Here is a 128,120-nt window from a genome sequence, read left to right on the forward strand (position 1 = left end):
TTGTATTTCTTCTTTTTTTTTTTTTTTTTTTTTTAAATTTATTTGGCTGCACCGGGTCTTAGTTGCGGCACACGGGATCTTTAGTTGCAGCATGTATGCAGGATCTAGTTCCCTGACCAGGGATCGAACCCGGGCCCCCCTGCATTGGGAGCGAAGAGTCTTAACCACTGGACCACCAGGGAAGTCCCTCTACTGTATTTCTATCTTTTTTTGTCTGTATACTCTTTGAATACCTCTTCCTGAGACAATTCTGTAACTGTTTTGTTCTCCACAGAGAAAATGGAAAGATAGCCTAGTCTTTCCTCTAACGTGGCTGACCCAAACTTGTGTTTTGATTATGGATAGTTTAGAAAATGTTCACATTCACAAATTATTATTGGTATTGGCATGTAAATGTTTGGGATTGTTGTTAAGTTTGGGGAAAACCTCTATCAGTTTCTTTTGTATGTAAACTATAGGAATTCAGGGCATTTCAAGTTTTCTTGTTCAAATCAGCCAAAAAATTAAACACCAAAAATCTGATAAATTCTATTTCATGTGATTCCCATTTTGAAAAAGAGTGTGTATTATGTTAAAAAAAATCATTATTCCTGAAACTTGTTAAAGATGGTCAGGAAGACTTTATTCAAGGGGGGCTGGCTACTACAATGGGGTTTGTAGAAGGGAGAGAGATCAGGCTCAACTCTGAATACAGCAAGGAAAGTGGGATTTATAGCCAAGGAACAGGGTGTTGGTCAGTGGATGGAAAATTACTAAGAGGAAGCATCAGGGGGAGGGGTTTCTTGCAGAAGGCAGGACAGGGTGATCAGACATCAGTGGGGGATGCTGGAGGACGAGGGTGATCAGATAAGGAGGGGCGGATTCTGGCTAAACTGACTGACGTAGTAGGATTCTTGTTAAAACTGGGCAATGCAGAGACAAACACAGAAGCCCAATAGTGAGGGCCCAGTTGATAAGGGAATTCAGAGGAGCCTGACTAGGGTTTGGTCAAGGAGAGAATCTTTATCAATTCTAGGATTGCACTTCCATTTTGAATAGGAATTGATAAGAACAAAAGTTTTTGATTTTATGCATTTGAAGATCAGAAGAATGTTCCCCAGACTAGCTTCCGGCTTCATCATTTCAAAGTTTATTCTCCTACAGTGCCCACGTGTTCACAGCCCAGCCTCAGGGGGACACACTTAGTGTGATACAATCTCTGGCCCTGCACCTTTCACAGTGAGCCACAGGAATGTTCCCAGTAGCCATTTCTACACCAGCATGACCAGCAATGAGCTAACGACAGTCAGTCCTCCATATTCTCAGGCTCCACATCCTCAAATTCAACCAACTGCTGATCAAAATATTTGAAAAAAGATTTCCAGAAAGTTCCAAAAAGCAAAACTTGAATTTGCCACACACCCAGCAACTATTTAAATATATTTTATTTACAACTATTTACATAGCATTTAAATTGTATTAGGTATTATAAGTGATCTGGAGCTGATTTTAAATATATGGGAGGATGTTTGTAGGTTATATGCAATTACTACACCATTTTATGTAAGAGATTTGAGCATCCCCATGGATACAGAGGGATGACTGTATACATGAAGTGACTGCAAGCCCTTCTTCCACCACATTCTGATTTACTTGCCACATGTTTGTTGAGTGCCTGCTGTGAACTCCGCCCTGGTCAAAGTGCTGAAAAAGACCCTTAGTGCAACTGCAAGGCAAGCAAAGACTACCTCTAAGTATCACTAGAATTTCGATTCTCACCACCCCAACTCCTGAGACTCAGAACATCTCACCTAGATTTGCAGGGACCATCTAATAGGACATTTTATCCCCACGTTATCTTCTAGTGTGTCCTGCACTCAGCTCTCAAAGGACCTAATTGCATCAGGCACATAGCACAGTGTCTGGCATACAGATAGGGCTTAATAAATGATACTCGACTGAATGAATGAATCAGCAAATGAGTATCACTCCCTTAAGGACTCCATAAGGCTTCCTACTGTGATAATGCTTTTCTGTGAGTTTTGCAGTTTCAGATACTGTATTCTGTCCTCTCATCCCCACAAATAGGCTGTTATCTGTCCAATTATCAGTCCTAGTTTGGCCCAGCAAATAGTCATTTGCTGACCTTGTCATTGCCATTGTAGTGACCATCAAACCTAAACAGTCTACCTGACTTTCAAGGCCTTCTACAATCAACCCCGCCCTAAATATTTATCTAGACTCTTCCCTCTTACCCCCTCCCTAGTTTACTGTTTCAGCAAAGAAAGTAACCTCGGACTTCCCTGGCAGTCCAACGGTTACGACTCCGTGCTACCAAAGTGAGGGGCACAGGTTTGATCGTTGGTTGGGGAACTAAGATCTCACATGCTGCACGGTGCGGCCAAAAAATTAAGAAAAAGTAGCCTCACACGTGTAAGAGACACATTTACTTTACTTTAACATGACGCTGACTGTATTTTAAACAGGTCAATTGTAGAAAAGTTGGGAAAACCAAAACGAACCAAAGCACAGTACAAACATTAATGTTCATTTTCTTGCCATCTCTTTTCAACGAACACATGCTTAACTTTCTGCTTTCAGCGAAGTTGAGAGCACAGCATTTTGCAACATGCTCTCTTCTCTCAGTGATAACACATTTCCTTCTGCCTCCATGTCTTCACTTATAGATACACAAATCTGAGAGGTGAAAGGGACCAGAGCAGGGCAAGGGGTCTTCGTTAACATTCAGAGAAGAGAGTGCCTAAGAACCAGCTTCTGCATTTAAATACCCCTGATGAGTGGGAACCTCTCCCTCCCAAGGCAGCCCGTCCACTGGGGGGCGCTTCTTCGACAGTGCTTTCATTCTTGGTGAGCAGAGACGGGCCTCTGGGAGGCTCTGTGTTCTAGTTCTGCTCTCTGGAACACTACAGGAGAGCCTACACGTTCCTCCCGTTAGCCTGTCCACTCTTCAAAGACTGATACAGCATGAACCCATTTCTAGGTTCAACAATCCTGAACTCTCCTCATCTTAGGTATCCCCTGAATTCCCATTCTCACCATCATTCTTCTTAGTCATACTATTAAACTATGCCATTCAGGGAAAATTACAGGTATCTTTTAGGTACATCTTCCTGATCTTCTATAATTTCCAGATTCTCTACCATGAGCTTATATTATCCCACTGGAAAAAAACATTTAACATAAAATGTGATTTCTCTGCTGTTCTGCTATTATTTTTTGCTCCTAATTAGCTGAATCCTGAAGTGTCACAATGACTCTACTGTGTCCTCCCTCCCACGTGCTCCGCTGGCTGTTCAGTGGCTGGACCAGAGTCCCGTGGCTGCCGCCAGGGACAGAGCTCCAGGTTGACAGCCATCCACTGGTCCAGCTCTTGGGGCAAAACTGTTCATACTGTTACAGACCTCACCTCACTCTGCCTCACCTTGTTCACATGTCTCTCTCATGTCCACACGGACAGCAAGGGAAGCTTCGCCCAGTGCTTGCCAAGATAACCTTTGCTTTTCCTAACATGCTAACAATAAATATGTTGAATGATTGAAAAAAAATCCTTTGGTAATGGGGATTTGGGTTTGACATGATTTAATGAATTAATTCTGGAATGAGTATGGTTCTCTGTAAAGTGCTCCCAGACCATCTGTTTAATAATTCTAGAATGCTGTTGAGTGACATTAAGCTTATGTCCCAGGAACCATATTATTCTCCTTTTGAAAATCAGGACATTTTGCTCCCTCTGGCTGGTTAGTCCTTCTTCTCTTCTCTAACCCATCCTACAAGTCCTGTCTCTTCAGGCCAATCAGGATCAGTGGATTCACCCTTTCCTGAACTCCTGTAATGACTCATAACCAGAAGGAAGCAGCAGCAATAGCAACAGCTACCACTTATTAGAGCTTGTTCTGTGCCATACACTTGGCTAAAAGACTTTACATTCTTTATCATGTGTATCAATTAATCACTGTATCATACTTCTGAATATATATAAACTTTTAATCACCTGAATAACAGGTGCTATTATCACCCCCATTTAGCAGATGAGGAAACTGAGATTTAGAGAAGTTTAGGTTCCTGTGTTGCTCAGTGTCCCTTAGCTGGTGAACAAGCTCAGGTTTGTCTGGGTCCAAAGTCTGAGCTCTCACTTCCTATCCCCCAGGTATTAGCACCTGTGTTACACAATTTAGCCCTTCACGTTGTACCATTCTCTTATTGTTTCTGGAACTTTGGTCTTAATATTTCTGGCACCTCCTGGGCAGCACCTAACATGGCCTTAGGCACAGTCAGTGGGCCCTTAGCAGCTAACTGGTCTTTCTTGAACACTGCCCCTGGTTCTGTCCCTTGCTGGGAGCTGGCAGCATCCGTCACCTCCATGGCCAGCCGCTGGGAGAAGCTGCCTTGGAGGGGGCTGGGCAGGGAGGCACCAAGGGCCCAGCTGTCTCCACCTCTCACTTCAGGATGAAGAAGGGACCACATCACAGAAACCAGAGGGATGTGCCCAGCCCCCTAAGACCCTAGGAGGATGACACTCTCAAGTTTCCACCTTCTGTTCTCTCCCACTGAGCCTCTAAGGGCCCGAGGCCTCAGCTGACAATTCTGATAATCTAATTCTCAACAGGCCTTCCTGGCCAGTAATTGAACCCTATGTTTTCCTCCCAACCCAATCAGGGGGCCTTACCCGCACATCTGCTCAGCAAAACCCTGGGCCAGTCTTGGTGGGACAGGCAGAGGTGTGCAGACCCTCCTCAGACTCCAGGTGCTTCTGTTCCAGGTGCCACAGGTGCAGGCCTGACAACAGGACTGAGTGGCACATCTGGGACGCTGTCCTTTGCAGGACAGTCACTGTGCTTAGGAGGGCTTCAAGGACACAAGCCCTGGAGTGTGTCTGTGGAGGAGGATGGACTGAAGGCAGGATTCTGATAGGGAGGAGAGGGAGGCATGGGCCAAGGCCTGGGGGTGGGAACATGCATGACACATTCAGAGACAAGAAGTCAACCCGCCTGGACGGGCCTTCACGGCCTTCAGCCAAGGAATGACTCTAAGATGCCCAAACTGTTATCAGGAAGTATGTGTGTGGGCGGGTGCAGAGGCGGGGCGCCACGGTGTCAAAAGGCCCGCTCTGACCATGCCTATCTCCAGCCCTCTGTCTACAGAACAAAGAGGAAACCTACTGGTAGGGCTAGGTGTAGGGGGTTCCCCAACTCTGGACACAGACCACCCAGTTCGTCGAGCCCAGAAATGGGCCATTTCCTCACCTCCAAGTCCTGCCTATTTCCCCATCTTGACAGGTCTTCTATCATCCCTCTGGCAGGCGGGCCACCGTCACATATGACCTGTGTGGTGGCGACGGGCCCCCTCCTTGACTACTCTCCTCCAGGCATGTTGTTCTCTAGCACATTCTCCACACACATCTCCACACGCCTCCCCTGCACTGACACTCTCCAGTGGCTTCCCAGGGCCTTCAGGTCAAGAGCACGGTGATAACGCCTTCTGCGGCTTTGTTCCCCCATCTCTCCAGTGTCACGTCTTGTCACACTAAGCTCCCAAGATATGGGGTCGCTGTGAGGATTAAGCACATACAAGAAACCTCACTTCTTACTGTTGGGATGACTTGCCTGAGGTCACACTAGCCAGTAAGTGTGCAGTGTGATTCACACCCAGATGGCTTGTCTCCAGAGCCCAGCTTCTTCAAACTAGATTACGGTCCCTTTGGAAACTTCTATGGGCACCAGGAACCCCCATCAGCCCTCCATCCCAAGTTTACACACAAGCCCCCACTGCATTTAAGGCTTCTACCTACATGGCACCTCCTCCAGGAAGCTTTCTCAGATGCCCCACCCCATAGGTTTGGCTGGGGGCAGTGGTTGCCCTACTTTGCTACACATTGGAATCACCTGGGAATCTTTTTTCAAACTACTGATGCCTGATCCCACTCCCAGATGTGATCAGGTTGGTTCTGGGTGCCCCCAAGATGACTCTAAGGTGCGGCAAAGTCAGGTAACTGCCGGCAGTCGCTCTCCAATTGGAATATGCATCAGCATTGGCAGGAGGGCTTATTAAACAGATAGCCAGGCCCACCCCCAGTTTCTGATTCCATATACCTGGGTTAAGACCTGAGAACGTGCATTTCTAACAAGTTCCTGAGCTCTGCTGCTGCCCTGGGATCATGCTTGGAGAGGCCCTAAGCTAAGGAGTCCTCCAGATACCCACGTGTTCCCAGAGTGCTCAGTGATCATCACCACCTCTGCACCCATCGCATCTGTTGTCATCGTCTGTGTGCTCCTTGGCCACCTTGGCCAGGCCGGGAGCTTTCTACTCCATTATCTTCAGTGACAGGTGTCAACACATGTTAAATCAATGAACCCACGACACACCGGGCAAGCTTTGACTGGCACTCTGCAGCCATCCTTGCTTCTGAGTGGGAAAGGAGCTGTTATTATAACCAGTGCTGTCTTTTACTGAGCACAGAGGGGTGGAGTAAGTCATTCAGGCCACAGACGGAGAAAAGGGCAGAGCTGGGATCACACGTGGCAGCCCCAGGCCCACACTTTCAACGGCTGTACCGAGGGGTCCTTTCCTAGGTGACACCTAATCTCCCCATCCCCTGCTGTCCCCACTCCCCCATCTTAGATTCCCAGTGAGTTTCGGAGTATAGGTCTCCATCTATTGGTAGGTGTGAGCGGTATTTTTCAAATGATCTAATCCAGGACAGAACTGAACAAACTAGATCAGAATGCACCCAGGTAGTAAGAGTAAGTATTGTTTAGCAAAATGCACGTGCGTGCAGACCTTTACTGGGTCGTGAGGTAAAATGCATGTCTTACTGTGGATCATGGTCCAAAAAGTCTGCAAATCCCTTTCTTAGAGGCAGAGTCTCCATCAAATCTCCATCTGCGGCTCTCAGCCCGAGAAGAGCTAGGCCGGCCCCTGCTGGGCACTGCCAGTATTGCACCAGGAGCCTCCACCGCCGTGAGCTTGGGGGTGGCCTGGCCCTGACTTGGTGAGTAGGTGTGGAAAGCAGCGCCAATTGCCTCATGGGAGTTCAAAATACAAAAAAAAATTTTCAATAAAAATTGTAATGAAATGTTATCAGTTCCACAGTGTCTTCCCTGTGCTCTGACCGCTCTCATCTCCCCAGGGAGAGCGGAAGCTCTTGGGGGCACGCTGGGATCTTGCGTCCCACCCGAGACACTGGTGAGGTGCGGTGCTCCACTCCCACGTGCTGACTGATCGGCCAGTACTGAAGAAGGAAGTTGTCTAGGGTCACCAAACACTTAGCTAATCATTCTGAGCACCCAGGCAAGAAATGGGTTGCAAAAGCAGAGGGAGACGTGCATCTAGAACATATTAAGTAGCTACTATGAGGCAGATATTCATAGATCCTATTTCATCAAGTCTTTGTTCCTCCCTTATTATCCTCACTTTACAGATGAGAACACCGGGGCTTAAGATCACGAGGCTGATGAGGAACAAGTTCCAGAAGCTGGGCCTGCTAAATTCTAGGCCAGCACACCTGGAGACAGAGGAGGAAGTCGAGGTAATTGGACCCTTTTCCCAGCCGGGCCTCTTCTTCGCCTCTAGCTTTGCTCCCAGCTTCTCCCTGCACTGTCGCTGGAGGAGCTGATACCTTACAAGGTGACACAATAGTCTTGAAGCATGGGGCTATCCTGGTTTAGAGTGAGTCACTGTCGTGGGTTTGGGCATAAATCTTAGAGGTCCCCAAACCCTCTAAGACTGAATTTGCAGTCTTACAGAAAGCACATTTTCACAATTTTAAGCCATAACCATTCTCTGCTGGAGGATGAATCTGTCTAAGAGAAGCATTCTTGTCTACTGTGCACCAGGATGATTTGGGCTACGCCTGTTTGGGAGCTCAGGAGGGCTGAGTATACGGGCGGAGAAGAATTTGGAGATGAGGGCAATTTGCAGGAGACAGATGAGGAGCAGGGAAGGCAAGAGGAGGAGTAAGGCGCTTACCAAACGGCGCAGGTGTGGGCACCGCAAGAACCCAGACGCAGCCACACGCCCAAATGCTTGGTGTGGGGTGATTTCTGCAGAATGAGAGAAGGAGTTCATGTTCAAGCTTAAATCCACGGCAGAACAGGGCGTGCACATACAGACACAGGAACCAAGAGACAGAGGTGACCCCCAAAACCTAAAACACAAGTCCGCAAACATCTTGAAGGGAACTTGGGATTTCCACAGGCATTCCACAGAGGACGGGCTCAGCTGACATCCTGGAGGGACCTGAGTATCCTCAATAGCCTTGTGCTCACCTCTGAAAACTACCAGGCAACTCCCCAAGGAGACTTTTTTTTTTTTGGCTGCACCATGCAGCGTACGGGATCTTAGTTCCCTAGCAGGGATCAAACCTGTGCCCCCTGCAGTGGAAGCGCGGAGTCCTAACCACTGGACTGCCAGGGAATTCCCCAAGGAGACTCCTTCGGGAGAGCAGAGCAATACAAATCTCAATGCACTAAACGACCGCATATCATCAACCAACAAGTAGTTATTCATAGCCTGTTACCCCACTACCTCTCCCCTGCAGATGGCCCTTTCCAAATCCCTACTTGTTCTTTATCATCAGCATCTACAGGGTGTTCGTCTTTCCAATATCTTCTTAAGCTCTTCCTCCACTCTATAGCTCCTTGTAGCTCATCCCAACACCCCTTCCTTTTGTTCATCTCAAATCTCCTGGAAAGAGTCTGTCCTTGTCTTCACTAACTGCCTTCCTGTCCTCCTTTCCTGACTCCAAACTGACCTCTGCCCCCATATTGCTGATGAAACTACATTAGTAAATGTCCTTGTTGCTAAACTAAATGGACGATTATCAGTTCCTATCTCTCCTGCCCCTCTGTAGCACTGACCTGCTGGCCCTTCTGGCTCTAGGAAACTCTGGCTTTCACAGCACTGCTCTCTCCTGGTTTTCTTCCTACCACAGCTCCTTTGCAATCTTCTCAGAACAGTTTCTTAACCTCAGCACTATTGACATTTGGGGTTGGACAATTCTTTGTTATGGAGATCTGACCTATGCATTGCAGGATGTTTAGTAGCATCCCTGACCTCTACTCACTAGATGCCAGTAGTAGCATCGATCTCCCATCCCCCACCCCGACGTTGCAGACAACTAAAAATGACCTCAGGCATTGTCAAATGGCCCCTGGATGAGAACCACTGCCCTAGAAGGGTGCCTTTCTTCCACTGGCCTCTTTTTTTTTTTTTTTTGGAGGAGGGGTGGGGTGGCTGTGGTTTTTATCTGCCACCTTATGCTAATATGTAAGTTTACACCTCCAAAAGTCATACGGCCGCTGCCTGATGCCTATTTCCACTGGATGTCTCTATAGCATGTCAAGTTCAGAGTGAACTCAGCCTCTTCCTCCCTGTCTTAGTTTAGATTCTCCCAGAAGCAGAGCCTGAGACAAGCACTCAGGTGCAGGCAGTTTAATTAGGAGGTGGTCTCATGAAACAGGAGGGAGGAATGGAGGAGGGAGAGCAAAGGAGGAAAAGCCAATACAAGGTCCAACATCAAAGTCACTGCTGTGAGCAGTGGGGGCTCAGTTCCACTGGGCTCTCCTAAGAAGCATGCGGAATGCCTCCCAGAATTGTCTAACCACCACCGCAAAAAAATGTGAGGCTGGGCATTTATCCCCCAGCTAGGGCAGGTGAGGCAGGAGCATCCACCCACTGGCTCCCATCCTCCATGGCAGAGGGTTGTTCCAGGGCCATTAGCTCCCCCAACTTCTGGGCTGTGTTTGTGCTATGCAAGCCAAACAGACCCCTGTGGCTTTGAAGAAGGCTCTAGAATAGATATCAGAATGATGCACACATGTGCTTAAATTCAGGGTGCTGTCAGCATGAGTCTAAGCTCACAAAGAACTATCACGGCTGCAGCTAAAATCAGAGACTGATGAAGGGGATGCGAGGTAGGGCACCCCAAATAGTCTATTCAATCTGCCCTCTGCACCACTCGGATCCACTTATGCCCCCACATTAAGTCTATTCAGTCACTGAGGCCTCAAGGTAGTGGCCAGCCGTAATTGTTCCAATGAAAATGCTTTGTACAGGAGAGTTAGTGGGACAAGTTACAACCCAACTCACAGCTGCAGCAGGTCTAGAAGCTGACACTGCTGATCATGGTCTTCCTTCTCCACTACCTCTTCCAGATTTTCCTCATTGTCAGCTGGTCTAGGTTGCTTGCCTGATGGGGTGACTCAGATCTACATCCCTGAGAGGGCTGAGACCTCAATGGACTTGGCCTTGTCAGGCCATAGTTGTTGCAAGGGCCTGTTCTTCTGATGTCACCAGGCATGGAAGCCCTGAGTTCTAGACATATTCCTGAGTGAATCTCCTGAGTTCCAGACATCCTCTCACCTGGTACAAGTGGACCACTGAGAGTGATGGGGAGAGGGACCAATTCTACATCCACCTTTGATTCCTGGACCTGTGTATTCTAGCAACTGGGGACACAGTGCCATAGATCAGCTCTATTCTGGATGAAAGCACCTAACCCTAGTGTCATCCTTGAGCTGGGACAATAGCTGAGGTTTTTTGTTGTTGTTGTTGTTGTTGTTTTTATGGAAAACATTAAAAAATTTATTGAAAATTAGCAATACAGATTTCTTAATGTTAAAAAACACAATTTTCCCCAATAAACTGCTACTTTAATGTGTAACTTTATACCAAAATTAAAATTTTATGCATAAACTAAATGAGGTTTTTAATTGATGTGAATGTGTTTCAGTGCAGGGTCAATAGATGTCTTCATCTTAGAGATGGTTCCTTTCTCCACTGTTGTAATTAGTGAGGGTTGGTCACCTTCCAAGCTGAATCTTATCTGACATGAAATCTGTACAAACTACTTTCCAAGTTTAACCACAAGGTAGCAAGTTAGCTCTTTCTAGATGTATTTATCTTACTGCACAATGACTTGCATTTTATGGCTTCTGAATGAGGCATTTGTGACCAGGAAATCCAGCTCAGCGACAAGGGAGACAAACTCTTATACCTATCCCTGCTGGTGTTAGGGAGAGTCAAGGTTTATTACACGGGGCTGACATGTGAGAGACTCAGGGCAAACGCAGAGAATCTTCTCAAGCCCTAAGTCTGGATCCACTAATGAATGGACTGCAGCCTGGTGAGTTGTCGTAACTCCTCACATCTCTTCTTCATGACCTTGTTGCCATCTGTAAAATACAGCCTTTCCCACTGATAGAGAAGTTCCAAAGACACCATAAGATCCTTGGCATCTGGGTGCTCAGGATGTACACAGCATCATGATTTCCTTCCTCAACTGGTTATGAAAAAAGACAGCCTCCAAAACATTAGCTGAGTTTTTTACAAACCATTCCATCATCCTATTAGGTCCACGGCTTCCAGCGATTTGGTATATACCAGACCTGTGGATTCTGTGATCACATACCCATTGTCACACTTCCTTTGCTGTCAGATGGGCCTCTTAGTCAGATGTGATGTTATGAGGCATCATATGTAAATAAATCAGGTACTTTGTGAACCCTCAGATGAACGCTAGAATAGGTATCAATCCCAGGAAGGTGGATTCGCTGCTCTTTCCAAGGTGGAAGGGGCCAAATGTAATGAACTGTCATCAGGTAGCTGACTGGTCAAGGACCCAGGGCCTGTCTCTGTGCTGACAGACCAGTCAGCAATGGCAGTGACCAGAGCCACCTTGAGAGGGAGCTCACACTGTTGGGCCCATGCCTAGCCTCCATGCCTCACCATGGCTACCCTCTTCGTGGGCTCATCATGCAAGCCCCGGATGGCTGAGGTCAAGACTGACCTCCACAGGGCACCATGCTGTTCAGCACCTCCTCTGTGCTGGGTGCTCTCTGACAAACATTAGCAGAAACATAATAAAGACCCACACGCTTTGTGCCCACTCCCATAGGATCACTCACATGCCACTTCCCCAGACCTCCTTGTCTCTCTTCTCTTTTTCCTTTCAGGTCTGACCGACCAGCCAAGCCCTTTGTCACTGCTCAAAATACATATCCTTATGGAATACAGACTTCTCCCTCTAGACCACACTGATGGACAGGTATACTTCTAGAAGTTCTGCCCACTGGGAGAGGTTCCATTAACCACTGTCCTTCAGGGCTACCCTGACTGGGGCTTTCGTGAAACCAGCAGCCTGTTTTTGGCTAACACCAACACATTGAACCAGGCCTGGGATCTTTCTTCCTCCAGCAGCTGGTCACAAGAAAATGCTTGGTGTGAACTGTGGGAGAGTCATCTATACAACAGGGGGGTTGCCTTGGAGGTCTGAGGAAGAAGCCTGTGCAGCTAGCCTATTTGTGCAGCTTACTTGTGCCCCTTGGCCTTTTGCCCAGTCCTAGATGTGCTACTTTCATCTTAGACTGGACTGTCATTGGGCCTGCCTGGATTCATAATGTGAATGGTACAAAACCCAGCTCATGATGAGCAGTTGATGTTTTGGTCACTTGGTGTTGCATGGTCAGGGCCCAAGAGCAAGCTGGGAGCTGTTTTACAAATGGTGAATAGCTCGCTGCTGCAGAAGGCACAGCCTTGCTCCAAAGCCTGTAGGATCCATAATACACCCCTTCTATTGGGGCTTGCCAGAGACTCCACACTGTACTCTAATCCACCAGGAATGCTTCTAGCACCACTGGATTTGCTGTATCATAATGGTCCAAGCAGCAACGCAGCTTGCATTGTAGCCTGGGTTTGCTGCAGAGCCCTTCCTTGCTCTAAGTCGCTCAATGAATGGGCGGGAACGGTACTTCCAAATATGGTATGTATTGTGTCCCAAAGCCAAAGAGGTCCACCAAGTGCTACGTCTCCTTCTTAAGGCAGAGAGTACAAAGTGCAATAACCTGTCCTTGTCTTAGAGGTCTATGACATGGGACACTCAAAAACCTCTGCTACATTCTCCACACCTGATCCCTTTTCCGCATTTCCTACTCAGTGGATGTAATAACCTGGGAGCCTCTCTTCCTGACTCCTCCTTCCTCACTCACATGCTGAGTACCCTCAACACTCCGTAACCAAGTCCTCCAGAGTCAACCTCTTAAATTGATTTTTTCATTCTGACCTCTCCTCCCTTCTCTCCTTCCCACCACCTGATACAGCCTTGTTCTCTTATCTGTTCAATTCCTGCAGAAGCTTCCTAATCATATTCCCCACTTCCAATTCCATTCTCCTCTAATTCACTCCCCATTTTACTGCCAGGAGGAGCTGCTCTTATTCCTCCCCTCCATACAATACTTTAGTGTTCCCGTCATTTCAGAGGTACACCTCCATTGCATGTATGTGTTCAGATGTTCATTTTCTGCCTCAAAGTGCAGGCTTTTAGAGAGTACCATACATGTTCTATTAGTGGAGACCAACAGCTAGAGCATCTGTGAGATGTTAGTGAGGCATTCAAGGCCCTTTGCCTCATGGCTCCCAACTATATCTCCAGCTTACTCCCCACCATTCACCCCCTTTCCTCCCAAAATGCAGTTCCTCTATGAGCCATGCTTTCTCACTTCCATGCTTTGCCTGAGCTTCGGAACAGCACCCACCCACACCCTCCACCTTCTACCTCCTCTGACCTCATAGTTCCTACCCATCCTGCAAACTTAGCTCACCATCACCTTCTGCAGGAGCTCTTCCTCCATTTGTTCACTCCACCCCAAAGGTGGCTCAGGGAGCCTTCTTTTTGTTCCCACTGCATTGAGCTCTGTCTCAGCACTTGTCAGGCTTTGTGACAATGGTTTGTTACACCAAAGTTACTTGAGGGGGAAGACTGACTTCCAGTCACCTTTATGTCCCTGGAGTCTGGCCCACTGCCTAGCACATAGCAAGTATTTAGTATTTGCTGAACCAGTGAAATCTGCATCGTACACAGGCAGCAAACTGGCAGCCTGCAGGCTAAATCAGGCCTGCAGACAAGTTTTATTTGGCCCACACAGTCCCTGGCTGAGCTAGATCAAATAGGATTGATATAGGTTACAGGGCTGGTGAGACTGATGACACAAAATTGGCCTCTATTCTCTTCAGTTGACTGTCTAGCCAACCAGAGAGATGTACTCAGGCAGTACACGAGACCAAGGATGGGAACTGATCACAGCTCCGTGAGGCATCCTCTGTCCCTTACAACAGAGATGCACCTGGAGCTTGGTAGTCTCAGCAGCCTCTACAAAATAAGGGTCAGTTCACTGGGCCACCCTGGGCTCGTCCCTTTTTATCCCATTCCTGAAGGACTGAAGGGAGTACTCCTGTACCAACAGTTCTATTCAAGCTGTATACTCAGGAGGTCCGACCATGGCCACACAAGAGTGTCTACAAATCAGAAATTTCACATATACGTTTTTAAAATCCAGATGTCTTTTCTTGAAAACTCCACAGATCTGGCAACATCAAGCCTGTATTCTCTCATGACAAGTCACAGCTCTCCCCTTTGGACAAAGCATATGCTCTCTCCAGTGTGCCACAGTCCCCCACTTGTCTGGCCCAATGTGTTAACTTCCATTACAGCCTTGCTTCCACAGTCATTTGGGTCTCAAACTTCTAAAGTGCTTTGAATCATCCTATACTATTCTATTACCTTATTTCATTGCCCCACGCCACCACAGTGGTAGGCCTGCAGGTGGCAGGCCCTTCAGAAATGAAGAAGTTGAGATCCAGAGAGGAGGATGAACTTGGTAGGTCACACAGCTTGTTAGCAGTTAAGGCAGACCTTGGGACATTTTATTTTTCACCACCCCATGCCAGTTATCACATAAACAAACTGTTGATTGCTTTCTCTGAAGTATTTCACTTCTGAAAAAAATGCTGTGAGGGTTTAACTTTGCTGCTGTAAGATTGTTAGTAGCCTACAGACAAGTTTAATTTGGTCTACACGCTTCCCGGCTGAGCTAGCCAAACAATGTTGACTGGTGCAAAGCCGGCGAGACTGATGGCATCGACTGATGGCCCCCATTCATTTACTCCTTATGACAATCCCATAAAGCGGGTACTCTCATCCCCATTTTATGAGTTAGGAACTAGAGGCACAGACAGGTTAGGTGAATGCAAGACTGACTCTCTGACAGTATACACTACTTTGGTTCTATCAGTTGTTAAAATAATGCCACATTTCAATCGCAGTTGGCAAAGAGCCCCTTCCTGGAGCTGCCTGGAGTGCCCTTCCCACCGCCCTGGTCGCTCCCCAGGATCTGCAGTCTAGCGATGAGAGGGTAAATCCCATACCTGCCACAGGAGGTTGTGCCAGCCCTACTTCCAGTGTTAATTCTGATTGGTTGGTGCCTGTGCTGAAGATTCTGCATATTTCACCGCTGAGTGAAAGGTTCACATTTTTAATGGTATACAGTTTTAATGTCACAACAAACGAATGTACTCTGCCAAGAGCCCAAAGAGCTAAGCAGTAGAATTCAGCCGTCTGCTTTGGGAAGTGGAAAATTACCAACTGGATGAAAGAGGAGAGGTACTACCCAGCACTGCATAAAACTAAGGTCCTAACGTGTTTTCTGCCTCAGCACCCCTGAAGGACACCACAAACTCTCAGCAGTGACACCGACTCTCAGGGGCTGGCAACCGAGAGAGCGTGTGAGTAGTTAAAGCAGAATCTCCCAGGCGGCAGGGGCGTAGCTAGTGAGACGCTGACCCCACTCTAACCCCATGTGACTCACTGCCCAAACGGTGCAGTCAGGGCCACTCTAGCAGGATGTCAGCTATCAGGAATGGTCTCTCAGGGTGGCTGTAAACTTTCTGGGCAAAAACCAGGGGCAGGTCCCAGGAGTTCACAGGAAATGGTCCTGACCTTGCCTTGAGGGCAATCACTTACATTTCAGTGGGGAAGGGTTGGTTTCTTTCTGAAAAATCTTCACCCTCAGCACGCCACACCTCTCTCCACAGAGGGCAGATCCCCTCCTAAAATTGCATCTCAGGGTCAGGGCAGGCCACACCCAGTGAGAAAGTTGGTAATGCCTGGCTTCAATTACTGTCATGTTGGTCTCCTGAGTCCCTTTTCAAAGCTGGGTTGAAACTTCATTATGCCCCAACTATCTAAATCCATTTTCGGCAGTGTGCCCGCACCCATTCATGCCAAGGTCTTAGCAGCTTAAAGCATGGTACCCTCAGGTAATTGGGAATTTTTTTTAGTAACAGCTTTAGTTAGATGTAATTCACATACCATAAAATTCACCCTTTTAAAATGTGTAATTCAGAGTGCTGCGCCATCACCACTATGGAATTTCAGAATATTTTCTTCACCCCCCAAGAAGAAACCTCTCACCCATTAGCAATCACTCCCTCCTTTCATCTCCCCCCAGCCCCTGGCAATCATTATTCTTTGTTCCTATAGATTTGTTTATTCTGGACATTTTCTATAAACGAAAGAATATGTGGTGGGGTCTTTTGTAACTGGCTTTTTTCATATGTTTTCAAGGTTCATCCACGCTGTAGCATAAAGCATCATCAGCTGATAGACATCTGGGCTGTTGCCTCCTTTTGGTATTATGAATGCTGCTGCTATAAACATTTGTGTACAAGTTTTTGTGTGGACATATGTTTTCATTTCTTTTGGGTGTATACCTAGGGATAGAATGGCTGAGTCACATGGAAACTCTACGTTTAACCATTTGAGAAACAAATTGTTTTCTGAAGCGGCTGGACCATTCCCATCAGCAATGTATGAAGCTTCTGATTTCTCTACTTCCTTACCAACAGTTGCTGTTATTTGACTTTTTGATTCTAGTTATCCCGGTAGGTGTGAAGTGATATCTCACTGTGGTTTGGATTTGCATTTCCCTGATGACTAATGATGTTGAGCATCTTCTCATGTGTTATTGACCAGCTGTATATCTTCCTTGGAGACATGTCTATTCAGATTTTTTTAATTGGGCTTTTTGTCTTTTATTATTGAATTGAAAGAGCTTTTATATATTCTAGATGCAAGTCTCTTATCAGATATAGGATTTACAAATATTTTGTCCCAATTCCACAGGCTGTCATTTTACTTTCTTGATGGTATCCTTTGAAGCACAAAATTAATTTTGTTAAAGCCCAATTTATCAAATTTATTTTTTGTTGTTGCTTATGGTGACATATCCAAAAAGTACTGAGGGCATCTAAAAGGAATCAGCTTCAGATCTTACTCATTTCCACTAATATCATCTGGAACGTCATAAAGAGCTTTTATTCCTTCTGCTTGAGACAGAGAACAATTTTTATTATGAAATATTTAAGATATACATAAAGGTACAAATAATAACATACATCTGTGTCCCCACTACCCAGCTTAAGAAATTTTGCCAGTGAAGTTGAAGTCCCTGTGACCCCTCCTTACCTCCCTCTCCAGAGGCAACCATTAGTCTGAATTTGGTGTTTATTGTTCTCATGCATTTCTTTATACTCTTATTATGTGTGTATCAATTTTTTACCAATATGTAGTATTGTTTTGTCTTTTTGAACTTCATGTAAATGGCATCATGTAGTAAGGTTCTGCAACTTGCTTTTTTTCCACTCCAGTGTTGAGTTTTATCCATGTTGATATAACTAATATAAGTGTATAAATATTGCTCTAGTTCATTAATTTTCACAGTGGCTACACCTTCTATAAACACAATGTTTATCCATCCTATAGATGAACATCCATGTTGAAATAGCCAAAGACTGGGGAAAAATGACACTAAACATTTCTGAGCATGTAAACCAGTTTCTCTAGAACCAGGGCTTTCCATATCTTTTTACTGCAACCCACAGTAAAAATAAATAAAATACATTTTATATCTTGACCCTACGTACACATACATGTTTGTGTGTAGATGTTTATCAGTATATAACAAAAGTATCATGTAACAATATTGTCTCCTGTTATTTCTATGTTGTTAATATTTCCTTACATAAACAAAAGATGGTTTACAGACACTGAACTGATTTCATGACTTCCCTACCTAGGCTACCACAACAGTTTAAAAGTTGCTCACGGGTATCATCCCAGATAGTGTAACTACTGGGTCATGGGTCTCTTAGTCAGCTCCGGCTGCCACAACAAAATACTACAGAGTAGGTGGCTTAAACAACAAGCTTTTTTTTTTTTTTTTTTTTTCTCACAGTTCTGGAGGCTGCAAGTCCAAGATCAGGGCACCAGCATGGTCTGATTTGGATGAGAGCCCTCTTTCTGGCTAGCAGACAGCTGCCTTCTTACTGTGTCTTACATGTCTCCTCTTCTTCTAATAAGAGTGCTAATCCCATCATGGGGGCTCTGCCCTTAGGATCTCATATAAACTTAATTACCTCCCAAGGGCCTTACCTCCAAATAACATCACACTGGGCAGTAGAGTTTCAACATATGAATGGGAGGGAGGGGAAACCCAAACCTTCAGTCCATAGCTTGAGATATGCACATATTCAGCTTTTTACTAGACAATTCCACTGTTTTCCAAAATAATTGTAGCAAATTATGCTCATACAAGAAGACAAGTGAATTGCCAATGTCCTGCCTCCTTACTGGATTTAAATGTATTCTTATCTGATTCTGCCTATGTGAAATGGTGTCCTGTAAGTTTGTATTTCCATAATTAGTAGTGAGCCTGAGCATCTTTTTTATGTTTACTGACCATCCACATTTTCCTGTTCCATAAAGTATGAGACAGGGAATCTATCTACGGGAAAAGTTTCCAAGGCCATTCCTGAGCTTGAGTTGAGAGGCATATGCAGGTGTGCGGTTCTGATGTTTAAATCTGTGACCACTTGCCCAAGAAAAAAGGGAACCAATCAAACATTACCTTCTCAGGAAGACTTCTTCCAATTCTTCTCAGGCCAGAACAAAGTAGAATCAGCAGCAATAACAATGAAGGAAAAACCAGGTGGAAAAAAGAGGCTTTGTTTTTCTTAAAGCTAAAAAGTCCTAATTTGGACCACAGAAAAAAATCTACTCTTGCTAAGTCGAGCTATGTAAATCTGGATATGTTATTCTTCTGTTCTCAGTCTTCCAATCTGCAAAATCAGGATAACAATCTGTACCACTTCTTACCCCCATGTGAAAATTTTGAAATACATATTCTTTTAAAACTTTGAAAATAAAGAATTTGTAGAAATTCAAGGTTTTGTGGGCGTTAGTCATCCAACGCCTTCCAAAACTTAAGTGAGATGATAGAACTGTAGTCCTTTAAACAGCTTTCTGGAGTAAGCCACTCTCCTCAATTCCTGCCTGAAAAGCGACGGCTCTGCAGAACAATGAATTATTCCCTAAAATAACACAGTCCTGTCTTTCAGTCTCAGAAAATAAATCTTAGAAATTCTCCATTTTAAGGCGTAGAAATCAAATCCCTTAGCGGTCAGACAGTCTTTCTCTGGAGTCTCCTGCTCTCTGGTTCAGGCTTTTTAAACACCAGTCCCTCTACCCTCTGGTCCGATTTCCCTCCTGTTGCAGGTGCCAAAATCCATCCTAAAGTCACACTTGCTTGCTTTAGACTCAAGCACAAGAGTGAGGGCTCAATGGTGCACAACACTTCACCCTCCCACTCTTAGGACAGAGCAGCCACGGGAAGGAAACAGAAATGACTCCTTCGAGTTGTCGATTATCAAAGCACAAAGGAAAAAACTGGTACCAGATAGTTTCCTTTACCAAAGAATAAGAAGTTAGATCAACAGAATTTACAACCAAGAGGTGTTCCCACCCTGAAGGCCAGGATCTACGAGCAGATCACACAAGCTGCTGTCACCACCTTCTTTCTGAGGGTTGACTTCACTGCCAGCACTCGCTCTCATCTTTTACTAACATCCACCTACCAAATGGGATCTCAAGGCTTGGCAGAAAGGAAAGAAAGAAATGGTGAATCCTCATCACACAAAGGGATCCTTGCCTAAAGCCATCTCCATCTAGAAGGCATGCTACCCGCAAAGTAGCGCAATGGCAGTTGAATTGAGCCAGCAGTGTTACAACCTCTGTTGGGCTAATGGATGCTCTTTCCACATCACTATCATGTTCATGACCATCACCTGCACCTTTTTCTGAGCGCATTGCTCCTTCCAATATTTGACACTGCCTTCTTTTGCTCCAGGCATATTCTCCCAGCCAAAGCTCCACTGTATAGCCCAGGAACTTCTCTAATTCTGTAAATCACTGCTCTCAAACACGGAGTCAAGAAAGTAAAGAAAATCATACCTACCAGTGACCTAGCAGGATCACTCCATAGATCAGCAAAATGGTTAAAACAAAACCTAAACCTAGAAGAAATTCACCTTACTTCAATTGCAAAATTGGAGCTGAAGAGATGTTTATGTATTTTGTAAAGATTTATGTAATTTTTCCGTTTGGACTAAAGTTATAAATAGCTGTCATCTACTGTGAAAAACATACAAACAAGGGAAGGCAAGGCCAAAAGCCAGCAAAGAATAGAAAGAGGAAGCCAGAATGAGATTAAGTACTAGCCACAGATTATTTTACTTACTCATGCTTTGTCTATTCTTCAAAAGCAGCGTCCAAGGGCAAAAGCGTTCAAAAACAAGGCCCTAAGCAAAAAATTTTCTTCTAGAGCCCAAGAAAAGAAGTTTCTCATAGGCACTAACATGTCTAGGTCTCAGATACAAAGTAGTATAAAAGAACCATTTCCCAAAACTAAAAACACTTCCTAACTGTTAACAGTGTACTTCCTAATTGTTAACAGATCTCTTTCCAGTGCAGGTAGGACTAAAAATTTGATGAACATAAAGAGATCCAGGAGTGAATATTTTAATAAACACAGGCTTTACTCTGTCTGGTTCCTCATTCTCCTTTACATGAAGTAAGTTACAAAAGTCATGAGATGTTAACGCAGTAAGTAGTTCCTGTCATTTTGATAACCAAATAAAAACCCTGAAAATAGAACCAAATTAGGAGGAAAGTTCTTTGGGCTATTTTTGAAACACCCTGTATTTGCTTCAACCACGAGCAAAGTGCACACAGTCACAGCATCTTACCCTGGCACGTTGGTCTCTGGGAAGTAACTATCAGCTGAGTTTTGTTCCCAGGAGCAAAGGGGCCTAGCACTAGGGAGCCTTTCGCCAGCTTTGAAATCTCACTGGTTCTAACTGGAAAGGGAAGTGGGGGCTACAGGAAAGCTAATGCAAAACTATTTTTATCTAAATCTAACACACCAAAGGCCACCTGCAAAACATTCTAGGAGTAGGATACAGCTGTTGCTTGGAAAAAATCAGGGAACTTTAACAATAAGATCTGATAACAAAATATAATTCACTTTCACATCCAAAAGCTAACTTGGGAGCTGCTCCAGGCACCATCTAATTAACTGAAGCAGATGGAAAAAAAAAATCCTCAGAAATTATCTTTGTTTAAATACACTCTATTTTATTTTGTCTTAAAATAGTTTAACCTTTATGCTACAGACTTATTTCAAAAAACAGAAAATCTTATCTTGCACCAAAAAATATATATATAACACTCTGTTTTATTATTTTTTTTTCTCCAAAGACCATTAAATACTAAATGGAAACAAAAACTAAATAATGAAAAGAAGAACCAAATTTTGTTTTAAAAACTAGAGTCACACATTTTAAAACATTAATTCTAAGCAATGATTTGTCGTCACTGCATCAAGTCCACGCTCACACTCCAGCAACAGCAGATCTGTTAACCACCAAGTGCATTGGTTCCTAGCCATACAATGGCTAACATTTCATTTTCACGGTAAGAGGAGCAAAAGGCTTCAATGACCTTTGTACTCTTTAAACAACAAAAATATTTCCTAGTTATCCAGTGATTTTTTTTTAAGATCACTACCCTTTAAAACTTGTTAAAAGAATAAGAAGTACGTAGTGTTTTAAATAAAATGAAAAAATACAACAGCATTGGACTAAAATACGTGATTATTTTAAACAAACAGTGCACAATCTGAGGAAGTTTGGTTAGGGCGCAATCATTTTTATATATACATGGAAGTCGCATCATACACATACTGAAAAACAGGGATGGAGGGGAGTTCTTTGCCTTTAAAAAAAAAACCTTTAAACTGAAAGACAATACTGTGTCCCCAGCTTTTTCAAAAACCTTGTGACACAGTATAAAAAGCAGGCAACAAATTCATTTTTAAATTGCCTATGGTGCTAATCTGCTAAAAGTAACAATGAACAATTGACTAAATTAGCAAATCAGATGGTTCATATTCACAATTGATAATAATAAAAGCAGAATTTATGGGATGCTCAATTGTTACGAATAATGGAGTCCATTCAGTCCGGCCCCTTCCATCAAAATGAAGAGACAACTACTGGCGAGCAATAGCTACGTATCAATATTGCTGTACTGATGCAATAGCTAAGTTACCGCTCTGTGGTTTCCAATTGGGGGAAGGGGGACACTTAACCAAGTTAGTGCCAAAAACCAATCTGCGACCCAAGTGTACCATTTTAGTGGAGATATTACTTTGAAGAGACGGTGAAGCATAAAGTGTCTATGCTACCAAATGCAAAACTTTGGTTAAAAAAGACCCCCTTAAAAGAAATTTTAAATGTCAGAATTTTAAATTTACCACAGAATTTTTTTTTTCTTTTTTTTTTTTTTGTGGTACGTGGGCCTCTCACTGTTACCACAGAATTTTATCATTAATACCTTGCCAGAAACCACATCCCTACTCTCCTGGATCTGGCAATGAAAGAAGAGTTGAAACATAGTCTCTCTATAGTTAGTTAGTAGGTGGAAAAGTCCCAACCTAGTAGGGAGAAAAGCTATCTCTACCATCCCTTCCCCTCCCCGCTTTTTGCATATTAATTTTTGTTCTGGTGCATCAAGCCAGATAGGGTGCTGGAAAAGGGACAGGTGAGGGCAAAGTGTAACCCAATATAAAAGCAAAAGGCCAGAAAAGAGCTTGGTTACAACTCCGCTCTCCACTCCCAACCCACAGTGCACACAGCACACCCAAAGAATTCTCGTTAGAGGATGACTGTTAGGGACTAAAGAAAATATGCCCTGGGAAATCCCCTGCTATACGGAATTGGACAAAACATACTGCTAACGTAAGAACAGGTAATGCAAAAATGTTCTTTAAAATGGGGCTCTGCCCTGATAGTGGGGGGAAAATAAACTGCAAAAACTTCAAGTCATAGAATCCACTCTATTCTTTCCCCAATGATTTTCCTGGAAAATATAGACCAGAAATTGTACATTTCTGCTCTGTCTAGCATTTTAATTCAAGTCAAAAACAACGTGTAACAGTAAAAGTCAATAAATTAATCCTAAAGTAAAATGTGAAGGTCCAAGGATACACCAGTAGTGAATGTGCAGAAGGTCCTATTTCGCTCTGGCCTCTGGGTCTTTGGTTTTTGTCTAGAATTGTGGCCACGTGAGAGACTTGAGACATGAGGTGCTAAAACTGGAGATTCAAGATCTCTTTAAAAGCCTGATCTATTAAAAGTAGAATGATAGGAAAATAAAAAGTTGATGAAGAACAGAGGCCAGATCAAGTGCGATGTTATCAGAGAAGGTGAAAGAACACATGCTTAAATACATTCCCATGGAGAGGTGTATGGACGAACTAAAGCAGCAGGAAGGGTAAAGAAATAAGCGAGTCTTTACACACACAGGAGACAAGGCCAGGCAGCTGGAGCCAGGCAGCCGGACGCACGCACATGCGGTGGGTGTCCTGTTCTCCGCAGCAGCCCCACAGCACCACCACAGCGCCTTAGGCAGAACAGGCACTTGGTATAAATGTGTGTCCGCTGAGTGGAAACTGAAAATGGTCGTTCTCATGCTCGTATGATAAGGAAGAGCCGCCAAGGCATTTGGGAAGGGAGGCAAAGGGCTAGAGCCCCATTATATGGTAAAAATGGAAACAAAAGCAAACAAAAAAGCAGACAAAAACTGTGGAAAAACAAAAAGTGAGGTCTTCTAAGCCAGCATTACTTCACTCCTCCCTGTGCACAGTACATAGTGTTCTAATTCTAGGTATTGCTTGTAAAATAATTCACTAGTAACTACAATGTTATAGTAAAAAAGGTAGTAACTAATGCCACAAAACTCCAACACCGGCATTTCCTGAATTCCCTGATGCTCCTACTACCCTTTGTTATTCCTGTTAGATACTATAAAACCTACAGGGCCATTAATGTGTTTTGCATCTGGTTTCTTATGATGTATTTTGAATTTTCCACTTTTAGAAGGTAGAGGAGAAAAATACCCAAATATAGCAACAGGTCAACTTCAGCTCAAGTATCAAACAGTTGTCATTACATCCTTTACAGAGAGACCAGCTACAGAAGAAGGCACTGCCCTCTCAGATTTTTCAAGTGCCCAAAGCCTTAGAAGCCACACAACTTTTCATATTCTACCTAAGTAACAGGTTCTATGTTTCTCCCATTATTTGAACAAACCAGGGGGAGAAAAGGGATCTCTCAATACTCTCCTCAGATGCCCAAACCTCATGGTGGGGTATCTATCTGAAATGCCTCTACCTCACAAGGAGGTATTTTCCAGAGTTATGAATTATTGCAACAAGGAGATCAACTAAGTCACCTTAGCAGTATTTATAAACACAAAGGGTCATGTCAATTATTTGTGTTGTGGGAATTCAGCCAGGAGCAAAGTCAGGAAAAAAGGCAGAAGACTTAAGCTAAAAGAGAAGTAACACTTCTGTCTTCTATTTTTAAGGACAGGTTTTCAATGCACATGCCCTACTAGGTGCCAAAAAGGAACTGACTAATATGTGTGCAAATGCCCTAAGGTAGGAGTGCCAATGGGTGGGCTGACAGTGGTCAAGTCTACATATTAATTTTATTACACAGAAAAATAAATACAAGATTCAAAAACTGAAATCCATTTCACCTGGTAATTAAAATATCATTCTAAAAGGAAGGCAGTTTCCTAAGATTGAAAGTCACCAAGTAAAATGAAGTTGTCTAATAAAATTCATCATTCTCAGATTCCTACTGAGGGAAAGAAGAAATTCTTTTCTCTGTGATAAGTTACTTTCCTAAGTGACTTCTTTTAATTTAAAAAAAAAAAAGGGAAGGGGGCAATTTTCCATGAGTTTCAATTATACAAATGCCACAAACAGCTTCTGAAGCTGAAGCTATGACAATGAACTTCCATGTCACAAAGAGGAGGAGGAGTAAGTGGAAGGGAACAGTGCAGAGGAAACACAGTGACATTGCATTACAGTAGGTATTTACGTCTGCTATCCTCATCCAATGTAAGGTCAACAACTTCTGCAGGTGACGCCCAAGTCTGCTGGGGAGTCACAGCAGTCCATGACTGTGTTTGCCGGGTGCTAACATACTGCGTGCCAGAGCCGTGCTTCCATGAAGAAACACTCTGAATCACACCTCCTCGAGGATGAACACACCTGAAATTGAAATGAAGAGCAAAAGCATGGTTAATCCTACAGAAGGCAAAATGGCTTCAGTTGTACTGAGATAAACCTACTATGCAAGTTCATCAAACCCATAACCAATATCCCTCCCCCTCTTCCTCCTTCCCTCCATGTCTGGTCTGTCTCCCCACCTCTCTCAGTTTAGCCTTAAAAATGCCAAGATTTTTGTCTCAGCCACAAAGTCCTGAGTTACGTCTAGATCTGTACTGAAAATGGATAAGATGATGCTTCTCTGAATTCATTTAAGCCCCTGGGGTCTTCAGGATAGGGCAGCATATAAATCCTGAGCAAAATTAAGATGCCCAGACAATCTTAGTCTGAGCTAATGAAACAGTAAGAAATACAAGTGAAACTTGTTCTTAAAATAAGTTCTGTGCCATATTTGTTAATAGTACTTACAAAAACAGAAGTAGTAATACCCCTTTTACAGATTAGATGTCTAAACATCTTTAAGTACTAGGTCATGAGTTAAAGATCAATTTCCCTCAACCTGAAGGTGACAAGAGAAACACCTGGCTAGTTCATCACAACCACTTATGCTTCAGTGAAAATAACAAGGCTGAAGTACTCAGTTTAGATTCTCTAAAAGTATCCTATAAGAGGGACAGAACTGCCTTGCTGACAAATCTCATGAGTTCACTGATCGGGAGAGAACTGTTTCAGAAATACCTACATATTGAATTCCACATTGCAGTCAAATGATAGAACTGTGAACCTCCAGGATGAACCACTGAGTAAGTTTTGATTCATATGAGAGGAAGGCAGGCAGCTCAAGTTATCACTGCTCCTGAGGTCCACACATGTAAATTATAGACCTGTCTCCCTGCAGCATATGTGTGAAGTGACAAGTGGCATGATTCTAATCACACAAACTACTACAATGGATCGTGAGCAGCTGTTCTGACAACATGTATACGATGAGTGATGCTGAATCACTTAAGAACTCCAGCTTCGACCCCAGGCTACCTGAACCTATAGGTTCAAAAGAAAACATTAGAGTAACAACAGACAAGGTTTAGCTGCAGAACTGCCCTTAAGGACCCTCAGGCTTATGGAAAGAGGCCCTGCTCCTACAAAGGCTAGCCTGAAAATGACTCCCTTACCAAGAGAGGTGCCGAAAAACAGATCCCTTGAGGCCAGAGTAGGGGTAGACTGCAGATTTGTTACAGTACCAGAGAGCCATCATCTTTTCAGAAATGGGCTAAGAGTAGCTACTAACCCAGAGGCGACCATATTTTCAAAGATTAGCTAGTAAAAAGCATTAAAATAAGACACACAGGGACTTCCCTGGTGGTGCAGTGGATAAGAATCCGCCTGCCAATGCAAGGGACACAGGTTCGATCCCTGGTCCAGGAAGATCCCACATGCCACGGAGCAACTAAGCCAGTGCGCCACAACTACTAAGCCTGCACTCTAGAGCCTGTGTGCCACGATTACTGAGCCCGTGTGCTGCAACTACTGAAGCCCATGCGCCTAGAGCCCGTGCTCCGCAACAAGAAAAGCCACTGCAATGAGAAGCCTGTGCACCACAACAAAGAGTAGCCCCCGCTCGCCTCAACTAGAGAAAGCCCGAGCGCAGCAACGAAGACCCAACGCAGCCAAAAATACATAAAATTAAACCTTTAAAAAAAAAAAGAAAAACAAGTCCAAAGTCTAATCCAAATCTGTCCACCCCTTAAATACACTCAGATTAAATGACCGAGTAGTCACGGAAAAACGTCAGCCAAAGGAGTCCATCCAACATTTTATTTTTTTTGTGGTACGCGGGCCTCTCACTGTTGTGGCCTCTCCCGTTGCGGAGCACAGGCTCTGGACGCGCAGGCTCAGCGGCCATGGCTCACGGGCCCAGCCGCTCTGCGGCAAGTGGGATCTTCCCAGACCGGGGCACGAACCCGTGTCCCCTGCATCGGCAGGCGGGCTCTCAACCACTGCGTCACCAGGGAAGCCCCATCCAACATTTTAAAGGAATGGTTTTGATGACTGATGACAACAGAATACTAAGATTATTAAGCAGTTTCTCCTCATCTGACATGCCCGACAGACCTATGAGGTAGATGTGGAAGTTCTTATCCATACTCTGACAGGGAAACTGAGGGTTAAAGAGGTTACATGACTTGCCCAGGGTCATACTGTTTGAAAGTAGAGGCAAAGGAACTTCAGGCCAAGTCTGATTTCTAGTCCAATGCTTTCCACATCATGTTGTTGCTTTACAAATGTGTGTATTAAATTCAGTAAGGCAAAACACGGCAAGAGTCAGCAGAGTGCAAAGACAGGCCCAGACCACCAATTTAAAAATATAAAGCTGTTCAAAAGCTCATCTGTCAAGTAGTAATTGAAGTAAAGTTGGTTAGAAACTTAGAAAAATCAGGGAATGAATGACTACCAAAAAAAGTCAATGTAATCATTGACAGAATTCCTAGAAATAACTCTGAAATAAAAGCAGTATTTAGTCCCAACTGTTACTCTGCACTGCTCCTTAAGTAATCATACAATGTAACATCAGGACATCAGGTAGTAGCTTTAAAAGGGATCTAATCCAATCTTCCCATTTTACAGAAGAGAAAACCAAAACCAAAAGACAACTGCCCAGGGTCTTAAGGAAGTAAAACATGGAACCAGAACAAAATCAGGTCTCCACTGGGGAGTTTATTTCCAACTATGTCTTTCTCAGACTGCTCCCGAAGTACTTACTATACACTATGTTTGACTGTAAGGGGAACTGCCTAGCCCCTGCGGGTAATACAATAAAGAGCAAAGCAGATTCTAGAAAGTGTCCAGAGTAGGAGAGTAAGAGGTTTAGAGATGGTATTTACTAATGAGGAATGGTTGAAAGAGGTTATAAATAGTTCCAGTTACTGGAAACCAAATTGGGCTACTTTAAGCAAAAAAGAGAATTTACTGGAAAAGCACCTTTACTTGAGTACCTCAAAGAACCTAATGATGCTGGAACAACTTGGCCTCACTCATTTGACTCAAGCCCAATCCTTAGTCTGTTTCTCTTCAAAATTTTAGATTCTCTGGAGAATGTGATGATCCTATCTTTGGTCAAAAGCTTTCCTGTCTCCTATTAACTGCAACTGGAAGGGCAATTGCCAGAGAAGTGAGAATCATCATGGAAGGCAGCTCCTTCACCAGTACAGAGATCTTGAGAGCAGAATAACAACCATGAATCAGTTTCTAGAAGGCAACTTTTGGATGATCATTACTACACAACAATTACAGCCACTACAAAATAGAAAATCTGCCTTTTAAACATTCAAGCAGTTGCTGGGGCATCTGTCAGGAATGTTAGTAAGATTCTGAATACAGGCAAAGCTATCCTGTTAGAAGTCAGGATAGTGGTTACAGAGGGCAAGGTGGAGCCAAGAGGGACTTCTGTTTCTTAATCTGAGAGCTGGTTACTTGGGTATGGGTACAAAAGCTAAAGCGTACACTTATTACTTTTCTGTGTGTGTTATAAGCCAATAAAACATTCAAATTTTTTTTTATGATTTAATGACTTCAGCCACCTTGAATAAAATGGTAGCTAGGAGATGGATGAGGACAGAACAAGACTTTCAACACATTTTTTTTTAAGTACAGGGGAAAAAAGGTTGAGCCCTATTTTATAAGATGGTACATTACAGAATAACTTATACCAGATGCAGAGGGGGAAAAAATTTCAGGAGGAAATGCGACTACAACAATTGTTATAAGCCCTACAGAGATGCCCTCTAAAGAAGGATGTGAGAGGCTCAAAATTTTGTTAAGGCAACTAACAAAGCACAGTTTCATGTACTATCACATATCCTTTTTCTATTATGAAAGATATGGGGTGGGAACATACTCAGCTGTTTTATAATTGGTCCAATCAGATTCTAGTGCAGACACCAGCTTTTTTCTCACAAAGCATTTAATCTGCATATGACTGGCAATAGGTTTGCACAACTAGAGTCACATTTTGAGTATTATAACCAAGAAAAACTGCTTAGGCCTCACTTCCATAGACCGCCCCCCCCATCCACTATTTATAAACAGTAAGTTTTGATAGAATAATTTCCTGCTCTTCATATATTAAAACCAAAAAAAGGAGACTTCAGAGTAGAAAGGAAGAAAAACACAAAAAGAGGGCAGGCTCTGATGATCAGCTGTTGATACAGTTAACCTACTATTCTAAGAAAACAACATTAAAAATTAATCATTTTTGCTCTCATTTACAGATTCTGAAGGTGACCTCTTAGATAACATTCCTACTTATTTTTCCTAACTGAAGGTAGAGTGAATTCTTGTAGCTTCAGGGAAATGCTAATCTGCCTCCCTTGCTTTTTTTAGGGTTAATGTTAGCAATTGGTTCTAAGCAGCAATCAGTCTTAAATGCTAAAGACTCCCCACAGCAATTCTTCTGAAGAAGGGTGAACCAACATTAACCAATGGACCATAGGACCATGTGAAAGGAGGTAAGGGTCTGATTATTCATAAAAGCTTCAGAGAACAGGTACTGAAAGAACTGTTTCAGCACAGTTCCATGACATAAAGATACATGCATTCATCTTCCTAGGGCAATTACCAATGAAGCTTGCAGAAGAAAAGAAGGAAAATGGAACAAGGATAAAGAAAAATATTAGCAACAGGGTCATAAGTTAAAACTTATGGCAAAATTAAGCGGGCACAGAAGAACTAGAGATGATGGAAAAGTCTCCACCTCACTGGCAAAGAGCATCTTGTGAAACTGGACTGTCCAAAAATTAACACCTAGAAATGACATCTAGGTAATGACAGGAGTTCATCACAGCAATCCAAGGCAGCCATAAAAGATGCATTCAACCATTAGTTAGGCAGGCATGCCCTTCTAGTCTATGACTAGAAGAAACACAGAAGCTAAGTGAACATACCAAAATCTAAAAGAAAAGAGCAGGGGAAGATGTTAGCATGCAAGAAAAGAAAAACAACTGTTTAACAAAAAAAGAAAAAGAAAAAAGAGGCACATCACAACTAGAATTACTGATATAAAGGTCAACAAACCGGAATGCTTCCAATATGGAAAAATGGCACCCAAACCCAAGTCAGAGCAACCACAGTCCCAAAGAGAACAACTCAAGAACCAAGTCTGAGCTTTTTAAAGCTCTCAGAAAGCCCACAAGGTAGAATACCAAAAGGAAAAATAAGAACAGGACAACTAAATCCAAACAAAACATCTATGCATGCAAATCGAATTAGAACAAAAAGATGTGGATCAAAACCTAAAACCTTCTTCCAAGCGATAACCCTGCCAGAAGCCCATCAATACTTCATAACTGCAACCCTAGACCTGTAAAAGAAATAAATTCCAGATGAGATACAGGCAGCTAAAGGGGCAATTCTGAAGCAACCAACAAGAAAGGCTCTCCTCCCACCTGCTTCTCAGCTTTTTTTTAATTTTTTTTTTTTAATTTATTTATTCTTTGGGTCTTTGTTGCTGCGCGCGGGCCCTCTAGCTGCAGTGAGCAGGGGCTACTCTTTGTTGCGGTGCACTTCTCATTGCAGTGGCCTCTCTTGTTGTGGAGCACGGGCTCTAGGCATGCAGGCCTCAGTAGCTGTGGCACACAGGCTCAGTAGTTGTGGCACACGGGCTTAGTTGCTCCGCAGCACGCGGGATCTTCCCAGACCAGGGCTCGAACCCGTGTCCCCTGCATTGGCAGGCGGATTCCCAACCACTGCGCCACCAGGGAAGTCCCACTTCTCAGCTTTTTAATCTCAATGTTTGAAAGATTATCATGCTTCTTCTAAAGAAACTGCTGAAAAATTTTTCAGAAAGACACAGCAGAGTCAGTGAGATGCTGCTCAGTCCTAGACCCAAGGGCCAAAATAAAAGATCCCCTCAAAATGATACAAGAGTCCATTCAAAGTACTCCAACAGAATTTGTCAACTCTACATTCCATTTTATGGACAGTTATTAACCACCACTGAGATTTCAAGATAGATCTGTCACCTCCAAGATATGATTTCTCCAGGATTCAAATTAAAGGATCAGAATTTAAAAAACCAAAAAAACACATCTTTATGCTTCAGAACCTGTATGAAAAAGTCCTTGAAAGTAATGTTATAGCATGTTATTTAAAATGTACCCAAAGTCACTTGACTTAGTTAAGAGTGAAACAAAGATGTTTATAGGGTAAAATGACAATCTGGATAAAAGACTTTAACAAGTTCAGAGAAGGTGTACTAGAGATAATCGGTGTGCATGTGTGTGTGCTGGAGGTGAGAGAAAATTGGAATTTAAATTTCCAAGTTTTAATAGAAATATAGTAATTTCAACTCCAGATAACAAAAATATTTGTAGAAAAAGAAGCTCAAGATATCATTATGGAAGGAAAGTTTAACAAAGAATCTGAAAAGAAGGGTAGCTCACTCTGTAACATTTCTAGGCACAAGGAGACAATAAAGAAGGGAGAGTCGGTAGGAGTTAATAGAGAACTGGACCATATCACTGATATGTCTCAGAACAGAGTAAGAGATTAGACAAGACAGCACAGGTTATAACCTATTCTTTCCTACTTGAATAGGAACACATGAGTAACACTGAGTTAAAATTTGAAAAGTAAGTCAAGAGGAAGTTGGTAACTGGATAATGTGCTCCTGGCACAACTGACGATAATTTACCTACATCAATCTATCAGTCAATATGCAGAATAAGTTTTATAGTACACAGTCTGAAATGAAAAATACTGTAATATTCTACAAAGATCTTGGCATGGGGCTTAAAAATATAATAATGTCTTCTATACTTATATAATGCTGAAATAAAATAATGACAAACATATAATGAAGTAAAGGAAGAAAACAAGAGTTCTATCTTCTTCATCTCATGGATAAGTCAGCTTGAAGGAAATAGATGGGGAAATGAAAGAGAACTTCATAGGAAAAAGTTTTTGACTAAGGCAGAAAAAAGGAGAAAAAAGAATGAGGTAAAGGAAAGATTAAAGAATGAAAATTCTTTCCCACCAGAATAGGGGAAATAACCATTTAGAAAGAAAAAAGGAAGCAGCTATACAGGCATACTTACAGCATAAATATAGGATAGAGGATGAAGTGCTGGGACAATACTAGTTCTGACAGAGAATTAGCCACTTCTGGGGAGATGGCATGTTAAATTATGACTTAAATCTACATACTTAAAGTTCCAATTGTTTAACTAAAAAATGCTTTCAGAAAGTATAATCAGTTCTCATTAGAAGAAGGATCCTCAATTTATGTGCATGTCTATTTTGCCCCCACTCTCCACTCCTAAATTCACCTTTTAAATAAGTAACAGAAGAATGCTGGTGAATGTTTTATTACCTTCCTAACCAAAGATTAAAATCAGATCTAAAAATAAGGTAAGATACTATGTTATATACCTACTTGAGGAAATCACAACTTAACTCTTGTGGCATAGGAGAAAAATTCTACATAGAATACAGATTTTTCCAAACACTAGATTTTGTTGTGTATATATGTGTGTGTGTTAAATGTTCCTCAGGTATACCTCTGAGAGGGCTGCAACTAATTCTTAGGACTGTATCTTAAAGCAAGAGTCAGTAAAGTTTTTCTGCAAAGAGCTAGACAGTAAATATCTTTGGCTCGGCAGGCCCTAGAGTGTCTGATGAAACGTCTCAATTCTGCCACTGGAGTGCAAAACAGCCATAGACAATATGTAAGTGAACAAACGTGGCTCTATTCCAACAAAACTTTATTTATGGATAAATAAATTCTATTTGAATTTCATACTATTTTCATGTCACAAAAGATGTCTTCTTTCGATTTTTTTTCCCCCAACCATTTAAAAATGTAAAAACCATTCTTAGCTTGAGGTCCATATAAAAACAGGCAGCAGGCCAGATCTGGCCCATGGGCTGTAATCTGCTCACCACTACCTTAAAGAATGACAAACCTTATAAAATTATTTCCATAATACTGTACACTAATTTGATGTCTTGTGGCTTTTTTTTTTTAATTCCTAAGAAACAAGATTCCCTAAATCACACAAACATCACTAGAAATACACTATCAGGAACTGACCAAAGTAACTTGCAACCTTTCATGAAAGATAAGGAGAGGTGCTCTACCAGGACATGGAAGCAACCTAAGTGTCCATCGACAGATGAATGGATAAAGAGGATGTGACACATATATACAATGGAATATTACTCAGCCATAAAAAGAAACGAAATTGAGTTATTTGTAGTGAGGTGGATGGACCCAGAGTCTGTCACACAGAGTGAAGTAAGTCAGAAAGAGAAAAACAAATACCGTATGCTAACACATATATATGGAATCTAAAACAAAATAGTTCTGTAGAACCTAGGGGCAGAACAGGAATAAAGACGCAGACGTAGAGAATGGACCTGAGGACACAGGGAGGGGGAAAGGTAAGCTGGGAAGAAGTGAGAGTGTCATGGACATATATACACTACCAAATGTAAAATAGATAGCTAGTGGGAAGCAGCCGCATAGCACAGGGAGATCAGCTCGTGCTTTGTGACCACCTAGATGGGTGGGATAGGGAGGGTGGGAGGGAGACGCAAGAGGGAGGGGATATGGGGATATATGTATACATATAGCTGATTCACTTTGTTATACAGCAGAAACTAACACAATAACATAAAGCAATTATACTCCAATAAAGATGTTAAAAAAAAAAAAAGAGGTGCTCTAGGAAGAGGTATGATGTCAAATGCAGATTTCTCAATTATTTGCTTCCAAAATATTTCAAGATAAAGTGAAAGGCAAGAACATATGGATTGGGGGTGGGGGGGAGTACGGTGATACTTATGCCATACCAGAAAACTCAGTCAAGCCACCTAGACATTTGTTAAAAATAAGAGACAAACATTAGTTCTGTTTCACATACATGTGTGACCGAGATGTTCTTCATATAAGACAATATGCAACACATTCTGAAGCTCATACGTGTCTAGAATCAAAATGTATTTCTTTAACCACAGGAATTTGAGAAATAGCCCCACCATTCATGCCAGCCATGCCATGGCATGCCATACCATTTTCTTCTCTCCAATTAATATCCTACCTTGCATGTTCCTGAACTCCCACAATCTCCACTTCACTATCTGAAGAAGCAATATTAATTTCTTCGTTGAGTGGTGCATTGCCAGCAGATGTTTTGTCACTTGCTAGGAATCCTGGATCCAAATGACCTGAGACAGAAGGGGAAAAAAAATAAGCACTACATTTTGACTCCTTATAAGCAGCAGAAACAACTCACTGACAGATTTCTCCTCCCAGTTTAATCACTGAAACAGAATCCCCTCATGAAAGCTTGCCTCAGCGAAATTGTTACCCATGTGAAGGAAACTGGGCAGTGTTCTGTTAAAAAAAAAAATTATTAAACAGAATACATGCACATTGTTAAATGAATGCTGAAACAACATGGACGTATATAAAAGTAAGAACTTCAAGTCTCTCACTTTCTACTCGCATCCCTTAGGAGAAAAAACTTTGGAGTACTCTGACAAATATATATATCTAACTATAGGTATATATAAACTGTAATTATACTCTACTTCATTCTATAATGCTTTATGCATTCAAATCTAGTCTGCTTTTAAATGACCTGCATATGACAGGTTTGTCACCACTTAGAGGTCAATGGGGTTCTCTACTGCTTATCATTTTAATAGAACAAAATTCTAAACCAGAAAAGCTCAAAAGGGGACTTCCCTGGTGGCGCAGTGGTTAGGAATCCGCCTGCCAATGCAGGGGATATGGGTTCGAGCCCTGGTCCAGAAGATCCCACATGCTGCGGAGCAACTAAGCCCATGCGCCACAACTGCTGAGCCTGCACTCTAGAGCCCGCAAGCCACAACTACTGAGCCCGTGTGCCACAACTACTGAAGCCCGTGTACCTAGAGCCCGTGCTCCGCAACAAGAGAAGCTACTGCAATGAGAAGCCCGTGCACTGCAACGAAGAGTAGCCCCCACTCGCCACAACTAGAGAAAAGCCCACGTGCAGCAATGAAGACCCAACGCAGCAAGCAAGCAAGCAAGTTCAACGGCACAAATGGAGTAAATAATAGGATCACTAATATCATATTTATACTGGGATGCCTTATGAAAGATTTAACAATCTTATCTCAATTTTAAACAATTTTAACAATTTTCTCCTAAGGAATGTAGATTTGACAAAATCGGACCCAAGGGAGTTCCCTGGCAGTCCAATGGTTAGGACTCCAAGCTTTCACTGCTGAGGGTGTGGGTTCAATCCCCGGTTGGGGCCAAAAAAAAAAGGGTTAAAATTCAACCTATGTACTCAGCTCTTGAATGTTCTGACTTAAAAGGATGAATTTTAGAATATCTAGGAGTTAACATGGAATAAATAGAGTCGTAACAGGTACAAATTTTCATTTACTCTTTAAAGGGTATTTTTAATTGAATATATTGTCATCTGATACAAAATTATTTCTCCCTACTTAAAAAAAATCCTTTGTGACACATCATAAAAGTTAAACCAATATAAATAAGATTTTATGTACACAGCTTTCTCTTCCCCTCTCACCTCATCACTTCAATGCTTCAAGGTCATTAAGACACCTTGTACTTTCATACTCCTGCCAACTTCTAGTATAACCCTTTTGGAAAATCATGGACAATTCCAAAGCAAAAGCCTTACAATTTTTACACTCTCTGACCCTATAATCCCATCTCTGAGAATTTAGCCTAACAGCAAAAACTTTAAATAAGCAAAGTGTCATGATGTCAAACGATAGTCACTGGAGTGCTATGCAGAAATTTGGGAAAAGTGTAAGTATAGCATACAAAGAGTTACATATAACAAGATAAAAATATGTATGGGCTAGTTAAAAACTATGAAAAGTAATCAAATTTGAATATGATTGTGGGTCTCTTTTTACAATTCTCTAATATTATTTCTACTCTTTTTCTTCCATTGAAAATGATGCACATATGAGAAAACAGAAGATTAAAAAGGCTTCTAGATACAACTGGTGATTGAGATTGTATTACAGTCTGCATAGGCTTGTTCACCTTCTGTATTAAAAAATAATCTAGATAGCATTCTACGTGGTGTGGGCAGTGGTACTGAACCCTACAAGCATACAAAAGGTGGCATCCACCGGACAAAACCCAGTTTTGTTAAAGCTAGGGTGGTTACTTAAGTGCAATTGGTTAAGTCTGGATTTGGTATACCTAGATTCTTGCTCTGACCCCAATACTTTGCTTGCAGCCAAGTCTTTTATCCAATTTCTACTTAAATGTTGTAGTTAAGACTGTCGTCATGAACACGGTTCCTACGGCACTGCTACGGAGGAATACAAATTGAGTCTCCCTTTTTCCCAAACCTTCAACTTGCCCATATTCAGTATTTTGAGCAGTCTTGCTTTGCGCAGCTATAACAGTCTACTTTATCTATTTGTTTCTAAAATAAATATTTGTTTATGATATGCTGTGCACTGTGCTCAGTGCCAGGAATACTACAGGGAATAAACAAGGGAGGCAGTTTCCACCCTCAACGAGCTTACAATATAGTCAGGGATAAAAAAAGCAGTCCACTGCATTATGGCTTGAAAACTAGTCTGACAGGGAGGTAAATAATAATGCCCTGGATGCACAGAGAAAAGGAATGTTTCCTGGACTTGAGGATAATCAAGGACACTGAGCTCTCGGGGAAGAGCAGGCACAGGTGAAGGGAAGTACCATAAGGAACACTGTGTGCCCTTGAGGGTATAAAAGTTTGGTGAGATTTGGGATAATGGTAGTAAAAAAAAAAAAGTAATGAGAAATGAGCTGGCAAAGTCAGCAGAGGTCAGATCATGCGTAAGGAGTCTGGACTTGACCTTAAGAAGTAGGAAGCCAATGAAGGATTTCAGTAGAGGAATGACATGATCTGATTTTGTATTTTGAAATTTTTCCTTTTGGAGTATGGAAATGGAACCAGTAGCAGGGCAAGAAATACTAGAGGCAAGGAAACCAGTTAGACTGCTATAGTTTCCTGGGTAAGAAATGACTATGGCTGAACTAGGAATGAAACAAAAGGAGAAATATTGTGTTTCTCTAAGTACAAAGGGTGAGTAATGTTGGGAATCAGGCAAAGTAAAAACGATGCCTAGGTTTCTGATTTAGGTAACTGGATACAGTGCCATTCAGTGCACCAATGAACATGTGAGGGTGGTTGCTTAGGATGATAATGTGCTGTTGAGATGTCCAATAGGCAGTTGAAGGTACTACTGTTCTAAAGCTCAGGTCAGAGGTCTAGAGAGGAAATAACAGATTTGATAAGTCCTCCCAACAGGTGGGGAGATAAAGGTCATCCAGAGGAGTGAAGGGGGCTTAGAAGAGAACCTTGATAAACACCAATAATTAAGGGACGGGCACAGGAAGAGGAGCTCACCAAGGTTCAGCAAGAGACAGAGAAAGAAAACCTGAAGATATGAAGCCAGGGCACCATAAAAAGAGCATTTCTAGGAAGAAGTGCTTAACAATGCCCAGTACAGAGGCCCAGTAAGAGGAGGAACTAAATAGAGGCCACTAGAATTGGTGATAAGGATGACCATACATGACCTTGGCCAGGGGAACCTCAGAGGAATGATGGGGCTGAAGCTAATGTAGCAAAGCAAGCCGAAGAAGAATGGAAGGGAAGGAAGAGCAGACACATTTTAAGAAGTCTGGCTATGGAGGAAAAGGCAATAGACGGTACTGAGAGGAATATGGGTTTGAGGGAGGGGGATGCGTATGTGCATGTAGTATTTTTACTGGCCATATTTAGAAAAAAAGGCAGAGAATAGCTTTGATGGCAGAAAGCTGAGGTAATCTTGATCTGTAAAGAATGCAGAAAGGGGCTTCCCTAGTGGTGCAGTGGTTGGGAGTCCGCCTGTCGATGCAAGGGACACGGGTTCGTGCCCCAGTCTGGGAAGATCCCACATGCCACGGAGCAGCTGGGCCCGTGAGCCATGGCCGCTGAGCCTGTGCGTCTGGAGACTGTGCTCCGCAACGGAAGAGGCCACAACAGTGAGAGGCCCACATACCGCAAAAAAAAAGAAAAAAGAAGAATGCAGAAAGACCATCTGCAGAGCACAGGTGTGGGTAGGGCAGCAGAGTCGGCTTAGAAAAGTGAAGTAGCCACTGTGAAGAAAGAATGCTGCCTACGGAAAGGGGGAAGGTGCTGGGCAGCACTGAGAGCCAGGATGAGATTGCAGATAAGGAAGTTAATATGACCCACAACTTTCCAACTACATGAAAAATCAACTCCAGTGTGGATAAAGGCTGTGAGTGTGCATCCAGAGATCAGACTTGGCCAGCTGGGTACAACAGGAAAGCCAACTATACGAGGAGCTGAGGATATCGGTAAAGGAGAGTTGGGCTTAACATATGCTAGATAGGTAAAGAAATGCAGCTAGGGGGAGGTGAAAAAGGACTGGGTGATAGGTTCAATGAGGTAGAGGAATAGTGCAGTGGAAGTAACAGTATGAGTCCAAAAACGCCGCCAGTTCGAAATGAGAAAGCATCAGGAAGAGGTAGGAGGAAAACCAATGGTTATGAGAAGTAAAACGTACTTCCACCCTCCTCGCCACTCACAAAATATACAACCCTCTGGGACCATCCACTTGTCTGTCTTGTCCCCTACTCAGTTGTTATTCTCCTTTGCCCCAGCCACCTATTACTCCCCTTCCTACAACTCTTCCACTCCACTGCCCTCTGGAGTGCTAGCTCTATGGAAAACGGCACTGAACCTTCTCTTCACCTCCTTGTGGAAACCTGACTTTCCTGAAAATGCTGCCTCCCCTGCAGGCCTCTGACTCCTACACCTCAGGTTGGGGATCAGGATCACTTACAAACTACTGTCCTCCATCCTCAAGTACCAACACCAGCAGTCCTTATCTTCCAAGTTTTCCTTTCACTCTAGAAGTTTCACTCAATGTGAAACATTATTGGCACTTAGTTTCTTTCTTTCTTCCCCCTCTCTCCTTCCCCTCTCCACTTTAAGTCCTGCTATCACTATTACTCATTATTATATGAATGCTCATTATTTGTATGGACAGCCACCTCCAAGCTCTCCATGCCTACTCACTAAGAAGCAAAGAGTAGAGAGCCCCAAGAGATACTTAAAACCCCCTGTGGCAGACTCACAGCAACGGGCTCAGCCCTAACCATACTAAAAATAAAGAAGCTAATTGAATTAAACCAAACTGAAAAGGCAAATTGTAAGAAGTCATGGTTGCTATAACCTAACTCTTCTTCCTTGATTACTCAATGCTTTTAAACAACAGAAATTAAGAAAACACAACAAGAACATGACAGAATTAGTTAATTCTTAGTAGCTCTGTGTCCAGCTCTATTTCCATAGTTCTAATTTATAATTCCAATTTGTGGAATGTTCTGTGAAATGTCACAGTCATCAATATTTCCAAATAACGAGTCTTCATTGATTAGGTCCCTCATCCTGACCCTATCACCTACATAGCCTCAATTCAGATCAGGAAATATCATCACTCTGCCTTTTTCTTTTTTAAAGAGGAACGAAATGAAAAATTACTATGCTAACTTTTGCTCATAATTTTATATCTTAAGAAAAGCAGGGGCTTCCACGGTGGTGCACTGGTTAAGAATTCGCCTGCCAATGCAGGGGACACGGGTTCGAGCCCTGGTCCAGGAAGATCCCACATGCCTCGGAGCAACTAAGCCTGTGCACCACAACTACTGAGCCTGTGCTCTAGAGCCCGCGAGCCACAACTACTGAGCCCGCGTGCCACAACTAGTGAAGCCCACGTGCCTAGAGCCTGTGTTTTGCAATAAGAGAAGCCACTGCAATGAGAAGCCTGTGCACCACAATGAAGAGTAGCCCCTGCCCGCGCGCAGCAACGAAGACCCAACACAGCCAAAAAATAAATAATAATAAATAAATATATTTTTTAAAATCTTTAAAAAAAAGCAAGTTAAGTATCACCCAAATTTAAGATTCTTCTAACTTTATTCATCCATTATGTATTCAGAAACTAATAATTTACATATTGCTTTTACATTATCAGATCAATCCAAACCATTTTGGCGGTGCACTTTTGGCCATAAAATTTATAATCCAAATTTGCTGGCATTTAGTATTGTTAAAGAACCTGTATGATGCTCTAAAACTGATCACTTAAAATCAGGGTCTGCTCTTGTAGCCATTATCTTTATTGCTTGGTCTAAAAGTCAGTACAAGATAAAACAGGGGAGGCGGGCAGGGCAGGGGATGAGGTGGAGTGGGAAGGTACAAACGAATTTCCTGGTGAGTGTTAACAACTCTAGACTAATGGTGTGAGTGTTCTACCACATTTCCTCTCAGAGCCATTAAATAAAATGTGCCACTCAGGTAACAAGTCAGCTGGGATCTACACCAAAATCTGTGGGATCCCATGCTCTGTAAGAGACACCATGGCATTCTCCAACAGCCAGGAATGCATCCCCTCCTCTATTTCAGAGCCAGGACAATTAGTCCTTTTCTCTCAATGTAACCCTCTTCAGCAAGTCACACATTCTTTTGGAAGTTCTAGTGCAGAGCCCAACACTCTTCTGGCCTTTGGGCCATATGCACACTGCACCAGCCCCCCTTGACCTCAAAGGAATCCAATGGCAAAGCAGTGCCTAAAGCATACACAAAAGTGAGTCAAAGATGTTATAAGGTTCTTCAAATACTGTCAGTGGTAGTAATCTACTCCTATTCTAGAACAAGAATAAGCTCTGTAGAAAAAGTGTAAATACCACAATTACCATATATTAAACTGAAAATAAAGCAGAGGATTTATATTTAGTTATTGTGGCATCTGGCCGTCTCTGTGTAGGTCTTTCCCTGTGTAGCTCTTTGGAAAGATAACTGCTTTCACTCTATAAGAAAATTTTAAATTTTTGTCCTCCCACTACAGATCTTTTCAACACATAAATAAATCAGAAAGTAGAAAAGGTAGTAATTAAATTATCATGGCAAACATTTTCTTTTTAAATCATATATCTACTAAGAACTAGTCCTAAGACTATTTGAAGTATATAAAATTATTACATACTGGATGACAGTGGCATGCTAGGTATAAAAAAGATTACTATCTTAAATCACTACTCATTTAGCTTTAAAGCAAACAAATTATTACCGTGTGTTAAATTTTTTCAACAAAAATATTAAAAACTTTAAAAAGTGGGAGAAAAGGAGATCAGAAATCTAAAATCTTACAGTCCACATGTACCAGCTGAACAAGAGGAAACTTGATCTCCTTCACAAGACTTGATACAATGATTTTAAAGTGCTAACAATAGAGGGCTTCCCTGGTGGCACAGTGGTTAAGAATCCGCCTGCCAATGCAGGGGACACAGGTTTGAGCCCTGATCCAGGAAGATCTCACATGCCACAGAGCAACTAAGCCCATGCACCACAACTACGAAGCCTGCGCTCTAGAGCCTCCAAGCCACCACTACTGAGCCCCCACGCCACAACTACTGAAACCTGCGCACCTAGAGCCCGTGCTCCGCAGCAAGAGAAGCCACCACAATGGGAAGCCCACGCACAGCAATGAAGAGTAGCCCCCACTCACTGCAACTAGAGAAAGCCCGCGCGCAGCAATGCAGACCTAACACAGCCATGAATAAATAAACAAACATATTAAAAAATAATAGTGCTAACAATAGAAACATGGTCATTTTGGTCTGATCATAAAAAGCCCTACTCTAAGAACAGGAAACCCAAGATTTTTTTCTCTTCACTACAACTAAGCTTGTATTATGGACAAATCAAGATTACCAGACCTATTTTAAGGATGGGGAAAATGCTCATAGTCTACCTTCTTAATAAGAAGGCTGATGGAAAAAATGAGATCATTTGTTTAGAATTTTTAATTTCCGGGGGCATAAATACATAAATAAATTTAGTGTAATAATTATAAGCCTTCCACACTAAGAGTACTTCAGACTTCTGCTTCTTTTAGCCTCATCTACATTTATGTTTACAGTGAGCTGTTATTAGCAATAAGCAAAAATCAAGCTATTTTCAGATATACTGGTACAGTTTCCTAAACATGTCCGATGCAAAAGTTATTAAAAACAGATTCCCAGACACCATTTCAGATCTATTTACAAGATTTTCAGGGAGAAATCTAGGAGTCTGAATATTTATAAGCACTCCAGGTAATTTCTATGCTCAGGTAAAGTTTAGGAAATACTGCAGCAAGAGCAACTCATTCCAGGGCAGGAGAATAAATTAGAAATCCACTGACTGGGTCCATAAATCACTTCCTTAGTCTACTTCAGCATAAATGTATTAACATAATGCCAGTTAGCATTCCTGAGGGCCTGCTGTGTACTTCATCCTATATGAATCACATTATATGTTATTCCACATAACAGTATAATAACCTCTTGGGGTGGATACTAGTTTTATCCAAGTTTTGTAGATAGGGAAAACTGAGGCTTTACATAATTTACCTGAAGTCACACAGTATGCAAGTGGCTCTGCTGGTTCAAAATCAGGCTGTTTGCTGGCAGCAGGCTGCCACCCACTATACTGTCCACTTCTAGCATCAAGTGAGAAGGAGTAAACATATGGCAAGAGCTGAAATGGAAAGTTCAGAAAGTTTTCTGGGTCAGAAAGTTTTCTTGACCAATGGCTTTCCTAATTTCAACTCTTTTTCCTTGGTTGAAACTAAAACTAAACAGTAAGAACTATTTTGCATACAAGAACATCATCTAATTGCTTAGAAAAAGAGATAAGCTACTCTATCCCTAATGATTGCTTATGTGATTCTAAATGGAGTGGGACTGTAGACCTGGTCTGAGATGCTGCTATCAGTTAGCCACTGCTGCTATTAATTAATTAGTTCAGTGACTGGGTTTTTATTTTATTGGGAGGGAGAGAAGGAAAACTCAGATTAACCATTACAACATTTATCTTAAACTCCAAACTCAAGAATGACCATCTTATTGATACTAATACTCCCAAGTATCAAAACTATAAACTGGCAATTGAGAATAAATTCTATGAACATTTTGTTATGATATAGTAAGTATATTCAAATTCACAAGATGGGTTCCCACTATGATAATTACATCAAGACTACAGTGTATTATTAAGTTTTATTTATTACTCACAGACCTGCATGTTAGATATTAAAAAAAACCCAAAACTTTGAATGAGACAATAAATGGCTTCATAAGAAAATATCATGGGGATCTCTTGAACAGTGATGTCCATGTCCTACAATATACAAAGATCTACACATGATTTGTAATATATAGAGAAAGCACACACATGTGCTTTCTCTACACATGTACCAAGAGACATGTACAGGAAATGTCAATGGCAGCATCATTTGGAATAGTACCCTAACTGTCCAAGAAGACAATGGGTAAGTCTATTATGATATAGTCATATACTGGAATACTAAATAGCAGTGAAAAGTAAATGAACTATAGCAACACATCAACAAGAACAAACTTCACAACATGTTGAACTAAAAAAGCAAGTTGCAAATGATTGCCTTCTATGTAATACTACTTAGTATTAAAACATGCTTGTTTACAGATACAAAACAAGTGCAGCAGAAGTATGGAGGAATACACAGGAATGCCAGACATTAAATACCAAATTCAGGGGAGCTTTGGAGTAGAGAGGGGCTGTTCCCCTCCTCAAATATTTTTGCCATGTTTTATTTCTTAGAGCTAAGCACCAAAGGCTAGTGGTATTTTTAAATAATCAAGCTAACAATTACTTGAACCTGAAAATGTGATGCTCCCCCCCCCCACCCACCCAATGCTAGTGACTTTAATGATACTGTAAGACCCCAAGCCTTGCACTTTTAGGTTAACTCATATTAAACTGCTAAATTTGTTGTAGATGAGAAAGTCAAATATTAACAATTCCATATAGTTCAAACTAATATTAAAATTCTCTGTATGAAAAGCAAAATAACAAAAAGTAATTGTTCATATTTTTCCTAAGAATTTACTATAAAGTGGTCTACATTTCATGGCAAGACTAAGGAAACAGGGTAGTAAAATTGAAGTAGAACGGATCACTTAACTGTCAATGGATGAAAATTAAGATAAACTACTCCCCTTTGATATAAAGTATTACTACTTGATTCTTTTCAAAGTACTTATACACATTAATAAATACTTAAAAGATCCTTGTTGGGCAAATCAAGCATTTATACATATAAAAACTGAAGTCCAGAGGAGAATCACCTTGTCCAAGGTTAAATAGGCAGTTAGCAGTCACAACACAGTTAAAACTAAATCCAGGTCCTGTTCCAAAATTAGTCACAATAAATTAATCAGAAGCTCAACAAATAAGAGAAACTTTTTTATTCAGTTTCAATCAAAGATTATGAAATGAACAATTAATGACAATGATCTGTGGAGTTCTGTCTCCCCTTTTAAACAATTTAAATATAAAAAGTTCTAAATTATAACCCACTGTTACTTTTGTAATAAAAACTCATTTCCCATAAAAATAATGTTTTAGGTAGTTATTAAGCCAACGCAATTTATAATTTAACTAGAAAACTATAATCCTTCTATGGCACTAAAGAAAATACACACTACATAAGCAGTCTGTCTCTCAATCCCTTCTACCTCTTTTCTTAAACTTTTCTAAAAGCACTAGTACTTTTAGAAAAAGGTTTAAATTAGAAAGAATGTTGGAAGAAAGAGTTTTGAGGAACATAATGAAGGAGACTTGGAGGCACTGTGCAAGGTTTTCAAAGGTAACAGCAATAGGTTTCTCAGAGAATAAAATATCACTCTTAAGAATCATCCCAGAACCAAGATAAACAATGTAAGACAGGTAGAGAGATTTTCCTGAGATAACAGAGACAGCAACGGAAAGGAGTTGGAAAAGACAAAATGAGAACAACTGTAAAGGAATTAACAGGGACACTGCACACTGAGGCAGAAGAAACAGTGCAGCACTGCACTGCAACAGCCCCACAGGGCAAATTGTAACAGCTCCCTCCCCAAACTATAAGGTCCATAAGTGAGTGAAACCACTAAGAAGGGGGGATGGGATTGCGGGTGGGGGTGGGAGGTAGTATCAGGTCATCTGGGTAATTTTTACATGTTAGGCATTTTTAACTCAAGAAGTACATATACTGAAATCTACCGATGCCTACAATTACTGTCTTAGATATTCTCATTTTTGCTTTCTTGTGATTAGGAAAGACGAATGACATGCTACCCAAATCTTTTCTGTTATAAAGGGCACCCTGGAAGCCACAATCATCTAATGCCAGATGTCTCTTAGTTGGCCTGCTCTCCTCAGCAAGGAAAATAGCTGCCAGGACACATGCATACTATACCATCAGAGAAAGGGGGGAGCGGGGGAGGGAGACCAACCTGCCTCTGCATTCAGCTCCTCTAGAAGCCCGCTGGTCCTCCAGGTAGCTCCTGTGTCCTGGCCTCCTACAGAATTACTGTGCTCTTGAACTACTGCAGCCGCCAATAAATTGTCCACATTTACCACTTCTGGCTCAGAGCTGGTGTCAGACATATCATAATGAGCTACAACTGGAGGTCCATCTAGGGAGGAAAGAAAATGTATACTTGTATCTAACTTGTGGGGTGAAAAATACTTCTGCAACTAAGAGCCCCCTAAATGCCAGTTGTCTTTATCTTATGATTCTACATGGTCAGAAAAGCTGCACTTTATACAATCTAATATTTTGTACATGATATGAAAGTGAAAGAGATAACCCGAGCTTACAAAGATGAGGGACACATTTGGCAAGGAGGAAAAAGGGTGTTATTATGAAGAACAAAGACAAGAATATACTGAACAAAAGTTACACTGAATTCCTGTCATTCTCCTAAAGAGCAAAAGATTAAGAAAAAGGGGAAGACTCTACAGTGAAAGTGAAACTGATTTTTTAAAGAAAAACACTGAGGCAAACTATTAAGCTCAATTTATATTTTAAGAGAATGAATCTAGTTTCTTCCTCTTAGTAGCTAATACTAGAAGTCCCTAATAGATTCAGAGAAGAAAATCAAATATATATTTTTCTACTTTAAGAGCTCTACTTGACTGACATCTATTTCCAGTAAAGCTCTTTTATAATAGTAGGGATGTTATGCATCTTACAATATGCTACAAAAAGACAATGCTCATGAAATCCATCTTCAGGATTTTGCTTTGGATGTCTTATGAGGGATATTTCTATTTTATTTTCCCTGAGAAAAACAACCAGCTCATACTCCAAGGAAATGATACACAACCTTATGGGTTATTTGAGAGGAAGATGTTAAAATTCTTAGAAAAAAGAGATCCCTTCTACCTCCAAATCACCCTAACTAGCTGAAAATGGCAGCTGAGCTCTGAAGTAATTATACTGCAGTGATTCATGCTAAAATAATTCAATATTCATGCTTGTAAAATAGATACATGCTTTAAAATGCTACCCTTTTCTAATATAAAAGCAGAAAGCAAAAATAAAGTTTTCAGTCAACTATGAAACACATCCCTTACTACTACTGCCATTTTAAAATAAAATGCTTTTCCTCCCCCAAGAGCTATTTATGAAGTGCAAGCAAATCACTTATTTCCATAAAGATTTCTTAATATAATCCAACAAATTAACATTAAACAGACCTATTTTATGAAACTCTTGACTATGAAGGAATACATATGCCAACGAATCATTAAAATAGAACACAATGAAGGATTACTGTTTTAATACAAACATCCATTGTGTAAACTGTCACTAAACAAAACATGGAACACACTTGGGGTACTTATCCCTTAAGACTAAGTTCCCAAGCCATAGGTTTATGTAGCAACATTTTTAAAATAAAAAATGACCAAACATAAAAGCAAATGAGTTGTTAAGTGCCACCGTATAAGGAACAGACATGTCACAATATGAAATTCTGACGATCATGACCATTTCAGTTGACTACTTAAGAATAATTTCCAATTCCCAAAAGGGTAAATCATGTTCATAAAATTCAAGAGTGTGGCCTCGGTATCAGTTAGCAATGGATTTTAGATCAAATAGCAAAAAACTGGTTCATGTCTGAGGTTTTTCTTTTCTAAAAAAGAAAAGAAAGCTGTAACATTTATGGAGTTCTCGTCAGAGTTCAAAATGATTATTATGGAATAATAAGATACTGTGTGATGTCCAAATAGTTGGTTGCAGAAAATATGAGGGTCAAGTACAATATTGACTATTTGACCAAATGTTCTATTTTTAAAAGGGCTTTATTAAGTGTTTTGTGTTTGAAAAAAAAAATAGTGATTTATTTTAAAATTTATATCACAAATACCATTCACAACCTCTTGCCCTCACATTCCCCCCACCACAACCAAATTGAGGCAACAGGTCAACAGTCAAGTCAAAATTGTACCACTCCTACATGTGAAATCATGCAAAAAGTATAAGTGTATATGTACATGCAGAGTAACATCACCTACCCATGGAAATAACTTGTCTGAAAGTCTTCATCAGTAGGATATACAAGCATAAACTTGTTATCTGGCTTCATTCTTGTATCTTCCATATTTCCAAACAGCACACCTTATAGCTTAGCTTAAATTTAGTATTCATCATAAACAAAGACAGTAATATTTTCACATTTTAATTATACTTAAAAATTAAAATAAATTATCACTGTCAATTTTTATATCTAGTATATTCAAACAATGACAAGTCAGTACTATATCAACTTTAATAAAGTAAAGGAAAGGTTGCCTTTCCAACTTTGCCTTCCAACAAGAAACCACAATTAAGGATCTTGTGTTCCAAAGTCATCTTATACTTATTAGCAAACCAAAATTAAATAAGATGTGTTCAAAGCACTTAGCCTCAGGGCTTGGACTTTGAACCGCTAAGTGTGAATATTAGCTAACTGATGGGGACAATCTCTGATATTCTTTAAAAACACGATTCTTGCTACACAGCAGAATTAAGAGACAGGTAAGATCCTTTTAAAATAAGTATCTCTTGAAGGAAAAAATAAAATCAAACCACTGAGGAGGAGCTAGAAAAACTCAGCATATTAATAACAGAAGCAGCTAGCTACGCTTCCAGTTTGACTCCACCAATTCATTACAGGATGGAATAAACATGAAGCTACTGTCCTTCCTCTCGCTGATTGTTAAAACAACTGCACCGCTACTAAGATTATTTTGACTTTCAAAAACATCAAAAGAGTCACTTCAAGTAAAATTACACATGGAAACATTTCCAATTTAAAATGTAGTCACTAAGCAGTCCATGTTTACAACATAAAAGGTTATCCAAACCGTACATTCTCCCATTTGGTATCTGTCAATCTTACAACATCAATTTATAATGATGAACTTAACTAGTTTTTCTATAGTCATTAAGAGCATCTCTCTATAAAGGTAAATTTAACACAATTATTTAATAACTACTTGGTCTGTAGTTAATCCAAGTGCTGTTTCTTCTCCTGATTGAAATATCTTGAAATTTTTGCTGCTCATTACAAGGGAAGAAAAATAAAAGGTCAAGCAATCCACCGACTATGATTTATTTCAGAACATCAACTTGTCTATATTATGCTAGATAGGTTTGTGTCCTCTCTCTGACTTCCTAGTCTATAAACAGGTTCTAACTTTTCAAATACCAAAATACAGATGTATCTGTTCATCACACATTCCTGATACAGTGAAGTTTACCCCTGTGTGACTTTAAACCTTCTGTATTATTATCGACAAATGTTTAATTTTATGAATTAGTTTCCTTTTATTCAAATATGTTCTCTTCTAAATCTCATGGAAAAAATTTGAATCACAGAAACAAAAAACCAAAGCAAACCAAAGCCTAACATCCTCTACTACGTTTATCTCTGACAAATCCCTCTTTTCAAAGTTAACAACAAAAAGCACAGAATTTTAGAACTACAGAATACATAATTTACCAGGCTCATTTTACAGATGAGAAATTTGAGTCCTCGGTAGGTGAAACCAGAATAGTTTACAGTTGTTATCAGTGATGAGGGAATGGGAAATATACAGAATGAGACTGGGAGCAGCATAGGAAGTACACAGATTTTTGGCAGCAAATACGTAGGTTAAAGTCCTGCCTACTTAACTGTATGACTGTTTGTTCACAGGGTTATGGTTAAGGTTAAAAACATAACACAGAACACAATAGTTCAAACACTGGTCCAATGCCCCACCTTTCCATTATAATTAGCACCTACCCTACTTCATTATTTGCTTGCTTATCTTTGTATGTAAACTCTGCTGTACACAGCCTGCAAGCAAGAAGCTTTGAGAAATCATCACTGACTGGGCTGGTGCCTTCTACTGGTCATAGATTAACCCACTTGTTAAGTAAATGCTTTGCTGGGATTAATGAGGTCATCACACATGTGGCTTTCGTATTTTTATTTTTGTTTGAAGTGAAATGCCAGCTTGGATGTATTCATATGAAAGTGTTTCAAAGCCAAATAGAGATCATTTGGGATTATTTCATATTTGGCATCATTCTTGCCTACAGAGAGAGCCCTTGCACTAACACAAGTTTTGTCAGTCTCCCAGTATGAAATCTAATCAAATCTAGGAAACAGAATTCCTCTTGTATCCCAGAGACATCTGGAAACACCACTCCTCCTTCTCTCTCTATTGCTAAGTCTTAGGCCCAAGAAAAGGTGGGGCAAATGGACAAATACAGTGTTTGCTCATTCAATTCCCATTTCAATGGCTATAGTAATATACAATAAAACCCAGAATAAATCCCTTCTCTCCTCTTTACTACAGCCAATCTCCCCAAACCCCTCACTAGGAGAGAAAAAAAATCCACCTTGCTGCAAAGGACCCCACAGAGGTTCTGTTGCCCCAGTCATTAAAGGGCCTAATAAACCCAGTGCCATTATCTACAACATCTAGAGAGAGTGGGAGGGGGTGGAAATCACACTCAGCCTCAATCCAGATAGTGAGATTCAAAAAGTTACATCTAAAAGAAGAGTTCTTAGAAATTACCTAGGCGAGGAGTCTAAGAAGGAGGAGCATGTGTGCGGTGACTAAGTAAGGAAAAGAAGTGTAGGGGGAATAAGGTGTGGGCCTGAGGGACTGAGAAAAAGGGAAAACCTCAAGAGTTGCAGAAGGGAATTTGCATTTTGGTAGAACCTATCCAATAAGAAAACAGCTTTTTCATTACACATCCAAATATTTACCAAGATGAAAACTGATTATTTTGCAAATGAGAAAAAATACTTGAGAATACATATGCTGTATTTTATTACTATCAGTATATATACACACATGGAGCGAGAACAATTCGAATAAAAAGAAAACAGTCATTTTCAAAGCATCTCTTGGAAAAGATAACTACATCAACCAGAAAAGACAAAAAATCTATATAGAAAAGGGCCATCTCTAGAAAAACAACTTTAAATACCAAAACTGTGTATCTTTTCTTTATAACAGTAGCATAAAGCTCTTTTAGAAAAAAGAAAAATAAGAAGATAGTGCTAAATGAAAATGAAATGCAGCAATATGCACTGAAATTTTATGTTTAAGAGTTAAAAAAACATTTTAAAAATAAAATTGAGTCAATAACTATTTTGTACTTTTCGCATTATACTCATCTCAATTATGAAAAATTTAGATGTTATAGTTTCCAAGGGAGGAATAAAGTTTTAAGGATTACATCTGTTCTTACATCATACTGACAAAAAAACAGGTCATTTTGCCCACCCAGAAAAGTTACCTACGATACTGATGAAGAGTTAACTTTGAAAGTATCAAAGAGGAAGTAAAAGGAAATATTCAAGATTAAATACAGAAAACAGGGCACTTGAAGAGGTCACCATCTTTCAATTTATCTTTGTATCTCAGGGACAAATCCACAACCTACTGCTTTGAGGATTCAGATCTATAGAGAACAAAACTAAAATATCTGTACTACATACACGAAGGAAGAAGATGAAAATCAGATATGACTTTAGCTACATCCTCATGTCTATGTACCCTGCAAAAGACACATCCATTCCGGCTTTTTGATTATTCCTCAATGTAGTCTAAATTTTGATATTTTCTAAATATTCCTAAATTTTTAATAGGATAACTTAGAAGGACATATAAAAGAGAAGAATCTCCACCTTTTATGTTAACACTGGTATTTTGTTATTTTCTTTTTTGATATACCAACTACAAAAAAACCTGAAAATTATCCGAAAAACATCATGTAAAATCTATTATTAGTGATACCTAATTCCATTATGGAAAAGCAGGTTTCCTGACTCAGGAACACCTAATGTGAATTAACTGGCAGGGAATCACTATAACTAATGCAATATGATCCTAAAGAGAGTAACAAGAAACATTTCTTTTTTAAAATTTTTATTTATCTAGGTTAGTTGATACACTTCAAATGCAGAGTTAGGTAAAAGATATAAAGAAAATGCAATAAAAATTAAAATCACAGTAATTTGATAACATTCTTCCCAAATCTTAAAGTTATAATATGAATACCTTCATTACCAAAGAATACATTTCCTCGTGGATTATTATTCCTTCATTTCTTAGGATGTCTTCTATTTTAAGATGTAGTAATTTAAGATACTATGAAAAGATCTACTCATTACTAGTAAACTAACAGTTTGGTTTCAATCCCCACTAACTTTCCTAAACGTCAGAGAAATTAAAAACAGAAATCAAGAAAAAAATGAAAAGTATAGAACTCGGAAGTTATTCACGTTGATTACAATTAATGTACTCATACAACTGTTCTAGACAAATTAAAAAGACAAGTTTCTTATCTGTACAGTGATTAAGGGCACATACACCATTTTTAGAGAAGATTTTGAGAATTATTCTTTGAGAACAATTTTTATTAGAACAAATTTAATAATAAATTAATAAATTTTCAGTTTAATAAATTTGCTGAAATTGTTTTGATACTGTATTTTCTGACATGTGGAACTCCACAAAATCTTTTTCATTGTGCCCTCACTGTACCATTTAAATAATACCAACAGAAGAGAGGAAATCAATACAAGTTAAACAAAATATAACAGGTAATTATTTTTAAAAGTCACCTTCTGTAAAATAACTTGCCTATAATATGTTACTCTAAACAAATGATGATACATAGCATGAAGTCTATTCACCATCTTTCCTATAATTTTCATATAACTGTACCATCAGGCAAATTTAGCTGTATATTAAAAATGAAAATTATCAGTAATATCAAGCTGGGTGTTTTGTTTTGCTCAACAAAAGAAATCACTATAGCATTTCTTTCATTAACAGCAGATTTAATACATTTAAAATGACTTCATTTCTAATATTCTGACTTGCATACAAATTTTAAGTAATAAATCTAATTAAACTGAGCTATACCTTGACCCAGAGACTAGAGTCTCTGCTGTTAAATATACCTAACACTAAGGAATGACAAAAGCAATGATGCAAAATAAACTAGTTCATGTATATTCTTTTACTCAGTCGGCTAATGAAACAAACAAGTGGTCCAAACCTTTACTTGATAATCTAAGAAATAAATTTTTCCCTTTAACTAATCACCCTAACTAGTATGTGGGCAACTTTTTTTCAACACACATTTAGGAAGCAATAAATGGATACATTAATGACCGGAATCCATTAAAATCCCTGTAGACTATTGCATAGTTATGTCTCCAGCAACCTGCCAACTATAACATTAATAAAAATACAGAATTAATTATTTCAAAATTCTGAAGGTGGGTACACATACACGAGCACGTGCACAAACATACCCCCTTGAGACTAGGCTTATTCCTTTGACTTGGTAACAAAAAACAGGCTTTCTCTTGGAGCCCCAAAATGACAGAACCTTTATTCTAAATTTAAAAAAAAAAACACACTTCATGCAAAATATTAAGTTTTAAGATTTTAATTTTACTGAACTGTGTTCTAAATTAAAATTTTATTTGAGCTCTTATTACACTCAAGTTTTAATAAGCACACAAAGTACACATCAATATAATTAAAAGTTATCATCTAATGAGTGGCTCGCATAACCTGATAATTCTAACCTGCTGATTAAATTCTCTTAAAATGATTAGAAATCTAATGTCCTAGAACACTGAACTAGTATAAACTAGGCAGAAAACAGTCTATAGACAGATTATTAGAAAACATTTATCTTCACCGCCCCCCCTTTCAAATACCAGCAACTAAATTCCATATGTACCCATTAGAGATGACATAATCCAGATACGGGATTATATTCTTAAATAAAAAGCATTTGGACCATGTCTAGATTAATGCTATAACTTGAAAGAAGTTTCTGTCCAGCATTAGCCCTTTATACACTACAAAAAGTCCAAACAGGATATATTTCTTAACCTTCTTAAAATTCTAGGAAAATTAAGGGAATTAAAGGGAAGTTAAGGGAAGACCACTAGGCACTTCTAAAACAATACCTACATAAAAATGCCACCACATAATCTAAAAATAATTCCCACTTCTTTGTATTAGTACATATAAGTACTATAATCTTAGGAATACAGACTTTGCCTCAGTGAAAGAGAATTCAACAATCCACAACAGCAGTCAAGTTTTTTTAAAACTACTTCAAATACTTAATACTTCTTTGTCCATAATACAAAAACAAATTTTTCTGAAAGAAGAATTTTTAAATTGTGCAACCTGGAAAAGGTATAATCACTTTAAAGCACAACTCATATTAAAAAAAACTACTGTTTTTCAAAACAATACTCTTTAAGACAGCAACACATTTTCAAGGCACTGTGAGAAACTGAAAATCAGGGGGAAACCTGTATATATGTTTCTGCTATAAAATTATTCTTAAGGTTAAACTCTCAAAACCACAGAATGTCAATTTTTACTTCAGAATAAATTTTAATATTTTGGCATATATTCTATGAATTAAATCAATATATTCTGGTGTTCCTTTTCTTTCTATCAAAACCTGTCCACATCTTTATCCAAAATTATGTAGAAAAGGCTTCCCAAAATTATTAACACCTTCTCAAATATTCAAAATATTATTTTTACCTTGAATATCAATTATTAAAACCTATGTCTGATAATTCCATTAAATTGACATTTTTCTCTAAAAGGCAAAAAAAAATCTGTAAATCTCCTACTCTGTTATCTAGTAACAACAAGAATTAGAATACATCCCAGTCAATACTAGGAATATGTCTATATGTTATTCTTAAAGGATTCATTAATTATTTTCTATTTTAAAATTAAAAGGCATTCCACTATATGCTTAATATATGAAATATTAAATCATGAAACAAAAAAGAAATCTGTTAAGTGCCTGAAGCAGTTTATACATGCATAGAAAAGCAGTCATGTTAACATGCTGAAATTAAATTAACATTTTCTTATATCTAAGAATCCATGTCTAGTAAAATCTGTGATGCCAGGGAGAATTTGAAGACAGAACAAACTTCCCTGAAAACATCGCAACTACAAGTAAAGATTACAGATTAGTTAAAAACCTGTCAGTCACCCAAAACCAAACTGCTCTTCCTGTTGACATAAAACTTAATTTAAAAAAAAATTGGCTGAAGTAGTTTACAAGTGTTGCACTATCATTTCAGAGAAACTCCCAATTCTCATATATCAAGTTCTAAAAAGAAAAAAACCACAATAGTCATTTTTCACTTCAAAACTAGAAGAGCAAAATAAATTGACTCAGTCTATTACAGTTAATTTACAAGGTATAAATGTCTGAATATAGAACTAAATAGAAAAAGTGGTGACAATTTTTCTGAGTGGTTACTGGTAAATTACTAAAATAAAACAGAGGTCTTTATTGTTTATACAGTCGACCCTTGAACAACACAAGGGTTGGGGCTCCCACCCGCGCTGCACAGTTGAAGAAAATCCACATAAAATGTTACAGTCTCTGGTTCTGCATCCACGAATTCAATCAAGCTCAGATCGTATAGAACTACAGCACATATTTAGTGAAAAAAATCTGCATATAAGTGGACCTATGCAGTTCAAAATCCTGTTGTTCTTGTGTTAACTATACATGAAACTCCAAATATGCCACCTATCTTTCCTCTTGCAAAACACAGAATTAGATCTTTTCCAAAGTTGCAACTACATTAAATATTAAAATAATTAACCTTATTCATATTGAGAAGTTATTAGGTTATAAATTTGAAGGGAAAGACTACTAAATTTTTATTTTAAGTAAACCCAGTAGAAAGTACAATTTTAAAAAAACAGGTAATGTTAGCAAAGTTATATAGTCCTACTGAAAATTTTCTTCCTAATTTAGCTTTTTCTCACAATATTCCTACCAACCCAGAAAAGATAAAATACCAGTATCTCCCAGTCCTAGGCCACACATTAAAAATCTATCATGTTGCAAAACCTTTCAATGCTGTGCTATTTTCTCCCCTTTGACACACTCCATGGGCTCTTTAACATGCCATTTATTTTCAGTCCAGGGATTGAAAACAAAATTAAATTGGTAGTACATTAGCCAATACACTTAGTCACTAGTAATTTAAAAACCCATTCAATACACACCCTTAATAGAGTGACCATTTCATCTGTATCCTCTAGAGGTACCCTTTACATCAGAGCACCAAACAATTCCTCTGGATGATGTCTGCCAGGTTATTGGCTCAGGCACTGAGCTTTAAGTTAAAGCTCAAAATAAAAATTTATCTATGTAACAATGAAAACTACTATTTTTCTCATGCATGAAATCAAACTCCTTTCTAATCCGCTTTCCCTACAGTATCTTGCATAGTAGGTACAGAGCATTAATTTGCTTGAAAATAATTCATTCTTCCTGCATACAAATGCGATTTAATATAATTCATTAAAGACTAGCAACAAATTAGTTCATTAAATGACATACGAAAGAATGATAGAAAAGTGTTCATGCAATATATTCACTCATGACCTCCAGAGCGGAATTAATTACATCATTCCTCCTATTGGAATCAGAAGGGAGTCAACAGTGTTTGTAGAGAATAATGCTAAGAGGCTCTCAGGGAATTAACTACTTACCCACCTTGGATTCACTAAGATTCCCTATTTTATATTTTAGTTATATTTTTGCATGAAAAAAGCATAAAGATGAGGATCACCCCTACCATCGTATAAATATGGTTCTACGTTCCAACCACATGTAACAAAACTCAAGCTAGAATTTATCAAACTCTGTTCTGAATTTTTTAAAAAGAAACTGTTTACTATTATCATTTTTTAAACATCATCAAAAGAAACTTACAATAGGCAAAAGCATATTCTTTCTTACACAATTCAAAAAGCAGATAAAGGTTGTTCTGTAATATTCCCATTTTCAGCAAAGTTAATTGGAAAACTGTAATGTCTTTGAGAACTCTAATGTACTGTCAACATTGTGACAAGTCACAAAGGGCTGCTGTGGCAGTTCTTGGGAATCAGGCATCTGCATGTAAGCACCTGATTGGGTGACAGGGGAAATTCTTTGGCCAACTAGTTGCATTTTAAGTTCCCTGGGTTCCAGTAGCTGCTTGTTCTCTTCACCAGTGTCAAGTAGAGTTAGCTTTTCCATCCACACCAGGAACTTCTTCTCCTCTTTCTGCCTCTGCATCTTGGAAAAACAGCTCATGGCCTCTTCTAGGACACTGCCTATGCAGCACCTATCACACACAGCACCCCTGTCAAGTAATCCTGGAATTTCCCTGGGCGCTCCTTCAGATCCCCCAGCACAACTGAAGTCAGCTTTAAAGACATTGAGGCCATTTGATAAAACATGGTTAAATCAGAAAACTGTATTTTTATTAAGACAAGCTTATTCAGGAAAATGGCATAAGCATTACTAAGAACAGCCATATAGGTATAGCACTCATAAGGGGCATTTTAATTAATTAACCAAACAAAAGTTGGTAATTCTGAGAAGCACAACATGATACTACCATTTTTCATAGCTTCACTGAATCTGTGGAGGATTGTGTATTCTGTTACTATACAACTAACTATTAATCTGTAACAGTGTTTTTCAACCTTTGCTGAACATAAAGACCTGGAATGGTTTAACAAATACCAAAACCTAGGTGGCTCCCAGACATTACAGGTTCTTTTTGTTTTAAGCTCTCCAGGTGATTCTAATGTACAGCCTTGATTGAAAACCACTGCATCCCTGAATATTCTCACACTATGACTTTAAAATTCTAAAAGTTGTTTTGACAGCTGACCCATAATAAATCAGTATACAATAATTGTCAGCTAATTGATTTTTATCAAATGCTCTTGTTTTAAGTTAAAATTTTTTTTTTCCTTATGGAAAAACCACATAGAGGGGACTTCCCTGGTGGTCCAGTGGTTAAGAATCTGCCTTCCAATGCAGGGACATGGATTCGATCCCTGGTTGGGGAACTGAGATCCCACATGCCTCAGGGCAACTAAGCCTACGCGCTCTAGAGCCCACGTGCCACAAGTAGAGAGCCCACATGCTGCAACTACTGAGGTTGCGCACTCTAGAGCCTGAGTGCCATAAGGAAAACTCCCACATGCCACAACGAAGATCCCACGTGCCGCAACTAAGACGTGACTTAGCCAAATTAAAAAAAAAAACAAAAAACCCCACAGAGGATATGCATAATCCATGTATACCTCTGGGTCAGTTTTTTATAAACCTTGGTCTGTGCAAGATGCTAAAAGGTATGCCTCAAAAAAAAAAAGTTTTGTGGTTAAGTTTGGGATATGCTACAAATCATAACCTCCCCACTTTGGAGAGCACATTAACGGCTCCGAGTTGTCCTGCAGTAAAGAAATCTGCTTCCACATGATCCAGCACTTTCCAAACGTGTGAATAGTGTACAGCTATTAATAGCAAGTAGAACAGTGGTTTCATAGGATTCTAGTTTTAGGATATGCTCCTCTACATACAGTGTTTTATCCTTGAACTAGGCCAGATCAGCTTTGGTTTGGGTCCCATATACTTTGGGTTTCTAATAAAACTAATTATACTGAACTCTTCATTTCTTCAGGGAGCTATTAAAAATGTTACCTCCTCAGACCACTCTTGACTACAATATCTAAAATAGCTTTTCTGGGCTTCTCTGGTGGCGCAGTAGTTGAGAGTCCTCCTGCCAATGCAGGGGACATGGGTTCGTGCCCCGGTCCGGGCTGATCCCACATGCCGCAGAGCGGCTGGGCCCCGTGAGCCACGGCCGCTGAGCCTGCGCGTCCGGAGCCTGTGCTCCGCAACGGGAGAGGCCACAGCAGTGAGAGGCCTATGTACAGAAAAAAAAAAAAAAAAAAATAGCTTTTCTACCCCATCCTTAGTCCATCTTTATCTCATCTCTTATATCCTGCTTTATTATCATAGTGTATATCCCTACCTGATAGCATCTGATGAATTCATTTATTATCTGTCTCCTCAGAAAAGATTTAAGTTTCATGAGGGCAAGGACTTTTCATTCACTATTGCATTCCCAATGCCGCATAGTAGGTGCCCAAATATTTGCTGAATGAATGACTGATGGAATCAATCAATCTTGGCCTTATACCACCTACCTATACCAAGAAGTCTTAGAAAGAACTACCCTATGAAATGCTCTGTTGCATTTATCTCAGGGTATTTCTGAAAATATGGTTTACTTTATCTCATAGTGATTTTTTATGAATAGACAAAAGAAAAATTTCCCAGGTCTCAGTATCAAGAAAAGAAGTGTTTCTCCTAGAAAATGAGAACTGCTTATGTCATGCCACCTCTTTTCAATGCCTAAAAGGCTATGGGACAAATTTTTAGCCCAATTCTACCTAGCAAACAAAAACCTCATAACGTTTATTGTTATCAACTTTCCCTCTAACTTCATTTCATTCCTCCTCCCCTGATTACTGCATTCCATCCCCTTTCTTCACATTAAAAAAAAAAAAGGGCTTCCTTGGTGGCACAGTGGTTACGAATCCGCCTGCCAATGCAGGGGACATGGGTTCAAGCCCTGGTCCGGGAAGATCTCACATGTCACGGAGCAACTAAGCCCATGCGCCACAAGTACTGAGCCCGCACTCTAGAGCCCATGAGCCACAACTACTGAAGCCCACGTGCCTAGAGCCCATGCTCCGCAACAAGAGAAGCCACCGCAGTGAGAAGCTCGCGCACCGCAACAAAGAGTAGCCTCCCCGCTAGCCGCAACTAGAGAGCCTGCCCGCGGCAACGAAGACCCAACGCAGTCAAAAATAAATAATTTTTTTTAAAAAAACACCTTATTTATAAGTAAACTTCCTCAAGAAGGGCATATCTTTCCCCGAAGTGTAACATATTTAGCTTACGGAAAGTCTAAATGGAATTTAAAGAATACTAAACTTTCTTTAAACAGTTTATCCCCATTATAAGTGCTGGGTAAACTGAAGTGTACAGGACAGGAAATGATATGGCTACTTTGATGTTTCAGATTCTGGCGCTGCTTATTTTTCAACAAACACTGGAAAATGAGTATTTAAAAGCTGAATTCAAAAAACTGGTGTGAGAATACTTATGCTAAGGACAGTGAGATAAGTTGCAGCCTCATAAAGATGACTACCAGCAATAAATACTGAAAACAAGACATTTTGAAGTCTTAAAAAGAGGACCCAACGATACGTGTCAAACAAAACCCACAGAATGCACAACACCAAGTGTGAACCCTAATGTAAACTGTGGACTCTGAGTGATAATATGTCAATCTACATCCATCAATTATAAGAAATGTACCATTCTGTGGGGGTGTTGATAGTGAAAGAGGCTGTACGCATGTGAGGACAGGAATAAGTGGGAAATCTCTGTACCTTCTGCTTAATTTTGCTGTGAACCTACAACTGCTCTAAAAAATACATTAAAAAAAACAAACAACAACCAGGGACCATATTCTCACCTTAAACACACATATGTCCTTTTATTAACACTAAAATATATCCTACTTTGAGAAAGACATCAAAAGCAAAGCTTATGCTTTTGCATACACAAAGCTTTTAAAGGCACTCACTTTAGGAAATAAGCTAGGAAAAGCAGGCTGAAAATAATACCTTGGTGCTTTAACATTAGAGATTGCCAAAGGATACCCACCAGTAAGATTTCAAAGCTTCTAAATTTAAGGTAACATTATCTAGACACTGTAGCATAGAGAAAACCACATTTAAACAATGCATGCTTTTAAAATAATCACTTAAATGGAGTAAAATTTAAAGGTGCTTATGTTTATTAATCACTAATAACATATTTAAAAACTAGATGACACTGTTCAGAACTTAACAGAAGCAGACTACCAGTCTTACAATGATTTTTAGCTATGGGAGACTTAACATATCACTTTGCTTAATTGAGTAGTTCTCAGCCTGGCTGCCCACTGTCATCACCTGGGAGCTTAAAAATGCTGGTGCCTTTATGCTAAGTGAAATAAGTCCGAGAAAGACAAATACTGTATGATCTCACTTGCATGTGGAATCTTAAAAAAAACAAATTCAAAAAAACAGAGTAGTTTGGTGGAGAGTACGGGGTGCAGCAAGGATGAGTGAAGGTGATCAAATAGGACAAACTTCCAGTTATAAGATGAGTAAGTTCTGAGGATGTAATACAGCATGGTGGCTATAGTTAACAATACTGTATTGTATATTTGAGAGCTGCTAAGAGAGCAGATCTTAAAACTTCCCAACACACAAATTATAACTATGTGAAGTGAGAGGCGTGTTAACTAACCCTACTGTGCTAATCATTTCGCAGTATATACATTTATCAAATCAACACGTTGTATACCTTACTTAAACTTACACAATGTTATATATCAACTGTATCTCAAAAAAGCTGGGAGAAAAATGCTGATGCCTGGGTCAGATCCAGAGATTCTGATTTAATTGGTCTGCAGTGGGGTCTGGGCATCATAAGTTTTAAATGCTCCCAACCCCCAACAAGTGATTCTAACATATAGCCAGACTGAAAACTGCACAGATATTACCTGCTTTGTTTGCATTTACTAATCACTTTTCAGGCAGTCTTCAACTGATTACTCAGTCTCGGTGTCTTGTTATCAATGTATTTAGTGAGTCTCCTAAATAGCTACCAAAATACAATCAGATTACAGAGGCTTAAATTGGGGACATGGGGCTTTTAGTCACTTCATATTCAATATAGGAAAAAGGTCATGGAATTCCTAACATGGGTTTGGGGGTCTTATCTTCTACCATGAGTTGCTACTGCTTAAATTAATAATAATATTTTTCAAGTAATTCAATCCCCAGTAGGTTAAGAATCCTCACAAATCAATTTAAAAATAAAGTGTAGCAAGAGGAAAATGTGCAAAGAACGTGAATAGACTGTTTACCAAAAGAATACAAATGGCCAATATGATTTTTCAACTTCATTAGTAATCAAAGAAATGCAAATTAAAGATACAGTTCATCCATCAAACCAGCAACATTTTTATAAACACTCAATAGAAAGAATATAATGCAACAAATACTCAAGCTCCTGGATGGAATAAACTTAATAAAGTATTAAAAAGTAGTTTGGCAGTATGTGTCAAGAGCCTTCAAGTGTTCATACCCTTCCTCATAATAGCAAAAACTAAAAACAGCCCAAAGGGCCAGGAGTAGGGAAGTTATTTTATAGTTAGCTAAATTATTCAAAATCCATACATGGTTTTAGGGAGACTACTGTGTTTTGGTTAAAGGCTCAAAATGCAATGTTAGAGGGAAAGAAAGAAGTATACATAGTATGATAAATTTTGTTACATATTATGGAAGGCAATATACTTAAATGTTAACAAAAGCAGGATTTTAATCTTATACATCACATTTTTCTATTTTCAAAATTTCCTACAAAGGATTTACTAAAGAAATTTTTTTCATTTCCAAGTAAGAGTTAATTGATCAAGCGTAATAAGCCTCTACCTCAGAAAAACTGTAAGGTAAAATGATAGCTTATCATGAGGAATTTCACTGTATAATTGTGTGGGGTGAGTAGTGAGTGCTGAGATCCTAGCTTCAGTAGGACTGAGCTGCGCCTGGCCACATGGATTGAGGATTCAGATGATCTTAAACAGGTGTCCTCAACAGCCTCCCTGACATTCTCCAACAAAGACCGATTAGGTTTTCTAAAATGCAAAACAGCCAAGACAACTGACCCTTACCTACCAAGGTGGATACTATTTTTGGAACCTCAGTCTGAGTGGGCACTTGCATGGTGGACTATTAAACCACACAAAAGCAGGTCATTATAGCCAAGACAAGATGAAGCTACCCTGAGGTTTATTCTATACTAAATATTTATGAAAAACAACGGTCACTGGAAAAACTCTTCCCTGCTGCCCACCTACAATGATGCATGTAAGCTGGTCTGTTCAGAGAATTTTTGAATTGAAGTCTGATGTCACAGACTTATTCACATTCACTAAAATCAAAACTCCCTGCAGGGAATTCCCTGGCAGTCCAATTGTTAAGGCTCTGAGTTTTCACTGCTGAGGGCCCAGGTTCAATCCCTGGTCGGGGAACCAAGATCCCACAAGCCGTGTGTCATGGCCAAAAAAAAAAAAAAAATCCCTGCAAGAGCAGACTTTACAGCTCTAGTCTCAAAGTGATTTTACAGAAAAACTGACCCCCCCAACCCCCGAAGAAATAATGCTCTAATAATAAAGTATAAAGATTAATAATACAAAAATATCACCTATAAATGAGACACTCAACAAAAGCCTTGAATACTCAAGACTACCACATAGTATTTTCACATTAATATGCACTACTAAATACTCTATTTTTGCTCATCTCTAAGTCCCCCAAATGAAAGAAGTACCAGAATTATCTTGATATGATACCTCCAGATTCTTAAAAGAGCAATATAGTTTCAAAAACTTCAAAGAAAGAATGATCTAGTGTGGATACTAAGCTGCCTGTCAGTTAACTGTTAACTAAAGCAACAACAACAAAACCACTTCATAAACATCTACTGTCCAAATATCAAACTCAATTATTAATCATCACCATGCACTATATAAGTCTGCAGCATTAATTATTTCCACTCTTTAAAAGAAAATGCATTAATTGTTCAACTGTTTGGCATAAGTGAATATTTAGCATAATTCCTTCAATGTTTAAGCTGCTCCCAAAAAAAGTTTATAAATACAGCAATTCTGAATTACTAAATTAGTTGTACCTTGATGAAAGCATATAGCAAGAATCTCAGTTTTTAACTTTTCCTCTTGGTTTCCATTCTGTATAATCAGCTGGATTCAAATTTCAAATTCCAAGAGATTTGCTGTTAGGTACATCCAGTTTAAGTTCACCTGAATGTCCATGGTGTTGCACTCATCTTATAAGTCAGTTCACAATTTATCCTATCTTCACAATCTATACAACTTTTCAACAACTGCCTTGCTATAAGGTAGAGTGTATCCCCCCTGCCCCAAAGTTATAATCTGATTCAAGAAACTGAGGTATACATAATTATGACATCAGCAATGAAAAATGTCAAAATTTTTCGGGGGTAACAATGTGGATAATTGAAATGAACTTCCTAATATTTAAACTTAGGATGTTCTACCTTTGCTTTGCATAATTCCAGGAAAGACCATTCACAGCTGCTTATGTGTACAGCGCCTTCTGTAACTCTGTGGTGCAGAGCCTAGGCAGTCATATACAGTGGCCCTACAGCTTACCTCCCATTTGATTCTCCATGATTACCTTAGAAAACTCTTCATATTTTCAAAATCCACCAACTTATTAAGTGGTGTGCACAACAGAAACTAAATTACAGATTCAGATAATTTGGTGTTTTGGTTAGTATACAATTCAGAATAGACAAGAAACAGAAGACTGATGTTTTAGAAGTTTTAGACACTGGTCAAGATAGTCAATTAGCAAAGAGGTTTGGAAAATATGAACAAAGCACACCTAACCTATTTAAGCCAAATAGGGAGAATGCCCACGAAGATATTTTTCATGCCACCTCTTCAATGGGGTCTATCTTCAAAGAGCACTTTGTTCACCCACCTTCTCCCTTTCCATAAAAAGACAAAGTATTGGGCAGTTACATAAAAATCTATTTAGTGAGTGGAATTAAGTAAGCACTATATCAAGAGATTCATCATGATCCTGATTAATAGCTTAGAACAGGACATAAGAATGCATAAACAATTGTATAGGTGTTAATATAGCTTTCTTTAAAATATTAAATGTAAATTTGAAATACACCTAGAACCTGCCTTAGAACAACCCCAAAGTTTGCTTCTCTCATGCAGTCATCTGATGAGCTTCAATTAAATCCCCTCCCCCAGTAATTTTAACATAAGGAACTACCAAAGGAATTCAATAGATATTAAAACAGTAAGCATTTCCAACGATGGTTAAAAACTCATATTTAATATACTATATGGATGATGGTTTTATTTTAAGTTGAACACCTATAAAATCATTCTTATTACTGAGTTTCTGTAAGTTTGGTTAGCTATAGGTTTAATTAACCAATATGATTTATCTTGAAATATTCTTTGTATAGCAGCAATATGCTGACGTATAGAAACAGAAACATTTCAGAAAACTAGGAGGAAAAAAGTCACCCATAAAACTTTGAAAACCAAAACTTCCCCCTTTAACGTAGCAATAAATAATGCTGTCATGATCTATTAAATGCCATGTACTTTACAGAATGTTCCTAATCGAAAGAGTCTCTTCAATGAGAATTCACCCAAGAACCATTCAGACCTCACCTTTCTTCCACTATGAAATCTCAAGACTGCCTTCGTAGTACATACACAGTACCAGACGTAGTAATATGGAGAAAGCAGATGTGTCAAACATGTAATAAATTACAGACTCTTATACCAATAAGAGCTGGAACAGCAGATTTTTCTGTACTTTTTAAACTTGGGGGCGTTAAGGGGGAAATTTTGCAAAAAACATTCCTTTCAATGCAAGTGACAACTAGCTAAACATGCACTGAATGGGGGGGGACACATAAAACTACTGTTTTAGGAGGAATAGTTATTAGAAACCTTTAACGAAAGGTAGAACATGTTATTTCAGACACCATAAGCTCGAGTGCAGTGGCTATATAATAAAGCAAGGTGCCTATTCCTGAGGAAAACGTACTTAGTAATAATGCTGAACAGTGAGTATTAAATCTAAGTAGTGCTAGAAAGGCAATGATGGGAATTCAGGTAATGTGTTACAGAGAAAGAGACTTGTGAGAAATTCCATTACTTAAAAATAATCCTGTCCCTATCATTAAGTATTTTTTTTGGCTGTTGTGCTAAAGTGCACTGGAAACCTCAGAACAGGTTTTTAAATTGGCCATGTCTTGTTAATACACTGCAGTCTTCAAATTTACACAGAGCTGCAGGTCTCCTGGATTTTTTCAAGTGTCACTCATCTAACTGAGCCTGAGAGCTGAGAAATGCCATCAGGTGCTCTACAGTCAGTTTAAAAAACATCCTCTACCTGGTATCTCTGCAGTGATTGTCTTGCTGCTCCCTGAAACTTCTTCATCATCATCTGATGAGCTCGTGCTTGAGTCACAAGTCAGGTCACTATCACTGGTACTACTGTCCTGCAACAAGTTATATTTCTTTCGTGCAGCAGCCTCCCGTTTCTGCCTCAGTAGCCTGATTCTCTCCTTGTGCTTTTGGCTCCGATGACCTTTAACCTTGGCGACTCGGCCATTCTGTTTATCACTGGATTGCCGGTTTTTCTTGGCAGCCATGGTGGATGTTTCACTTTCAGATCGGGACCGGCGAGACTTGCGCCCAACTGTGGCACCAGACACTCCGGAAGGGTCTCCTTCTACCGCTGTTTCTGCCTGGGAGGGTTCATTCTCCTCTGCAGAAGACAGTGTATCTGAATCGGCCAGGTGACCACTAGAGGAAGGGGAAAGCATGCAGTGGTTAGAGGAGTCACTCTCATAAACTCGACCAGTTGTCGGCTTGTCACTCTCCGTGGATGCCAACTGAGACTCAGAAGAGTCCCTTCTCAGTTCCATCAACAAGCAGGGCATTGAAGAAAGAACTGTAGAATCCACCACACCATCTTTCGGAACTTGAGATTCCAGTTCTACAGATCCATCTTCCTCCTTAGCTGTCTCTTGTTCAGATGTTTTTGGTGGGACTTCAGACTCAATGAGTTCTTCAACTTTTCCCACTGCCTCCTCCATCTTCATTTCAGACTTTCAAGTTAAATCATGGAGCAGAGTCTAGGAAACTATGTCAAAGATGCAACGGGAAAGCAACCTGTACGAAAACACACAAAAATCAATAAACGGAAATGGCAGATTATTTAATCAACACAACATTCCTACCTTTCTAAGTGGGCAGCAAAAGTTACCATCATATAGGCCTTTAAAATACATGTATCTATTATTTGCTTGAACAACAGTCAAATTCAGAGGACTTAATACGACCAAAATACTGGCATACACAGCTACTAAAAATGGCACAATATTAATCTTCTATTACTGAACTTGCAAGACCAGCAAGCAACCAAACAAGGATTTTCAACTTTAAAACTTTATTTAAACTGTTCAAGAAAAGGATCCTCAAAGCTTTGATATAGTTAGCAAGTATGTAAACTTTAAATGAAAAGGAATGCTCCAAAAAAACTGGTCTACAACAAGTGAACTGGAATGATTACTTTTACATTCAAATCCTCAAAGAAAGGAAGCAAGGGAGTGAGTTACAGTGGAGTGACATCAAATGTACACTTATGTTAAAGGGGAAAAAAAACCACCAATTACGTGCATTTGGCAAGTGGGCAACAAAAGTAATTACATGCATCAAAGCTGTCATTCCTCTCAACAGGAGTTGCTCTAGAGGGGCATTAAGATGAAAAACCTGAATCTGCTATTTCCTCAGTTCTTCCTAGTTCCCACAAACCTCTCATCATGCTGAATATGATGAGTCTAATGTTTAAACATATGTTTTGTTTCATAAACAATAGCCACTAAATACAGATTAACTACTTTGTGAACCCAAAAAACCTAAAACTCTCTATTCTATGAATGACTTAAGGGGGTTAAAAGAAAACCCCCTACACACATTCTCCACCTCCTACGCTAACTTTAGAACCTAATATCCTTCCACCACTGTGTGTGCTACAACTCCACTTAATCACAGACAAACAAGACATAATCTTTAACCACAAGAGTTGTGACCTATACAGTGCAAACTTCATTAACTAGTGGTTTTTTAAGAGGAGGCTAACAATGTGCAAAGCAAGTAAATACCTCACCCTGAACAACTGATGTTAAGGAAGGCAATGATCATGTGCCATAAGTCACAGACAGACACAAACATTAAGCTAGATGGTATGTCAGTGAGGCACAATAAGACATCTCTGTCACTTCATTCCATCAAGTTACTTGATAGTTCACTATATGGTAGACAGCAACTAGAAGATATCTGAAAAATGGAGTTATTTATTGATCTAACATGACAAGCCTACTTTTTTGCTTACTATAAACATAAATGTTCAATATATCTGGGGTTTTTTTCAGGTCCTGTTCTCAGCTGCTGATAAAACAGGCATTCTGATGAATTTTCCTTAACACATTCATGAAAACCAGAACATTCATGGCCACTGGAAACATTTATAAGTTAAAAACAATCTCATGGAGCTTCCCTGGTGGCTCAGTGGTTAAGAATCCGCCTGCCAATGCAGGGGACACGGGTTCGATCCCTGGTCCGGGAAGATCCCACAGGCCGCGGAGCAACTAAGCCCATGAGCCACAACTACTGAGCCTGCTCTCTAGAGCCCGTGAGCCACAACTACTGAGCCTGAGCTCTAGAGCCCACGAGGCACAACTACTGAAGCCTGGGCCCCCCCAAAGTCCATGCACCACAACTACTGAGCCCACGCACCACAACTGCTGAAGCCCACACACTCCAGGGCCCGCTTGCCACAACTACTGAAGCCTGCATGACTAGAACCCATGCTCCGTAATGAAGAGTAGCCCCCACTAGCCGCAACTAGAGAAAGCCCGCCACAGCAACGAAGACCCAACACAGGGAAAAAGAGAAAAAAAGAATCATATGCAATAATTTTCAAAACCTGGCTGTCAATTCTGGACAATGAAAATGCACTGTTTTATTAGTCCTGTAATAATTAAGAAACTAACACAAAAGAATTTGAGGACAGGAAGAAAAGTTAAACCATGGTAAGGAAGCAGTACACTGCCTGCTCTGAGGAGATAAGGAAGTGGTAAGTATAAAGTAAGTATAAGAGTAAATTAGGCTACTGGGAAAATCTGGAGGGAGTTTGTATCATATCAGACCTCCTTCTTGGTCAGCAAAGCATAACACAAGGTGAAAAATAAGGCAGGTTTGGGAGTTTGTGAAAAATGGAAAAGGGTTTAACATACGTTACAGAAAATCTGACAAAGAATAAAACTGCTAAATACAATGACTTAAACAGGGTGAAAAAGAATTCACAATACTCAATTTCTAAACTATGTAGAAACCATTAACAGAAACTTGAGGTAAAATGTGATTGTTCTTCCCTGCTCAAAATCTCTGTCCACATCTCTAGTTTCATCTTGGGCCACTCACACCCCAGCTCTCTTTAGCTACAAAAACTGTCACAAAAACAATTTTTTCAGATCTCTGGCCTTTCACACTCATTTTGTGCCGGACCTCTTGCTGGCTACTCTTTGCAGGTTATCAGAATAAACACTGCTTCCTTGGGGGTAGCATGGGTACCTTACAGACTAATAAGATCCTTGTTATCTACATATTACACACCTATTTTCCTTCAGGACACTTTGCATAACTGTAGTTAAGTAATTGTGTCATTGTTTAATGTCCATCCCCCATACGTAAGGACATACAAAGGTTTAAAGGAAAATAACTGAAAATTATATAACCACTCCCCCCAGCTGATTTATCTGTATGATTAACAGGCAAAAGAGACCTTAACGCAAAAATTATCATCAAAACAAAAGGTGTCATTCTAATCTTGCATGGCCCAAAGATAAACATGATGGGAATCTGTGGAAGTTTTCTTCTGACTACAAGTTTCTCAAGAAAGTAGAAAGCAAGGTCATCAGTTAAGATTGAGGATGAGTAAGATGGTGGTGAGGCTGATCAGAGGACCAGGTGTGAAACAATAGTGAGAAAGTGAAGAAACTAGGCAAGTACAGTAAATGATTTCCAGACAATAATAAGGGCCCACTCTAAGGGCTATAGCCATGAATGTAAAGTGAAACTGGTATACATGGATGTGACTCCTCCTTTCAAGTTCAGCTGTATAAGTCCAAGTGCAGAGGAGGTAGACACTGGATTTAACCTGAACTGTAGTTTCACCAAGCAACTAGAACAAAGCAAGAAAAAGCAAATGTGTACAAGAATATGATTTAAATGATCACATTAAGAAGGTATGGGGTAGTGAAAATGTGCTAGGACCAACAGAATGGACATCCCAGTGTAGTAAGGGTATACACTGAACTGGAAAGATAGAAGGTGGTAGTCCAAGAGCACTGTGAATGAAATTGAGATTACAGAAGGGTTGCAGTTACTGGTAACTAACAAGATCTAAAATAGCACTCAAAGTGCTGTCCTTGAATGACTGTCTGCAATGAGGGAAGTGTAGAAATTAAGAGTAACTGATTAGAAATTTACAGCAATTTGATATTGTCATGACAACCAAAGAGCATTTCGATTTCCTAGTATCTGATTTTGACTGTATTTTACCCAAAAAATCCACCAACGATGGATTGTAAATAAAAATATAATGGCCCTTTACAACAGACAGTTCAAGAAACATAGGTTAGAGTATGACTATGGAAATACGTGGCTGAGGTAGAGAAGAGAACAAAACCATTACGGGAACTGAGTGGGCAGTGTCAGAGGAAGCATCTATGCGTATATTGAAATGACCAAGAATTAAGACAAAAGTAATAATGGACAAAATGACACTAAGCAAGGAACAAAAATCATCACAATATAAAGGGGTCAGTGGCAGGACTTCCCTGGTGGCACAGTGGTTAAGACTCCACGCTCCAAGTGCAGGGGCCCCAGGTTCAATCCCTGGTCAGGGAACTAGACCCCACATGCATGCCGCAACTAAGAAGTCCACGTGCCCAGCTCACATGCCGCCAACTAATGATCCCGCATGCCACAACAAAGACCTGGCACAGCCAAAATAAATAAATAAAATATATTTTTTAAAAAACAAAAACAAAGCACAGCCACCCCTTGCAAGGTGAAGCAGTGCCCTCAGGGGAAAGCCAAACTGTTATTAGTATCAGAAGATAAAGGGAAAGTTCAGAGAGGAGGTTGAGAATATTGGTGTCTTTGCTGATGATAAAACAAAGTGGAAGGAAGCTGAAGACGGAGGGGAAGAAACAGAACAGGGAATGTGCAGTGCTTTCTGGAGATTAGAGTGCAGGAAACAGGGTGACTAAGGAGTCTGGAGCTTCTTGTGATATTCATGAAACAAAAAACTTATGTAAAGCACTCAGATATTTTCTTTTCCATTCTATATAGTTAAAAAATTTGGTGCTGGTCATGACTCAGTAAAATGATTTCACAACTAATAGTTGGCAACCTGAAGCTTGAAAAACACTGTCTAGAGAAACATATGTGTCATAAAAGCACTGTTTTGTGATAGACAAAACAAAAACCAAACATCTATTAACAACAGAACGGTAAAATAAATTGTGGTAAATTCCTACAATGAAGGAGCATATATAGCAGTGAAACAAATAAAAGACCACTACAGGGCTTCCCTGGTGGCGCAGTGGTTGAGAGTCCGCCTGCCGATGCAGGGGACACGGGTTCATGCCCCGGTCCGGGAAGATCCCACATGCCGCGGAGCGGCTAGGCCCGTGAGCCATGGCCGCTGAGCCTGCGCGTCCAGAGCCTGTGCTCTGCAACGGGAGAGGCCACAACAGTGAGAGGCCACAACAGTGAGAGGCCCGCGTACCGCAAAAAAAAAAAAAAATGCAGAGATTGTCAAACTGGATAAAAAATATCTAATTTTATGCAGTTTGCAAAAGATGTATCTTAGATTCAAAGATATAATAGGTTGAAAGAAAAGAATGGAAAAAGCTATACTATGCAAAGAGTAAACATAGGAAAGCTAAAACACATCATCAGACAAAACTGACTTTAAGAAATGTTGCTAGAGACAAAGAGGGACATTTCATAACGATACAAAGGAAATGACACCAGGAAAATATGTATACATATGTATATATGTATATGTATACATTACTTATAAATATATATGCACTTAACAAAGGTCCAAAATATATGAAGCAAAAACTGACAGAATAGAAAGAAGATAATTCAACACTAACAGCTGCAGATTTCAATTCCTCATTCTAAATGTATAAAACTAGACAGAAAATCAGCAAAAATATAGAAGTTTTGAACATTATTCACAAACTCAACCCATAAGACACATACTCCACTCCTTGGGTGGTTACTAGCATATACAGCTGGGTACAGGGTAACCCCCCAACTAAGATGTGGTCTATAGGAAGAGTAAAAAGAGAAGTAATCAACTTTGATTTGAATTAGATAATGCTCATAGGAATACCGGTCTCAAAGAAAAAAAAAAAAACAGAAATACAAACTTGGACATTATCAATATAAGCAGAGGTGATAGCTGAATATATCAGCTCATCCAAGGAGAAAACAGAGTGAACAGAGAAGAGACTTTAACAGTCTTTTTTAAAAATTGTGAATCCTCCTGCCAAGGCAGGGTACACGGGTTCAACCCCTGGTCCGGAAAGATCCCACACGCTGCGGAGCAACTAAGCCCATGCGCCACAGCTACTGAGCCTGCGCTCTAGAGCCTGTGAGCCACAGCTACTGAGCCCACGTGCCACAACTACCGAAGCCATTGCGCCTAGAGCCAGTGCTCCGCAACAAGAGAAGCCACTGCAATGAAGAGTAGCTCCCGCTCGCCACAATTAAAGAAAGCCCGTGTGCAGCAAAGACCCAACGCAGCCAAAATTAAAATAAATAAATAAATTTATAATTAAAAAAAAACAACTGTGAACCAGCTGCTTTAGTCTATAAACTGGTAAGTAAGAAATTATCTTTGGAAGAAGAAAAACCACAAAGACATCCATAAAACACACCCAGAGAAGAAAGTCTTCCTTCTTGTAGTATATTCTTGGATGTTTAACAACTTCCAGTACGCTTAGAGGTGTGAGAAAGGGCCATGATAAGTGAGGTCTTATCTAAGATGAGACCACTATAGGGAACCCTCCTGAGGATTTTGACATAGCTATGTATAAAATCATTAAGCACCTAACATAAGAAAGTCTTGCCGTTCACACTTCTCATTTTAAGCCCTTGAACAACCATCGTTAACCATTCTTTAACACCACTGCATGAAATGACACAAAAATGAATGAATGAATAAACTGACACTGTATTGTCCTTCCTGATGCGGCAAATGCAAACAAGTCATTTGCTGTTACAAGTTTACTTACAGGCACTTTTTCCGTTGAAACCACAAATTGACACAAGCACAGCCCACTAAGTGAAACTGCTTCTAGACAAGATTTTGCTCGACAGTCTACAAAATGGGGAACTCCTGCATCTTTATTTCATATCACCACCCTAGAACTGCAAGAAACACAAGCAGGTAATGCCTCAAACATGAGCTAGATGAACCAGTTAACTTACACTGCTTCCTGACATGTACAAGCCATAGCATTAGATAATTCATGAATTCCCACTTTGCTCTCTTGCACAAAACAAACAGCTTTCTATTTAGACAAAAAGCAACTTTAAAAAGGGTTGTTTAAAGTTTGTCAATGTTTTACTGACAAAATAAGAATTCTTTTCTGCCCGTTTGAGTAGAGGCTATAACATTTTCCCTGTCACAGAAATTTAAGTTTAAAACAAAAAGTCTTACAACTGATCCTGTCTATTCCCTTGCAATGCAGGATTGGTCCAAACAGGTGACCTTCTACTGTTTTATCTAATCTAGCTTCAAGTACCAAGTGATAGGGCTTATACCAACCTCCCTTGAGAGATCACTATGTTCCAAATAGAATTTATAACATGTTTTTTTCCAAGATTTAGTCTACTGCAGCCATTCATTTTATTTAAAATTGATACTAAAAAGCTATCTATATCTGTGACCCAAAACCACCCAACATAAAAAGTCTACAAGAAACACAATAAAGATCAATCTTCACGTGAGTCTGCTCTTAATTTCAATGTTTAAATTTTTTAGTCACTTCTCTTCCCCCTAAAAAATCTATACCCACAAATTTTCAAAACTAGTACATAGGCATCAGACCACTAAAAAACAAATTTGGGTACTGGGTTCTCCGCTCTTTAATTCAAAGCAGTCACACTCTCCTCTAAGTTTTGGGGGTTTTTGTTTTGTTTTGTTTTGTTTTGTTTTGTTTTGTTTTTGCAGTACGCGGGCCTCTCACTGTTGTGGCCTCTCCCGTTGCGGAGCACAGGCTCCGGACGCGCAGGCTCAGCGGCCATGGCTCACAGGCCCAGCCGCTCTGCGGCATGTGGGATCTTCCCGGACCGCGGCACGAGCCCGTGTCCCCTGCACCGGCAGGCAGACTCCCAACCACTGCGCCACCAGGGAAGCCCTAAAACCATTTTTAAAAGACTAGGACAGACGTTATTTAATTCAGCTAATATGTATTAAGTACTTACTGTGTCAGGCAACATGCTAGCTTTGGGACTACAAAATGAAAAAGTCACAGTACTCACACTCAAGTGTAATCAAAAATAAAGATCTGTTGAAAACTTACTATTCAAATGTTTCAGGGCAATTAAAGACAGTAAGTAGTTCACACAAATGAACTGGCTGAGTACAAGTAGGACAGAATTAGGTAAGTACTACAGGAAAGTATAAAGAACTCTGGACATTCATAAGATCAGAACTAGAAAAAGTGTCTACAAAGAGGATAATAATTTAACTGGGTTGGAAAGATAAGAATGATTTCAATAAATATAAACAAGAGGGTTTCCCTGGTGGTGCAGTGGTTAAGAATCCGCCTGCCAATGCAGGGGACACGGGTTCGAGCCCTGGTCTGGGAAGATCCCGCATGCCATGGAGCAACTAAACCCGTACGCGACAACTACTGAGCCTGTGCTCTAGGGCCCACGAGCCACAACTACTGAAGCCCGCGCGCCTAGAGCCCATGCTCTGCAATGAGAGAAGCCACCGCAATGAGAAGCCTGCGCACTGCAACAGAGTAGCCCCCACTTACCGCAACTAGATAAAGCCCACGCACAGCAATGAAGACGAAACACAGCCAAAAATAAATAAATAAATTTATTAAAAATATAAAAAATAAAAACAAGAGTAACAGGGCTACTACAAAATCTTAACCTATATTCCATAATGAGAGACATGAGGGAAAAAAATCAAAGGAAACAAGAAAGGTCAAAGGTACTTGACTTAAAACCCAAGAAGGAACTTCAAAGTTTCATTTGAGTTACTTTAAAAGTTGATTACATTTAGATGACAGGTCTATTCTGGCAAAGACAATAATCCTACAGAAACAAAACTGCTGCCAGTTTTCATCAATGTCACTCTAAGCACTAACACAATATGGTAACAGCCATGAGATATGGTAATCCAATGTCTTTCAAATATGAAAATAAAAGTTCATAAAAACACCAGTCTTAAGGTGAGAAAAGGGAAATGCTGTGTCCACTGGCAAACTGATGTTCTCTAACATTGGTTTTCCTTGTTTGTAAAACTTCAGTTCTTGGTGGGATGAAATAAATGACACTTAAAGCACCTAGTACATAACAAGCACAAAGTCAAATTTCAAGAAATAGTGTTTTTTAATATTTTTATTCTCTCTTCTTCCTCTTCACTTCAAGTCCATCACAGAACAAACAAGTCACTTCTCTACAACCAAAGTCATGAGGATTCATTCAGGCTTTCAACACATATTTATTGAGTACCTAGTGTTAGCTACTACGCCAGGCACTGGGAAATATATGGTACATTCCTAATGGAACTTAGAGTCTAAGAGAGAGACAATCAAATAATCACACAAGTGAATAATCACGCAAATATTAAATTTATTTCTGCGGTAAGTCCAGCAGAGAAAAGGTATGTTGGCACCATGAAAGGAGAAAAAGAAGAGGAATGTAACATAGTCTGGGAGATCTAGGACGGCTTCCTGAGGAATAAATAGGAACCCACTGTTTCAAATAGGGAAGGCAGACATAGATTTAAGCTGATTTGTACTTTAAAAAGACCATTCTGGGTTAAGAATCCGCCTGCCAATGCAGGGGACACGGGTTCAAATCCCTGGTCCAGGAAGATCCCACATGCCACGGAGCAACTAAGCCTGTGCACCACAACTACGGAAGCCCACGTGCTGCAACTACTGAAGCCCACGCACCTAGAGTCGGTGCTCCGCAACAAGACAAGTCACCACAATGAGAAGCCCGCACACCACAAAGAAGAGTAGCCCCCGCTCGCCACAATTAGAGAAAGCCCACAAGCAGCAACAAAGACCCAATGCAGCCAAATAAATAAACAAATAAATATAAAAAGACCACTCTGGCTGCACAGTGGAGAATGGATGGAAAAGGAAGGTAAGAGTAAATGTCAGCTGAACAATTCAAAGGCAAGGCTAAAAATTTCAGTAACTCTAGACTGACTGTAGTGGCAACAGAGAGATATGGGTGAATATGAGAGATCATAGAGCAAATACGGGAGGTGAAAAAGGCAGGTATCGGGACTTGCCTGGTGGCACAGTGGTTAAGAATCCGCCTGCTAATGCAGGGGACACGGGTTTGAGCCCTGGTCTGGGAAGATCCCACATGCTGTGGAGCAACTAAGCCCGTGCACCACAACTACTGAACCTGTGCTCTAGAGCCTGCGAGCCACAGCTACTGAAGCCCACACACCTAGAGCATGCCGCAGAGCAACTAAGAACATGTGCCACAACTACCGAGCCTGCGCTCTAGAGCCTGCGAGCCACAGCTACTGAAGCCCACACGCCTAGAGCCTGTGCTCCGCAACAAGAGAAGCCACTGCAATGAGAAGCCCGCGCACCACAACAAAGAGTAGCCCTCACTTGCCACAACTAGAGAAAGCCTGCTCACAGCAATGAAGACCCAATACAATCAATCAATCAATAAATCAAGACAGGTATCAACGACAAGTTCTTGGTTTCTAGATTCTGCAACTAGACTGATGGAAGAACCAATCACTAAGGGAACATGAAAGACCTGTGTAGTGAATGGAGAGGGGAAAGGGACATCAAAGACTTTAGTATCAGGCATAGGGAGTTTAAAGTTCCTTTGATATGGAGGTTCTTTAAAAAACTAAAAAGAGAGTTACCATATGATCCAGTAATCCCACTCCTGGGCACATATCTGGAGAAAACTAATTCGAAAAGATACATGCACCCCAACGTTCACTGCAGCACTATTTACAATAGCCAAGACATGAAAGAAACCTAAATGTCCATCGACAGATGAATGGATAAAGAAAACATGGTACACACGCACGCGCGCGCACACACACACACACACACACACACACACACACACAATGGAATATTACTCAGCCATAAAAAGAATGAAATAATGCCATTTGCAGCAACATGGATGGACCTAGAGATTATCATACTAAGTGAAGTAAACCAGACAAAGATAAATATCATACGGTATCACTTATATGTGAAATGTGAAAAAAAAAACATACAAATAAACTTATTTACTAAACAGAAATAGAGCCACAGACACAGAAAACAAACTTATGGTTACCAACAGGGAAGGTGAGGGAAGGGATAAATTAGGAGGATGGGATTAACATATACACACTACTATATATAAAGTAGATAACCAACAAGAACCTGCTGTAGAGCACAGGGAACTATACTCAATATTTTGTAATAACATATAAGGGAAAAGAATCTGAAAAAGAATAGATGTGTGTGTGTGTGTGTGTGTGTGTGTGTGTATACATATATATATATATACACACACACACATATATATAACTGAATATATATAACTGAATATATATAACTGAATCACTGTACACCTGAAACTAACAAGACATTGTAAATCAACTATACTTCAATTTTTTTTTAAAGTACCTTTGAGACATGTAAAGAAATGTTGAGGAAGCACTAAGATATTTAATATTTAGATCTAATGCTTGGGAGAGGTGCGGATGGATTCTCCTGCCAATAATACTAAAATATCCTTGGCATTCCTAAGAAAACATGAAATAAAATCATGAACTGGAAAATTTCAAATCTTTGAGAATCAGTACCATTTTCTTCTATTTCTCTGCAGCTGACTCTCATCATACTTAAAAGTAATGACAGATGAAAAATAAAGGCAGCAAAGTAGAGAAAAAAAATAATTTAAGAAACTTGAATTCTAATCTTAGGTCTACCATTAACTATATAAATAAGGATGAGTATCTTTTTTCTTTAGTTCCTAATATACAAGCTTTAAAAGAAAAAAAAGATAAGAAGAAGTAGGGAGTAAGGATACAGACTCTAATGGTTATTAAGGGCAACAAACATGTACACATGACAATGTTTACAGAATGCTTTAAAAACTCTAAAGCACTACACAGCTCAGACACCTCTCAATATATATACCCTGTATGGGTGTAGGAAAGCAGAACAGTTGTTTAAGTAGTATTTTAGTACTAATCTTACATTCTTGTAAAAATAACTGCAAATAATTCAGCCTTTGGCATGACTGGATCGATTGTTTGATGGCCAAGGATACAATCTATCTGTGGGGGGTGGGGGGGGTGGATGTGTGCATATATGCTCAGTAACTATTAAAATCAAGCACTCTCTACTCTCTAGAAAATCAGCTAAGCATTTAAATGCATAACCCACCCCCAACCCCAACCCTACTCACAGTCAAAAATCCAGAATAATATAGTCAGCCTTCCCTATACTCCTTTCTTCCATATCCTCCGGATCTCCGTATCCTTGGCTCATGTAGTACTGTAATATTTACTACTGGAAAAAAAAATACCCATAAGTGGACCCACACAGTCCAAACTCATGTTGTTCAAGGATCAACTGTACTATTAACCCATTTTTAAGACAGGTACAAAGTTAGGCAATTTGCACAAACTCACAGAGCCAATACTGGAGTCAGAATTTTAACTAAAGCAACTCCAGAGTCCAAGTTCTTCCCTACTCATCACTCCAAAGTATAACCCACTTAGCACCATACCTTAAAATAATGTGTTCAATAAATATTTACTATTGGTGATAGTAATAATCAAAAAAAAAGTATGCTTCTGCTATAATTCTACTTTTAACACTGATTTTCAGCCAAAAATGCTTAAGAATATACCGCCAAAAACTGGAAGCAACCAAGAAGACATCCTTTAGTACGGGGGTCCCCAACCCCCAGTACTGGTCCGTGGCCTGTTAGGAACTGGGCCACACAGCAGGCGGTGAGCGGCAGGTGGGCGAGCAAAGCTTCATCTGCCGCTCCCCATCGCTCACATTACTGAACCATCTCCCCCCAACCCCATCAGTGGAAAAACTGTCTTCCACCAACCAGTCCCTGGTGCCAAAAAGGCTGGAGACGGCTCCTTTAGTAGGTGAATGAATAAATTGTTACATCGGGACAATGGAATATTATTCAGCACTAAAAATAAATGACCTCTCAAGCCATGAAAAGACACTGGAGAAACTTAAATGCTAAGTGAAAGAAGCCCATCTGTATGGGCCCAACTGTATGACATTCTGGAAAGGGCAAAACTATGGAGAGATAGTAAAACCACCAGTGGTTGCCAGGGATTTGCGGTAGGGAGAGATGGATAGGCAGAGCACAGAAGATTTTCAGGGCAGTGAAACTGTAATTGTGGAAACATGTCATTATAAATTTATCCAAATCCATAAACCACCAAGAGTGACCCCTAAAGTCAACTATGGACTCTGGGTGATAACGTGTTAATGTAGGTTCCTCAGTTGTAACAAATGTACCACTGGGGGGGCGGGGGGGGGGGGAACCGTTGGTAATAGAGGAGACTATGCATGTATGGGGCAAGGAGTACATGGGAAATCTCTGAATTTACATTCAATTTTGCTGTGAACCTAAAACTGCTCTTAAAAAATTAAGTCAATTAAAATAAATAACTAAATAGTCTGTTAAAAAAAAAAATCAGAAGTTGCCAGAGGGTGGTAGAGAAGAGGGAGGAATTAACAAGATGAGATCTTCAGGGAAGTGAAACTATTGTTAGATACTATAATGATGGATAGGCATTGGTCAAAACCCACAGAACTGTTATTTCACGCTATTCAACAGAGTATCTCTTTTTCAACACAAAGAGTGACCCCTAATATAAACTTGAACTTTAACAATGTATCAATATTAGCTCATCAATTGTAACAAATGTACCAAACTAATGCAAGATGTTAATAACAGGAGAAACTGGGGAGGGGGGTTAAAGTAACTCTCTGTACTTTGTTAAATTTTTCTGCAAACCTAAAACTGATCTAAAAAATAAAGTCTATTAGGTTTTTTTTAATGCTGAGGAAACTTGTTGGCTTGGAGCTGCTGGGGGGGCCAACTCTGTCCTCATGAGAGGAAAACCTGGCTGGAAATTAAGCCCACAAGTAAAAGCAATAAAGAGCCAGTATACAAGAAAGAAAAATAGTGCTCAGATTATATCAAATGAACTCCTAGATTCAGCTAGGCCAGATGCACACTGGAGTTACCACAGTTAAATTAACCTATTAAATCTCATTTTTGCTTTTTAAAAAATGCGTATGATCACACACACATGTTTTAGTCATCTCCTGAATAAACAGCTTCACAGGAACTAGGGTCACAACATATAGAAAACCCTGTAGTTGGCGGCTCTCCTTGTAGACTTCATGGAAAAGGTAACATGAGCGCAATCTGCATTACCCTGGCCTTTACTTCTCAGCATCAGAAAACCAGTGCCTCCAAGTGGCACTACGGGTGCTGCTGGTCAATTTTAGCCACAGCATAAAATATTCAACCATGAATTAGCCAAGACCTCAATGTTTTCAAAAAGTTTCAAGGATTATTTTAAAAAGATAGAGTCAATTCCATTTTAAAAACCCACTAAAAGAATGTTTCTTTCAGTCACTAACAATTTTTAAAAAGAAATTGATAAATGTTTTATTGCTTATTTGTAGGCCTTTATAAAAGCCGTAATTTAAAAAGATACACAGAATAAAGTGGTCTACCCACACTGACAACATATCTAAACAATTCTATTTAGGTTTTCAGAGCATTTTAATTATTTTTATTAATTATTGCTCATAGTTAACCTGGAATGTATAATCCTCATTTCTAAGAAAAGAATATGTAGGTCAATGGCCAAGTTATATTTAGATATATTTAGACAGATATATTTAGAACTGTTTCCAAATTTCCAACCTGCTTCTTAACCTAAGACTAGATCATGCTACACAAGTAGCCTCCTGTAACCAAAATAAAAGTTCTGAACACATAGATCTTTACAAAAGACAAAGTAGGTTATATATTTAAAAGATAAGGTTTTAATACAGATTCCTTTAAAACAGTTTCTGTAATATATTTGAAGTTTCTGTAATATATTTGAAGTCTGATATTTAAAATTCATTTTTTGTTGCTAAACCATTTACAGATAACCTGTTCCTGGGCAGCCAGAAAGGCCACCCATCACACACACACATTCGTGGGGAACCTGGTGCTAAAATTTGGTTTTGCCCACAAATATACAAGAATATATCTCCTGTGTAAATCAAGGCACATCTACATTTTACCCCGGAGAGGGTAAACAAGACTGCTCCTTGCTTAGACCCACAGTTTCTTTATATATATTTCCTTACGGTTAGAATAAAATTTGAATTTTTTTTTTTGAGGCTTACAAGGTATGTCTTGCTCAATCCTCATTTCAGCATCATTTTGTCTCTTTAGGCCCCAAAATCTTCAATTTTTCTGATTCAGGGTATTTTGCACTTGCTGTTCACACTGCCAGGAAAGCACTCCCCTAGCTCTTTTTCAGGCTGGCTCTCATATTTCAGGCATCAATTCAAATTTACATTACAAAGGCCTTCCCTGAATGTATTAAATGCATCCTCTCACCCATACCCCATTATTCTCTTTTTTTAAAGTGTCTAAAATTATCTTGCTTATTTATGTGTCTAGGTTATTGCCTATCTGCTTCATAGAATATAAGACACAAGAGGGCAAGGATTTTGTCTCCTTGATTACTATACCAGCACCACTAGAAAAATACCCAACACATAGGAGACACTTAATATTTCTTGAACATATACTTTTTTTTTTTTTGGGCTGCGCCACACAGCATGCAGGATCTTAGTTCCCTAACCAGGGATCAAACCTATGCCCCATGGAGTGGACGCACAGAGTCTTAAGCACTGGACCACCAGTGCAGTCCCGTTCTTGAACATATACTTACAGTCAGAATTTATTAAGCAAAAGACATTTTGCTAGGCCCTGTGGATAAGGCCCATATCACTTAAAAATTAAATGTTTTACTAAAATAGAATCTTAAGGACATCTTGATTTTTTTTTTAAGTGGACATTTTAAAATCTGACATATTTGTTAATAACGTCCAAACCATTAAAAAATTTTAAGTACAAACTCTGCTACAGTGCAGTTACTTCAGCACTGACTTTAACTACAAACGCATCATTAGCATAGCATGAGTCCTTTCAGATATGCATAATAATGATACAAGGCTTTAGAAATGATTTACTTATTTTTCAAAACAGCAGCTACCAGATATGCAAATGCATGCCATATCTTTGCTTAGATCTATGGCTCAATTAGTACAAGCTAGTAATATTTAAATAACCAATACCAGGAATTCCCCGGCAGTCCAATGGTTAGGACTCTGAGGAACTTCCACTGCAGGGAGCACGAGTTCCATCCCTGGTCAGGGAACTGGGATCCCACATGCCCTGCGGCATAGCCAAAAAATAAAAAACCCAAGTCACTTCATAATTTGGCTTCGCCCACAAATACACATCTTTTGTGTAAATCAAGGTATATCTACATTTTACACTCAAGAAGGTACACAAGACTGCTCCTTTGATAGTTCTCCCTAAAAACAAAACATCCTTTGTTTTAATTCATCTTATAGAAACCACACAACCACCATTTCTTCAGTATCTTTATATTTGAAAAAAATGGTATAGTTTTCCATACGCATTGACTTAACGTTATGCCCAATGATGTGAAATGGTTAATCAATGAAAGTAAAAACTATGCCATGTAAGGAGGGAAAAGAGGAATTATTAAGAATAATTAATAAGAACTGCAGCAAAGGAGCTGCAGTTTAAATAGCCTCACAGCAATCTAGTCTAAACGAATTTTTTATTTTTAAAATTTACTTATTGTCTATCTATTTACTTTTGGCTGCGTTGCGTCTTCATTGCTGAGCGCTGGCTTTCTCTCGTTGCGGAGACGGGGGGGGGGGGGGGGGGGGGGCTACTCTTCGTTGCGGTGCACAGGCTACTCATTGCGGTGGCTTCCCTTGTTGCGGAGCACCGGCTTTAGGCACGCGGGCTTCAGTAGTTGTGGGGCACGGGCTTAGCTGCTCCACAGTATGTGGGATCTTCCCGGACCAGGGATCGAACCCGTGTCCCCTGCATTGGCAGGCGGATTCTTAACCACTGTGTCACCAGGGAAGTCCCTACTTTTATTTTTTAATTTTTATTTGGCCACACCACACAGCTTGCGGGACCTTAGGTCCCCTACCAGGGACTGAACGCAGGGTCACAGCAGTGAAATCACCAAGTCCTAACCACTGAATCGCCAGGGAAGTCCCTAAACAAGTTTTCTATTTTTTTTTTTTTTAATAGGCTTAGCTTCAAAATCTAAAAATTGTTAGCTGCCTTACAGTTCAAATATTCAACTATGCATGTTTATTACTGAACTTATGATTCAAAAATAATGCACTCTCCCAGCAGTAAAAATCAAATCAATTGGACTGTTTCTATACTTTTGTTAAAATATTTACTTCTTACATGGATGAGACTTAAAAAAAAAAGTCATGAGACCACCAATAAGAATGTAGCTAACTCTAAGATAACAGAAGTTTCTGCTTTCGTGACAGTTATGATATGAAATAGATTATAGCTTGCGTCTACTGCTAACTCATTTTTTTAAGCAGTAGTAACTTCCCTAATATGTAATTGGGACCAAGGTTTAAAAAAAAAAATCCATGACAATCAGTCATGGGTTTTTAAAACCACTCTCTTAGGTTTTTGTCAAAATTTGCCTACTCTACACCCAGAAACTTAAAAAAAAGGCCTAAAGAGTTCTGAAGTTTTGCTTGGTTTTGTTTTTCAAATATAAACAAGAACAGGAGACCAGGACCAGAGACAAATTGCAACCCGTGAAGATAAAACTACAATGAAGCAGGGCTTTCAAAAAGTATTGTGTGCCTACTTCCTGCTGGTGTGGGCAACTGTCACAGAAAGATTATAATAAGATTCTACAGTGTTAGACAAGTTCAATATCAAAATAGATATTGTGACAATCCAATTCTAATGGTGGGAGAGAATCACAAAGCAGTAATCATCAAAAAAATTAGCACCTAACAATTATTACCTGAATTTTCTACTTGTGGCACACAAACACACTGCTGTAAGAGGGTGATTTTTAAAGCAAACCACACACACACACAAAGGACTGAGAACATTTAACCCCAAGAAATTAAGAGCTAACCTTATACAGGAGGGAGAAGGGAAATAACACACCATGACGAAAGCAATTTGAAAGATACAACTGGGGCTTCTCTGGTGGCGCAGTGGTTGAGAGTTCGCCTGCCGATGCAGGGGACACGGGTTCGTGCCCCGGTCTGGGAGGATCCCACATGCCGCGGAATGGCTGGGCCCGTGAGCCATGGCCGCTGAGCCTGCGCATCCCGGAGCCTGTGCACCGCAACGGGAGAAGCCACAACAGTGAGAGGCCCGCGTACCGAGAAAGAAAAAAAAAAAAAAGGGGGCTTCCCTGGTGGCGCAATGGTTGAGAGTCCGCCTGCCGATGCAGGGGACACCGGTTCGTGCCCCAGTCCGGGAAGATCCCACATGCCACGGAGCAGCTGGGCCCGTGAGCCATGGCCGCTGAGCCTGCGAGTTCGGAGCCTGTGCTCCGCAACGGGAGAGGCCACAACAGTGAGAGACCCACGTAACGCAAAAAAAAAAAAACCAAAAAACTACAACAAAAAAAGATACAACTTACTGGTATAAATGTTTTACTCACCCTCCTCAGCCCCATTATATCACAATCTTCTTTGAAAACAGAGATTATGTTAATCATCTTCGGTTCGCTCACAGTTCCTAACACATAATATTTAACAAATATTGGTTGATGAATCAAATCATTTCTAAATATCACCAAGACCACTAATGAAATACATACCTTGTTTGCTTAATAGTACTAGTGACTTGTATATAAAAATATATTCTATAACAGAGACTTCTCTGGTGGTCCAATGGTTAAGACTCCGTGCTTCCACTGCAGGGGGCATGGGTTCGATCCCTGGTCAGGGAACTAAAGATCCTGCATGCTACATGGCAGCCAATAAATAAATTAATTAATTAATTAAAATAGGGAAGTTTAAAAAATATATATATTCCATTACATAGAATCAGCATGATTTCTGATAGAGTAACTCCCCTTTTATCTTTCCAGATAAAAACATAAGACAAGGGCTTTCCTGGTGGCACAGTGGGTGAGAATTCGCCTGTCAATGCAGGGGACATGGGTTCGAGCCCTGGTCCGGGAAGATCCCGCATGCCACGAAGTAACTAAGCCCATGCGTCACAACTACTGAGCCTGTACTCTAGAGCCCGCGAGCCACAACTACTGAGCCCATGTGCTGCAACTACTGAAGCCCGCGTGCCTAGAGCCCGTGCTCCACAGCAAGAGAAGCCACCACAATGAGAACCTGCACACTGCAACAAAGAGTAGCCCCCGCTTGCCACAATTAGAGAAAGCCCGTACACAGCAACGAAGACTCAACACAGCCAAAAATAAATAAATAAATAAATAAATTTATTTTTAAAAAAAAACATAAGACAAAAGACACAACTGCTAACAGCCTAGTAAAGCTGCCTCCTTACATTGAGAACACTATATAAAGTGATTGTATATTCATAAAGATGCAAAACCAGAAACTATCTTAAGCCACATAACACAAATAATGTAAAAAGCAGTATTGTATCAAAAATCAAAATGAAGCCCCCTCTCCCCAGATATTCAGTTTTAGGAAGAGATTCTATGCATCTTTAACAGTGATGGTCTCAAACTGTTTGAAATAGAAAAATTAACCTCTTTTCTAATTTGTATACATAAATACTAAGATACTTTAATGACAACAGTATTCTTATCTTAAATAAGCACCATCTCAAAACAAATTCTGCTTTCGAAGGTCTTCTTTCAATTATTTGTCAGGATTCAGGGTAAGTTTTTCCACTGAGAAGTTGTAGCATGGATAATGTGGACAGTACAGGAATCAAAAATTGAAACAAATAAAAACATCTACAGGGCTTCTCTGGTGGCGCAGTGGTTAAGAATCCGCCTGCCAATGCAGGGGACACGGGTTCAAGCCCTGGTCCGGGAAGATCCCACATGCCACAGGGTAACTAAGCCCGTGCAGAGCAACTAAGCCTGTGGGCCACAATTACCGAGCCCGCGGGCCTAGAGCCTGTGTCCCCAGCAAGAGAAGCCACAGCAATGAGAAGCCCACGCACCCCAATGAAGAGTAGCTCCCGCTCGCCGCAATTAGAGAAAGCCTGCGCGCATCAACGAAGACCCAACGCAGCCATAAATAAATAAATAAATAAATAAATTTTTTAAAAAAAGAAAGAAATTGGAGTGCAAAAGGTTTGGAGTACAGAAAGGGAACACTAAAACTTAATGCAGATGAATAGATGTGGCCTACCTGGAACTGAAATATAAATTGCAAGACTGCAACCACGGGAAGAGAGCAGTTTGCTTGCTTGCCAGCCAACCTTTTCTCCACTGATATAAGCGCTATAAATAGGCCACGAGTGATAATGGCTGCTCAAATCACTTCATGTTGCGGATACTACTACTGACGAGTATCTGGCCTAGCACCAGGGCTGTGAATAAACTAGCATCAAGTAAGAAGCCAAGGAAGTTACCAAATGCAAAGAATGCACCGTTGCTAATGAGAGACTCAAAAGCACCATCAGCGTAAATCAAGAATAATTTAAAATACAGGTTTCTAGATTTCCCTCTGGCCATTTTCTATCTCCCTCAGAAGACAGTACAAATAAAGAGGGGTCAACATGCTGGGATCTGAGGTCCTCAAAATAAATACTGCCAAAATCCTATCTACTATACATGCCCTCAGGCTCAGAGCAAATTGTTTAGTGGATCGCAGTGGACATAAATAATGGGAAACCCTTTTTGATATAATGCTGATTTAAGACTAAACTATGCTTCTATGCTAGGTCAAAACTAAGGCAGACAAGATACTGCTTAAAATTCTAACCACACGAGGTTTTTGTTCTTAGTACAGAAAGGAAAACAGTCCTGTTTTCCTAGAGTTTTAGTCCATACCCAACTTCCCTATCCCCAACAATACCTTTCTCTAATTATAAGGCACCTAACAAAATGCTGACTCTGAACATCACAGAAGTTAATTTTTTTAAGCCAGACAACTCAGTAAAAAATAACTTCTACTGATCCCTTTCGTCAGTATCTGGTTTCCCTAATGTTAACCATGTCGATGAAAACTTGAATTTCTAGATTACCTAAACACAATCCTAGTTTATCCACATTCTTGGGAATGGCTGCTATAATAAGTTCTAACATTTAATTTTGTTGCTCTTTGGACAACAATCAGAACTAATTTACTAATACATGGACTTGTATTCCAGGCATAGGAAAAAGTTATTTTGTACATGAACTGGCAGTACAAAAATGAACATTCAAGTCTCCAATCATTTTCTTTTAATCTTAGAGACCCATTTAAGAAAAAAATGCTATTTTCCAATACCTAATTTTAAATTATTTTATAAAGAAATAAACTAACTCCATACTCTAGTTATTTTGTACAGTACTTTTTGTCCTACAGCCTACTTTTCTTCTCCACATTTCAGAGCCGGAAAGAAACTTAGAAATCATCTGGTTCCCTAGATTTGAGTTCCTTGAGCAGAAATTTCTTTTATCTTTGTACCCATCTCCACCTGGGCACCTGAGTGCTCAGTAAATGGGTTTTTAATTTAACCAGGTATAACTGCCCCCACATACAAATTAAGTTCTTCGAATAAATTTTTTTTCCTTTTTTTTTTTTTTTTTGCGGTACGCAGGCCTCTCACTGTTGTGGCCTCTCCCGCTGCGGAGCACAGGCTCCGGACGCGCAGGCCCAGTGGCCATGGCTCACGGGCCCAGCCACTCCGCGGCACGTGGGATCTTCCTGGACCAGCCTGCATCGGTAGGCAGACTCCCAACCACTGCGCCACCAGGGAAGCCCCAATTTCTACTTTTGATTAATCTTAACTAGAAAATACTCATTCAGGTAGTTTTTAAATTAAAGTCAAATTAGTAACTTAGGACTTACACCATCTATTGGCTATTTTAAGTGACAGAATCTCAGCAAAGAGGTATGAGGTATCTATCTGCAATAAAGACATAAAAGAGAATAGAAACAAAACTTAAAACAAACACTGTAACATAGAAAACAGACTTGTGGTTGCCAGGGCAAGGTGGGAGGAGGGGATGGAGTGAGATTGGGGTTATCAGATGCCCGCTAGTATTATGTGGAATGGATGGACAATGGGGTCCTGCTGTATAGCACAGGGAACTACATTCAATAACCTGTGATAAGCCACAGTGGAAAAGAACGTAAAAAAGAATGTATATATATGTACAGCTGAATCACTTTGCTGTACAGCAGACATTAACACAACATTGTAAATCAACTATACTTCAATAAAAAACACTCACTGTAAATTAACGCCACAAATTTTAAATAAGACAACCACCAAACCTGAGTCATACTGGTCACTTCACAGTATTTTTAAATCACAGTTACTATTATTGGTTTCTACTAATATGTTATGATAAATATGTACAATATATATATTACACATTTTCTCTCCTAGCAGTTTAGGAATATAAAAGAGTAAAACAAGCAAGATAATTTTAGTTTCACCCTGCTCCTTCCTTTCATCACAGGGCCGGTAGGCTATGTGTGAAAACTGACTGAACATCAGTCCCACTTCTGCTAAGAGAAGGTGTCCACACAGAAGCAGAAAACATATACTTCCCTAAGTTCAATCATTAGTTCTGAAAGAGTAAGGTAAGTTAGTTTCAATTAAAGATAAAGGCTCGGACTTCCCTAATGGTTCAATGGGTAAGACTCCGAGCTTTCAATGCAGGGGACCCAGGTTCGATCCCTGGTCAAGGAACTAGATCCCACATGCATGCCGCAACTAAGAGTTCACATGCTGCAACTAAGAAGTCTGCGTGCCGCAACTAAGACCCAGAGCAGCCTAAATAAATAAATATTTAAAGAAAAATAAATAAAGATAAAGGCTAAAATAGGATTGAGAAAAGTTTCATGACACCAATCAAATTTAAACTTAAGACTGGAATTTGACAACTTAAGAAAAATAACTATCAAATTACTTTAGTCTGGCTGTCAAGAATCAACCCATAATAAAGAAATAATACCAACAAAACTTCTACTCAGTGAACTTAAGGATACAGAAAAATCTTCCAATGAATGTCTACCTCATCCTTCATATTCCCCTTAAAGAAAAAAATTAATAACCCACTAGCAGACTAAGGTACTTTTATAATCCTGGCCCTACCTTCCTCTACCCCACAGAGTTTACATCTATCCCTCTGTAAACTCAAGGCACTGGCCACACCATCCAAGATCACTGATACTCACAACTTTGCTTAGGCTGTTCCCTAGCCTGGAATGCCCACGTGTAAATCCATCTCAAACTCCAGGTTTAAATGTGTAAGTTCCTTCAACCAAGATATGCTTCAGGAGGTGAATAAATAAATAAACAGTGGTAGATCCGGACAATGGAATATTATTCGACACTATAAAGAAATGATCTACCAGGCCATGAAAAAACACAGAAGCAGCTCAGATATGCATTACTAAGTGAAAGAAGCCAATCTGAAAAGGCTACATACTGTATGATTCCAACTATATGACGTCACAGAAAAGGCAAAACAGTGGCAACAATGAAAAGATCAGTGGTTGCCAGGGGCTGTTGGGGGTAGGGTGGGGTGGAGAAGCGAAGGACAGGCAGAGCATTTTTAGGGCAGTGAAAATACTCTGTATGATGCCATAACGATGGATACATGTCATTACACATTTATCCAAACCTACAGAATGTCCAACACAAAGCATAAACAGTAATGTAAACTTAAAATTACAAAAAAAGTGTAAGTTTCTTTAGCATCAAGACCTGACAGTCATATTCACCACTAGAGCACCAGCAACTAGAGCACTACTGGCACACAGTAAGCAATCAATAAATTAGTGTTGTGAGAATAAAGAAGTTCCACCTGAATGTTTTGTTCTGTTTCCTCAATAGCTCTTCCCCTCTTCTATAGTCTCATACCTTTTTACCCAGTTATCAATACATCTATTTCATTTTTACTTCTCAATTACACAAGAAACTTTATTTGGCCCTAAACTCTTTTCTAAAATAATACAGAATACCGAAATCAGTTGTGGTTCAAAAGAAAACACATTAATAGTACATTTTCCACCTTTTACAGATTTTCTTAAGTATTGTCAATTCAGTAGACAAGAATATACACTGTTTTCATGTTGCTAGTTACCTGGAGGAAAATTAAGCTGATTTACCGAAGTTATAAACATACGGTCTCGGTCTCTACTGTGTGTGTGTGACACACACACACACACACACCAGTTCCAAGCTTTAAAAAAAAAAACAAAAACATTCTAATCGCCCATATATCAGCTTTATTCATGCACACATTAAAATAAAACCATAAGACTGAAGATCCTGGCAAAACAATCCCTTGAATGAGTAACTACACCACCTCCCAGAAATTACTAGTCATACACTAAGGACACTTAAGGTACCAATGTCATATATGAAACAGAAATCTTTGAAGGACAAACATTGAGCACTCAGTTCTCTCAGAACTGCATTAAATTAGAATCTAAAGCTAAACCTATCTTTCATCATGAAGACTATAAAACAAAAAGCATTTATGACACTTTCATAAATGCAATTAAGAGTAATATAAACTGAATTAGTGAGTAATGTAACAACTACACTGTGAACTTAATATGAAGCTAACAGTAGGGAAAGTTTCCAGTTTAGTCCACCTCATTTTTCACAAAATGATTCAGAAAAAAAAATTTTCCATTAGAAAATCATATTTAGCTGATACCTCAAGTATAATTACCTTGAAGTTTCTCCCTTCCTTTCATATTTTATCACCTATTTGGAAACTTTGTTAACATTATGAAAAAGATATAGTTTGAAGTTTTAAGATTACTGAAAAGCACTCTGAAAGAATCTGATTTAGAAATATCTAAAAATATTTTTATTTCTCATTTTATGGAACTGCATGAAATTTCATTAAGGTTCTTCATAAAGCAGCATACAGGTCATCACAGTAAATATCATCTTAGTTTCCTGATTTCAAACTTAATTCATAATTTTATTTATTCAGCACCTACTATGCATAAAGCACTCAATTAGGCATTTTATTAGCCAGATTATTTGGCCAAAATATTACACTTCCTACTAAAAAAGATCAGCATTGTGACTCCTCAGGACATCAGGTAATAATTGTAGGCCTCTAAAAATGCTTGTTAAATCAAAAGGCAATGCTCTTACTGAAAGAATCTTGATTGCTAGGATCAGCAACACCGCATTATAAAGTTAATAGCCTCCATCCTTAAACTATCCCAGGAGAAGAAAAGGAGTAATTCAAACTGTTAACTTGTGCCCAACGACACTACACAATAACAGCCTAAGCAAAACTGCCAGATGTATTTGTAATTAAAAGGTCCAACCTTGACAAAGCATCATCATCAGTGGGTTTTTCATCCTACTGGGTGGAAGGATTCAGAAAGCAGAAGCTCAGGCGAGAAACGAAAAGCACATCCAGCACAAACTGTTCAAGCGGTTCAATCTGGAACAAGTACAGACGTTCATTCCTTCAACCTGTGAGCATCTATTCTGTGACAGCGGAGAGGACGATTTAAAAGGGAGAATGAATGACGTGAAGTTCTGTTGGGGGTTGCTGCCCCAACAATACACTGAGATCGGTGCTACAATTAATAAAGTACAAAGTACGAAGTCCTACTGCGGAAAAGAGGAGAATTCTCTCTGAAAAGAGTCAGAGAAGACGATGATCTTTAAGCTGAGGCTCGTCAGTTTACATCCTCGCCAGGTTTCTAAATAAAGTTGACGAACTGGCCAGAAGAGATCAATTTTGGAGACTGACACATCCCTCCCATTGACCGGAGGCCGAAGGTAGTGGAAGCACTGCCGAAACGCAGGCGGCGCCACGCCGGAGAAAGCCTTCCTCCCTTCTCCTAGGCCTCGGCAGCCGCGGTGCTGGGGCGGCCGCCCGGGCTCTCGAGAGTCGGGGCAGGTGTCGGCGCCAGATCCCGGCTCGCGGGGCCAGCACAGCTGGCAAAGCCGCCGCCGCCGCCGCCGCTCCCCCAGCGACCTGGGGCCCCAGAAAGTTGCGTGAAGACAACTCCAGTGCGGCGAAGCCGCTCCCCCGCGCGGCCCACGGGCTGCGGCACCTCCAGCCTCCTCTCCGCCGCCTGGTAAAGGAACCCGCCGGGCCAGGGAAGAGGAGGGGGGCTCGGCCCGCCAACTCGGCCGGGCCCGGAGGGCGCGAGGATTACCAGCGAGCGAGCAAGCCAAGGGTCGGGCTGTTCTGCCCCTCTCGCTGGCCCCCACCCGGGCCGCGCCTCCCGCCACGCCCGGGCTCCAACACCCGGCGTCCGACAGCCCTGCCCGTCACGACCCGGACGCCCAGACGCCGCAGAGCCTCGCCCGCGGCCCGCGGCCCGCGGCCCGCACCCCTCCGACTCAACCCGACCCTTCCCGGGAAGCAACCCGGGTCCCGCGGCTCGACCGGTAGCCGGCCGCGGCCCTGCTCCCCTTCCTACCTCACCTGCGCTCCGCGGCGGCCCCGCACCTCCTCGCTCGCTCCGCGCGCCCCGTCGGGGCACACACCGACCCCCTCCGGGCCAGGTCTCTCCGGGCCGCGGCGACTCTGAACGTCACGGCCACCGCCGCCTTCTCTTCCTCTGCACAAGCCCCGGCGGCGAACAGGGGGTCGCGGTCAGAGCCCCACCGGGGCCAAAGCGAATCTCGCCACCTCCGCAGCCTCCACCGCCAAGTCCCTTCACTCGTCCGAGCCGCCCGGAGAAAATGTCACCAGAGGCCGTTCCGCTCGGCGCCTCACTTCCGCCCGGAACCACAGAGCCTGAGCCAGTCGGCTAGAGGGGCCGCTGCGGCTGGGACCTCTAGGCACTCGAACGGGAGGCCCAGAGAAAGCCAGACAGCGCCATCTGGCTGGGCTGACCCGCGCTCCTACAGCTGCAGAGCGCCCGGCGTGGGAGCACAGGCTTCCTGGGCTTCTTTCCCGCTCTCCCTTCATCTGCTCAGGCAGCTCCCTTCCAGAAATTTCCCAAAGGGTCGGAAAGCCAGTCAATACAAGCCACGGACAATGCCCTAAGAAAAGGACGTCGCTCCATTTTCCGTTCGCTGCTCAGTACTCACCCCTCCTGAAGCCTTCCCGAATGAAACTTGTGGTGTCACTCCAGGAGGGACTGCGCTCCGTTCTCTCCCCACCTTTTCGCGGATGCCGACAGCTCGGCTCGGCGAGATTTCGCTGTGCTTCTCTCATGCAGTGGCATCAACATCCCGTTCAAGTTTCTGGATGAACCTTGCACGCCTCGCAGACCGATCGCCACCTGCTGGTGAGTCAGGGTCCCGCAGGGAGACCCCGCTCCGCCCCTACGCGCGATGCAGACGCCCCAAATTCCACCTCTGCAGTCACTCCTGATTTGCACCAGCGAGCCCTGAGTTTTCGACGCCCTTCGTTGAGGTCTGAGATCGTGAAGGAAACGTGTGGACGCTTACCCGGAAGAAAGGTAAGGTGGGCTTAAGGAGAAAGGACAAACCTCATAACTCAAGATCTGGCCAAGGCTTTGCGCTCGCTAAAAGCAGGGTTTTGAGAAATAAATGAATACATAAGGGCTTGAAGAGAAAATGTAAAAGGCATTTACCTTTTCAGGAGCCATGCTGGGACCTGGGGTGACACTCTCCTAGAGGAGATTCTGAAAATCACAGCGCCGGCTCCACGCTCCCCTTAACATCAGTCTCCCGTTTAGATCAGGCCCCCCAGCTCCCCCATTTCTCTCATTTATGCTAACTGCCCACAAGCATGGGAATTTTCCATCTCTAAATGAGTAAGTTGATAAAATAGTTTTACAATTAATAGCTAACTTCTCTGAATGCCTATTACGTGTAAGGAACTATACTATGCATCTAAGTGGATTCATTCATTTAATCCTCACAAGTCTATGGGTTTGGTGGTATTCCTGGCCCCAGATGACAAAAGTGGAACCAGACAGAGTGATAAAGTGACCTGCCCAAGGTCACACATCGGTAAGTGTCAGGAGCCTGCATTCTCAACCACCACTACCAACTGCCTCCTTGCAATTCACTGAGAACATACTGTGTGCCAGATAAACATTTTGTCTCTGTATGTTATTTCACTCATTTATTTATTTCCCTGCTTCCTTAGTCCTCAAGGAATTTGAGAGTTTGTGGGGTAATGACAAGAGCCCAGTCTCTTTCAGGAGAAAAAGAGAAAAGAAAAGAACTATTAAAATCACAGCTGTCAGTCTGGAAATGAATGAATGAATATGGACAAATACATTCAGTTTTAAAATGGCCCCTCGATGGTCTTATCTCATCAATGCTGTAGAGATGCTGAGGTAGGCCCCTGACTACTGAGGTACCATCTTGGCTCCTTCTGTTTGATACCAACAAGTCAATTCCTTACAGTGAATGGACTGCTTTTTTTCAGTCTGGGATGTTTGATATACTAATTACTAACATCCCTATTACTGCCATATTTAGATTGCTAAATAGGGCACCTGCTTTCTTCTTCCCCTTCTGTAGGAGCAGGAAGGGCTGGGCAGTTGATCCTACTTCTGCCTTGGAATTGTCTCCTAGAATCTCTTTTGCACTACATACTCAGCTCTCCCAGCCCCTGAAATCCCATCCCCATAAAACCAGCCCAGTCCAAATCACACCATCACCCACCCTCCATCCTGTTGCCTCTATGGAAATTTCTCTCAAGATTCCTCTGCTCACAGACACTGTCCTACCAACATGTCCACCCCTTGGCCTATCTGTAGTATTACTACTGGATCATATCAGTGGTTCTACGCTCAATTTCTTTTATAAACCCTGGAGGCCAAGGCCAAGCCCATCTGAATCACCCTTCAGCTTCGTTGCTTGCACCTGATGCACCACTGGGACTGGGGCTGGGCTTGCAGCAGGTGCCTATTAGAAACCGTGGCCTAAGCAGTAGCATCACAATGTGGCTGGCCTTGCTTTGACTATAGTCTGTTCTCTCTGACTGAGCAGGCAGCTTCCAAAATTTGCCCCTGTAAGGTGGATGCTGTTTTTAGAACCACTCGTTAGATAAGGAAAACCGGGGATCCAAGGGATGGAACCCTCACCTCAGCTCTAGGCTACCCCTCCCTCAGTGTAACCACCATTACCTCCCCCCTCCCACCCGCAAAACCAGCATCCACTACAATCCCCCAGCACCTGCTATAAGACAGTTGAACAGTTGAATGAGGAGGAGGGGTGATGTTGAACGTCTTGACCCTGGTGGCCACATAACTGCAGACAAGTCACCATGTTCAGAGTTAGCATCACCTGTTCTGCCCCACGGCATTATTCCACAGAATTAAATTATGCCCTCCATATGGAAGGCCATCCGGAAGCAGCCTGAGAATTCCAAGTAGTGGAAGGTGACATGGTCTCCAGGACCGAGAGCTCTGGAGCCTGACAGATTTTGATTTGGACCGGGTTCTGCCTCCCTCAGCAGAGTGACCTCTGGGCACTTCTGCAACCTCACTGTGCCTCAGCGTCCTCACCTGTCAAACACGGCGAAACCTGATACTACTTTGCAGGTTCTTGCGAGGGGTGAGGGCGAAATGAGCGTGTGTAAAGCTCTCAGCAGAACTCTTGGCTCAGAGAGAACACTCTCAACAAGGCCGTTGTTCTGACGGCAACACTCCAGGCCAGCACCTCCTACAAGCACAGACTCACACTGGTCAAGTACGGTGTCTAGGGACTCATATTTCCAGAGCAACAAGTTCACGCGGAACCAGAATGAAAGAGGGCAGAAGGATGCCATGAAGATGGAGTCACGCGGTGGCCAGGGGTGTCTGGGAGCGGCACCACCCGCAGCCCCCATACAGTTCTCTGGGGTGGATGGTGGAGGTGCCTCTGTCTTGGGCTCCAAGTTCCTCTTTCCAATCAGGTGACACCCCTTCTATATGGAAAGTCTGTAAGTCTATTAAAAAATGGAAATAAATGCAAAGGACAGTATTAAATTTTTCAACAAGTATGTATTGGCCTCTTTTTTAATAAAAGAATAGCTTTGTGGGACCTCTGGGGTGGGAGGGGTGAGGAGTTCCTCTGACACCCCATCTAAACTAGCACCCACCACCCGTCACCACACCTGCTTGTTCCCCTCCTTTGCACCTGTCATGAATATTCTTTCTCATCCATCTGACACACCAAAGAGTAGCAAGGGAGCCAGGTCATGTTGTCCTGCTCTGTAGTGGACACACTCAGCACAGGTGTGGATGGAAGAAATCCATCTAAGCATCTAGCTGGGGAGACACAGGAAACTGAAAAGATGTCAAAACAAGGAAGTGGCACCAGATGCCAAGTGGGTGAGAGGCTGTGAGGAGGGTAGGAGGCCTGACAGACAGTTGTTGAAAAGGAAGAAGAGTCAGTGCCTCAAGGGCAAAGCTTAGGCAGTCCTCCCTCACAGCTCCCTTGGTGTCCAGCACAGGGAATGGCAGACAGAGCAAGGAAATAAATGTCTGTGACTGAAGGACAGCTGTGCAGAGAAGCTGACATTTGGGGGAGGAGAAATAGAATCTTTCCTATAAACAAAGGATGTCACAGTCATCAGCAATTACAGCCACTGCCAACTGATGAGCTGGTGAGTCCTGAGGGAACTCAGGAAGGAAAAGAATACCTGTCATCTAGCAGCCATCAGACTGCAGCCACTCCCTATGTTGTGCATTTTTTTTAAGTCAACAGGGAAAAGGAACAAGAGGTGGAAAAGCCCCTGGGATGTTTGAAGGACAACAATCCAAGGGCCCGGCTGCCTGTGACTGAACAGCGGAGGGATGAAGCGGGAGACGGCCAGCAGGCATGTCTGGGGCTTAATGTGAGGGGAAGGAGTCTGGGCTTCATTTTTAAGCACTAATGGGGCAAGCAGGGTCCGAAGTTCTCACCAGACTTCTAGGGAATGTTCCGGTCAAAGCCAGCAGAAAACATATTGTCGTGGCCCACTAACAACTTGGAGAGGAAGGAGAGCACTGACCCCAGGCTGACCACCGCAGCGGACATGTGGACCTCTGGGAGGGGAGGGAGGGGAGAAGCGAGAACTGCCAAGAACTGCCGTCTGCAAGCGAGAAAGAAGGTGTTAGGAAAGAAGGGAAGGGCCTGTAGCCCTAGGGACCTTCCCTGTGGGTGGCAGGTAGGATGCCTTCCAAAGACACAGAATGATCTGGAAGAAAGGACTTGTAAAAGCTTCTGATCACCATCAGCTTTGAGGAGAACATCTCCAGTCCTGCACCTTCCCTGCAGCTCCAAACACTGCAGTATTTAAGTAAGAACAACATCAGGGGATCTGTGTATAATTAAAAACACGTATCTGGTCTTTGTCCCAGGTCTCTGGCACAGAGCTCCTTTAAAATGCTTGGAATTTCCTGGGTGATAGGAGTGCCTTTTGTTATTTGCAAGAGACCTGAGTTTATGCTAAGAAGGTGATTCTTTTTTTTTAATTGAAGTATAGTTGATTTGCTAAGGAGGTGATTCTTGATGGGCCCCTGGGGTAGCTTCAGGAGGGGGGCAACTTCTCAGAGGAACTAACCTTTGAAGAGAGAAAGGGTTGGAACTTTCAGCCCCTCCTCCACCTCCGGGAAGGAGATTGACTTCAATCACCGATGGCTAATGATTTAATTAACAATGCCTACATAATAAAACCTGGATAATAACCCCTACGTGATGGAGTTGAGAGAGCTGCCAGGTTGGCAGTCCCACTCCCACATTCCTCTTCCACAGGCTGTTCCTGGCTTGTTTCTTTTATAATAAACCAGCAATAGTAAGGAAAGTGCTTTCCTGAGTTCTGTGAGTCATTCTAGCAAGTTATCAAACTTAAGGAGGAGCCATGGGAACCCCTGAATTTATAGTCTGCAGAATATAAGTGTGGGTAGCCCAGGGCCCCTGCTTGTGGCTGGCGTCTGAAGTGGGACAGTCTCATGGGACTGAGCCCTGAACCTGTGGGATCTGCACTAATTCTGGGCAGTTAGTGTCACAACTGAACTGAATGGTTGGACACCCAGTTGTTGGAGAATTGGTGTCAGAAAAGAAACCACACAGGATCCTAAACTTTGACTTTAAATAAATATGTTACATTTGGTTTCAAATAAACATGTGCCATTAAGCAAGGCCAGTCCTAGGCCAAATCTCTCTTCAGACTCCTCACCTCCTTTCCCTGTGACCACGTCCACCTCTTTGCTGGCAGTCAATGCTGCCCACACCCAAGCCTCTGAAAGGCTGAGTAATTTAATGCTTACCTCGCACAGGGGTATGGAAACATAAAGGAGTGCCTCTGAAGAGGAATTCCTCTTTCCTGGTGACAGTGCAGGAAGCAAATGCTGGGTGGGTATGATCCTAGCATTCCTCATTTGCACTTGCACACAGTTAAGTGGAACGTCCTCTACATTCTTAGGAGAACAGCAAAGTATGCGTGCCATTCAGTCTCATTCAGAAGACATCCATCAGAGGCCTGCCCACTAAGCACAAGGCCACAGTCAGCAAGGGGAGGCAGGTTTTACAGAAGAGGACACAGAGGCCCAGAGAAGACAGTGCACCTGACCAGGGTCACATGAGCTAAAGGGCAGAGCCAAGATTCCTGGAGGAGAACATGTCACCTCCCTCAAGACCATTGGTCAGTGTAGTAACAGGGCTCCATCTAGAAACAAACTGCAGAAGCAGAGGAGGGGCATGAGGGAGGGAGAAATTAATTCCTCTTCGAAGAGGAAGTTTTGACCAGGGCCTTGGAGAAAGAGCAGGGCTTCCAAAGACAGAAATGTAGAGAAAGGTATCCTGGGCAAAGCAGGTCCAGCTTGAGGAGAGGCTGGGCTCCAAAAGCGCAAGTACCACCGGACAGCAGAATAGGTATATTTCTCACACAAGTGATATATCAGGTGTTGCGGTTTGGGCCCTTGTCCCCCACACTCCAATTTTGTTTTTATCTTTTTGCTGATTAATACCGTCAACGTACTCTTGTTTAGTGTTTACCTTGACCACTTCATAAGTATGACTTCATTAGCTCCTCCAAACTGTCCTGGAAGGTAGTGGGGCGGGTGTTGTTAACATTTTGCAGAGATTATATAGCAGACTGACACAAGGAGATTCTGAATAAATGCTTATTCTGAATGAATGAATGAATGAATGAACGACTTGCCCAAGGTCACCAGCACTAAATGGATGACCACTTAGTGCTGGTGACCTTGCTCTGTTGCCTCCAAATCCCAGACTCTTTCCACTACCGTTCATGTCTGGAGGACTTAGCAGTGTCATTTTGTGTGTGTGCGTGTGTGTGTGCGTGTGTGTGTGCATGTGTGTATTGGGGGGTGGGGAATTAGACTCATTATTGTGTTTTATAATGTGCTGATCATTTGAAAAAGGCTTGGGGACTGAGAACAATACAGGCATTCATTACAGAACCTCAATAGACTGACAGCAGCAACAATAACCTAAAATTAAATGAAGCAGAGTATCTCATGTGACTCCTCTCTTGAGGAGTCAGTGCAAAGGAAGCAGGCTTTGGGAAAACAGGATAGGGTCCCCGAGGAGAAAGACAAAGCAGAGATTTACAGAAATTATGGGGGTGTCAGCAGTCTGGGAGAGCCCCACCAGCCAGGCGTACAAGTTCCCGGGAGCACAGGACACCAGACGGCTTCCAAAGGCCTCCCCCGTCTTGAGCAACTGTGATTCAATGGGAACCATGAGTAACCACCAGGCCTAAGAAGGAGGCTTAGAGATCACCCTCTTGTTTTGCAGAAAACTAGTATATTTTTACTAATTATACTTTTTGGAAAAAATGTGTTCCTTAAAGCACTTAGTAGAGCTGTTCTGGCTTTTTAATTCTGCTTGTGGTTTCTGCCATGAGTCCTTCAGAGTCACTAGAAGGGTACGAGTCCAGGTCTGCAGGGAGGCATCTCAAGATCCCTTTCTGGGGCAACGGGGAGGCCTCACTGAGTGAAGCCAGGCCCACCACAAGTCCAGTATGTTTACAAAGATGGAGAGCAAGTGCAAAGCTGGCTCCATTCTTGTCACCCAAGAGAACATGCACTCATGTACTGTGGATCAGGCTGAGGGATGTATACTGGCCATCCCTGCCCTCAGAGAACTAATGGATAAGACAGTGTCTCCTGAATGAGTTACCTCTGCTATGCAGGCGGCCTTACAGAAGGCGAAACAATAAAATCAGTTTGTCTTTGGTGTGTGTTTACTCGTGTCCAGGACCCTCCCTGACCCAGTCAGTGCCTTTACCTCCCACCACTCAAGGCCTTAGGACTTTAGCCCTCCTTGCCTCTCTCCCCCACCTTCTGACACCCAAAACTTCCTGGTCTAGGACTCAGTCCCTAAGGCTTCTACTCTTTTTGTCTTAAAAACAATTAATTAAGGAACGTAATTCTTGCTAGAGTGGTAGCTGACTAACATATTACCCCTCCCAGGTGACAGAATACTTTGTCCAAATAAAATAAACACTTCTTGGGCTTCCCTGGTGGCGCAGTGGTTAAGAATCTGCCTGCCAATTCAGGGGACACAGCTTCAAGCCCTGGTCCGGGAAGATCCCATGTGCCACAGAGCAACTAAGTCCGTGCGCCACAACTACTGAGCCTGTGCTCTACAGCCCATGAGCCACAGCTACTGAGCCCACCTGCCACAACTACTGAAGCCCGTGCACCTAGAGCCCGTGCTCTGCAACAAGAGAAGCCGCCGCAATGAGAAGGCCGCGCACTGCAAAGAAGAGTAGCCCCTGCTCGCTGCAACTAGAGAAAGCCCACACACGGCAATGAAGACCCAATGCAGCCAAAAATAAATAAATAAATGTATTAGAAAAAGGTGAATGTTTAATAAAAATAAAATAAGCACTTCTCTAGAAGCTGTCAGGAAGTGACATAAAAGGAAGGCAGGTCAGTTGGGGAGAGGAAGATATTTTTGGTTCACCAGGTTTTTCAACATTCTCAAATCACAACACGCTGATGACCTGGGAGAGCCAATCCAACAGTCATCTGTGCGTTCTCACCAAGCCCCAAAGCCAACTGTTCCTGCATTCCCGTTATACCAGGAACCTGGGAAATACCAAGAAGCTCTAGAATTTACAATCCAAAAGGTCAAAAATAACTCAAAGAGAAAGAACAATAGGAGGAGAGCTGAGAACTAAGTCTGTGTTATTGGTTATTAGTGCTCAAATAACTCAGAGAAGGAAAAGATTGATGTTGTGTGGGAAGAGTCCCACTCTATGGTGGGATGAGACTGGGTCTAAAGTGTAGGTAGAATACAAATATGGAATGTTCCAGGCTTCTTAAACTTCAGAAGTTTCAAGAGCCTCTCTCCTCATATCACGCAAACTGGATTTCCCATTGCCACAAGGACTGCAGGAAGCTTGCTTCCAGGCTAGCTGGCCACATCCTTTTGGATAATCATGTGCCTTCAACTGCCCCTTTGGAGACATGTGTTCTCAGCCAAAACCCTAAATTGACATTGTTGAACTGTAAAAGCCAGGAACAGCTAGGAGAGAGCTTATCTTCCTGGGAGGCCCAAAAGACATTGCCCCTGTCTACAAGGGTGTGGGATGCACAGTCACTGCCAAGGTGACCCTGTCCCTGCCAGAGGGCCTGCCAGAATATAGGGGCAGAAGAGACTGACATAGAGGGCTCGCCCCAGCCAGCGCCTGTTCAGCTGCTCTTGCGCTGCCTCTGCCCAGCTCCTATCTCTCCCCGAAACAGGGACTGCTCCTGTTTGTCCTACCCTCCCCTCCCCACCACCAGACGGTATGTCCCCAAGGCCGACCACCAGGGAGCAGGTAGAGATTCCCTCACCACACTGCTCCTGGGGAACCTGGTCGCTGCATGGAGGGCGGGGAGAGCAGAGGGGACAAGGTGGGGCTAAAGAGAGAAGAGAGGTGCTGGCTGTTTCTAAGGAGTCTTAACTGGGCTGGAGGTGGCTCAGCATGGAGAGAGATCTGTGTGTCTCATGGTCCCCAGCACCGTGCGCCCTGGAGGGATCTTCCCATCCTGCACAGCCTCCCCCTCACCCCCCACCCCACCGGCCTCAGTCCCCCCACACACCCCTGGGGGAGCTTCTCCTCCAGCTGCTCCACTCTCCACCTCAATGAGGGGAAAATAGAAGAACCTTCCCCACTGGGGCCTTTAGTCTCCGGCAGGAAACATCCATTGGCTGAAGGATTCTCCTTCTGGGGCTGCCCCAGGCTACTGTGAGGGCACTTGTACAGTCTCAAGAATGATAACACACTCCCCAAACTGCCACATTCCAGGCAACAGATAAGGTGACGATGAAGTAAATTATGGGCCAGTTCAGCCCTTAGCAAAATTTCCTGGGAGTTCCCTGGTGGCCTAATGGTTAGGACCCTGGGCTTTCGTTGCCATGGCCAGGGTTCAATCCCTGGTCACAGAACTGAGATCCCGCAAGCATGCGGTTAGGCCGAAAGAAAAAAAAATTCTGGAGTGGAAGATGGGGAAGGGGAAGCAACATATCAGGACCTAAACAAAGGATCCAGAATTCATTTCTTTCTTTTTCTTTTTTTAAAAAATGTTTATTTACTTATTTATTTATTTATTTTGGCTGCTCCAGGTCTTAGTTACAGCACACGGGGTCTTTAGTTGTGGCATGTATGCAGGATCTAGTTCCCTGACCATGAATCGAAACTGGGCCCCCTGCATTGGGAGCACAGAGTCTTAACTGCTGGACCACCAGGGAACTCCCTCTAGTGGATGATAATCTAGTCCTCCAACTCAATTTCTTTCCTTTTCTTTTCTTTTTTGAGTCTTTTTTTTTTAATTGAAGTATAGTTGATTTACAATGTTGTGTTAATATCTGCTGTACAGCAGTGATTTAGGTATACATATATATATATATATATATATATATATATATATACATTCTTTTTATATTTTTTTCCATTATGGTTTATCACAGGTTATTGAATATAGTTCCCTGTGCTATACAGTAGGACCTTGTTGTTTATTCATTCTCTATATAATAGTTTGCATCTGCTAACCCCAAACTCCCACTCCATCCCTCCCCCACCCCTCTCCTGCTAGGCAATCACAAGTCTGTTCTCTATGTCTGTGAGTCTGTTTCTATTTCCTGGATAGGTTCATTTGTATCATATTTCAAATTCTACATATAAGTGATATCATATGGTATTTGTCTTTCTCTTTCTGACTTACTTCACTTAGAATGATAATCTCTAAGTCCATCCATGTTGCTGCAAGTGGCATTATTTCATTTTTATGGCTGAGTAGTATTCCATTGTATATATGTACCACATTTTCTTTATCCATTCATCTGTTGATGGACATTTAGGTTGTTTCCATGTCTTGGATATTGTGAATAGTGCTGCTATGAACAGAGGGGTGCATGTATCTTTTTGAATTATAGTTTTGTCTGGATATATGCCCAGGAGTGGGATTGCTGGATCATATGGCAACTCTATTTTTAGTTTTTTGAGGAATCTCCATACTGTTTTCCATATTGGCTGTACAAACTTACATTCCCACCAACAGTGAGGGAGGGTTCCCTTTTTCCACACTCTCTCCAGCATTTATTATTTGTAGCCTTTTTAATGACAGCAGTTCTGACCGGTATGAGGTGATACCTCATTGCAGTTTTGATTTGTATTTCTCTAATAATTAGCAATGTTGAGCATCTTTTCATGGGCCTGTTGGCCATCTGAAGCCAGCTCACTTTCTTTTTTTTTTTTTTTTTTTTTTGCGGTAAGCGGGCTTCTCACTGCTGTGGCCTCTCCCGTTGTGGAGCACAGGCTCCAGACGCACAGGTTCAGTGGCCATGGCTCACGGGCCTAGCCGCTCCGCAGCATGTGGGATCCTCCGGGACCGGGGCACGAACCCGTGTCCCCTGCATCAGCAGGCAGACTCTCAACCACTGTGCCACCAGGGAAGCCCCCAGCTCACTTTCTTTATGTCCTATAAACCAATTTAATTTCTACTCTAAGTCCCCCTCCTGGCAGGAAAGACCATGTCAGTCATTGCTGAAGCTTCATTTCCCTTCCCCACTCAGGACCCACAAGTGCCTGTAAAGTTAGGATAGGGTCTAGTCTCCCATCCACACAGATCTGTCATTTGCCAAAGCCCAGTGGTGGGCAGTAGCTGGGGTCTCTTTCCATGTTATGCATGGGGAGAAATCTTTGCCAAGGCTGGATCCTCAAAGGCCTCCCACTCCACAAAGGAGGATGGGCCACCTCCATCATGGACGGCTGTGCAGGGATGAGATCACCCACACCTCTCTTACCTTCCAGGCCCCTATGATTTCTTCTCTCTCAAAGGCCATCTCCCATCCCCCTACAACACACATGAAACCCAGTGAGCTTAGATTTTTTTCAGAGGACAAGAGTCACTGACCTCAACCTCCTTCTGCTTTGCACCCAACCTGAATCACGAAACAAGAAATTACCAACCTTGCTGTCTACTTGAAATGGAAGGGGCAGGCAGAATACTATAAGAAACACACAAATTAATATGTCAAAACAGCATCCTGGGGGCTTCCCTGGTAGTGCAGGGGTTGAGGGTCTGCCTGCCGATGCAGGGGGCACAGGTTCGTGCCCCGGTCCGGGAGGATCCCACATGCTGCAGAGCGGCTGGGCCCGTGAGCCATGGCCGCTGAGCCTGCGCGTCCGGAGCCTGTGCTCTGTAACAGGAGAGGCCACAGCAGTGAGAGGCCCGCATACCGCAAAAAAAAAAAAAAAGAGCCAAGCCATTCTGGGAATGTGTGGGCCCGGCCGCCGGAGTCAGAATGCTCATTCAGGAGTGATGAGGGCAACAGTGAACAAGGAGTTTAGAAAAAAGAACAAAATCCCCAGGGAAGACTTATCCGTAACATGGTCTGAGATGGTTTTTTTCTTTCCTTTTTCTTGCTAGGTTCGGGGATGGAGGTGCAATAAATAACCCTCTCTCTCCCTCTCCTCAAGTTTGGAACCAAAAAAAACATAAAAGTTTGGAACCAGTTGAGAAATAAGACACAGGCAACAGGTGAACATTTAAGTGTCAACTTTATGATAAATAAAAGCTAGATTGGAGGACACGGTTTAAATGTGCAGGACCCACGGACTTCATGATGTGTCACGGCCCCTGTCGACAGACTGGACAACCTCAGCCCTTCCCCCAAGTAGTGGAGTTACTGCCTGGTGAGCAGCCCAGAATATACCCTCTCTGCAGTGGGGCCCTAGAGTGATATGTCAATTCACTGGGACTGCCACAATGAAGTGCCATAGATTGGTGACGTAACAGAAATGTATTTCCTCATAGTTCTAGAGTCTAGAATTCCAAGATCAAGGTGTCTGTTGGTTCAGTTTCTTCTGAGGCTTACAGTTGGCCTCCTCCCTGCTGTGTCTTCACATGGTCACCCCTCAGTCAGTATTGTCTGTGTCCTAATCTCCTCTTACAAGGACACCAATCATAGTACATTAGGGCCCAACCCAACAACCCCGTTTTAACTTAATTGTCTCTTTGAAGGCCCTATTTCCAAATACAGTCACATTCTGAAGTCCTGGGAGTTAGAGCTTCAACATATGGATTTGGGGGGAACACAATTCAGCCCATAACAGGTACACAGCTGGTTTTAGCAGAGCTTGCTCAGGTCCTTCCCTCAAACTTTGCTGTCAGATGTCTTTCTTTCGAAGAGCGACACCGGGACTGTGGCTCAAATGAAGCCCCCTCCATATGGACGCACTGGAGTGAGGAACAGAGTTCCAGGTCACACCCCACATCCCTCTGTGGGTGCTCACATTATTATTGTTTTCTGAAATAAAGGACTACATCACATCTATGTAGAAACCAAACTTTTCATAACACTTTCACATCAAAAACAAAGCATAAAACAAAGGTAGGAGAGTTTTCAGAAATCATCTAACCATACTCCCTCCTTTTACAGATGAAAGAACCCAGGCCTGGTTGGAGTCCAGCCAAGAGCCACACAATTAATTCGTGGTCACCTGTCTTCCAGCACTGTCACATGCCACAGTTCACTTGACTTTAAGGTCCCCAACACAAAACTTTCTTCCCTCTTTATATCCGCTTCTCTGCGGCACCTATCCCAAGGATCAGCACAACTGTTTGAAGAGGGAATTGAAGTAAAAGAGATTCTGAGTCGCTAACTGCTCTGAATGGACTCAAGTCACTTGGCCTAAGAAGTATGTTTACATTTGCATTGCCCAGTCCTCAGCCTGGGTCCAATCTGGTAAGTACTGAATTCACGTTAGCTGCGTGCATGCATGAATGGCTGAAGAGCCAGAAGACTGGAGGCAGGAAATGTCGCTTTTTCAGAAGTGGGTGAAGAGGGATTCTTCAAACAATAGAGCCCTGGACTTGGCATTGACCTGAGGTCTCTACTGGACTCGTACTCTGGCACCTCTCCCCATTCTGCAAGGATCTTTCAAGGTCATCTTGGGTTCTTTCCTCTCCTCCAGCCCTATATCAAATTTGTTTCCAAGTTCTCTCATATCTCCTTCTTTTCCATCTCTGTTGCCATATCCTGGCCTAGGCCCTTATCGTATCACGCTGGTCTGGACTCACGTGTCTGGGCAGGGTTGAGCGCGGAGGCCTGCGAGGCAGCTAGGAGGCTATCTCAGCAGATCAGGCTGCAGTGGATGCTTGTTTTGTGTTCCCTCCCTCTCCTCGGCCTGTGTCTTCCTCCTTATCGTTTCCCCTCATACGTACCCCCTGTGTCCTCCTTCCAACCAGCTCCCCACTCCTCACCCTTTCAGGCTTCCTCCACCTCCTCACTCGTGCCCACCCTTCCCCCAACCCCTACTTCAGGTTTCAATTAACTAGATGTCCATAGAAAGATTCCAGGAAATTTATTCTCCCTAAAATAGAAGTGACCCATAACAAGGCTTAATGAGGTCATCCCCCAAGGAATTTAATAAGGGACCATCGCTTCAGCCAGTGAAATGAGAGTGTCAGCTGTGTCTGAGTGAGTCTTTGCAGGAGGGAAGGCTGCTCTACCTCTGGGGCACATTGGTAGTCTGGGGCCCCTGTGACAGGAGGCAGGAGTGTAGAAAGCAAGGACACATGGCCAGTGGGCTCAGTGGGAAAACACAGAAGTAAAAGCTTACCCTCTTCAGAGGTTTGCCAAGAACTCACAGGAAACCTGACGCCCTCCCTGACTCAGCTCCCTGCGAGTTCCCCGTCCTGAGACCACCAGCCCAAGAGCTTTAGGTGTCTTGAGATGAAGATTGCTGGGAATGGACTTTTGCCCTTACTAAACTGATAGAGATGGGGCAGTGTCCAGTGTGTTGGAGCTTCCCTTACAGAGCAGGGAAAAGAGGATGTTTGTTTTTCCTGCTTTTGAAAGACGATTGTCTCTGCAGCCGGGAGTGGTGCCAGCTGTGGGCAGTGTCCAGCCTGGGAGGTGGGTCACCAGGGACTCAGGGGGAGTCCTCAGCTGTCTGCATTTTCTCTGCCTGTGCATTGTTTTGGAACCCACAGCCCCCTGCCTCACATCTGCTCACCCACTAAAGGACCATTATCTCTTCTGCCCAAACCAAAGCACCCAGCATCTCAGAGAGTCTCCAAAAGCTACAGCCGGAGAGACTCCTAGATGTGACCTTAGTCTACCCATTTCCCCAGTTTGCAGATGAGCAGCTGGGGCTCATGGAGGTTAAGGACTGTCTCTAATGTGCTAGTTCTCTGTGTTGCATAACCAACAACCACGATCTGGTGGATGAAGACAACACACACTTACTAGCTCAGTTTCCATACGTCAGGGGTCTGAGCTTGACTTAGCTGGGTCCTCTGCTTCAGAGTTTTGATATGTTGCAATCAAGGTATCAACTGGGCTGCCATCTCATCAGAGTCTCAAGCGGGGAAAGATGTTTCCAAGCTCCCTCAGGCTATTGACAGACTTCCTCTGCCTGCTGCTGCAGAACTGAGGTCTTTTTTTTCTTGCTGGTAGTCAGCCAAGTGCTCTCAGCGACTAAAATCTGCCCACAGTTCTTCGCCAATGGCCTCTCCATAGGCCCTTTCACAGCATGGAAAGTTCTTCAAAGCCAACACGTGAGAGAGTCTTGGCCCCAGGGAGGGCCCAGTCCCTCTTTTAAAGCTTTTACCTGATTAAGTCAGGCCCACTTAGGATCATTTCCTCTTTGATTAAATAAAAACCAACTGATTTGGGATCTTAATTACATCCTCAAAATCTCTTCACCTTTGCCATATTCTATTAGTTAGAAGCAAGTCACAGGTCCAGCCCACACTCAAAGGGCATGGATCTTACAGGGCAGGAATAAATGCAGGAGATGTGGAGCTTAGGGTCACCACATGACATGTCACATAGCTAGATAAAAGCAGAAATAAGATATAGAACCTAGGTTTCATACAGAAACAGGTTTCAGGGACCAGTTATGTTTCAGGATTCAGATGGTTCCAGATTTTAAAAAGACAATCAGCCACACCTTAGACTCACAGCACCCATGTTGCAGTCTGGGACAGGACTCTAATCAAACACTGTGGATTTCTGCAGTGAAACATGACTACTCACACCAAGTGGTACATGTAGACCAAAATTAGCTGCATGGTGGTTCAGATGCAGTTTTGCCACAAAATAAGTACAGGTCAGATTGGGTTTTGCCAAATGAATTATGAAAGAGTTTTAGGTTTTTAGAGCTTTGGGGCTTCGGAAATTCCAGTAAGGGATTGTAGACATCTAATAACTAATACTCATTGAGTTCCTGCTCACACCAGATTTGGGCTAAGATTTGTGCATTCTCACAACCCTGTGGATGGAGAATATTTTTAAGATATTAACCATTTTCCTCCTTTTTCCTTCTTCTCATTCAAGTGGGCTCTGCACTCATTGACTTGGGGGTGGGGGTGTTACCAAATTGGTTGACTGGACCTGCTCTGGGGTCCCAGCCCAGGCTGAGACCCCTTGTCTCAACCAGGGAGGTTCTTCTTCCAATCGCATTTGTGCAGCCGATAACAAAACTGACGCTAAGACTGGAATAGCACAAGCTTTATTCAATGGCCAAAGAATGGAGAGGCAGGAACCTAGTTCAGAAATCAACTTCTCAACCCAGTTAGGGCAGAGACACCAAATATACAGTATAGCAGGATCAAGTAAAAGGGAGGGATTTGGAAAGAGTGGGAGGAGTATTAATGAATTATCTGAGAATAAGGGTGTGATTTGGACCTGGTACTGATACAACTCTCCTTTTCAGCCCTGGTATGGGCTTTTCCAGTAGTTGTCATGGCAATTGTCAATTGTCACGGCGCCTGTGGGTGTGTCATTTAGTTGGTAATGCATTACGAAGAGCTATAGTTATTCCGCCAGTTTGGGCCTAGTTCTTTCAAACTGTTTTTTTCTCTTCGAAGCTTTTTCGTAAAACTTAGATAAGAGCAATTGGTTTCTATTCGAGGGAGGGGCAGGGCTATGATTCTGGGGCAACAGCCTTGCTAACAGGGGGAGGCTGGGTGGGGAAGCAGCCTGAGAGTCTCTCCTGCTTCTCTGTTCCCAAAGCTGCTCCAGCCCCAGATGGGGAAGGGATGTGGGGCTTTGATAAACCACTTTGGACACAAGCAAAAACCAAAATAAGACAAATCAATACACTGGAAATAGATGCCTCACCCTAGGCTACAGAGAGAACAGAGAAGAGTTGGAGCTCCTGGAAGCACAGCTATGCTGGCAGGACCCCAAGGGTAAGGGCTCATGCTGCCCCTGGAGAAGCTGGGGGCCTGGGTGCTCTGTGTGCTTCTCCGGGGGGCGTGGTGGGGGACTCCTGACTGGACTCTGTTTGGCTCCGGCTGTCCTTACTGCTCTCTCATAATGTTGTGCAAGCGAGGCCTTGCTTTGTAGCCAGAACGTCTGCTTTTCTCCCGCCCGATACAGACCGGGCAGCTGAATAGATAGTGCTTAGTAAATGCTCACTATTCAGGGAGGACTTGAAAGGTGATGGGGGTGGGAGGTGCTCTAGGCCTCTCCCTCCAGGAGTTCCTGTGCAGTTAACTTCCTCTGAAGTGTTTGGTTTGGGAGACCCTCTGATCTACTTCATTACAACCTGGGTCAGGTTTCATTACATCATCCTCCACTCAAGGCGCCGGGGCCTCATGACAAATTGGTGCAATCTGCAGGCCTGAAGTGGGACAGTGCTGTGCTGTGTCCCCGTTGGAGTGAATCCCACCATGTGATTTTTGACTCTGGCCCCAGAACCCCAGGGCTAGCCTTTCAAGGAATGGGTTTGTCCGTTTTCTTCCCCTTTGAAACTATTTTTAAAATATGACTGCCCCCTGGTGGCCAAAATTATATATGTAAATACCCAATGTCCTTCAAACACAATCCAGACAAGAGATTCCTGTCACAGGAATGAGAGAACTGCTGATCCGGTTACTGAGTTTGTTTGGGATTAGGGTAGGAGAGCAGAAGGGGACAAGTTTTTCTGTGCTTGCTGGCACAAAAACCAGATCAGGCAGTTAATTGGATCTGGATCGTTTCGGCTATAAACTTCATGAGGGCTGGGAACCACTTCTGTTTGAGTTCAGTGTTTCATCCTAGTGTCTAGCAAAGTGTCTGGCACACAGTAAGTGCTCAGAAACATACTGAATGAATGGATGAACTGCAGACCTGCCTCAAACGGAGCAACCACAACCTCACTCATTTTTACCTTATTTCACTGCCTCTTCATAGATGCTGAAAAAGCATTTGAAAAAAATCACCATCTATTATTTATTTTTTAAAAACTCAATAATTTCAGAATAGAGGGACTTCCTTGACATGTTAATAAATAAATCTGAACCCAGGCTTAAAGGTAAAGCCCCTTTAGTAGAAGAATCTCCACTCAACTCAGCAACACAGCAAAGCTGTTCCTTTTAGCAGGTTGTATTCTCCAAAGACGACCACAGTAATATCTTCCATCCCACATGCTCCTCTTAGAATGTAATCCTGACAATCCACCCACTGGCTAGGGAGTCTATGTCCCTTTCTCTTGACTCTGTGGGTGGACTTTGATACAGTAATGATGGCAGTGAGGCTTTGTGACATTCAAAGTTGATCATAAGAATGCTATTACACTTCTGCTTGCTCTGTTAAAATGTTCACTCTTTTTTGGCTGCGTTGGGTCTTCATTGCTGCACACGGGCTTTCTCTAGCTGCGGTGAGCAGGGGCTACTCTTCGTTGCGGTGCGCGGGCTTCTCATTGCGATGGCTTCTCTTGCTGCGGAGCACGGGCTCTAGGCACGCGGGCTTCAGTGGTGTGGCTCGCAGGCTCGAGAGCTCAGGCTTAGTTTTTCCACAGCATGTGGGATCTTCCTGGACGAAGGATCGAACCCGTGTCCCCTGAGTTGGCAGGCGGATTCCCAACCACTGCACCACCAGGGAAGCCCAAAATGTTCTCTTAAAAGCCAGCTATCATATTAGAAAGAAGCCCAAACCAGCCATCATGAAGAGACCATACAGAGAGGTCATGTGTAAGTGTTTTACCCAGAGGCTGACAGCTTGAGACTCAGGCCAAAGCCAGCAAAAACTGCCAGGCCAGTGACTGAAGACACCTCTGGTGATTCTGCCCCTCAGCTCTTTAACCATCCCCAGCCTTTAAATCTGCCCAACTTGAGGCTCCACATAGTAAGGAGCAAAGATGAAAAATGCTCACGGTGCCTTGCCCAGATTACTCACCCACAGAATCCATGATTGTTTTATGCCATTTGTGATAGTCCATTACACATTAACAATTACTAAAACTTTTGCTGTTACTACTGTTACCACGTTGGTATGATAGTACTGCCTGAGAAAAAAATTAGAAGAACCAAAATTGATAAGGAGGAAGTAAATTTATCATTATTTGCATGTGAAATAATTACATATATGGAAAAGCCAAGAGATTCAACTAAAAAAGTATTAGAACAATGAGAGAATGCAATTAGGGACTAGGTTCAAAACTTGATTTCTTTCTTTTTTTTTTTTTTTTGGCCTCACCACACGGCATGCAGAACTTCCCCAGCCAGGCACTGAACCCATGCCCCCTGCAGTGGAAGCGTGGAGTCTTAACCACTGGACAACCAGGGAAGTCCAAAACCTAATTTCTTTCTACTTTTACTTGCATAAATGACCAAAGTTGGCTACTCACAATTGGAATTGGCTACTTCCATTGGCTACTCACAAGTGGAATTCTGATTTGGAGACATTATCAGTGGAGAATACACACTGGTTGCCAGTTTAGCAAATAAAACAAAATACAAGACACCCCGTTAACTTTGAATATCAGCCAAACAACAAAGAAAGTTTTAGCATAACTGTGCCTCATGAGTCCTATTTGTTGGAATGAAGTCATTAAGCTCAGCCCACACTCAGAGGGAGGGGTGTAGACAACACAGAGGATCCCAGAAGGCAGGGGTCGTTGGGGCCATCCAGAGGCCGCTGTCATACTCTCATTCATGAATTTTCCTGAGAAATCCATTTTATTCCAAATAGACACTGTTGCTCAGAGAGCAAGCCTGGGTACCTCCCATCCAGAATTTCTTCCCTGGGCAATGATTTTATTAGATGAACCAAGGGCTTAGAGGTTTTCCCACTAGGTTTTCATCTAGCCAGTGTTGAAGTGAATGGGTGTGTTATCACTGGCGTCCTATGTGAATAATAAAATGGAAGATGAAAGATGAATTACAGTGTTTGCACTTTATATGGTCAAAGTGTTGCTGAGGTCTGTAAGTTATAAATATACGTACTGATGGATGTATTACCTCACAGCCCAATTGATATCAGGATTGTGAGATGATGTTTGCTTCCTATAAAAGGATTTGAACTGAGGTGGTAAATGTGACTGATGTGTTCAAGAAAAGACAAGATGGAGAACTTCACCAGAGAACTGGAAGTTACATGTTTTTTAAAAAGAACAAAATGGAAATTATAAACTGAAAAATACAATAACTGAACTTAATGAAATAGATGTGTCTAACAGCAGATTAAGAACAAGATTAGTAATATGTAAGATCGGTTAGTAAAAATATCCATACTGAAGGAGAGAAAAAAGATGGAAAAAAATTGAAAGAAAAAAAAGAATGGAAAATACAGAAAAGCATGTATGATATATGAGCTACAGTGAGACAGTCTAACATCTAGGTAATTGGGAGTACCAGAAAGGGGAGAGAAAATGAAGCAGAAGCAGTACTTGAAAACACAATGGCTGAATTTTCCCAAATAGATGAAAAATATCAAGCCACTAGTACAAGAAGTTCTATGATCCTTAATTAAGAGAAGTTCAAAGAAAAACACACTTAGAACATCATAGGATTGCTGAGAACCAAAAGCAGTCACAGAAAAAAATACACACATTACTTTCAAATGAACCATGTTAACACAGGTGACTTCTTAGCAGAAATGTGTGTATAGACTCAGGGGGTCCCCCGTGATCCTTGCCTCCTGGTGTTCACATCCTTGTCTCATCCACCCTTGAGTATGGGCAGGGCCTGTGACTTGCTTCTAACCAACAGAATAAGGCAAAGGTGACAAGATGTACATGATTACGTGTGTGAGTACATTATGTTAATTATGAGATTGCATGATTATATTACATAAGATCATGGTGCCCCTCTTACTGAGGTCTTATCACCCTTGCTGGCTTTGAGAAGTAAGTGGCCATGTTGGGGAATCTCATTTGGCAAGGGACTTTGGGTGGCCTCAGCTAGTAGCTAGCAAGGAACTGCTGCCTGTATGCCTACAACCTCAAGAACTGAATTCGGCTAACAGACTCAATGAACAGAGAAGTGGATCCTTTTCCTAGTCAAGCCCCAGAAGAGAACCCAGTCCTGACCAACATCTTAATTGTAGCGCTGTCGAGGACCCGAATAAGCTGTGTCCAGATGCCTGACCCCCAGAAACTGTGAGATAATAAATGTGTTTTGTTTTAAGATGCTAAGTTAGCTGTAATATTGTTACACAGCAATAGAAAACTAATACATGATGGAAGTAAGGAAATACTTGAATTATATATTTAAAGAGTTAAGGGACTTCCCTGGTGGTCCAGTGGTTAAGAATCTGCCTTCCAATGCAGGGGATGCGGGTTCGATCTCTGGTTGGGGAACTAAGATCCCACATGCCTCGGGGCAACAAAGCGGCTTAGTGAGCCAACTACAGAGCCCATGCGCCCTGGAGCCTGTGCGCTACAGCTAGAGAGAAACCCGTGTGCCACAACAAAGAGCCCAGGCGCCGCAACAAAAGATCCCACGATGCAGCCAAAAATAAATAAATAAATATTAAAAATAAATAAATAAATAAAGTGTTAAAAGAAAATAACTGCTAACCTATAACTATAAACCCAGTGAAAACAGCTTTTAAAATGAAGGTGGAAAGCACTAATGAAAAGAGAAAGATTGATAAATTGGATATTAACATTAATTCTGTTCATCAAAAGCTGCTATTAAACGAGTAAAGCGACAAGTCCCAGAATGAGAGGAGATATTTGCAATACTTATAGCTGATAAAAAAAACTCATATCCAGAAGATATAAATAACTTTTACATACCAAGAAGAAAAAGGCAAACAGCCTAACAGAAAAATGGGCAAAAGACTAAACAGGCAATTCACAAAATAAAGTACCTAAATAGCCAACAAGCATGTGAAAATGTTCCACCCTCATTAGTCATCAAGAAATTGCAAATTAACACTACAAGGGGGATAATACCACCCCAAAAATGGTTTAAATACCACCCAAAAAATGGTATTAAATGATAATACCTAGGATTTATGAAGATGTGGAACAACTGAAACTCACACACAGCTGGTGAGAGCGCAAATTAACACAATCATTTTGGGATTGTTTTTGCAGTATTTTCTAAATTTGAACATATCAAATGTTCAAAGTGTATTCTTCACATGTTCAAGGTGTATTCTTCACATACATGCAAACATATGTGCACCAAAAGACATGTATGAGAACATACATAGCAACTTTATTCATAAGAACCCCAAATGGAAGCAACACAAACGTCCATCCACAGTAGAATGGATAAATAAAACAATGAAGTATTCTAAAGTAGGGCACGGATAATTCTTTTGGACCAGATAATTCTTTGTTGTGAAGACTGTAGTATATTTAACAGCACCCCTGGCCTTTGCCCACTAGATGACAGTAGCACTCTCCTAGTTGTGACAACCAAAAATGTCTACGACTATTGCCAAATGTCTCCTGGGGGGATTATTACCACCCCCCCGATTGAGAATCACTGCTCTAAAGCAATCAAAATAAGCAAACTTCTGCAATATGCGACATTGTAGACAAAAGTCAAATACATAATGTGTGAAAACAGCTAGACACAAGAGTACATGCGGTATGAATTCACTTAAAGTTCTAAGACAGGGTGAATTAATCTGCCTGACAGAAGTTGGGATTTTCATTACCTTTGTGAGAGTAATGACTGGAACGGGGCATATGGAAGTGGCCCCTTGGTGATATTCTATACACAACCTAATCTGGGTGATGTGCACATGGGTGTGTTCACCTTGTGAAAATTCATCAAGCTATATACCCTTATGATTTTGCTATATGTACTCTGCTTCAAAAAGAGTTATTTAGGGTTTCCCTGGTGGCGCAGAGCTTAAGAATCCGCCTGCCAATGCAGGCGACATGGGTTCGAGTCCTGGTCCGGGAAGATCCCACATGCCGCGGATCAACTAAGCCTGTGCGTCACAACTACTGAGCCTGCGATCTAGAGCCCGTGAGCCTCAACTACTGAAGCCCGCACGCCTAGAGCCCGTGCTCCACAACAAGAGAAACCACCGCAATGAGAAGCCCGCGCACTACTACGAAGAGTAGCCCCCACTCGCCGAAACTAGAGAAAGCCCACACGCAGCAACAAAGACGTAACTCAGCCAAAAATAAATAAATTCTAAAAAAAAGTTACTTAAGAATAATATATATTTGTAAACCTAGAGTTGAAGAGAGAAATTATTCTTTAAAAGAGTTACTTTACTTATTTACTTACTTACTTATTTATTTATTTTTAGGTCACATGTAATGCCCAAATTTATTGCTCACCCAGTATTCTAGATTATATTGCACCAAAAACTTTGAACTAAATTTACATGAGTTTGTATCTACTATTATCTATGGTCTATACCTTTCATTAATGATGTTCTCACATTTACAAAATTCCAAACTTATGTGCTTTTTTTTCTTATAATCTCCCCTCTAATAATTTCATCATTACTAATCATCCACAGTTCTGTGACTTGCTTACTCATCCATTTCACATTTATCTCTAAAAGATTTACTTTAAAAATACAAACAGGGGCTTCCCTGGTGGCACAGTGGTTAAGAATCCACCCACCAATACAAGGGACATGTTTGAGTCCTGGTCCGGGGAGATCCCACATGCTGCAGAGCAACTAAGCCCGTGCACCACAACTACTGAGCCTGTACCCTAGAGCCTGCAAGCCACAAATACTGAGCCTACGTGCCACAACTACTGAGCCCACAAATACTGAAGCCCACATGCCTATAGCCCATGCTCCACAGCAAGAGAAGCCACAGCAATGAGAAACCCACGCACCGCAACGAAGACCCAATGCAGCCATAAATAAATAAATACCAACAGAAGGGAGCTCGATGTCTCCAATTGGAAGATAAAGAATAATTGAGCATTGTTAGAACAAAAAATGGCAGAAAGAGAAGTGACAAAGCTGAATAAAAAGAAAGGAAATCTTATTTCCGCAAAGAAGAGAATGGGAGCTAAAAGAAAATTTAACCCAGGGCTGGTATGTAAAAGAATTTTGTCCGTAATTAGGGTGGGTAACTACAAGTCCCTACTTGTTAATCCTCATTCTCACTCTTTCTTAATGAATAGAAACCCAAATTTATTCTGTGCAACAATGTGCCCATAAAAACACTACATTTTCCAGCCCCCTACCTTTTGCAGGTAGGATTGTCCAAAGTGATGTAGACATGAAAGTTGGTGCTACAGCAGCCAGTATATGACTGTGAAGTGACCTTGAGGATAGAAACCAGTGCTAAAACCATGTGAACCACAAAGAAGGAGCCAATTTCCCTGATGACTAGAGAAGTCCCCATCTCTACCTTGAACTGCCTGCTTCTGGCATTTTACAAGAAAGAGACAAGCCATTTCTTTGCGTTTTTTGTTATATGCAGCTAAATGCAACTCAAAACCGACACAATGACTCAGAGGGACCTGCTGGCCAATAGAGAGCATTTGGTACTACAGTATAAACTTGTGCTAATGATCCTTGGCAGCATTAGAGCAGTGGCCCCTAACAAAGGAACAGGGGATGGGACAGGGGCAACAAAGTTATCAAAAGGACCCAAAATCTATACATACACACAGAAAAACCTTCAGGCTGAATATATACCATATCTCACACACATATATAACAACTATTTTTCAAATATCTAGAGCTGCTGTTTGATGAATAAGTTCAAATTGATATAAAAAGTCTTAATTTCTGAATAATATTAGCTTTTTGTTATTGTATACTTTCTCAATCATTGGTTACTAATTTTACAACCCTAAAGGGGGAGGGAATATCTGATGATTTTTGATGTTTATAAAGTATTTTGAATTGGAGCCATCTGAAAGTCATAAAGTATAATATATCTATACATTGAAATACTACAGTGTTACAAAGAATATAAAAATATGTGGGGACTTCCCTGGTGGTCCAGTGGCTAAGACTCTGTGCTCCCAATGCTGGGGGCCCGGGTTCAATCCCTGGCCAGGGAACTAGATCCCACATGCTGCAACTAAGAGTTTGCATGCCACAAATAAATATCCCACATGCCCCAACTAAGACCCGACGCAGCCAAATAAATAAATAAATAAATAAATAAATATTAAAATAATATATACGTGTACATGCTGGATTTGCACAGATAAGTCTAGAATGATTCACTCTAATGATAGCAGAGAATAAGTAGTCAGTTACTCTTGGGAAGTAGAATTGGGGCTAGGAGTAGGAAAGAGCTTAAACTTCAAATTTTATATACTTTTGAATTGTTGGAATTATTTGTAATAAACAGGTATTACTTTTGTGGTTACAAGTAGTTTGGAGTTTTTTGTTATTTTTTTAAGGAAAAATTTTTTTTCTAACATTTGAGAAGCTTGGGCATCCCCAGTCTACATTTCTAAAGTAGTTAAAAGCTAAGCAGGGAGGGCTTCGCTGGTGGCACAGTGGTTAAGAATCTGCCTGCCAATGCAGGGGACATGGCTTCGAGCCCTGGTCCGGGGAGATCCCACATGCTGTGGAGCAACTAAGCCCATGCACCACAACTACTGAGCCTGCGTGCCACAACTACTGAAACCCGTGCACCCAATGAAGAATAGCCCCTACTCGACGCAACTAAAGAAAATCTGCGTGCAGCAATGAATAAATAAATAAATAAATTTATTTTTTAAAAAAAGCTAAGCAGGGAAATTGAGACTTATTACGGTTCAGCCAAAAGTAGGTGATACAGAGGAAAGATCTTTGGTTTGGGAAATAAGCAATCTGGGGTCCCATCCCAACTCGGTCAGTGACTGGGTGTGACATCTGGGCAGTCATTTTATTTCTTTGGGCCTCAATTTCCTTGTCTATAAGACTAAAATTTGGACTGAACAATCACTTCCCATCTGATATTCTGTAAATGTATAAGCTGCCTCTCTGAGATTGAGGGGAAATTCTTATTTATCTTTGTGGCTTCAGTACCCAACACATAGTACTTAATAAAATTTGTTAATAAGTAAGTGAAAGAACAAATAACAGGGCAGGTAGGGCGACTATTATATCCATTCGATACCTAAGTTTACATGTCTTTAAGGTCACATTGCCAGGTAGTATAAGAGCCAGGTTTTATGCTCAGTGTCTGAACATGCTGTGGAAAATACAGCAATTCTCCCTCCCAACGCAGTGGAGGCAGGCTGTCAGCCCACAACTGTTGCTGCAGAATTGAAAGAAAACTGTAAATATGAGATTTGATCACTGTAAGATAAACCTGAAAACATAAACCTGCACAGTGTGAGAGGAAGCTGTGCTAATAAGAGGACATCCATGCATCACAGTACTAAATAAAGCTGGCAGAGCAGCCTTTTTGAGTGGTGTGTCATCAAAGCCCGGGCATCAGCTGTCCTGGCACAGGGTCAGAGCCAGACTATGGTGAGCCAGCTGTCACGTGCTCCTGTGATAACTCACAAGAAAAAGTTCCCCTGGCAACCAAACAGGCTCCAAGGACATCCACACACAATCCTCAGTGTTCTCTTAAAATAGCTTCAGGGCTTCCCTGGTGGCGCAGTGGTTGAGAGTCCACCTGCCGATGCAGGGGACACGGGTTCGTGCCCCGCTCCGGGAGGATCCCGCGTGCCGCGGGGCGGCTGGGCCCGTGAGCCATGGCCGCTGAGCCTGCGCATCCGGAGCCTGTGCTCCGCAACGGGAGAGGCCACAACAGTGAGAGGCCCGCGTACAGCAAAAAAAAAAAAAAAAAAAAAAAGCTTCAGACACATTTGATGAGAAGCATCTTTTCATTCAAGCTGCACTTCTTACCCAATATTCAGTTTCACAAGGAGCCGAAGCTGTAAGAGCTAATCCCATTCTGCTGGTAACTCAAGCCCCTGCCAAGGTCATGAGTTCTTAATTTAGTATAGGCAAAGGCAAATCTATTGACAGTACAGCACCTCCCCCTCCCCTGCCCACAGGGCAGAACTTCGGGCAAAGGATAGTGACTCTGCAGGGCTTGGACCTATATATGCAATGGTCCCTAGGTCTGTGCCACCCTGACTGGACTCGCTCAGACAGCTGAATTGGAGTGGGGGGAGTTTCATAGACCTAGAAATGCGGGTCTAATGAAACAGTAAAGGCAAAATGGTCAGAGTCAGATATGAAAAACTGGATTAAGACAGACACAACTACATACAATGTATGATCTTGGATTGGAAAAACAATTGTTACGAAGCACATTGAGACAATTGGAGGAATTTGAGTATGGACTATATATTAGATAATAAAATTTTATCAATGTTAAATTTCCTAAATTTGATCATTTTGCTGTGATTATCCAAGAGTGTCTTTGTTCATTGGAGATAAATGCAGAAGTATGTAGGGGTAGGGGTGTGGTTCTCATAGACAGACATGCAGTCAGAACTAGAGACAAAAGAACAGAGGTCCCTCTCACACACACACAGCCATACATATGGGTATATTTGATATTTCCAAGAAATATGCAAGTTAGAGACCTAGAAATGGAATTAGAGCAAGAAGGTTTAATTAGGGGCTGCTTTAGATGCTTGCTTGCCCACACCTCACATCCTTCTTGGCACATCTACAAATGGGCGGACTGTCAGCCTGAGCCATGCCCCTGACTCCTCCATGACCTAGTCTATTTCTCTTTGCCCTCTGTATCCAGGTTTCCTGGCTTCCTAGACCAGCCCTTTTTTAAAACCCCCAGTCCTACTGGAACAAGTAACCAAAGGGGATTCACTTCAGATTCTGGAAATAGAGGATATAAACAACAATGCTATATCTATACACTTAAAAATTTAGATGAGTGACTTCCCTAGTGGTCCAGTGGTTAAGACTCCACGCTTCCAATGCAGGGGATGCGGGTTTGATCCCTGGTCGGGGAACTAAGATCCCACGTTTTGCGTGGCGCGGCCAAAAAAAAAAAAAATGTAGATGACGCGGCAGATTTCTAGTTTGCTTTATTTTTTTTACAGAACCAACTCTTCGCTTTGTTGATCCTCTCTATTGTATTTATTTTGTTTTATTAATTTTTGCTCATATCTTCATTATTTCCTCCTGCTAGTTTCTTTGGGTTTATTTTGCTCTTATTTTCCTACCTTTCTGGCATGGATGCTCACTTTACTAACTCCATTTGTGAATAAATATGGTTTTACTTCTTCCTTTTTAATCTGTATACCTTCTCTTCAGCAGCTTTATTGAGATATAATTCACTTACCCTACAATTCACCCACTTAAAGTGTATATAGAACTTCCCTGGTGGCACAGTGGTTAAGAATCCGCCTGCCAATGCAGGGGACACGGGTTCGAGCCCTGGTCTGGGAAGATCCCACATGCCACGGAGCAACTAAGCCTGTATGCCACAACTACTGAAGCCTGCGCACCCTAGAACCTGCGTGTCACAACTACTGAAGCCCACACACCCTAGAGCCCGTGAGCCATAACTACTGAGCCCGTGTGCTGCAACTACTGAAGCCCACGCGCCTAGAGCCCGTGCTCCACAAGAGAAGCCACTGCAATGAGAAACCTGTGCACTGCAATGAACAGTAGCCCCTGCTTGCTGCAACTAGAGAAAGTCCCCGCACAGCAACAAAGACCAAATGCAGCCAATAATAATAGCTATCTTTTAAAAAATTAAGTGTATATAATTCAATGGTTTTCAAAGTATTCACAGACATTTGCAACCATTACTTCAAAAGGAACTCTGTACCCTTTAGCTATTACCCCCTATCCCTCATCCTTCAGTCATCATTTGCTATCTCTATATATTTCAGGACATTTCATATGAATGGAATCCTACAATATGTGATTTTTTGTGACTGGCTTCTTTCCGTTAGCATACGGTTTCAAGTTTCATCCATGTTGTATCATGTCTGGGTACTTCATTCCTTTTATGACTAAATAATATTCCATTGTTTGGCTATACCACATTGTTTGCCCATTGATGGGCATTCGCATTGTTATGAATAATGCTGCTGCAAACATTCATGCCTAAATTTTTGTATGCACATGTGTTTTCACTTCTCTTGGGTATACAGCTGGGAGTTGAGTTGCTGGGTCAGAAGGTAACTCGATATTTAGTAATTTGAGACCCTTCCAAACTGTTTTCCAGAATGACTGTACCATATTACCATCCTACCATTAGTGTATGAGGGTTCCAATTTGTCCTCATCCTCATCAACACTTGTCATTATGTCTCTTTTATTCTATCCATCTTAGTGGGTATGAGATGGTGTCTCACTGAGGTTTTTTTTTTTTTTTTTTTTGCGGTACGCGGGCCCCTCACTGTTGTGGCCTCTCCCGTTGCGGAGCACAGGCTCCGGACGTGCGGGCTCAGCAGCCATGGCTCACGGGCCCAGCCGCTCCGCGGCATGTGGGATCTTCCCGTACCGGGGCACGAACCTGTGTCCCCTGCATCAGCAGGCGGACTCTCAACCACTGCGCCACCAGGGAAGCCCTCACTGAGTTTTTGATTTTTATTTCCCTGATAATTAATGTCAAGCATCTTTTCATGTGCTAATTAGGCATTCATATATATCTAGACTGGAGAAATGTCTATTCAAATCCCTTGCCCATTTTTAATTGGGTTATTTGTCTTTTATTACTGAGTTGTGAGTTTTTATAGATTCTGGTTCAAGTCCCTTATCAGACATACGATTTGCAAATATTTCCCCACATTCTGTAGATTGCCTACTCACTTTCTTAATGGTGTCCTTTGAAACACAAACGTTTTCAATTTTCATAAAGTCCAATTTAACTATTTTTTTCTTTTGTTGCTTGTGCTTTTGGCTTCATATCTAAGAATCCTTTGTCATATCCAAGATCGTGACTTGTCTCTAACTTTTCTTCTAAGAGTTTTATAGTTTTAGCTCATATTGAAGGTTTTGATTCATTTTTAGTTTCTATATACACTGTGAGCTAAGGGTCCAACTTTATTTTTTGCATTTGGACATCTAATTGTCCCAGCACCATAAGACTATTCTTTCCCCATTGGATGATTTTGGCTTCTTTATCACTATGAAATGTACAACTTTATCTCCTGTTCTAACATCTATTTTGATATTACTGTAAACTTTTAGTTACTATTTACATTGTATATATTTTCCACGATTTTACTTTTAATCTACCTGTATTTTTTTTTTTTTTTTTTTTGTGATACACGGGCCTCTCACTGTTGTGGCCTCTCCCGTTGCAGAGCACAGGCTCTGGACGTGCAGGCTCAGCGGCCATGACTCACAGGCCCAGCCGCTCCGCGGCATATGGGATCTTCCCGGACCGGGGCACGAACCCGTGTCCCCTGCATCAGCAGGCAGACTCTCAACCACTGCGCCACCAGGGAAGCCCAGTCTACCTGTATCTTTAAAGTGGGTTGCTTGGGGACAGCATTTAACTGTCTTGATTTTTTTATTCAAGCTGACAATCTCTGCTTCTTAATTGGAGTACTTAAATCATTTGCAGTTAATGCGATTATTGATATGGTTGTGTGTAAATCTACTATCTTGTTTTCTATTTGTCTCATCTTTTCCTTTTTTTTCATTTCCTGACTTCTTTTGGACTGAGCATTTTTTATGATTCCATGCTAACTCCACAATTGATGTATTAGCTATACCTCCTTGTTTTCCTTTTATAGCTATTGTTGTAGGGCAGGAGTTGACAAATACAGTCTGTGAGCCAAATCTGGCTTGCCTCTGTCTTTGATTATTTATTTATTTATTTATTTAAGCTGTGCCGGGTCTTAGTTGCAGCATGTAGACTTCTTACTTGTGGCAAGCACTCTTAGTTGCGGCACGCATGCAGGATCTAGTTCGCCAACCAGGGATCAAACCCAGACCCCCTGCACTGGCATGGAGCCTTACCTATTGGACCACCAGAGAAGTCCCTCTTTTTTGATTCTTATATTGTACATTTTTTGCTCTCCTTTTTCTTTGAACATAAGTTTCAAAAGCTATTTTATCAACTAGCTACTGCAGCTAACAACCAGCCCCAAACTTAAAATAAGCTTCAAACAACAATCATTTCTTATTTCTCATGATTCTAAGGGTTGACTCTGTTGGCTTCTAGCCTGCGTCAGTGTGGTTGATCTCTGCAGTCTGCTAGTGGCTCAAGTGGGGCTGGACAGTATAAGAAGGACTCATTCCCATATTTGGCAGTATTGGCAGCCTGTTTGGTCTTGGGGTGGGAACAGGGCTCAGCTGGAATTACTTGTCTCAGCTCATCCTCCAATAGTCCAGGCTTCTTCACATGATAGTCTCAGAATTCTAGAGCAGTAAGAGAGGGCAAGATCCAATGCAAAACCAGTTTTGTTTTGTTTTTTATTTTATTTATTTGGCTGCATCGGGTCTTAGTTGTGGTGCACAGGCTCTTTGTTGTGGTGTGTGGGCTCCTGTCTAGTTGTGGTGCACAGGCTTAATTGCCCTATGGCATGTGGGATCTTAGTTCCCCGACCAGGGTCCAAATCCGCATCCCCTAATTTGGAAGGTGGTTCTTAAACACTGGACTACCAGGGAAGTCCCACACAACCAGTTTTTAATCCTCTGTTTTTCTAATATTTGCTAGATATAGACTCCACCTCTCAACGGAAAAGTAGCAAGGTCACAATACAAAGGGTGAGTGCACAGGCATGGGAAGAATTATGGTGGTTATTTCCACAGTCAACCTACCAAGTTACCTTACCAAAAGCACTGCAATTAAGTTAAAAGACAAACGACAAACTTGGAAAATATTTACAATTCAAATATAGCTAACACATCAGGAGCTGTCTTAAACTGTTAAGAAAAAGATCAAACCACCATACCTAAATGGCTAAAGGAAATGGACAGTCTCCAAAAAAGGAAATACAAATGTCTTTAGCCATATATTTGTGGAAAAGGAGAAGAGGGAAATTTTTAAGGTCAATTAGATAATCTTTAAAAAACTAATTGCTTCTTGATTCCCTGGTACAAAATTTTTTGAAGTCCAAAAAGCTACATAGTGAAAAATCTCTCTTCTTCTCTACACTACATTTGTCATGGTTTGATTTTATTTATGAAAGATTTTGCCATACAGGAAGTTTTGGTATTTCAAAATTTTCAAACATTTCAATCGTTTTTTTATGGCTCCTGGATTTGTCATAAGTTTCTGACTCTGTGATTATTTAAAAATCAAAACATTAAAACTCCTCCATGATTTCTTTTACTAACTTTTTAGAAAAATATTTAAATCTTTGATCCCTTGAAATTACCCTGATATAAGGGGTGAAGTACAGATCTACCACCATGTGTTGAATTACCTATCTCTCTACGACTGATTTAAAAGGTCATCTTTTTCATAAACCAAATTCCTGCATATATGAACATTTGGAGGTAGGCAGGTAAGCTGATCGGGGGTGTGGGAGAAACATAACTGAAGTTGCAGAACCTTTCCCTTTCACTTAGCTGACCTAGTGAGCGACTGCAGGACAACAGTCACAGTTCACCTAAGAGAACTACTGAAGGACATTTAACCACCAACAGCATAGAAAACCAATGTTTTTTCATACGAAAACTGTATTTGAGCATAAAAATTTAATACACAATCAGAAACCACTATTCTATCAATAATGACATTATTATCTCATCTAAGAACACAGAAATTAAGGTGTAAGGAATGCCATGAGGAAATAATGCTTTAAAGTCCTATTCAGTTTACTTTGTTAAGATGAAATTTATTTGGCTCTGGTCACAGTTCCATCATGTTTACTTTCTTTGTAAGTTCAGCTTCAACAGTATCCTAAAGGAAGAAAGAAACAGCATAAATATTATAAATAAGGACATAAAGAAGGTGCTCTAACTTCTAATGTTATTTAAAATACGGGAAGCAAAAAGGAAAAACATTGAAACAGAAATTTTTTAAAATACGATTACAAAATATTAAATATTCTTTGAGATATTCCCCTTGCTTTTATATCTCCCCACTTCCCACACCCCAAAAGTTTTCAGACTCCTGATGCTATTAAACATTAAAAGGTGGGGGGGAACCTTTAGAGAGGTGAATGACTGCAGTGATACTTGAATAGATTTTTCTGACTTTTACTCCTTAAACAACATACTTCTGCAATGTCTCTCACATCACTCTTTTCCAATCTCATTGCCACTGTTCTCATTACTTCTCATCTGGCCTAAACAGGCCAACTAGTTTCTGCAATTTTCTTTTTCCCTCCTCCAATCCACCCTATACACTGATTCCAGAAAAATCTTCTTAAACAACTGGCCTGATCAAAAAGCATAACCTTTATCACATTTTCTTTAGCTTAAAAAACAAGGTAACACAGAACAACTTTCAGTGGTCCCCTACAGCCTCCAAGAACAACCTTCTTTATATTTAAGGTCCTTCATCTCATAAACCAATTGACCTTCTTCAGCCCTATCTTCCACTGCATACTCCTAAGCAGCTGGACTGCTTCACTTGCTGAAGCCTGAAAAAGTCCTCCATTTTTCAGCTCTTATGCTTTTGTTAATTCCTTCTGCCTAGAATATTCTATGTCTCTCCACCCTCCTTTTCCATCCAGGAAAATCTATACAAAATTTTAAAAGACCACTATGTATTTTTTATGGAAAAAAAAGATACGTATATGCCATAAGAGTATTAAAAGATGCATGGTAATGATACACAGCAAGTCTGGGACTGTGGCTCACCTCTGAGTAGAAAGGAAAGAAGGAGGAGAAAGGGAGCTTTAGCTATGTCAGCATTTATTTTTTAAAAATCGGAAGGAAAAAATGGAACTACTTACTAATTCTCGCTTTGCTTCTTCAATTTTCACCTGAGCAAGAGATGGATTCTTTTAAAGGAAAATAAAATAAGGAAGGTTATGTTGCCTCAGCTAGGATGCAAGGGGAAAAAGAATGTAACAATCCTTTTCAAAAGGCAAAAAATGTTGTAGAAAGTATATCCAATGTACATACAATACTAAAATTCAGCACAGACTTTATTTATTTATTTTTTAAATATTTATTTGGCTGCACCGGGTCTTAGTTGTGGCATGTGGGATCTTTAGTTGCAGAATGCGAACTCTTAGTTGAGGCTTGTGGGATCTAGTTCTCTGACCAGGGATCGAACCCGGGCCCCCTGCATTGGGAGCATGGAGTCTTAGCCACTGGACCACCAGGGAAGTCCCTCAGCATAGATTTTAAATCCTTAAACATGGACCCAGTATTTTCATGATCATTTAGTGCCCTTGGGGAAAGGTGGAAAAGAGGAACATTTTTGTTTGTTTGTTTCATAAAAATAATTACCGGCATTAAATCTAAATAGGACTCCAATTTTTTCTTCAAAGGTATAGTCTGTCGTTTTAGTTCTGCCAATTTCTGGGGGTGAAAAAAACACAGAGTAATAGAGATATTCACAATGCAACTAAACACTGTCTATTTCTGAAATAAAACATGACAAAGCATTAACATTAGGATAGTTTAAATAATGTATCAAATAAAGAGTTTCAAAGATAAATGGATAACAAATGGAAACAATCCTTAGAAGATGCTAAAATAGGCAAGTTATACTCCCATTTATTAAGAATAAGATTTAAGTATGCTGCCTAGGAATACAAAACAATGTAATTAAGAGGAATCAGAACATCAGGGAATAATTAAGAGTCTCAAATACATACTTATGAATTGCCAATTTTAAATTCCAAAAATCAAACTACAAAAAAATCTTAAGAAAAAAAAGTAAAACAAAACCTTTCATTTCTCCCTCTTCCCATGAAAGATAAAACCCTTATACAATCTAAAACCCCAGAATTGCATTCTACAGGAGTATGGGACCTGTGTTTTACTGAAAGAGAATAAAGAGGAGGACCTAGGTGGTTAGCACATAGTCCCTTGATACACTCATTCAATAAATAAATCAATAACATATAACTGACTCCAGCAAAGAGTTTCTAGCATATAGTAATAAATAAAGGAAACCAAACAAATGGAAGAAGATATATAGATAAACAAGTAATAAAGATATAAATACTGGTGAACATAAAGTACAGCGGTAAAGGAAAATAAATCAGGTCAATAGTGAATAAAGCTCTTTAAAAAGAAACAAATGGAAAAGTAGATTGTGCACTAACATTTTAAAGAAAGTTAAATTGGGTTAAAGTAAGCGTACTTCTGAAAGTGCTACCAGTGACTGATGAGACAGGGAAGCATCCATTCCTCTGGCTGAAAGTTGCTCCTACAATTACAAAAACAGGGAGTTCAGTTTAAAAAATTATTTTGCAAGTGACCCTCATGAAATATTTTCAATATATAACACAGTAAAGAGAAGCTATAAATCATAGATGAAGGACTACACCTGCTCCTAAGCACTTTTATGTTGCATGCGAGTCATTTCAGACAGAGATTTGTGACAAGATGGGGGCAGTGCTTAAGAGCCTGAGCTTCCGGGCCTGGCAGCCTGCATTTGAATTGGGATCTGCTGTTAAGTAGCTGTGTAACCTTGGGCAAGTTACCCGCCTTCAACGCAGTTCCCTGGTCGTAAAAAAGGGAATAACAATACTGCCTATTTCTGAGGATGAAAGTTGCAAGTAAGTCTGAAGCGAGCTAAATATATTCAGTCCTTCATACAAACCTCTGCAGCTCTAATTCCAGACCTGAACTCCTCTGACTTGGCTTTTAGGAAGTCCATGTTCTGAAGACGATTGTCAACTTTGGTCCTTTCCATAGACAGATGCA

General features: G+C 41.3%; 2 protein-coding genes across 6 annotated transcripts in view; both read right to left on the reverse strand.

Annotated features, from left to right (window-relative positions):
* Window positions 1–16,540: 16,540 nt before the first annotated feature.
* On the reverse strand, window positions 16,541–93,038 carry ARK2N (arkadia (RNF111) N-terminal like PKA signaling regulator 2N). Of its 5 annotated transcripts, none has more exons than XM_079941844.1 (5): window positions 92,917–93,038; window positions 65,645–66,429; window positions 45,640–45,822; window positions 34,343–34,469; window positions 16,541–25,289 (listed from the first exon to the last, which is right to left on the reverse strand). In XM_079941844.1, the coding sequence occupies exons 2-5, from the start codon at window positions 66,357–66,359 to the stop codon at window positions 25,100–25,102; spliced, it is 1,215 nt and encodes a 404-aa protein (XP_079797970.1). In that variant the 5' UTR covers window positions 66,360–66,429; window positions 92,917–93,038; the 3' UTR covers window positions 16,541–25,099. The 5 variants fall into 5 exon arrangements, with proteins under 5 accessions (XP_079797970.1, XP_079797969.1, XP_079797971.1 ...); XM_079941843.1 differs by lacking the exon at window positions 92,917–93,038 and adding an exon at window positions 92,306–92,601; XM_079941845.1 differs by lacking the exon at window positions 92,917–93,038 and adding an exon at window positions 92,301–92,601.
* Window positions 93,039–124,965: 31,927 nt separating this feature from the next.
* HAUS1 (HAUS augmin like complex subunit 1) overlaps window positions 124,966–128,120 on the reverse strand; it is a 15,697-nt gene continuing 12,542 nt past the window's right edge. The window contains exons 5-9 of the mRNA XM_079943188.1: window positions 128,017–128,120; window positions 127,555–127,620; window positions 126,693–126,764; window positions 126,191–126,238; window positions 124,966–125,190 (exon numbers count right to left, since the gene is read on the reverse strand). The exon at window positions 128,017–128,120 is cut by the window's right edge and continues 20 nt beyond it. Of these exons, the coding sequence (XP_079799314.1) occupies window positions 125,140–125,190; window positions 126,191–126,238; window positions 126,693–126,764; window positions 127,555–127,620; window positions 128,017–128,120 (341 nt within the window). The 3' untranslated portion in view covers window positions 124,966–125,139. The remainder of the gene's footprint in view (window positions 125,191–126,190; window positions 126,239–126,692; window positions 126,765–127,554; window positions 127,621–128,016) is intronic.

The sequence above is a fragment of the Stenella coeruleoalba genome (assembly GCF_951394435.1).
Source record: "Stenella coeruleoalba genome assembly, chromosome: 14".
In the NCBI taxonomy this organism is placed as follows: domain Eukaryota; kingdom Metazoa; phylum Chordata; class Mammalia; order Artiodactyla; family Delphinidae; genus Stenella; species Stenella coeruleoalba.

Bases quoted from the DNA above. Each gene is read 5' to 3' on its own strand.
- ARK2N (XM_079941844.1), bottom strand. From the start codon at position 66,359: ATGAAGATGGAGGAGGCAGTGGGAAAAGTTGAAGAACTCATTGAGTCT. The intron at 34,470-45,639 runs GTTGGTCTCCCT...CTTCTGTCTCAG, and splicing joins GGAGCTGAATGCAGAGGCAG to GTCATTTGGATCCAGGATTC. The intron at 25,290-34,342 runs GTAGGATATTAA...TTTCAATTTCAG, and splicing joins GGAGTTCAGGAACATGCAAG to GTGTGTTCATCCTCGAGGAG.